Source organism: Bos javanicus, chromosome X, assembly GCF_032452875.1.
Source record: "Bos javanicus breed banteng chromosome X, ARS-OSU_banteng_1.0, whole genome shotgun sequence".
NCBI classification, from domain to species: domain Eukaryota; kingdom Metazoa; phylum Chordata; class Mammalia; order Artiodactyla; family Bovidae; genus Bos; species Bos javanicus.
The window spans coordinates 14,249,155-14,393,333 of record NC_083897.1 but is presented as its reverse complement, the minus strand read 5'-3'; the positions used below and the strand labels follow the sequence as shown (position 1 = coordinate 14,393,333).

General features: G+C 41.5%; 2 protein-coding genes across 2 annotated transcripts in view; one reads left to right on the top strand and one right to left on the bottom strand.

Moving 5' to 3' along the window:
- The first annotated feature begins 49,237 nt into the window (after positions 1–49,237).
- Positions 49,238–129,621, top strand: LOC133242333 (fibrous sheath-interacting protein 2-like). Its single transcript, XM_061408436.1, has 21 exons — positions 49,238–49,447; positions 49,828–49,953; positions 51,781–51,942; positions 52,663–52,752; positions 52,957–53,096; positions 54,173–54,314; positions 54,947–55,054; positions 55,469–55,616; positions 75,660–75,728; positions 78,662–78,762; positions 80,585–80,630; positions 81,724–81,809; positions 84,533–84,593; positions 89,095–89,131; positions 93,805–93,838; positions 119,296–119,784; positions 120,937–121,034; positions 122,398–122,444; positions 124,662–124,705; positions 126,824–126,890; positions 129,406–129,621. Exons 1-21 carry the CDS (start codon positions 49,349–49,351, stop codon positions 129,552–129,554), a joined length of 2,343 nt encoding a protein of 780 aa, XP_061264420.1. The 5' UTR covers positions 49,238–49,348; the 3' UTR covers positions 129,555–129,621.
- Positions 129,622–139,795: 10,174 nt separating this feature from the next.
- Positions 139,796–144,179, bottom strand: part of RBMX2 (RNA binding motif protein X-linked 2) — an 11,608-nt gene continuing 7,224 nt past the window's right edge. The window contains exons 4-6 of the mRNA XM_061407957.1: positions 143,240–143,369; positions 141,447–141,624; positions 139,796–140,989 (exon numbers count right to left, since the gene is read on the bottom strand). Coding sequence (XP_061263941.1) covers positions 140,454–140,989; positions 141,447–141,624; positions 143,240–143,369 — 844 coding nt within the window. The 3' untranslated portion in view covers positions 139,796–140,453. The remainder of the gene's footprint in view (positions 140,990–141,446; positions 141,625–143,239; positions 143,370–144,179) is intronic.

The following is a 144,179-nucleotide window of genomic DNA, read 5'->3' as shown; positions in this document are numbered from 1 at the left end:
AAGGAATTACCTGAAAATGAACTGACCCCACACTGTCTGCAACAGCTTCAGAGAAAGCCCTAGATATATTTTTACTATTATAATTTTTTTATTTTTTAAATTAAAAAAAAAATTTTAAGTCATTTATCACTCCTTTAATTTTCATTTTTATAACCTACTATTACCTTGCCAAAAAAAGACCATACTTTTAAAGCAAACTTCATATATTTTATAATTTTTGTGACTTTGTTTTGTTTGTTTAATATTGTGTTTTTGAGAATCTAGCCTCTACTCTAGATTTTTAATCTTTGCTTTTTGGTATTTGTTATCAATGTTGTACCTTAAAGAACCCAGTCTTCAGTACCAAGTTTTACTTGGGAGTGAGATAACTGGCTTGATTGCCCTCTCCCCCTTTTGACTCTCTTTTTTCCCCACCAGGTCACCTCTATCTCCTCCCTCCCCTTCTCTTCTCTACCCAACTCTGTGATTTTTTTTTTTTTTTACACTTGGCAGAGATTTTATTTAACTTCTTAATTAATGAGGGAACCAGTAAGATGCTACATTTCTTACAATGGAGGCTTTAACTTACAGGTTTATATACCCCATCTAACAGAATCTATTCATTTTTGCCACATTCAGAAGTCATTTGCATATTTATAGACTGGAAACATTTGCACTATTATTATTTTTTAGAGGTTTTTTAAAAATTGAATTTATTACAACATTGCTTCTGTTTTATGTTTTTGGGTTTTGGGACACAAAGTATGTGGGATCTTAACTCTCTGACCAGGGATCGAACCTGCACCCCCTGCATTAGAAGGCAAAGTCTTAACCAGTCTTAATCAGGGAAGTTCTTGCATTTTTATTAGTTCTAACTTCTATCCCTGAAGTGTTGGAAAATAGCCTCTTTGTGTGTTCCGGGCTGTGGAGTACACTTAGGGAACTGATTACTGGCTGGATCTGTCTCTCTCCTTTTGATTCCCCCTTTTATCCTCCTGGCCACCTCTGTCTCCTTCCTCCCTCTTCTCTTCTCTGTGTAACTCTGTGAACATCTCTGAGGGGTACAGACCGTGGAAAGCACATAGGGAAGTGATTGGTGGCTAGCTTGCTCTCTCCCCTTTTGATTCCCCCTCTTCTCCTCCTGATCACCTCTATCTCCCTCCTCCCTCTTCTCTTCACCATGTAACTCTGTGAACCTCTCCAGGAGTCCCTCACTGTGGAGAAACTTTTCATCATTAACCTAGATGTTTTATCATTGGTGCTGTATAGATGGAGAAGTCTTGAGGCTACTGTAAGAATAAGACTGAAAACCAGAGGCAGGAGGCTTAAGTCTAAAACCTGAGAACACCAGAGAACTCCTGACTCCAGGGAACATTAATTGATAGGAGCTCATCAAACGCCTCCATACTTACACTGAAACCAAGCACCACCCAAGGGCCAACAAGTTCCAGAGCAAGACATACCACACAGATTCTCTAGCAACACAGGAACATAGCCCTGAGCTTCAACATACAGACTGCCCAAACTCATACCAAACCCACTGACATCTCAAAACTCACTACTGGACACTTTATTGCACTCCAGAGAGAAGAAATCCAGCTCCACCCACCAGAACATGGACACAAGCCTCCCTAACCAGGAAACCTTGACAAGCCCCCCATACAACCCCACCCACAGTGAGGAACCTCCACAATAAAGAGGAACCACAAACTGCCAGGATACGGAAAGGCCACCCCAAACACAGCAATATAAACAAGATCAAAAGGCAGAGAAATACTCAGCAGGTAAAGGAACAGGATAAATGCCCACCAAACCAAACAAAAGAGGAAGAGATAGGGAATCTACCTGATAAAGAATTCTGAATAATGATAGTGAAAATGATCCAAAATCTTGAAAACAAAATGGAGTTACAGATAAATAGCCTGGAGACAAGGATTGAGAAGATGCAAGAAGGTTTAACAAGGACCTAGAAGAAATAAAAATGAGTCAATATATAATGAATAATGCAATAAATGAGATTAAAAAAACACTCTGGAGGGAACCAACAGTAGAATAATGGAGGCCATAAATCTAGCCTTGGTAAATTCAAAAAACTGAAATCATTCCATGCATCTTTTCTGACCACAATGCAGTAAGATTAGATGTCAATCACAGGAGAAAAAGTGTTAAAAATCCCAACATATGGAGGCTGAACAACACGCTGCTGAATAACCAACAAATCACAGAAGAAATCAAAAAATAAATCAAAATATGCATAGAAATGAATGAAAATGAAAACACAACAACCCAAAACCTGTGGGACACTGTAAAAGCAGTGCTAAGGGGAAGGTTCATAGCAATACAGGCATACCTCAAGAAATAAGAAAAAGGTCAAATAAATAACCTAACTCTACACCTAAAACAACTAGAAAAAGAAGAACTGAAGAACCCCAGGGTTAGTAGAAGGAAAGAAATCTTAAAAATGATGGCAGAAATAAATGCAAAAGAAACAAAAGAGACCATAGCAAAAATCAACAAAGCCAAAAGCTGGTTCTTTGAGAAGATAAATAAAATTGACAAACCATTAGCCAGACTCATCAAGAAACAAAGGGAGAAGAATCAAATCAACAAAATTAGAAATGAAAATAGAAAGCTCACAAGAGACAACACAGAAATACAAAGGATCATAAGAGACTACTATCAGCAATTATATGCCAATAAAATGGACAACTTGGAAGAAATGGACAAATTCTTAGAAAAGTACAACTTTCCAAAACTGAACCAGGAAGAAATAGAAAATCTTAACAGACCCATCACAAACACAGAAATTGAAACTGTAGTCAGAAATCTTCCAGCAAACAAAAACCCAGGACCAGACAGCTTCACAGCTGAATTCTACCAAAAATGTAGAGAAGAGCCAACACCTATCCTACTCAAAATCTTCCAGAAAATTGCAGAGGAAGGTAAACTTCCAAACTCATTCTATGAGGCCACCATCACCCTAATACCAAAACCTGAAAAAGATGCCACAGAAAAAGAAAACTACAGGCCAATGTCACTGATGAGCATAGATGCAAATATCCTTAACAAAATTCTAGCAAACAGAATCCAACAACACATTCAAAAGATCATACATCATGACCAAGTGGGGTTTATCCCAGGGATGCAAGGATTCTTCAATATCCACAAATCAATCAATGTAATACACCACATTAACAAATTGAAAGATTAAAAACCATATGATTATCTCAATAGATACAAAGAAAGCCTTCGGCAAAATTCAACATCCATTTATTATAAAAATCCTCCAGAAAGCAGGAATAGAAGGAACATACCTCAACGTAATAAAAGCCATATATGACAAACCCATAGCAAGCATTATCCTGAATGGTGAAAAATTGAAAGAATTTCCTCTTAAGTTAGGAACAAGACAAGGGTGCCCACTCTCACCACTACTATTCAACATAGTTTTGGAAGTTTTAGCCACAGCAGTCAGAGCAGAAAAAGAAATAAAAGGAATCCAGATTGGAAAAGAAGAAGTAAAACTCTCACTGTTTGCAGATGACATGATCCTCTACATAGAAAACCCTAAAGACTCCACCAGAAAATTACTAGAGCTAATCAATGAATATAGTCAAGTTGCTGGATATAAAATTAACACACAGAAATACCTTGCATTCCTATACACTAACAATGAGAAAACAGAAAATTACTAGAGCTAATCACTGAATATAGTAAAGTTGCAGGATATAAAATTAACACATAGAAATCTCTTGCATTCCTATACACTAACAATGAGAAAACAGAAAGAGAAGTTAAGGAAACAATTCCATTCACCATAGCAATGAAAAGAATAAAATACTTAGGAATTTATCTACCTAAAGAAACAAAAGGCCTTAACTGTAAAACACTGGTGAAAGAAATCAAAGAGGACACTAATAGATGGAGAAATATACCATGTTCATGGATTAAAAGAATCAATATGGTGAAAATGAGTATACTACCCAAAGCAACCTATAGATTCAAGGCAATCCCTATCAAGCTACCAACAGTATTTTTCACAGAACTAGAACAAATAACTTCACAATTTCTGTGGAAATACAAAAAAACTCAAATAGCCAAAACAATCTTGAGAAAGAAAAATGGACCTGGAAGAATCAACCTGCCTGACTTCAGGCTCTACTACAAAGCCACAGTCATCAAGACAGTATGATACTGGCACAAAGACAGAAATATAGATCCATGGAACAAAATAGAAAGCCCAAAGATAAATCCACGCACCTATGGACACCTTATCTTTGACAAAGGAAGCAAGAATATACAATGGAGAAAAGACAATCTCTTTAACAAGTGGTTCTGGGAAAACTGGTCAACCACATGTAAACGAATGAAACTAGAACACTTTCTAACACTGTACACAAAAATAAACTCAAAATAGATTAAAGATCTAAATGTAAGACCAGAAACTATAAAACTCCTAGAGGAAAACATAGGCAAAACACTCTCTGACATAAATCACAGCAGGATCCTCTATGACCCACCTCTCAGAGTAGTAGAAATAAAAGCAAAAATAAACAAATGGGACCTAATGAAACTTAAAAGCTTTTGCACAATGAAGGAAACTATAAGCAAGGTGAAAAGACAGCCTTCAGAATGGGAGAAAATAATAGCAAAAGAGGCAACTGACAAAGAACTAATCTCAAAAATACACAAGCAACTCCTGCAGCTCAATTCCAGAAAAATAAATGACCCAATCAAAAAATGGGCCAAAGAACTCAACAGACATTTCTCCAAAGAAGACATACAGATGGCTAACAAACACATGAAAAGATGCTCAACATCACTCATTATCAGAGAAATGCAAACCAAAACCACAATGAGATACCATTTCATGCCAGTCAGAATGGCTGTGATCCAAAAGTCTACAAATAATAAATGCTGGAGAGGGTGTGGAGAAAAGGGAACCCTCTTACACTGTTGGTGGGAATGCAAACTAGTACAGCCACTATGGAGAACAGTGTGGAGATTCCTTGAAAAACTGGAAATAGAACTTCCTTATGACCCAGTAATCCCACTGCTGGGCATACACACTGAGGAAACCAGAATTGAAAGAGACACATGTACCCCAGCATTCATCGCAACACAGTTTATAATAGCCAGGACATGGAAGCAACCTAGATGTCCATCAGCAGGCAAATGGATAAGAAAGCTGTGGTACATATACACAATGGAATATTACTCAGCCATTAAAAAGAATACATTTGAATCAGTTCTAATGAGGTGGATGAGACTGGAGCCTATTATACAGAGTGAAGTAAGCCAGGAAAAAAAAAAAACACCAATGAAGTATATTAACACATATATATGGAATTTAGAAAGATGGTAATAATGACCCTATATGCAAGACAGCAAAAGAGACACAGATGTATAGAACAGTCTTTTGGACTCTGTAGGAGAGGGTGAGGGTGGGATGATTTGAAAGAATGGCATTGAAACATGTATATTATCATATGTGAAATGAATCGCCAGTCCAGGTTTGATGCATGAGACAAGGTGCTCAGGGCTGGTGTACTGGGATGACCCTGAGGGATGGGATGGGGAGAGAGGTGGGAGCGGGGTTCACGATGGGGAACACAAGGACGCCCGTGGTGGATTCATGTCAATGTATGACAAAACCACTACAATATTGTAAAGTAATTAGCCTCCAATTAAAATAAATAAATTTATATTAAAAACAGAGGCACACATGTATAATATCATATATGAAACAAGTCACCAGTCCAGGTTCGATGCACAATACTGGATGCTTGGGGCTGGTGCACTGGGATGATCCAGAGGGATGGTATGGGGAGGGAGGAGGGAGGAGGGAGGAGGGTTCAGGATGGAGAACACATGTATACCTGTGGTGGATTCATTTTGATATATGGCAAAACCAATAAAATAAAATAAAATCTCTGCAAAAAAAAAAAAAAACAGAGACACATATGGGCCACACTTAGCATAAAGCTAGCAGCTGTCCAGTTTCAACCTGGCAGCAATAACAGTCTTGCTAAACCTGGGAGTCAGATTATGTCTCTCATGTTTTCAGAACTCTGCAATGGCTGCACTTTTAATTCAGGGTAAAAGCCCGTAAGTAAAAGGTCTGCAAGTTCCTTTAAAATCTGGCCCCCTTCTACTAATCTGGTCCCTTCCATTACTCTCCCTCTCATACACTCACTTAAGCCACATGGGCCCTACTTTGCTGCCACTCAAACTTCCATACAGGCCTCCATCAGGTCTCTTCACTCAGTGTTCTCTGTTGCATTGAGAGCTCACACCCAGTGCAAGTTCCCAAAAGCTTCCATGGCTTTACGCTGAGGGTGGCTCATATGTGCCTTTTGGTTTACTTGTTTATACCACTTTATACAAACAGATGCATACAAACTGTTTATATAGAAAAAAGAGGGGGAGGGAAGCATAGTGTCACATACTACCTATATGGGAAGGCCATATAATTTATGGTTAAGTGAATAAGACTTATTAGAGTTCGACAGACCTAAGTTAAGTGATCGAATCACTTAAAGGTAAAGAAAGAAAAATGACCAATCTGATTTTAAAAAATCACTCTTCATCCCCTGCCCAGGCTGAAAATAACCATATCAACCACATTACTAAATCATATGATGCATGCAAGGTGCTTGCTACATAGCAAGCATTTAGTAAATATCAGACATTATTATTATTAATCAATGAAATGTAAAAGAAGTTTAAGTACTGAGATTCCAAGAGTAATTATTTTGAGGTATAACCCAGAAGAAGGTAGCCTGGTATTTGAGTGGACAAACTTTCCTTTAGTACAAATTTGGGCTTTAAAACTTCTTAACAAACTTCACATCAAACATTTCTACAGCCCTAGGATTTCACCAAATACAGTCAGGAAATGACGCTGTTTGTTTAGGTCTCTCTCACACTGACACTCTCTGCGTCTCAGTGTTGTATGCCTCACAGCAACAGTGAACTGACACAGTCTTGAGTTTGGCAATGGGCTTGCTTCATGAGGAAAGTTCCCCTAGCAAGTACTGCCACCTCCAAACGCCTCCTCAAATAAACCCAGTTCCTGCTCCCCAAACACTCCAATATCAGGATTTATTTGGCCTTCAAACAAGGAAAAAAAAAATCCTTTGCTTTTCTCTCAAAGCCATCAAACTCACAAAATTTTTAATCTATAAAAACAAAAACTGGTCTCAAAACTCCAAAGAGAGCATGGCAGGACCACTGACAAGGTAGCTGTGACAATCTCACCTCGGTGGAAGTGTGAGAAAACTGTAGTGAGAAACAACAGACCCTCAGAGGGTTCACACTACTACCTAGGGCAAAGAGGCAGAATTAGTCTTAAATAGAAAAGCCATTATCTTGACAGTCATGACAGAGACATCTTCTAATTCTAAAAGTAAAGTAAGCAGACATAAGATAAATGAAATGGATACCAGGATATCATGCTTGTGTTTAAAAATGGATGAAAACATATTTGACTTTCTTTTAAGATTTCAGAAAATGTGACAATATTGTTTTCAGAACTTTGTGTGGTCTTTGGTAGGAGTGCGCCCTCTAGTGACTATAGCAATGACTTGCAAGTGAATAGGCACCTAGTTCACCTCAGTTCAGTTCAGTCGCTCAGTTGTGTCCCACTCTTTGCGACCCCATGAATCGCAGCACGCCAGGCCTCCCTGTCCATCACCAACTCCCGGAGTTCACTCAGACTCACGTCCATCGAGTCAGTGATGCCATCCAGCCATCTCATCCTCTGTCGTCCCCTTCTCCAATTGGATGCTGCCAATCCCCTCCCAGCATCAGTCTTTTCCAATGAGTCAACTCTTCGCATGAGGTGGCCAAAGTACTGGAGTTTCAGCTTTAGCATCATTCCTTCCAAAGAAATCCCAGGGCTGATCTCCTTCTGAATGGACTGGTTGGATCTCCTTGCAGTCCAAGGGACTCTCAAGAGTCTTCTCCAACACCACAGTTCAAAAGCATCAATTCTTCAGCGCTCAGCTTTCTTTACAGTCCAACTCTCACATACATACATGACCACTGGAAAAACCATAGCCTTGACTAGACAGATCTTTGTTGGCAAAGTAATGTCTCTGCTTTTCAATATGCTATCTAGGTTGGTCGTAACTTTCCTTCCAAGAAGTAAGTGTCTTTTAATTTCATGGCTGCAATCACCATCTGCAGTGATTTTGGAGCCCCAAAAAATAAAGTCTGACACTGTTTCCACTGTTTCCCCATCTATTTCCCATGAAGTGTTGGGGCCAGATGCCATGATCTTAGTTTTCTGAATGTTGAGCTTTAAGCCAACTTTTTCACTCTCCTCTTTCACTTTCATCAAGAGGCTTTTTAGTTCCTCTTCACTTTCTGCCATAAGGGTGGTGTCATCTGCGTATCTGAGGTTATTGATATTTCTCCCAGCAATCTTGATTCCAACTTGTGCTTCTTCCAGCCTAGAGTTTCTCATGATGTACTCTGCATATAAGTTAATAAGCAGGGTGACAATATACAGCCTTGACGTACTCCTTTTCCTATTTGGAACCAGTCTGTTGTTCCATGTCCAGTTCTAACTGTTGCTTCCTGACCTGCATATAGGTTTCTCAAGAGCCAGGTCAGGTAGTCTGGTATTCTCATCTCTTTCAGAATTTTCCACAGTTTATTGTGATCCACACAGTCAAAGGCTTTGGCATAGTCAATAAAGCAGAAATAGATGTTTTTCTGGAACTCTCTTGCTTTTTTGATGATCCAGCGGATGTTGGCAATTTGATCTCTGGTTCCTCTGCCTTTTCTAAAACCAGCTTGACCATCTGGAAGTTCACAGTTCACATATTGCTGAAGGTTGGCTTGGAGAATTTTGAGCATTACTTTACTAGCATGTGAGATGAGTGCAATTGTGCGGTAGTTCGAGCATTCTTTGGCATTGCCTTTCTTTGGGATTGGAATGAAAACTGACCTTTTCCAGTCCTGAGGCCACTGCTGAGTTTTCCAAATTTGCTGGCATATTGAGTGCAGCACTTTCACAGCATCATCTTTCAGGATTTGAAATAGCTCAGCTGGAATTCCATCACCTTCACTAGCTTTGTTCGCAGTGATGCTTTCTAAGGCCCACTTGACTTCACATTCCAGGATGCCTGGCTCTAGGTGAGTGATCACACCATCGTGATTATCTTGGTCATGAAGATCTTTTTTGTACAGTTCTTCTGTGTATTCTTGCCATCTCTCTTAATATCTTCCGCTTCTGTTAGGTCCATACAATTTCTGTCCTTTATTGTGCCTATCTTTGCATGAAATGTTCCCTTGGTATCTCTAATTTTCTTGAAGAGATCTCTAGTCTTTCCCATTCTGTTTTTTTCCTCTATTTCTTTGCATTGATCACTGAGGAAGGCTTTCTTATCTCTCCTTGCTATTCTTTGGAACTCTGCATTCAGATGCTTATATCTTTCCTTTTCTCCTTTGCTTTTTGCTTCTCTTTTTTTCACAGCTATTTGTAAGGCCTCCCCAGACAGCCATTTTGCTTTTTTGCATTTCTTTTCCATGGGGATGGTCTTGATCACTGTCTCCTGTACAGTGTCACGAACCTCCATCCATAGTTCTTCAGGCACTCTATCTATCAGATCTAGTCCCTTGAATCTATTTCTCACTTCCACTGTATAATCATAAGGGATTTGATTTAGGTCATACCTGAATGGTCTAGTGGTTTTCCCTACTTTCTTCAATTAAATCTGAATTCGGCAATAAGGAGTTCATGATTTGAGCCACAGTCAGCTCCTGGTCTTGTTTTTGCTGACTGTATAGAGCTTCTCCATCTTTGGCTGCAAAGAATATAATCAATCTGATTTCAGTGTTGACCATGTGGTGATGTCCATGTGTAGAGTCTTCTCTTGTGTTGTTGGAAGAGGGTGTTTGCTATGACCAGTGCATTCTCTTGGCAAAACTCTATTAGCCTTTGCCCTGCTTCATTCCGTACTCCAAGGCCAAATTTGCCTGTTACTCCAGGTGTTTCTTGACTTCCTACTTTTGCATTCCAGTCCCCTAGAATGAAAAGGGCATCTTTTTTGGGTGTTAGTTCTAAAAGGTCTTGTAGGTCTTCATAGAACCATTCAACTTCAGCTTCTTCAGCATTACTGGTTGGAGCATAGACTTGGATTACTGTGATATTGAATGGTTTGCCTTGGAAACAAACAGAGATCATTCTGTCGTTTTTGAGATTGCTACCAAGTACTGCATTTCAGACTCTTGTTGCCCATGATGGCTACTCCATTTCTTCTAAGGGATTCCTGCCCACAGTAGTAGATATAATGGTCATCTGAGTTAAATTCACCCATTCCAGTCCATTTTAGTTTGCTGATTCCTAAGGCTTCCATATTATCGAGAAGGAAATGGCAACCCACTCCAGTATTCTTGCCTGGAGGATCCCATGGTCAGAAGGGCCCTGGAGGACACCATGGGGTCGCAAAGAGTCAGACGAGACTGAGAGACTAACACACATCCCCACATTAAGTTGAGGAATTTCCAATTTTCCTCTAAAAGTGAGAAAAAAAATTGATCTGATTTTAACCTTAAAAAATCACCTGACCTTCAAACACTTATATCACCAAGTTCAGGTTACTTTTATGATTGTCTTTTTTCAACATAAAGGAAATATACACAGTGTTAACACTGTCTTTGGGCAATGAGCTCATGAATGATTTCCTTTCTTGTTTTCTATACTAAGCATGTATCACCTTTCATTTTTGAATATTTTTACTTTGAAGTATTATTATCAGCTAGAAAACTAGAGATATCATAGTAATATACCATAACATATATGATATACACCACCGAGATGTCTAGAATTATAACATGCTGCCATATGTACTTCAGAGTTTTAAATTATTTTCTATTATAAAACTTACAGAAAAGTTACAAGCATAGTTAGAAGAGCTTTTTTTCCTGGCCTCATGGCTTGTGGAATCTTAGTTCCTGGACCAGGGATTGAACCTAGGGCCCTGGCAGTGAGACCACTGAGTCCTAACCACTGGACTAACAGGGAATTCCCAAAGAGATTTTTTTTAGTTGCTGACTTGATGCCCCCAATTCTTTGCTATTTAATATAAGCAAACATATTTCCCTACATAAGCAGAATGTGCTGTGCTGTGCTGAGTCGCTCAGTCATATCCGACACCTTCCTCACCTTGCTTGGGCTCCAGCACTCCAAGCTAGTTCATCCCTCCTGCATGGATGACTTTCCTGCATGATGACTCCATCATGTTCTGACAATCCCTATTAGACTCCTCCCCACACACCCCCACCTAGAGCACAGCCTTGTTTACCCCGTTCAGGCTCAGAAACCCAACACACCTCTCATAGACTTTTCATGACATAGATGCCCCACTCACACTGCTCAAAATCCAACACCCACACCATGCCACCTACATGTGTGGACACTTCCTCACCTTGCTCCAGCTCTGACTCTCTGTGGCAGGCCACCCACACACAAGGAGACCTTCCTCACCTTGTTTAGGCTCTGTTATGGCTTAAGTTGTGTCCCCCTCCAAAAAAAGATACAATTAAGTCCTAGCCCGTAGTTCCTCAGAGCACTGCAGATGTGATTAGCTAAGATGAAGCCATATTGGAGTAGTGGAAATGTTAGTCACTTTGTCGTGTCCAGCTCTTTGTGACCCCAGGGACTATAGTCTGCCAGGCTCCTCTGTCCATGGGATTCTCCAGGCAAGAATACTGGAGTGGGTTGCCATTTCCTTCTCCAGGGGATCTTCCCAATCCAGGGATTGAACCCATGTCTCTTATGTCTCCTGCATTGGTTGGTGGGTTCTTTACCACTAGTGCTACCTGGGTTGGTGGGTTTCTAATCCAACGTAACAGATGCCCTTAGAAGAAGACACCCAATACAATGGAGAAAAGACAATATCTTTAACAAGTGGTTCTGGGAAAACTGGTCAACCACATGTAAAAGAATGAAACTAGAACACTTTCTAACACTGTACACAAAAATAAACTCAAAATGGATTAAAGATCTAAATGTAAGGCCAGAAACTATTAAACTCCTAGAGGAAGACATAGGTAAAACACTCTCTGACATAAATCAGAGCAGGATCCTCTATGACATACCTCCCAGAGTAATGGAAATAAAAGCAAAAATAAACAAATGGGACCTAATGAAACTTAAAAGCTTTTGCACAACAAAGGAAACTATAAGCACGGTGAAAAGACAGCCTTCAGAATGGGAGAAAATAATAGCAAAAGAGGCAACTGACAAAGAACTAATCTCAAAAATATACAAGCAACTCCTGCAGCTCAATTCCAGAAAAATAAATGACTCAATCAAAAAATGGGCCAAAGAACTCAACAGACATTTCTCCAAAGAAGACATACAGATGGCTAACAAACACATGAAAAGATGCTCAACATCACTCATTATCAGAGAAACGCAAATCAAAACCACAATGAGGTACCATCTCATGCCAATCAGAATGGCTGCTATCAAAAAGTCTACAAGCAATAAATGCTGGAGAAGGTGTGGAGAAAAAGAAACCCTCTTACACTGTTGGTAGGAATGCAAACTAGTATAGCCACTATGGAGAACAGTGCGGAGATTCCCTAAAAAACTGGAAATAGAACTGCCATATGACCCAGCAATCCCACTGCTGGGCATACACACCAAGGAAACCAGAATTGAAAGAGACACGTGTACCCCAATGTTCATTGTAGCACTGTTTATAATAGCCAGGACATGGAAGCAACCTAGGTGTCCATCAGCAGATGAATGGATAAGAAAGCTGTGGTACATATACACAATGGAATATTACTCAGCCATTAAAAATAATGCATTTGAATCAGTTCTAATGAGATGGATGAAACTGGAGCCTATTATACAGAGTGAAGTAAGTCAGAAAGAAAAACACCAATACAGTATACTAACGCATATATATGGAATTTAGAAAGATGGTGCTGATGACCCTATATGTGAGACAGCAAAAGAGAAGAACAGTCTTTTGGGCTCTGTGGGAGAAGGCGAAGGTGGGATGATTTGAGAAGGTATATTATAATATACCTTCTCAATATAATATAAACGTGTATACTATCATATGTGAAGTAGATCGCCGGTCCAGGTTCGATGCATAAGACAGGGTGCTCGGGTCTGGTGCAGTGGGATGACCCTGAGGGATGGGATGGGGAGGGAGGTGGGGGGTGGGTTTTGGATGGGGAACACATGTGCGCCTGTGGCTGGTTCATGTTGATGTTTGGGGAAAACCACTACAATATTGTAAAGTTATTAGCCTCCAATTAAAATAAATAAATTATTTTAAATAAAAAAAGAAGACATCCAATAAGGTTGAATCACTGTGTTGTACACCTCAAACTAACATAACATTGCAAATCAGCTATACTACAATAGTTTGTGTGAAGAGACACATGTACAGGGAGAATGTCAGGCGGTGATGAAGGCAGAGATTAGAGTTACGCACTTGAAAGCCAAGGGATACCAAAGACTGCTGGAAAATCCCCAGAAGCCAAGAAAAGGCAGAGAAGGAGCCTGCTGCAGACTCAGAGGGGGCATGGCCCTACTGATGCCTTAATTTCAGACTTCCAGTCTCCAGGACTGAGACAATACATTTCTGTTGCTTTAAGCCACCCGCTTTTCAGTACTCTGTTAAGGAAGTTCTAGAACACTAACACCAATTTTGGTATCGGCAAGTGGGATACTGTATGGCTATAACAAATACCTTAAAATGTGGAATTTCACCCTAAATTTTAAATGTCTTAAAAACTGAAACTGAGTAGTGGGTAGATTTGAGGACTTCCCTGGTGGCTCAGATGGTAAAGGGTCTACCTACAATGTGGGAAACTTGGGTTTGATCCCTGAGTTGAGAAGATCCCCTGGAGAAGGAAATGGCAAGCCACTCCAGTACTCTTGCCTGGAAAATCCTATGGGCGGAAAAGCCTGGTAGGCTGCAGTCCATGGTGTCGTGAAGAGTCGGACACGACTTCACATTCACTTTCAGTGGGTGGATGAGGGCTTCCCAGGTAGCTCAGTGGCAAAGAATCCACCTGCCAATGCATGGGTAGGAAGATCCCATGGAAGTTCAGTTCAGTTCAGTTGAGTCACTCAGTCATGTCCAACTCTTTGTGACCCCATGGACTGCAGCACACCAGGCTTCCCTGTCCATCACCAACTCTCAGAGCTTACTCAAACTCATGTCCATCGAGTCAGTGATGCCATCCAACCATCCCATCCTTAGTCAACCCCTTCTTCTCCCACCTTCAATCATTCTCAGCATCAGAGTCTTTTCAAATGAGTCAGTTCTCTGCATCAGGTGGCCAAAATATTGGAGTTTCAGCTTCAACATCAGTCTTTTCAATGAATATTCAGGGCTTATTTCCTTTAGCATAGACTGGTTAGATCTCCTTGCTGTTCAAGTGACTCTCAAGAGTCTTCTCCAACATCACAGTTCAAAAGCATCAATTCTTCAGTGCTCAGCCTTCTTTATAGTTCAACTCTCACATCCATACATGACAACTGGAAAGACCAAAGCTTTGACTAGATGGACCTTTGCTGGCAAAGTAATGTCTCTGTTTTTTAATATGCTATCTAGGTTGGTCATAACTTTCCTTCCAAGGAGTAAGCGTCTTTTAATTTCATGGCTGCAATCACCATCTGCAGTGATTTTGGAGCCCCCAAAAAATAAAGTCTGACACTGTTTCCACTGTTTCCCCATCTATTTCTCATGAACTGATGGGACCAGATGCCATGATCTTAGTTTTCTGAATGTTAACTTTTAAGCCAACTTTTTCACTCTTTTCTTTCACTTTCATCAAGAGGCTCTTTAGTTCTTCTTCACTTTCTGCAATAAGGGTGATGTCATCTGCATATCTGAGGTTATTGATATGTCTCCTGGCAATCTTGATTCTAGCTTGTGCTTCATCCAGCCCAGCGTTTCTCATGATGTACTCTGCAATTAAGTTAAAAAAGTAGGGTGACAATATACACCCTTGACATATTCCTTTCCCGATTTGGAACCAGTCTGTTGTTCCATGTTCAGTTCTAATTGTTGCTTCTTGACCTGCATACAGATTTCTCAGGAGGCAGGTCAGGTGGTCTGGTATTCCCATCTCTTTCAGAATTTTCCACAGTTTGTTGTGATCCACACAGTCAACAGCTTTGGCATAGTCAATAAAGCAGAAGTAGAAGTTTTTCTGGAACTCTCTTGCTTTTTCAATGATCCAACAGATGTTGACACTTTGATCTCTGGTTCCTCTGCCTTTTTAAAATCAGGCTTGAACATCTGGAAGTTCATGGTTCATGTACTGCTGAAACCCGGCTTGGAGAATTTTGAACATTACTTTGCTAGCGTGTGAGATGAGTTTCAATTGTGTGGTAGTTTGAGAATTCTTTGTCATTGCCTTTCTTTGGGATTGGAATGAAAACTGATCTTTTCCAGTCCTGTGGGCACTGCTGAGTTTTCCAAATTTGCTGACATATTGAGTGCAGCACTTTCACAGCATCATCTTTTGGTATTTGAAATAGCTCAACTGGAATTCCATCACCTCCACTAGTTTTGCTCATAGTGAGCTTTCTAAGGCCGACTTGACTTCACATTCCAGGATGTCTGGCTCTAGGGGACTGATCACATACCATCACGGTTATCTGGGTCATAAGATTTTTTTGTATACTTCTTCCATGTATTCTTGCCATGTCTTCTTAGTATCTTCTGCTTCTATTAGGTCCATACCATATCTGTCCTTTATTGTGCCCATCTTTTCATGAAATGTCCCCTTGGTATCTCTAATTTTCTTGAGAGATCTCTAGACTTTCCCATTCTGTTGTTTTCCTCTATTTCTTTGCATTGATCACTGAAGACTTTCTTATCTCTCCTTGCTATTCTTTAGAACTCCGCATTCAAATGAGTGTATCTTTCCTTTTCTCCTTTGTCTTTCACGTCTCGTCTTTTCACAGCTACTTGTAAGGCCTCCTCAGACAACCATTTTTCCTTTTTGCATTTCTTTTTCTTGGGGATGGTCTTGATCACTGCCTCCTGTACAGTGTCATGAACCTCCATCCATAGTTCTTCAGGCACTATCTATCAGACCTAATCCCTTGAATCTATTTGTCACTTCCACTGTATAATCATAAGGGATTTGATTTAGGTCATACCTGAATGGTCTAGTGGTTTTCCCTACTTTCTTCAATTTAAGTCTGAATTCAGCAACAAGGAGTTCATGATCTGAGCCACAGTCAGTTCCCGGTCTTGTTTTTGCTGACTGTATAGAGCTTCTTCATCTTTGGCCGCAAAGAAAATAATCAGTCTGATTTTGGTGTTGACCATCTGGTGATGCCATGTGTAGAGTCTTCTCTTGTGTTGTTGGAAGAGGGTGTTTGCTATGACCAGTGCGTTCTCTTGACAAAACTCTATTAGCCTTTGCCCTGCTTCATTCCGTACTCCAAGGCCAAATTGGCCTGTTAATCCAGGTATTTCTTGACTTCCTACTTTTGCATTCCAGTCCCCTATAATTAAATGGACATCTTTTTTGGGTGTTAGTTCTGGAAGTTCTTATAGATCTTCATAGAATCATTCAACTTCAACATCTTCAGCATTTCTGGTGGGGTCATAGACTTGGATTACTGTGATACTGAATGGTTTGCCTTGGAAATGAACAGAGATCATTCTGTCGTTTATGAGATTGCATCCAAGTACTGCATTTCAGACTCTTTTGTTGACCATGATGGCTACTCCATTTCTTCTGAGGTATTCTTGCCCACAGTAGTAGATATAAAAGTCATCTGAGTTAAATTCACCCATTCCAGTCCATTTTAGTTTGCTGGTTGGCCCCGCTCGAGATAATCATGATGGTGTGATCACTCACCTAGAGCCAGACATCCTGGAATGTGAAGTCAGGTGGGCCTTAGAAAGCATCACTACGAACAAAGCTAGTGGAGGTGATGGAATTCCAGTTGAGCTATTTCAAATCCTGAAAGATGATGCTGTGAAAGTGCTGCACTCAATATGCCAGCAAATTTGGAAAACTCAGCAGTGGCCACAGGACTGGAAAAGGTCAGTTTTCATTCCAATCCCAAAGAAAGGCAATGCCAAAGAATGCTCGAACTACCGCACAATTGCACTCATCTCACATGCTAGTAAAGTAATGCTCAAAATTCTCCAAGCCAACCTTCAGCAATATGTGAACTGTGAACTTCCAGATGGTCAAGCTGGTTTTAGAAAAGGCAGAGGAACCAGAGATCAAATTGCCAACATCCGCTGGATCATCAAAAAAGCAAGAGAGTTCCAGAAAAACATCTATTTCTGCTTTATTGACTATGCCAAAGCCTTTAACTGTGTGGATCACAATAAACTGTGGAAAATTCTGAAAGAAATGGGAATACCAGACCACCTGACCTGGCTCTTGAGAAACCTATATGCAGGTCAGGAAGCATCAGTTAGAACTGAACATGGAACAACAGACTGGTTCCAAATAGGAAAAGGAGTACATCAAGGCTGAATATTGTCACCCTGCTTATTTAACTTATATGCAGAGTACATCATGAGAAACGCTGGACTGGAAGAAACACAAGCTGGAATCAAGATTGCCAGGAGACATATCAATAACCTCAGATATGCAGATGACACCACTCTTATTGCAGAAAGTGAAGAGGAACTAAAAAGCCTCTTGATGAAAGTGAAAGAGGAGAGTGAAAAAGTTGGCTTAAAGCTCAACATTCAGAAAATGAAGATCATGGCATCTGGTCCCATCAGTTCATGAGAAATAGATGGGGAAACAGTGGAAACAGTGTCAGACTTTATTTTTGGGGGCTCCAAAAATCACTGCAGATGGTGACTGCAGCCATGAAATTAAAAGACGCTTACTCCCTGGAAGGAAAGTTATGACCAACCTAGATAGCATATTCAAAAGCAGAGACACTTTGCCCAAAAAGGTCCATCTAGTCAAGGCTATGGTTTTTCCAGTGGTCATGTATGTATGTGAGAGTTGGACTGTGAAGAAAGCTGAGCACCGAAGAATTGATGCTTTTGAACTGTGGTGTTGGAGAAGACTCTTGAGAGTCCCTTGGACTGCAAGGAGATCCAACTAGTCCATTCAGAAGGAGATCAGCCCTGGGATTTCTTTGGAAGGAATGATGCTAAAGCTGAAACTCCAGTACTTTGGCCACCTCATGCGAAGAGTTGACTCATTGGAAAAGACTCTGATGCTGGGAGGGATTGGGGGCAAGAGGAGAAGGGGACGACAGAGGATGAGATGGCTGGATGGCATCACTGACTCGATGGACGTGAGTCTGAGTGAACTCAGGGAGTTGGTGATGAACAGGGAGGCCTGTAGTGCTGAGATTCATGAGGTCTCGAAGAGTCAGACACGACTGAGCGACTGAACTGAACTGAACTGAACTGAAAATGTCAATGTTCACTCTTGCCATCTCCTATTTGATCACTTCCAATTTTCCTTGGTTCGTGGACCTAACATTCCAGGTTCCTATGCAATATTGCTCTTTACAGCGTCGGACTTTACTTCCATCACCAGTCACATCCACGGCTGGCTGTTGTTTTTGCTTTGGCTCCATCTCTTCATTCTTTCTGGAGTTCTTTCTCCACTGATGTCCTATAACATATTAGGCACCTACCGACCTGGGGAGTTCATCTTTCAGTGTCCTATCTTTTTGCCTTTTCATACTGTTCGTGGGGTTCTCAAGGCAAGAATACTGAAGTGGTTTGACATTCCTTTATCCCCTGGAAGAGGAAATGGCACAAACTTATCCAGTATTATTGCCTGGAAAACTCTACGGACAGAGGAGCCTGGTGGACTGCAATTCATGGGGTCACAAAGAGTTAGACATGACTTAGCGACTGACCACAAACACAAATGGGTAGATGCTAGAAAATTTTGAGGTTCGTGATAGAAGAAGCCTAGATTGCCTCAAAGAGAATTTTGCTTGAAATATTAATATTAAAGGTGCTTTTCGAGAGGTTCTTCCCTGGTGACTCAGATGGTAAACAATCTGCCTGCAATATAAGATACCCAAGTTCAATCCCTGGATCAGGAAGATCCCCTGCAGAAGGGGATGGCAACCCACTGCAGTATTCTTTCCTGGAGAATCCCATGGACAAAGGAGACTGGTGGGCTACAGTCCACAGTGTCACCAAGAGTTAGACTTGACTAAAGTGACTGCTGCTGCTGCTGCTAAGTCGCTTCAGTCATGTCCGACTCTGTGTGACTCCATAGACGGAAGCCCACCAGGCTCCCCCATCCCTGGGATTCTCCAGGCAAAAACACTGGAATGGGTTGCCATTTCCTTCTCCAATGCATGAAAGTGAAAAGTGAAAGGGAAGTCGCTCAGTCATGTCTGACTCTTAGTGACCCCATGGACTGCAGCCTACCAGGCTCCTCCATCCATGGGATTTTCCAGGCAAGAGTACTGGAGTGGGGTGCCATTGCCTTCTCCGACTAAAGTGACTAACAGATGGAAACGAGAAACAAGTTATTGGAACCACAAGAAAGGTGATCCTTATTAAAACATAGCAAAGTACTTGGCTGAATTATCTTATGCTGTTGGTAAGTAGAATTTGTAAGTGATGAAATTTAGTTAGCTAAGAAAATTTCCTCACAAGGTGTAGAAGGTTGTAGTGTAGTTTCTCCTTAATGCTTATAAGAAGAAGAGAGAGGAAAGAGATAAATTAAGGAACAAACTGTTAAGCAGGAAGGAATCAGAATTTGAAGATTTGAAATATTCTCAGCCTAACCACATTGCAAAAAATGAGAAAGGTCACTCTGAAGAGAACAACAAAGGTGTGGCTGGACAATCTTTAATAAGAGCTTATGAGTATGACTTTAGGATCCAATCAACCACACCAGCAGAAGCTAGGAATAGAGATGTAGTTAGCCAGTTGAGCTCTGTGGATAAACCTCTTTACCAATGGCATGGACTTCTGTGAATTGCAGGGAGGCTGACAGAGTTTTTGAGAATTTTACAACTCAATCTGGCCTCGAAGGAATAGAGAGGAACACATGAAGGAAGAATAACTGAAAGAGCCATGGATGCAGACACCAGAGCCAAAGATGTGGTTTTAGTGGGCACTGCCACTGACCAGGCATGAGCAGGTGGGCTCGAAGTTAGTGAAGGAGGGTATGGGGCTGCTAGTCAGGGCTAGTGGATGGGGCCACTTCCAGAGTCCCTGAGACTGGGGCAGGCACCAGGGATTCAGAACGGGGTTACTTCCCAGGCCTGAGAGCGTGGGATCTCTACCCAGAGATCAGAGGGTGGGGTCACTGCCCAAGCCTGAGAGGGTGGGTTCACTTCCCAGAGATCAGAGGGTGGGGTTACTGCCCAGAGATCAGAGAGTGAGGTCACTCTCCAGGCCTGAGAGGGTGAGGTCAGAGCCCAGATCACAGAATGATGTCACTATCTGGAGATCAGAGGGTGAGATACCTGCCCAGATATCAGAGGGTGGGGTCATGGTTGAAGCCTGAGAGTTCAGGGTGACTTCCAAAAGACCAGAGTTTGGGAGCATAGTCCAGGCCTGAGAGGATGCGGTCACTGTCCAGAGATCAGAGGGTGGGATCTTTCCCCAGAGATCAGAGGGTGAGGTCACTGCACAGGCCTGAGGGGGGAGGTCACTTCCAGGACGGAGAGACTGAGGTCAGTGCCCAGAGATCACAGGATGAAGTCATGTCCAGCCTTGAGAGGGTAGGTAACTGCCCAGAGATCAGAGGGTGGGGTCATTGCCAGACCTCAGAGACTGAGGTCACTGACCATATATCAGAGGGTCAAGTCACATCCAGCCATGAGAGGGTGAGGTAACTGCCCAGGGATCTGACAATGAGGTCACTGTCCAGAGATCAGAGGGTGATGTCACTATCATAGATCAGAGGGTGAGGTCACTGCCCAGAAATCATAGGATGAGGTCACTGCCCAGAGATCAGAGGGTGATGTCAGAACCCAGAGATCAGAGCATGGGTTCACTGCCGAAAGATCAGAGGTGGGATCTGTCCAGAGATCAGAAGGTGATGGCACTGTTCACAGATCAGAGGGTAGGATCAGTGCTCAGAGATCAGCGGGTAGGGTCACTGCCCAGAGATAACAGAGTAGGGTCATTGACCAGAGATCAGAGTGTAGGGTCACTGTCCAGAGACCAGAGGGTGGGATTCCTGCCCAGAAGTCAGAGGGTGTGGTCACTGCACAGGCCTGAGAGGGTGCAGTCACTGTCCAGAGAAAAGAGCATGGGGTCACTCTGCAGGTCTAGAGGGAGGGGTCACTGCCCAGAGATCAGTCTCTGCCCAGAGATCAAAGGGTGGGGTGACTGTCTAGTCCTGAGATTATGGGAATCACTGCTAAAACATCAGAGGGTGAGGACACTATCCAGGCCTGAGAGGGTGGGGTCACTGTCTAGAGATCAGAGGGTAGGATCACTGACCAGAAATCAGAGGGTAGGGTCACTGCCCAGAGATCAGAAGGTGGGGTCACTGTCCAGTGACCAGAGGGTATGGTCACTCTCCAGTCCTGAGAGGGTGCGGTCACTAATGAGAGATCAGAGATGGGGTCACTGCCCTGGCCTGAGTAGGTGGGGTCATTGTCCAGGCCTGAGATGGTGGAGTCACTACCCGGAGATCAGACGGTGATGTCAATATCCAGAGATCAGAGGGTGGGATCTCTGCCCAGAGATCAGAGAGGAGTCAGTGCACAGAGATCAGAGGGTGAGGTCATTGCCCAGAGATCAGAGAGTGGGGTCACTGCAAAGAGATCAGAGGGTAAGGTCAGTGCCTTGATATTAGAGGGTGTGGTCAGTGTGGGGGGCGTTGCTAACCAAAGTCACAGGGTGAGGTCACTGCACAGACTTGAGAGGGTGGGGTTACTACCCAGAGATCAGAGGGAGGGTCACTATCCAGATATCAGAGTATGAGGTCACTGTCCAGGTCTGAGAGTTTGGGGTCATTGTCCAGAGATCAGAGGGTGGGATCTCTGCCCAGAGATCAGAAGGTGGGGTCAGTGTCCTGATCTGGGATGGCAGGGTCACTGTCCAGAGATCAGAGGGTGGGTTCTCTGCACACAGATCAGAAGGTGAGGTCAACCCACAGGTCTGAGGCAGTGGGGTCACTTCCAGGACTGAGAGACTGAGGTCAGTGCCCAGAGATCACAGGGTGAGGTCATGGCCAGCCTTGAGAGGGTGAGGTAACTTCCCAGAGATCAGAGTATGAGGTCATTGTCCAGAGATTAGAGGGTGAAGTCACTATCCTTAAATCAGAGGGTAGGGTCAGTGCCCAGAGATCAGAGGGTAGGGTCACTGCCCAGAGACCAGAGTGTGGGATTACTGCTCAGAAATCAGAGGGTGAGGTCACTGCACAGGCCTGAGAGGGTGGCGTCAATTCCATGACTGAGAGACTGAGGTCAGTGCCCAGAGATCACAGGGTGAAGTCATGTCCAGCCTTGAGAGGGTGTGGTAATTGCCCAGAGATCAGAGGTTGAGGTCATTGCCCAGAGATCAGACGGTTGGGTCAATATCAAGAGATTAGAGGGTGATATACTATCCAGAGATCACAGGGTGAGGTCACTACCCTTAGATCAGAGGGTGGGGTCAATGCTCAGAGATCAGAGGCTGGGGTCACTGTCCATGTCTGAGAGGGCGTGGTCACTGCACAGAGATCAGAGTGTGATGTCACTATCCAGGGATCAGAGGGTTGGGTCACTGTCTTATCCCGAGAGTATGGATGACTGTTAAAACATCGGAGGTAAAGGCCACTGTCCAGGTCTGAGAGGGCAGGGTCACTGCACAGAGATCAGAGGGTGGGGTCACTACTCAGAGTTCTGAGTATGAGGTCACCTCCAGAGATGAGAGAGTGGGGGTCAGTGCCCAGAGACCAGAGGGTGGGGTCACTGTCTAGAAATCGTAGGGTGAGGTCACTGCCCAGAGATCACAGGGTAATGTCAGTATCCAGAGATCAGAGCATGGGTTCACTCTCCAGAGTACAGAGGTGGGATCTGCCCAGAAATCAGAGGGTAGGGTCAGTGTACAGAGATCAGAAAGTGGGGTCACTGCCCAGAGTTCAGATTGTAGGCTCACTGCCAGAGATCAGAGGGTGGCATCTATGCACATAGATCAGATGGTGAGGTCACTACACAGGCCTGAGGGGGTGGGGTCACTTCCAGGACTGAGAGACTGAGGTCAGTGCCCAGAGATCACAGGGTGAAGTCATGTCCAGCCTTGAGAGGGTGAGGTAACTGCCCAGAGATCAGGGGATGAGGTCACTGTCCAGATATCAGAGGGTGATGTCACTATCCTTATATCAGAGGGAGTGGTCAATGCTCAGAGATCAGAGGCTGAGGTCATTGCCCACAGTTCAGAGGGTGGAGTCACTGCCCAGAGTTCAGAGAGTGATGTCGGTACCCAGAGATCAGAGCACGGGTTCATGCCCAGAGATCAGAGGTGGGATCTCCCCAGAGATCAGAGGGCAGAGTCACTCTCCAGAGATTAGGTGAAGTCACTGTTCACAGATCAGAGGGTAGGGTCACTGTCCAGAGACTAGAGGGTTGGATTACTGCCCAGAAACCAGAGGGTGTGGTCACTGCACAGGCCTGTGGTGGGGTCACGTCCAGAGATCAGAGGGTGGGGTCACAGTCTGGGTCTATAGGGAGGGGTCACTACCCAGAGATCAGTCTCTGCCCAAAGATCAGAGGATGGGGTCACTATCCAGGCTTAGAGGGTAGGGTAACTATCCAGAGAACAGAGGGCAGGATCTATGCCTAGAGATCAGAGGGTGGGGTCATTGCCAGACTTGAGAGACTGAGGTTACTGACCAGAGATCAGGGGTCAAGTTACGTCCAGCCATGAGAGGGTGGGGTTGCTGCCCAGAGATCAGAGGGTGGAGTCACTGCCCAGAGACCACAGGGTAAGGTCAGTGCCTTGATATGAGAGGGTGAGGTCACTTCCCAAAGATCAGAGGGTGTGGCCACTCTCCAAGCCAGAGAGGAGTGGTCACTAACCAGAGACAAAGGGTGAGGTCACTCCTGGGATTATTGTCCAAGCCTGAGATGGTGGGGTCACTGTCCAGGCCTGAGAGGGTGGGGTCACTGTCCAGAGATCAGAGGGTTGGGTCACTGTCTTGTCCGGAGAGTGTGTTACACTCTCTGGATCACTGTTAAAACACCGGAGGGTAAGGCCACTGTCCAGGTCTGAGAGGGTGGGGTCACTGCACAGAGATTAGAGGGTGGGGTCACTACTCAGAGTTCTGAGTACGACATCACTGTCCAGAGATCAGAGGGTGGGGGTCAGTACCCAGAGACCAGAGACTGGGGTCACTGCCCAGAAATCATAGGGTGAGGTCACTGCCAGGGATCACAGGGTGATGTCAGTATCCAGAGATGAGAGCATGGGTTCACTCTCCAGAGTACAGAGGTGGGATCTTCCCAGAGATCAGAGGGTAGGGTCAGTGTCCAGAGATCAGAGGCTAGGGTCACTGCCCAGAGATCAGAAAGTGGGGTCACTGCCCAGAGTTCAGATTGTAGGCTCACTGCCAGAGATCAGAGGGTGACATCTATGAACACAGATCAGATGGTGAGGTCACTACACAGGCCTGAGGGGGTGGGATCACTTCCAGGACTGAGAGACTGAGGTCAGTGCCCAGAGATCACAGGGTGAAGTCATGTCCAGCCTTGAGAGGGTGAGGTAACTGCCCAGAGATCAGAGGGTGAGTTCATTGCCTGGAGATCAGACGATTGGGTCAATATCAAGAGATCAGAGGGTTATGTCACTATCCAGAGATCAGAGGGTGGGGTCAATGCTCACATCAGAGGCTGAGGTCATTGCCCAGAGATCAGAGGGTGGGGTCACTGCCCAGAGACCACAGGGTAAGGTCAGTGCCTTGATATGAGAGGGTGAGGTCACTTCCCAAAGATCAGAGGGTATGGTCACTCTCCAAGCAGAGGGGAGGGGTCACTAACCAGAAAAAAGGGTGAGGTCACTGCTGGGGTCACTGTCTAGGCCTGGGATTGTGGGGTCACTGTCCAGGCCTGAGAGGGTGGGGTCACTGCCCAGAGATCAGAGTCTTCAGTCACTGTCCATGTCTGAGAGGATGGGGTCACTGCAGAGTTCAGAGCATGATGTCACTATCCAGGGATCAGAGGGTTGCATCACTGTCTTGTCCCAAGAGTGTGGAATCACTGTTAAAACAGTGGAGGGTAAGGCCACTGTCCATGTCTGAGAGGGTGAGGTCACTGGCCAGAGACCAGAGGGTGGGGTCACTACTCAGAGTTCTGAGTATGAGGTCACTATCCAGAGATCAGAGTGTGGGGTCACTGTCCAGAGATGAGAGGGTGAGGTGTCTGCCCAAAGATCAGAGGGTGGGGTCACGGTCTAGGCCTGAGAGTATGGGTCACTACTAAAACATTAGAGGGTGAGGACACTGTCCAAGCCTGAGGGGATGAGGTCGCTGCCCAGAGATCAGATGGTGAGGTCACAGATCAGGCCCAAGAGTGTGAGGTCACTCCACAGAGAACAGAGAGTGAGGTCACTGCCCAGGCATGAGAGGGTGGAGTTACTGCCCAGACATCAGAGATAGATGAGTAGGTGAGGTCACTGCACAGAGATCAGAGGATGAGCTGTCGGTCCAGAGATCAAAGGGTGGGGTCACTGTCTAGTCCTGAGAGTATGGGAATCACTGCGAAAACATCAGAGGGTGAGGACACTGTCCAGGCCTGAGAGGGTGGGGTTACTGTCTAGAGATCAGAGATTGGGATCTCTGCCCAGAGACCAGAGGGTCATCACTGTCCAGAGATTAGAGGGTGGGATCACTGACCAGAGATCAGAGGGTAGGGTCACTGCCCAGAGATCAGAAGGTGGGGTCACTGTCCAGTGATCAGAGGGTATGGTCACTCTCCAGTCCTGAGAGGGTGTCACTAATGAGAGATCAGAGATGAGGTCACTGCCCTGGCCTGAGTAGGTGGGGTCATTGTCCAGGCCTGAGATGGTGGAGTCACTACCTGGAGATCAGACAGTGATGTCAATATCCAGAGATCAGAGGGTGGGATCTCTGCCCAGAGATCAGAGTGGGGGGTCAGTGCACAGAGATCAGAGGGTGAGGTCATTGCCCAGAGATCAGAGGGTGGGGTCACTGTGATCAGAGGGTAAGGTCAGTGCCTTGATATTAGGGGGTGTGGTCACTCTCCAGGCATGCAGGCAGGGGTTGCTAACCAAAGTCAGAGGCTGAGGTCACTGCACAGACCTGAGAGGGTTGGGTTACTGCCCTGAGATCAGAGGGTGGGATCTCACCCTAGAGATCAGAGGGAGGGTCACTGTCCAGAGATCATAGTATGAGGTCACTGTCCAGGTCTGAGAGGGAGGGTCACTGTCCAGAGATCATAGGGTGGGATCTCTGCCCAGAGATCAGAAGGTGGGGTGAGTGTCCACGTCTGAGAGGGCAGGGTCACTGTCCAGAAATCAGAGGGTGGGATCTCTGCACACAGATCAGAAGGTAAGGTCAACTGCACAGGTCTGAGGCGTGGGGTCACTTCCAGGACTGAGAGACTGAGGTCAGTGCCCAGCGGTCACAGAGTGAAGTCATGTCCAGCCTTGAGTGGGTGAGGTCACTGCCTAGAGATCAGAGTATGAGGTCACTATCAAGAGATCAGAGGGTGATGTCACTATCAAGAGTTCAGAGGGTGTGGTCAATGCTCAGAGATCAGAGGCTGAGGTCATTGCACAGAGTTCAGAGGGTGAGGTCACTGCCCCGAGGCCAGAGGGTGGGGTCGCTGCCCAGACATCATAGGGTGAGGTCACTGCCCAGAGATCGGAGGGTGATGTCAGTACCCAGAGATCAGAGCATGGGTTCACTGCCGAGAGATCAGAGGTGGGATCTGCCCAGAGATCAGAGGGTACAGTCACTGTCCAGAGATCAGAAGGTGATGGCACTGTTCACAGATCAGAGGGTAGGATCAGTGCTCAGAGATCAGCGGATAGGGTCACTGCCCAGAGATAACAGAGTAGGGTCATTGACCAGAGATCAGAGTGTAGGGTCACTGTCCAGAGACCAGAGGGTGGGATTCCTACCCAGAAGTCAGAGGGTGTGATCACTGCACAGGCCTGAGAGGGTGCAGTCACTGTCCAGAGATCAGAGCATGGGGTCACTCTGCAGGTCTAGAGGGAGGGGTCACTGCCCAGAGATCAGTCTCTGCCCAGAGATCAAAAGGTGGGTGACTGTCTAGTCCTGAGAGTATGGGAATCACTGCTAAAACATCAGAGGGTGAGGACACTGTCCAGGCCTGAGAGGGTGGGGTCACTGTCTAGAGATCAGAGATTGGGATCACTCTGCCCAGAGGTCACTCTCTAGGCATGCAGTGCAGGAGTTGCTAACCAAAGTCAGAGGGTGAGGTCACTGCACAGACCTGAGAGAGTTGGGTTACTGCCCCGAGATCAGAGGGTGGGATCTTTCCCCAGAGATCACAGTGTGGGTTCTCTGCACACAGATCAGAAGGTGAGGTCAACTGCACAGGTCTGAGGCAGTGGGGTCACTTCCAGGACTGAGAGACTGAGGTCAGTGCCCAGAGATCATAGGGTAGGTCATGTCCAGCCTTGAGAGGGTGAGGTAACTGCCCAGAGATCAGAGGGTGAGGTCATTGCCCAGAGATCAGAGGGTGGGGTCACCATCCAGACATCAGAGGATAGGGTCATTGACCAGAGAATAGAGGGTTGGTCACTGTCCAGAGATCAGAACGTGAGGTCAGTGCCCAGAGATCAGAGGGTTTGTTCACTCTCCAGTCCTGAGAGGGTATGGTCACTAACCAGAGATAAGAGATGGGGTCACTGCCCTGGCCTGAGAGGGTGAGGTCACTCCCCAGGCCTGAGAGGGTGGGGTTACTGCCCAGAGATCAAGGATGGGGTCACTGCCCCGGCCCAAGTAGGTGGGTCATTTCCAGGCCTCAGATGGTGAGGTCACTGCCAGAGATCAGACGGTGTTGTCAATATCCAGGGATCAGAGGGTGCAATATCTGCCCAGAGGTCAATCTCTGACCAGAAATCATTGGGTGAAGTCACTGCCCAGAGATCAGAGGATGATGTCACTATCCAGAGATCAGAGGGTAGGGTCAGTGCTCAGAGATCAGAAGCTGAGGTCATTGCCCTGAGATCAGAGGGTGGGGTCACTGTCCAAAGATCAGAGGGTGTGGTCAGTTTCCAGGCCAAAGGGGAGGTGTCACAAACCAGAGAGAGAGGATGAGGTCACTGGGCAGGCCTGAGAAGGTGGGGTCACTGCACACAGATCAGAGAGTGGGTTCACAGTCCAAGCCTGAGAGTTCGGGTCACTCCTGAAAGATCAGATAGTGGGGCTGGTCCAGGCCTGAAAGGATGCAGTCACTGTCCAGAGATCAGAGGGTGGGGTCATTGCCCAGAGATCAAAGGGTGAAGCCACAGTTCAGGCCTGAGAGTGTGGTCACTTCAAAGAGAACAGAGGGAAAGGTCACTGCCCAGAGATCAGAAGGTGAGGTCACTGTCCAGAGATAACAGGGTAGTGTCAGTCCTCAGGCCTGAAGTGTGGTGCCACTGTCCAATAATCAGAGTTGGGGTCACTGCCCAGGCCTGAGAGGGTAGAGTCACTGCCCAAAGATCATAGGGTAGGGTCATTACCCAGAGAACAAAAGTTGAGGCCACAGTCCAGGCCTGAGAGTGTGGTCACTCCAAAGAGAACAGAGGGCGAGGTCACTGCCCAGAGATCAGAGGGTGAGGTCACTGCCTAATGATCAGAGGGTGGGGTCATTGTCCAGGCCTGATATTGTGGGATCTCTGTCTAAAGATCAGAGGATGTGTCACTGCCCAGAGATCAGACAGTGGGGTCACTGCACAAAGATCAGAGGGCAAAGTTACCACCCAGGGTGCAGAGGGCCAGGCTGCCTCCTGTTTCTCTGAAGGCAGAGCTGCTCCCTCGGTTGCAGAGGGCAGGCCTCCTGCCCATGATGGAGGCAGGTGGCCACCGGGGACTGTCCACGTTCTGGGTTCCAGAGAGTGGGGCTCCCTCCTGGGTCCAGCGGTTGGAGTCTCTGCACAGGGCTCAGGGTTCAGACTTCCTCCTTTCCTGAGGGCAGGGCTTCCTCCCGGTTACAGAGGGCGGGGCTAAGTCCTCAGCAGTAGAGGGCAGCATAGCTGCTCGGGTCTGAGGGGCAGAACCTCCACGCAGGGCTTGGGGACACCACCGAGAGCCAGGGGGCCTGGCCACCTCTTCTTTCCAGATGGTGGGCTGCCACCTAGAGCTGAGGTGGGCCAGTGGGTAGAGCCACAGAGAATTATTCTAAACCCATTATTCCTAATGGGATTTGCCCTGTTGTGTTACAAACTGTTTTAAAGCAGCGACAGCTTTTTTTCCTTCCAGTTTCCCTGTTTTGGAATGGAAATGTTTGTCCTATGCCTGTCCCACTGTTATATCTTGAAAGCAGGTAACTGCTTTTCTAGGTTTCACAGATTCACAGCTGGAGAGAAACTTTACCCCAGGATCAACCCATACCTCATTTAGATGATATTTAGATGTGATTTTGGACTTGAGTTGATCCTAAAATGCGTTAAAGACTTGGGGGGCGATTAGAATGTGATAAATGTATTTTTCATGTGGAGAAGACATGAATTTGCGGGGGGAGGCAAAGGGCAGATTGTTATCGGTTGGATTGTGTCCCCAGGAAAGGATATATTGAAGTCTTCACCCCCAGTGTCTCAGGATGTGAACTTATGTGGAAATAGAGTCATTCCAGATATAATTAATTAAAATAACAATGGAATGGGAAAGACTAGAGATCTCTTCAAGAAAATTAGAGATACCAAGGGGACATTTCATGTGAAGATGGGCTCGATAAAGGACAGAAATGGTATGGACTTAACAGAAGTAGAAGATATTAAGAAGAGGTGGCAAGTATACACAGAACTGTATAAAAAAGATCTTCTTGACCCAGATAATCACAATGGTGATCACTCACCTAGAGCCAGACATCCTGGAATGTGAAGTCAAGTGGGCCTTAGAAAGCCCACTATGAACAAAACTAGTGGAGGTGATGGAATTCCAGTTGAGCTATTTCAAATCCTGAAAGATGATGCTGTGAAAGTGCTGCACTCAATATGCCAGCAAATTTGGAAAACTCAGCAGTGGCCTCAGGACTGGAAAAGGTCAGTTTTCATTCCAATTCCTAATAAAGGCAATGCCAAAGAATGCTCAAACTACCGCACAATTGCACTCACCTCACACACTAGTAAAGTAATGCTCAAAATTCTCCAAGACAGGCTTCAGCAATACGTGAACTGTGAACTTCCAGATGTTCAAACTGGTTTTAGAAAAGGCAGAGGAACCAGAGATCAAATTGCCAACATCTGCTGGATCATGGAAAAAGCAAGAGAGTTCCAGAAAAACATCTATTTCTGCTTTATTGACTATGCCAAAGCTGTTGACTGTGTGGATCACAATAAACTGTGGAAAATTCTGAAAGAGATGGGAATACCAGACCACTTGACCTGCCTCTTGAGAAACCTATATGCAGGTCAGGAAGCAACAGTTAGAACTGGACATGGAACAACAGACTGGTTCCAAATAGGAAAAGGAGTACGTCAAGGCTGTATACTGTCATCCTGCTTATTTAACTTATATGCAGAGTACATCATGAGAAATGCTGGTCTGGAAGAAGCACAAGCTGGAATCAAGATTGCCAGGAGAAATATCAATAACCTCAGACATGCAGATGATACCACCCTTAGGGAAGAAAGTGAAGAGGAACTAAAAAGCCTCTTGATGAAAGTGAAAGAGGAGAATGAAAAAGTTGGCTTAAAGCTCAACATTCAGAAAACTAAGATCATGGCATCTGGTCTTAGTTTTGGCATCACTTTATGGGAAATAGATGGGGAAATAGTGGAAACAGTGTCAGACTTTATTTTTGGGGGCTCCAAAATCACTGCAGATGGTGATTACAGCCATGAAATTAAAAGACGCTTACTCCTTGGAAGGAATGTTATGACCAACCTAGATAGCATATTCAAAAGCAGAGACATTACTTTGCCAACAAAGGTCCATCTAGTCAAGGCTATGGTTTTTCCAGTGGTCATGTATGGATGTGAGAGTTGGACTGTGAAGAAAGCTGAGCGCCAAAGAATTGATGCTTTTGAACTGTGGTGTTGGAGAGGACTCTTGAGAGTCCCTTGGAGATCCAACCTGTCCATTCTAAAGGAGATCAGCCCTGGGATTTCTTTGGAAGGAATGATGCTAAAGCTGAAACTCCAGTACTTTGGCCACCTCATGCTAAGAGTTGACTCATTGGAAAAGACTCTGATGCTGGGAGGGATTGGGGGCAGGAGGAGAAGGGGACGACAGAGGATGAGATGGCTGGATGGCATCACCAACTCGATGGACGTGAGTTTGAGTGAACTCCGGGAGTTGGTGATGGACAGGGAGGCCTGGCGTGCTGTGATTCATGGGGTTGCAAAGAGTCAGACACGACTGAGTGACTGAACTGAACTGTGGGACCATGGCCCCACGAACACCAAGCTTTTAGGCTTGTAGCCCCCAAGACTCTGAGACAGCAAATTTCTGTAGTTTTAAACCATCCAGTTTGTGATACTTGTTACAGCCCCTAATCTGCTATGACTGGTGTCTTTTCTATTAGAAGACAAACATGTGAAGAGCCCTGGTACTACACACCAGAACTCCACGTGACAATGAAAGCAGAGACTGGAGCTGTGCTGCTGCATGTCAGGGAATACCAAAGACTGCTATAAACATCAGAAGCCAGGAAGAGCCAAAGAAGAATTCCTCTACAGATTTCAGAGGGACCATGGCCCCGCAAACACCAAGCTTTTAGGCTTGTAGACCCCCAGACTCTGAGACAGCAAATTTCTGTAGTTTTAAACCATCCAGTTTGTGATGCTTTGTTACAGCAGCCCAAGAAAACTAATACAGACTGATACTCCATGCTGTCCCACACACTGCTAATCCTCCTTCCTACTCATGCCCTGAATCCCCATGCTAGACCACCCTTCCATGAAAATACCCTCATTGACCTGCTTGGGCTCTGACCGTCCACACTGAGCTGCTCGTAATCTGCTCATAAATGTAATGCCTTCCTCTCTCCTCCTGGATTCTGATTCTTTACACCAAATCAAAGAAAGAAAGTGAAGTCGCTCAGTCATGTCCAGCTCTTTGTGACCACGGGGACTGTAGCCCGCCAGGCTCCTCCATCCATGGGATTTTCTAGGCAAGAATACTGGAGTGGGTTGCCGTTTCCTTCTCCATATCAACCCCCATAGAAAAACATCCTTCTCAGGCTCTGACTCCACCCCAGACTGCCTTCATCTGTGGTTTTCCCCCTTACCACAACTGAGCAGCCCGACCCAGCACCACTCCTCTGCTTGGACAGCTGTCTTGCTCTGTCCCATCTATTGACTTCAGGACGAAATTTTTATAGAAGTGATGCAAAGCGAAGGAAAGGAAGGGGTAAAAGAAGAGTCAGATTTGGTTTTAAGAAATAAAATATGAAAGATGAAGTCAAAGTCTCTTTCATATTCTTTCATGATCTCATTCACCTCCCTTTCCCCCCAGGGGTACTACTATCCTAAATGTTTTTCTCTTTCATGCAGGATTTTATACTGCTACTACTACATAAACAGTTACCCATAAACATGATTCAAACTTCAAATAAATTATATCATTCTGCAGCTTACTGGGTTTTGCTCAATATTATGTTTTTAAAGTACACGTTGTTAATACATAGCTACAAGTCTTTCACTTAAGTTACTGCATAAGCATGAGTGTAGCATAATTTTTATTTACCAAATCTCCTGTTGATAGGCATTTAGTAAGTCCCACATTATAACCGTGGATTTGTCATATTTTACATTCTCTATATCATTTTTGTTTCATGTATTTAGAGGCTCTGTGTTTTGGTGCATGTACATTTTAAAATCATTTTGTTTCCTGGTGGATTGATCCTTTTAGCATTATGTAATGTGCCTCTTCACCCCACTCCAGTACTCCTGCCTGGAAAATCACTTTCACTTTCATGCATTGGAGAAGGAAATGGCAACCCACTCCAGGGTTCCTGCCTGGAGAATCCCAGGGACGGGGGAGCCTGGTGGGCTCCAGTCCATGGGGTCGCAAAGAGTCGGACATGACTGAAACTTAGCACACACATGTGGTAGTTCCAGTTTTAATTTTCTGAGGAAACCTCCTAATTGTTTTTCACAGTGGCTGTACCAATTTTACATTTCCTCCAACAGTGCATGAAGGTCTCCTTTTCTGCACACCCTCTTGAACACTTGATCTTGTTATCATGGTGACAGTCACTCTGATGGGTGTGAGATGACAACTCATTGTGGTTTTGATTTGCATTTCCTTGATGATTACCGATGTTGAGCATCTTTTCGTGTGTCTTTTGGCTCTCTGTCTTTCTCAGGAAAATGTGTATTCAGGTCCTCTGCCCATTTTTTTAATATGACTGGGTTTTTATCTTTTTATTATTTTTTTATTTTTTTCAATATTAACACCATCATTATTTGTTTATTCCCATTGCTAATGGGAAGAGATGGTAAAGATCGAATATGACTGGGTGTTTAAAATATTGAGTTGTGTGATTCTTTACATATTTTGGATACTAACCTCTTATCAGATATTTCACTTGCAAATATCTTCCCCCATTCAAGAGGTTGCCTATTCATTTTGTTGATGGTTTGCTTCACTATGCAAAAGCTTTTTAAAATGTAATCCATTTGTTTAATTTTGCTTTTATTTCCCTTGCCTGACGAGACATTTCCAAAGAAATATTGCTAAGACCTATGTCAAAGGGCATACTATACTGCCTGTGTTTTTCTCTAAGAATTTTATGGTTTCAGGCGTTACATTTAAATCTCTAATTCATTTTGAGTTTATTTTTGTGTAATGATGTAGAAAGTGGTCTAGTTTCATTTTTTACAGCTGTCTGGTTTTCTTGACACCATCTATTGAAGAGACTGTTTTTTCCCCTAATTACTGTGTTTAGATTATTTACATTTAAAGTAATCATTGCTAGGTTAGGGTTTAAGTCTGCTATTTTTAATTTGTTTTCTGTTCGTTTCCTCTGTTTCTCATTACTCTGTCTTTTATTGCCTTCTTGTGGGTTACTTGAAAATTTTCAGGACTCCATCTTGATTTATGTATCATGTTTTTAAAAGCATTTTGAATAATTTTTTTAATGATTGCTCTAGGAACTGCAATATACATAAGTAACTTACCAAAGTCTACTTTGAGTGACACATAGGAAACTTAATTCCATTTATATCCCTTTACACTGCCCATTTTTAAAATATAATTGTCTTAAATATTTCCTTTACATATACAAACACCACATTAGGTGGTGTTATAATTTTTGCTTTAACCATAAAATATGATTTAAGAAACAAACAAAAAAAGAAGATAGTTCATTACTCTTATGCCTATTTTTACCCATTTTGATGTTCTTCTTTCCTTTCTGAAATTCTAAGTCTTCTTCTAATTTTTTTCTCTCTATGGTTCAGATTGGGTGAATTCTATTGATCTCTCTTTAAACTTTGTCTAAACTTTGAGTTTATCCTTTGTCTTTTTCACTCTGCTATTGAGCCCATCCAGTGAGTGGGGTTTTTTTAATTTCCTGTTATCACATTTTTCAGTCAGTACTATAATTTCCACTTAGTCCTTTTTTAAGCTTCTATTTCTTTTCTGAGATTTTATTTTTTATTTCAAGAAAGTATGTAATTGCTTATTGAAGCATTTTTTAATGAATGCTTTAAAATCCTTGTCAGATAATTCTGACATCTGCTTCATCTGACTATTGGCGTCATATTCAAATTGTGATTTTCCTGGTTCTCAGGATGATGAGAAACTTGCTGTTTAAACCTGGATATTTTAAGTATTATAAGGCCTGGATCTTGTTTATAAATTTTGCTTTAGAAGGCCTCCCCTGACATTGCTCTAGCAAGGGAATCGGGGAGGGGGTGCTGCCTCATTCATATCAGGGTAGGGTGGAGGGGGGTGTTCTAATGTCCACTAGGCTAACTTGCCACCACTCTAGCAGAAAATAGTAAAGGTACCTCGTTACTGCTAAGTGGTGGTGGAAGTCTACCCTTTCTGCATGGAGGTAGAGAGGTTAAGAGGTAGAGGGAAAGGAGATTGTTACTGCCCAGTGAGTCTAACAGTCCCAGCTCCTGAGTCAGCTTCTCTGACATTACCCCAGCAGCAACAGCTGGGACACCATATTACAGTCTGTCAAGGTGGGATTGCAAGGTGTTCTACTCAGCCTTATCTGCCGTAGATAGGGATGGAACCAGAGCTTTTGTCTGCAGTGTTCGCATGTTACACAGTTGTCTAAAAGTTTTCTGTCTCTCTAGGCTGTCCCCTTCCTGGTCTTTGGCTGAAGAGAGCAGAATTTTCTTGAGACTCTTTGTTTGCACTCATTGGCTTTTCTGGGTTGTTAGTTTCTCCAGGCTTCAGACTGAAGACATATGAAGAGAAACCCAGGAAATTCATCTCAGGTTTTAAGGTCTCCAGCAGGTCTTTCTCTTCTATTTCAGAGAAGATCATTTAGAGTCTTCCTGTGTGTGTGTGTGTGTGTGTTTTTTTATATGCAATGTACATGGTTTCTAACTACACTTAGTAGGAAGAATGGAAAAGGCAGTGGAACCCCACTCCAGTACTCTTGCCTGGAAAATCCCATGGACAGAGGGGCCTGGTGGGCTGCAGTCCGTGGGGTCGCTGAGGGTCGGACATGACTGAGCGACTTCACTGTCACTTTTCACTTTCATGCATTGGAGAAGGAAATGGCAACCCACTCCAGTATTCTTGCCTGGAGAATCCCAGGGACGGGGGATCCTGGTGGGCTGCCGTCTATGGGGTCGCACAGAGTCGGACACGACTGAAGCGACTCAGCAGCAGCAGCAGTAGGAAGAATAGGGAAAAGTATACCTGTTCCACCTTTCCGGAAGTGGAAATCTTCATCTCTGTTATTGATTCCTAGCTTATTTCTATTATGGTCTGTTTTAGGTCCCCAGGGCTGCCATAACAACGTACCAAAAACTGGGTGGTTTAAAACAACAGAAATTTATCATATCACAGTTCTGGAGGCTTGAAGCCTGAAATCAAGGTGCCAGCAGGGCCATGCTCCTTGTAAAACTTATAGGGGAAAATGCTTCCTTTCTTCCTCCTAGCTCCTGGTGATTGCTACTAATCCTTGACATTCCTTGGTTTGCAGCTGCAGCACTTCAGTCTCAGCCTCTGTTGTCACATGGCATTCTACCTTCATGTGTCTCCTTAGAGGGACACCAGTCATATTTGATTAAGGGCACCGGACTCCAGGATGACCTCATCTTAACTAATTACATCTGCAATGATCCTATTTCCAAATTCTGTCACATTCTAAGGTATGACTACAATATATGTCTTGGGAGAATACAATTTAACCAGAAACATTATCAAAGACTATACTTTCATCATTTAAATGCTTTTGAACTTAAGACTTGTTTTATGGCCCAGAATATGTCCTGTCTGTCTTGGCACTTGAAAAGAATGTGTGTTTGGGGTTGTTGGGTGAAGTGTGGTATAAATGTCACTTGGGATGTGCTTGTTGACAGTTCAGTTCAGGTCTCCGAGGTCCTTTACTGGTTTTCTGTCTATTTGATCATCAGTTACTGAGATGGAGTGTTGAGCTATTTCCACATTGTTGTTGTTGTTTAGTCGCTCAGTCGTGTCTGACTATTTTGCGACTCCATGGACTGTAACCTGCCAGGATCCTCTGTCCACGGGATTGCCCAGGCAAAAATACTGGAGTGAGTTGCCATTTCCTTCTCCAGGGGATCTTCCTGACCCAGGGATTGAACCTGCATCTCTTGCATTGGAAAGCATATTCTTTACCACTGAGCCACCAGGGAATAATCTATCTATTGCTTTTCTCCTGTCTATAAGTTTCTGCTTCATGTATTTTAAGGCTCTGTTTCTTGTTACTTCATTTCTTTCTCTCTTTTTTTTTTTTTTGCCTTTCTTTGGGTTACCTGCACATGATTCCAGGATTCCATCTTGATTTATTTTTAGGTTCCACCAGGTTTTTGTTTGTTAACCAGGACCCCCAACATATTTTAGCTGTGAAGCCACAAAAAGAGTAATAATGAGGCCCCAGCTTTCCTGTCTCCACTAATTCCCCCTTCACTGTTTCACTTCACTGACTAAACATGCTTAGCTTCTCAGATGGCCCTGTAATCTCCTATTTGTCTACTCTAGCCAGCACTTCAGCATAGATGCTTCGTGACAGTTTCTCAGATCTTCTTTCTCCCCAACTCTTTGAAAGTTGTGTAAGGTCCAATGTTATTTCATAATACATATAGTGGCCCTGCCACTCCTCTGACTGAATCCTGAGAGAGAATAGAGGGCATGTGCAGAGAAGGGCCAAGACAGTCCAGCTATTTCAACCTTCAGAGCCAAGGCCCCAGATACATGAGTAGAGCCATCTTAGACCACTGAAATTGGTACTTAAAAATAATGTGCTTTTGCAAAAAAGAAAAGAAGAAGAAGAAGAAAGGAAAAAGCTAAAACAGGTGTATTAACTTTGGGACTGAGTTGTGGGGAGAGGCTAGAAAAACAGCTAGGAAAATGTTAATAAAGGTTGGGAAATGGGTAAACAAAGTAGAATCTCTAAGAGTGGTGAGGAAACTGTAATAGAAGGTTGGAAAATGACATCTCATGTCATATAGGTAAAAAACAACTGGCAAAACTGTCATCTGAAGTAAATGGAAGATGGAAAATATGTACCTAATGAATTTGTGTATCTACCTAAGGAGAAGATCCAGTCAAGCAGAATGCTGATAGTGCCATTTAACATTTAGCCGCATGTGATAATGTACACAAAGAGAGAGGTGAGCCGAGCAGCATTTGCAAATGGAATTTTAGAGGAAATATAGAAGAGCCAGGATTTTCTGGGTCAGAAAATAAAACTTTCGCATTTCTAGTTTTCCAAGCCAGCAAAGATTAAGAGTGTAACATACTATCCTTTGTGAAGACCCCAGAAAGATATAAGTTGGTGCTTAAGAAACCTTTTCAAATAGAAAAAAAGGCATTGTATATAGGCAGAACACTAACATAAATCATACCTGTATGTTTTTTGGATCTGTCTCCTAAGAGAAAAGAAACAAAAGCAAAAATAAACAATTGGGACCTAATTAAACTTAAAAGCTTTATGCAGTAAAGGAAACCATCAACAAAATGGAAAGATACTGAATGTGAGAAAATACTTACAAACGATATGACTGTTAAGGGGCTACTATTCAAAATATATAAACAGCTCATACATCAACATCAAAATCAACATCAAATCAACATAAAAAAAATCCAATTTAAAAATGGGCAGAACTGCATAGACTTTTTCCAAAGAAGACATTCAGATGGCCAACAGGCAAATGAAAAGATGCTCAACACAGTTAATCATCAGAGAAATGCAAGTCAAAAGCAGAATGAGATATCACCTCACACCTGTCAGAATAGTTATCATCAAAAAAGACTACAGATGACCAATGTTAACAAGGATGTGGAGAAAAGGGAACCCTAGTACATTGTTGGTAGGAATGTAAATTGGTGTAGTTACTATGGAAAACAGTATGGAGGTTCTTAAAAAACCTGAATATAGAAATACCATGTGATCCAGCAATTCCACTCATGGATACATATCCAGTGAAATAAAAAACACTATTTCAGGGCTTCCCTGGTGGCTCAGTGATAAAGAATCTGATTGCCAATCAGGAGACAAGGGTTCAATCCCTGATCCAGGAAGATCCCACATGCTGTGGGGCAACTAAGCCCCTGCACCACAGCTACTGAGCCCGTGCTCTAGAGCCCAGGAGCCACAACTCCTGAGCCTTCATAACACAACTACTGTAGCCCACGCACCCTAGAGCCTATGCTCCACAAGAAAAGCCACCACAATGAGAAGCCTGCACATCACGACTAGAGAGTAACCCCCACCTCCCCTACAACTAGAGAAAAGCTTCAGCAGCAACCCAGCAGAGCCAAAAATAAATACATAAAAAATACTAGTTCAGTAAGATACATGCACTTCAGTGCTCATAGCAGCACTTATGTGGAAGCAATCCAAGTGCCCATTCAACAGATGAACAGATAAAGAAGATGCAATGGAATATTAGTTATAAAAATAGAATGAGATTTTTCCATTTGCAGCAGCATGGATGGACCCAGAGGGTATAATTCTTACTGAATCTTAAGTCAAATACAGAAAGACAAATACATATGTTATCACTTATACGTAGAATCTAAAAAATAAAACAAATTACTAATATAACAAAACAGAAACAGACTTACAAATATAGATAACAAACTAGTGGTTACCAGTGGGGAGAGGGAAGAGAAGAGGGGCAATACAGAGGTATAAAGTACTATGCATAAAATAATCTACAAGAATATATTGTGCAGCACAGGGGATATAGCCAATATTTTATAATAATTTTAATGGAGTATAATCTGTAAACATATTGAATCACTACACTGTACACCGGAAACTAATGAAACACTGCAAATCAACTACACTTCAACTTAAAAAGAAAAAAGGCATTGTCCCCAGCCCTTAACATGCTATCCAAAGTAGAAAGAAGCCCATCTCAAAAAATGTTGTGGGTATAATTGCATTCTACGGACTCAGATTCATATGAACCCCATACTTTATTCCTTTGAATCTATAAATGTTCTATATGTTCCCTCCCTCTTACTGCGCCCCCAACTGAAGTTGCTATATAACACAGGGAGCTCAGCCTGGTGCTCTGTGACAACCTACAGGGGTGGGATGGGGGGACGGTAAGAGGGAGGGAACATATGTATACTCATGGCTGATTCATGTAGTTGTACGGCAGAAACTAATACAACATTGCAAAGCAATTATCCAATTAAAAATAAATTTTAAAAGTCACTATAAGTTCTGTACAAATATACTACAATATAATAATTAAAAAAGCATGTGTGTGCGTGTGCTCACATGGTAATGTATACATTAGGGTTTCCCTGGTAGCTCAGATACCTGGTTTCCCTGGTAATGAATCTGGCTGCAAAGCAGGAGACCTGGGTTCAGTCCCTGAGTTGGGAAGATCCCCTGGAGAAGGGAACCACTACCCACTCCAGTACTCTGGCCTGGAGAAATCCATGGACAGAGGACCCTGGCAGGGGTCCCAAAGAGTTGGACCACAGGGTCCATGGGGTCCCAAAGAATCGGACATGACTGAGCAGCTTCACTTTCACTTTCAATGTATATGTTTCCATGCTACTGTCTCAATTCATCCCACCCTCTTCTTCCCCCGCTGTGCCCACAAGTCTGTTCTCTATGTCTGCATCTCTATTCCTGCCCTGCATATAGGTTCATCAGTATCATTTTCCTAGATTCCATACATATGTGTTAATATACAATATTTGTTTTCCCCCTTCTGACTTACTTCATTCTGTATAACAGGCTCTAGGTTCACGACCTCACTAGAACTGACTCAAATGCTGAACCCACATTTTTAAGAAAACTGAACTAGCAAAACCCCTTCAAATAGATCTAAGAGGGTTTGAGATTGCTCCATTTGCAAATTCCAACTGGGCCCCCAACTTTCTGTGCGTAGGGAGGGAGCAGGCTGAGAAAGCCACTAAGCTGCAAACATACGCCTTTTTTTTTTTTTTAATAAAAGTATGACCATGGGGTCATGTCAAGAGCCCAGAGGATGAAAATAAGAACTATGAATAACAGTAAACTAGGAAGCCACTCCCAGGGAATAGAATGAGGATTGAGTCAAGGATTTCTCTGCTCCAAGAAAAGCAGCACATATCCAGGTGGTTCTATGGTTGCTATGGGTCAATGACTCCTTTGTACCTCTCTTTTCAAGTGGGAGTGTTTACTGTAGTTATCTTGTCCCCATAACACCAATGTGGTTGGAGGGCGGTACAGATAACTTGTGTGGCAGATTGCATTTTTCCAAATATGGGCACATTAATATATAGATTATCCTATATGCTGTTCTCACAATGTGACATTGACAGCTCTCTTCAAGATGGTGGCATCCATGTTCCTTGCCTTTGAGCTTTGGTTGACTTTTGTAACTGCCTCAGCCAAATAAAATGTGGTGAAAGTGATGCTGTAAAGGTAACAGCTTTTGCCTGGCACCCTCTCTCACATGCTCTTGCTCTCGCACTCTCTCTCCCCTTGCCTTGGAAATGCAGTGCTGTGTTGTGAGGAAGCCCAGTCAATATGAAGAGATTAGTGTGGCTGTTCTAGCTGACAACCACAGACAGGCTACTAGCCAACAGCTACAAGCCACACACGTGAGTAAACAGAGCCTTAAGATGACGCTAGCCTTCACTGATGGAGAAGGCAATGGCACCCCACTCCAGTACTCTTGCCTGGAGAATCCTGTGGATGGAGGAGCCTGATAGGCTGCAGTCCATGGGGTCGCTAAGAGTCGGACATGACTGAGCGACTTCCCTTTCACTTTTCACTTTCATGCATTGGAGGAGGAAATGGCAACCCACTCCAGTGTTCTTGCCTGGAGAATCCCAGGGACGGCGGAGCCTGGTGGGCTGCCGTCTATGGGGTCCCACAGAGTCAGACACGATGGAAGCGACTTAGCAGCAGCAGCAGCAGCAGCCTTCACTGAAAGGGTCTTCCAACTGAAGCCCCAGACATCATGGAACAAACTATACCCTCTGATGCCCTGTCTGAAAGAGAAGCCAAGAAGGTAATAAATTATTTTGCATTGTTTTAAGCCACCAAGTATAGGGGTAACTTGTTATGTGGCAGTAGATAAGGGATGCAAACTGTTTTACAGGAAGCTACCTCTGGGTGTGTGACTGTAGACAAAATTCTGGACGTTGAGCTGAGGCTATAATTGGATGAAATATCTGACGTCTTAGGAGAGGTAAGTATATTTTGCACGTAGGAAGAACACAAATCACAGGTACCAGAGAGAGGACAGTGCTATATTGTCATATTAATCACCAAAAATGGTTAACCCTCTGCTATATTGACTACGGGCTTGACTGTGTGACATGCTTTGGCCGAGATGATGAAAGCAAAATCTTGAAACGTTGCATTTTGGGGTTTACCCTTTCTTACTGCTGGGGAACCTAAGACCACCATGTGAAGCAGCATAGCCTTAGCTCCTAGAGGATTAAAAAACTCATGGAGTGAGAGTCCAATTATACAGGTCATTCCAGTTGAGGCCCCAGAATTAGTCAGGCAAAGATAGGGCACAGTCATGCAAGGCAGAGGCACAGAGTCACAAACCGGCTGGTTGTGTGCTGTTCTATATTTCTGTAAGGTCAGGTTTGAGAGGTAGTATTGCAATAGGGTCTTATAGAGGTAGACAGGGACCGAGGCACAAAAATGTTTTATGCTTTGTTTTCATTCTTTCTTCTTTAGGATCATTAGGGGTTTTAAGTAAGGGATAGACACGATCAGTTAGCAATTTAGAAAGATAATTTTAGTGGCAGAACAAAAGATGGATTAGAGAGGTGAGAGGTGGGAGATATGCAGAGGTTGTGCTAATGGTGTGGTCAAGAAGTGACAAGTGGCCTAATCGGAGCCATGGTGGAAGAAGTGGCAAGGAGAGGGAAAATATGGGAAACATTTAGGAGGTGAATACACTAGGGCTTAAGGATGGATTGAATGTCAAGGTCGTGGAGGAAAGGGAGGCATCTAGGAGCATTTTCTGGGGTCTGGCTTCAGTACTACTGGTACCAGTCACTGAGGCAGGAAATATAGGAAGAATAATAAGGCCTTTTTTTAGTTCTGTTTTAGTGAGGGGAGGCTGAGTTCAGTTTTGAGTATGTCCGTTTCAGTTGTTTGTCAGACATCCATATAGAGATGTTTGGCTGGCAATAGTGTATATAACCAGGCTAGAGTTTTAAATGCAGGAGTTGTAGTCATATATGTGAAAATAAAACAAGAACACATACAATGTACTGATTAAGAGTATAGCTTTTGGGCTCATTTAACTTGGATTCATGGAGAAGGCAATGGCACCCCACTCCAGTACTCTTGCCTGCAAAATCCCATGGATGGAGGGGCCTGGTGGACTGCAGTTCATGGGGTCGCTAGGAGTCGGGCACGACTGAGCGATTTCCCTTTCACTTTTCACTTTCATGCATTGGAGAAGGAAATGGCAACCCACTCCAGTGTTCTTGCCTGGAGAATCCCAGGGACAGGGGAGCCTGGTGGGCTGCCGTCTATGGGGTCACACAGAGTCGGACACGACTGAAGCAACTTAGCAGCAGCAGCAGCAGCAACTTGGATTCAAATCTCAGCTCCATCACATATTACCCAGAGTCATTGAGAAAAAATGTCTTCATCTACAGAGACAGAGTAAACATAGACAAGGTTGTTGTGAGGATTAAACAAGGCAAGGTTTAGCAAAGAATCTAAAATTAATAAATTCTCAATAAGTGATAGATATTGTTACTAAATGATCAAGAAATAACAAAGAAGTAGACCAAAACCATGGAGCCAAGAAGTGGCCAAAAGGCACTTGAAAAGATGCTTAACATCACTAATCATCAGAGAAATGCAAATCAAAAGTACAATAAGATAGCACCCCACATCCATTAGGAGAGCTAGTATTAGAAGGAAAGAGAGAGAGAGAGAAAAGGAGGGAGGGAAAGAGGGAAGAAAGAAGAGAAAAAGGAAGGAAAGAAGGAAATAACAACTGTTGGCAACAATGTGGAGAAATTGAAACTCTTGTGTACTGTTGGGGGGATGGTAAAATAGAATAACCCCCATGGAAAACAATAAAGATCCTCAATAAATTTAAAATACAATCACCATATGATCCAGCAATCCCACTTCTAGGTATATATATCCAAAAATTTTTGAAATAGGGTCTCAAAGAGACATTTGCACATCCATGTTCATAGGAGTACTATTCACAATAGGTTGTCTGAGGAGGCCTTACAAATAGCTGAGAAAAGAAGAGAAGCAAAAGGCAAAGGAGAAAAGGAAAGATATACCCATCTGAAGGCAGAGTTCCAACAAATAGCAAGGAGAGAAAAGAAAGCCTTTCTAAGTGATCAATGCAAAAAAAAAAAAAAAATAGAGGAAAACAGTAGACTGGGAAAGACTAGAGATCTCTTCAAGAAAATTAGAGATACCAAGGGAACATTTCATGCAAAGATGGACACAATAAAGGACAGAAACGGTATGGACCTAACAGAAGCAGAATATATTAAGAAGAGGTGGCAAGAATACACAGAAGAACTGTACAAAAATGATTTTCATGACCCAGATAACCAGAGTGGTGTGATCACTCACCTAGAGCCAGACATCCTGGAGTCCAAAGTCAAGTGGGCCTTATGAAGCTTCACTACAAACAAAGCTAGTGGAGGTGATGGAATTCAAGGAATTGAATATAAGAGTCTGTTCTTATATATCACTCACTCATAAATATCAATTATATTCCTTGATATAAGTGAAATCAAGGAATCTTTTGCGATTGGCTTATTTCAATTAGCAAAATAACTTCAAAGTTCATACGTGTAGAAGCATGTGGTATGATTTCTTCCCTTTTAAAGGGTGAATAAAGGTCTGTTAAATGTATCTATCTCTATCACATTTTCTTTATCCATTCAACCATTAGTGAACATTTAGGTTGCTTCCACTTCTTCAATTCAGTTCAGTCCCTCTGTCCTGTCTGACTCTTTGTGACCCCATGGACTGCAGCACACCAGGCTTCCCTGTCCATCACCAACTCCCAGAGCTTGCTCAAACTCATGTCCATTGAGTTGGTGATGCCATCCAACCATCTCAACTTCTGTCATCTCCTTCTCCTCCTGCCTTCAATCTTTCCCAGCATCAGGGTTTTTTCAAATGAGTCAGATCTTCCCATCAGGTGTTTCAGCTGATATCTGAAGGTATCTGTAGTAGTCCAATTCCTAGAAACAGAAATCAAAATGGTAGTTCACCAGGAACTGGGACAAGGGAAGAAAGGAGAATTGTTTAATGGGTACAGACCCAGTTTTGCAAAACGAAAAAATTCCGGAGATCTGTTACATAACAATTTGAATATATGTAACATTGACTGCAGCCATGAAATTAAAAGACACTTACTCCTTGGAAGAAAAGTTGTGACCAACCTAGATAGCATATTGAAAAGCAGAGACATTACTTTGCCAACAAAGGTCCGTCTAGTCAAGGCTATGGTTTTTCCTGTGGTCATGTATGGATGTGAGAGTTGGACTGTGAAGAAAGCTGAGTGCCGGAGAATTGATGCTTTTGAACTATGGTGTTGGAGAAGACTCTTGAGAGTCCCTTGGACTGCAAGGAGATCCAACCAGTCCATTCTGAAGGAGATCAGCCCTGGGATTTCTTTGGAAGGAATGATGCTAAAGCTGAAACTCCAGTATTTTGGCCACCTCATGTGAAGAGTTGACTCATTGGAAAAGACTCTGATGCTGGGAGGGACTGGGGGCAGGAGGAGAAGGGGACGACAGAGGATGAGATGGCTGGATGGCATCACTGACTCAATGGATGTGAGTCTCAGTGAACTCCGGGAGTTGGTGGTGGACAGGGAGGCCTGGCGTGCTGCGATTCATGGGGTCGCAAAGAGTCGGACACGACTGAGCAACTGAACTGAACATTATTGAACTGTACACTTAAAAATGGTTAAGATGGTAAATTTTATGTTATGCATTTTAGCACAATGAAAAGATTCATGAAAGAACATGGAGACAAAAGTACAGATTCCCGACAAACCAAGTGCAGTCTCAGCTATTAATATATTTACCATCTAGTGAGTTCCTGGGCAGCAAGAACTATGCTTTACTCACTGTTGTATCCTCAGCACCCAGCACAGTGTCTGGCAGAGCAGGCACTCAATAAATGTTGGATAATCTAATGTAAGGTGCCTACGAGCTAAGTCGCTTCAGTCCTGTCTGACTCTTTGCGACCCCATGGACTGTAGCCTGCCAGGCTCCTCTGTCCATGGGATTTTCCAGGCAAGAATACTGGAATGGGTTACCATTCCCTCTTCCAGGGCATCTTCCCTACCCAGGATTGAACCCATGCCTCCTGTCTCCTATATTGGCAGGCGGGTTCTTTACCACTAGCGCCATCTGCAGTATATATCCTGTACTGGCAGGTGGGTTCCATACCACTAGCGCCACATGGGGTATGTATCCTGTATTGGCAGGTGGGTTCTTTACCACTAGCGCCACCTGGGAAGCGCTGATAAGGTAGAAACCATAAGACAGAAAGAAATAGAAGAGCGAAAAAGAGAGGACAAGGAGCGTAGAGAGATGAAGAGCCCAAGACAGGAAAGAAAGCATTGAGTCCTGGAAAAACTAGTATGTTCTAAATGAGACTAGGGGAAGGACATGCCTAGCAGAAGTGGTCGGTCACGGAATCTATAAAGTGGGCAGATGTATAAAGCCAGTCCTCTGGTCTTAGTGCAAACTACAAAATTACTCACAGGCATGTGTTGAACAGAATGTTTGGGGGTAAGGAAGAATTAGAAGAATTACAGGAAACTATCCAGAGACAAGGGCTTTCCTAGAGGCTCAGTGATAAAGAATCCGCCTGCCAGTGGAGGAGATGTGAGTTCGATCCCTGAGTCGGGAAGATCCCCTGGAGAAGGAAATGGCAACCCACGCCAGTATTCCTGCCTGGGAAATCCGATGGACAGAGAAGACTGGTGGGCTACGATCAAAAGAGTCAGACATGATTTAACGAATAAACAAGAACAATACATTGAGAAAAACTGATACATTTCTAGTTTAATTTAAATTACGGCTATTGGTTTCAGGTTGAAAGGTAATGTCAACTATGATGGTCCTACACCAAGTCTTTTGGACCATTTCCCCATCTCGCTTGGCCCTTGAGGCTTGGGCTCTGCGCATGCGCCAGAGGCCCCAGGTGGCAGCTAGTGTGGTCACAACGCCCCATCCCCTCACTTGAGGGCGACGCCCTTTGGGGAGGCGCCCTTTTAGGACGTCAGCACGGCAGCCTGGAACCCAGCATTGTGAGGGGCGTGGCCTGGAGGAGCCGTTATCCTCGTGACCACTGGCTGGGTTGCCCAGACTAGCTGCGGGCGTAGAGAGGGAAAGGTGTGCGTGAAGAGAAGAAACCGAGACGGCTTGTGGCACCCCAGCCCCCGGCCCCCTGGGGGCTGATGGGTGGCCATGGACCGGTACCTCAATAACTGCTACAAGGCTGCCCAGGCCGCCGCCTCTAAGGCGGCAGCCAGCAGCCTAACTGCCAACAGGGAGCTGTGTGACTCTGTGAGTGGGGGCCAGTCGGTCATCCTCCTTCTGTTTCTTGCTCCAGGGCTGGGTCTTGGGAGGGAAGGAGGGCGGGCAGATGAAAGACTACGGGGGAGGACTCAGCAGAGGGGGGTGGGTCCTTGAACCTGGGTTTCTAAGCCAGTCCTCTGGTCTTAGTGCAAACTACACAATTACTCAGAGGCATGTGTTGAACAGAATCATAGCTCTTTGAGGGTCAGAAGAATTAGAATTACAGGCAGCTATCCAGAGACAAGGGCTTTCCTAATGGCTCAGTGGTAAAGAATCTGCCTGCCAATGCAGGAGATGTGAGTTCGATCCCTGAGTCGGGAAGACCCCCTGGAGAAGGAAATGGCAACCCACGCCAGTATTCCTGCCTGGGAAATCCCACAGACAGAGGAGCCTGGTGGGCTACGGTCAAAAGAGTCGGACACGATTTAACGAATAAACAAGAACAATACATTGACAAAAACTGATATATTTCTGCTGCTGCTGCTGCTGAGTCGCTTCAGTCGTGTCCGACTCTGTGCGACCCCATAGACGGCAGCCCACCAGGCTCCCCTGTCCCTGGGATTCTCCAGGCAAGAATACTGGAGTGGGCTGCCATTTCCTTCTCCAATGCATGAAAGTGAAAAGTGAAGGTGAAGTTGCTCAGTCGTGTCCGACTCTTAGCGACCCCATGGACTGCAGCCTACCAGGCTCCTCCGTCCATGGGATTTTGCAGGCAAGAGTACTGGAGTGGGGGGCTATTGGTTTCAGGTTGAAAGGTAATGTCAACTATGGTGGTCCTACACCAAGTCTTTTGGACCATTTCCCCATCTCGCTTGGCCCTTGAGGCTTGGGCTCTGCGCATGCGCCAGAGGCCCCAGGTGGCAGCTAGTGTGGTCACAACGCCCCATCCCCTCACTTGAGGGCGACGCCCTTTGGGGAGGCGCCCTTTTAGGACGTCAGCACGGCAGCCTGGAACCCAGCATTGTGAGGGGCGTGGCCTGGAGGAGCCGTTATCCTCGTGACCACTGGCTGGGTTGCCCAGGCTAGCTGCGGGCGTAGAGAGGGAAAGGTGTGCACGAAGAGAAGAAACCGAGACAGCTTGTGGCACCCCAGCCCCCGGCCCCCTGGGGGCTGATGGGTGGCCATGGACCGGTACCTCAATAACTGCTACAAGGCTGCTCAGGCCGCCGCCTCTAAGGCAGCCGCCAGCAGCCTAACTGCCAACAGGAAGCAGTGTGGCTCCGTGAGTGGGGGCCAGTCGGTGATCTTCCTCCTCTTTCTGGCTCCAGGGCTGGGTCTTGGGAGGGAAGGAGGGCGGGCAGACGAAAGACTATGGGGAAGGACTCAGCAGAGGGGTGTGGGTCCTTGAAGCTGGCTTTCTAAGCCAGCCCTCTGGTCTTACTGCAAACTACACAATTACTCAGAGGCACGTGTTGAACAGAATCATAGTTCTTTGGGTGTCAGGAAGAATTAGAATTACAGGCTTCCAGAGACAAGGGCTTTCCTAGTGGCTCAGTGGTAAAGAATCCGCCTGCCAATGCAGGAGATGTGAGTTCGATCCCTGAGTCGGGAAGATTCCCTGGAGAAGGAAATGGCAACCCATGCCAGTATTCCTGCCTGGGAAATCCCACGGACAGAGGAGCCTGGTGGGCTCAAAAGAGTCGGACACGATTTAACGAATAAACAAGAACAATACACTGATAAAAACTGATACACTTCTGGCTTAATTTAAATTAGGGCTATTGGTTTCAGGTTGAAAGGTAATGTCAACTGTGGTCCTCCTACACCAAGTCTTTTGGAGAACTTCTCCATCTTGCTTGGCTCTTGAGGCTTGGGCTCTGCGCATGCGCTGGAGGCCCCGGGTGGCAGCTAGTGTGGTCACAATGCCCCATCCCCTCACTTGAGGGCGACACGCTTTGGGGAGGCGCCCTTTTAGGACGTCAGCGCGGCAGCCTGGAACCCAGCATTGTGAGGGGCGTGGCCCGGAGGAGCCGTTACCCTCCTGACCACTGGCTGGGTTGCCCAGGCTAGCTACGGGCGTAGAGAGGGAAAGGTGTGCGTGAAGAGAAGAAACCAAGACAGCTTGTGGCACCCCAGCTCCTGACCCCCTGCGGGCTGATGGGTGGCCATGGACCGGTACCTCAATAACTGCTACAAGGCTGCTCAGGCCGCCGCCTCTAAGGCAGCCGCCAGCAGCCTAACTGCCAACAGGAAGCAGTGTGGCTCCGTGAGTGGGGGCCAGTCGGTGATCTTCCTCCTCTTTCTGGCTCCAGGGCTGGGTCTTGGGAGGGAAGGAGGGTGGGCAGACGAAAGACTATGGGGGAGGACTCAGCAGAGGGGTGTGGGCCCTTGAAGCTGGGTTTCCAGCTCCCAGACCCTCTGCAGTGACTAGAGCTCCCTCTGGTCGAGATTAGCTTTGAATGGAGCTCAGAGATTGGGTTGGTAACAGGGGTAAACAGGGAGGCCTTCAGGTTATCAACAGGGCGGTTTCTTTCAACCCTGAGTGTGTGTCTTTGGTTTATTTGGAGGTATTAGTTTAAGTAGATTGGTCTAAACTAAAATAATAGTACTAGAAACAAAAATAAGGTTTCTACTTATATCTGACAGGCCTCACAAAAAGACCCCATCACAGAGGTCGGAGCCACTGATCTGTTAGATCTTCCTCTTGGGGTCAAGCTTCCAGTCATTCCAGGAAGTAATAATGTTTTCTATACTACAAATTTAAGTGAAAAGGTAAACTAACTTTTAATGGTGCTTAAGTGATTTTCTTGACTGTTTTCTGCTTGCTATTAAACTCGAAACACTGCTATTATTTTGCTTTGAGTCAACTTCAGTTTCACACACCAAGTGAAGTTAAAATGAGTTGAAGTATTCAGTGTCTGAACTTAATGATAGAAGGCTTCGTGATAGGCCTCCGCCACCCAATTCAGCCTTATCTCCGACCCAGACCTCAGCTCCGAAAGGTCCGGGTCTTTTCTCCCTGTCCACACATGGTATGATAATTTCTACTTCTGTGCCTTTGTCCATCTGGGTCCTGACACCTGGCATGCTCTCCTCTGCTTCCTGATCTTCAATTTGAGCCATCTTTCAAGAGCTACTATATGAAGCCTTTCCCCAGTGTCCCAAACCCCAACGGTTTCATCTTTCCTTAGAATTTACATTGCCCTTGATCTGCATTCTCTCACTCAGCACCAAAGTACTGTTTTTCTGGTTCAGAGTGCTGCACGCACTGTTTAAGTCCTCTGCCTAACACTCCCCACCCTGTCCTTAGCTGTAGGCTAAGCCTGAAGGAGGTTCGGAACTCTCTGAGTGTGTGCTTTCATCACGTTATTTCTACTTATTTCCTGATTTTACTTATTTCCTTACCATTCTCCTCTCTAGGGTGTCATCAAGGATGCATAGGGGGCTCCCTGGTATTTCTGATACTTGTCAAATATATATGATTTTTTTAAGTTTTATTGCTGGAAAGCAATATAATTTCTCTGTTCAAAACCAATACATTCTACCCCTTCCCACAAATTAACATTCCTAAAACACACTCAAAGCCTATTTGACTAAAAAGTGATAACACTCCTTTTCAGTTTGTAAATGTAGCCCTCTTCATTGGTTTCTTGCTCCACTATCTTCTATTTCCCATATTTACATTGTGTTACTCTTTTATTCACTTGTTAGCTACTTATTTCCTGATTTTTTCCCCATACTTATACTGATTCGCTCTACAATTTATTATATTGATTCCCCCCAAACACATGTATTTAATTATGACCAGGTACTATATTCAACTACCCTAACCACTAACTTAGTGGGATCCTTCTTTATCTTTTAGCAATATCTCCTCAAGGAAGTAACACTATATTTTGCACATTTAGTTGTTTGTTTGTTTGTTTTTTAACTCTACCCTTGACCTGGAGAAGGCAATGGCACCCCACTCCAGTACTCTTGCTTGGAAAATCCCATGGACGGAGGAGCCTAGAAGGCTGCAGTCCATGGGGTCACTAAGAGTCGGACACGACTGAGCGACTTCACTTTCACTTTTCACTTCCCTGCATTGGAGAAGGAAATGGCAACCCACTCCAGTGTTCTTGCCTGGAGAATCCCAGGGACGGGGGAGCCTGGTGGGCTGCCGTCTATGGGGTCGCACAGAATTGGACATGACTGAAGCGACTTAGCAGCAGCAGCAGCACCCTTGACCACCTTGTAAGGTGAAGCTATGACAGGTAGATGGTAGCAGAGTTTAGACTAGAACCACAGTCTCCCAATTTCTTAGGCCATGCTTCTTCACCTGACCTTGCTGCTTTGTGAACTACAATCACTTTAGCAGAGTACCATGGAAACGGAATTTAAAGGTCTTTCATATTGATTTAAATGCAAGTGGAAGAAAATTACAGTATTCTACTGTCTTTTTTTCAGATCAGCCCATTGTCAGTATTCTCTCACTTCAGATTCTTCTTGCATGTTTTATTTTCAATGAACAGCCTAATCACCTTAACAAATTGAGGTTTAAAAGTGTGATTTCATTCATTTTACATATGTAACACTTTTCAATCTGTGTGTTTGCAGCTTTTTCAGCCTACTTCTGACTTTAACCTGTTTGATCCTTATTGTCAGCTTTTACAAACTGACTATAACAGCCTGCACGATCCACATTTAAAATCATACTATAGGCGAAAAGATATCTTGAGGAGATTAAAGAAAGGTGGCTATATCACCAGCAATAATAAGGTGGGTTGAAGTTTGCTTCCAGTTAACCAGCATAAACCCATGGTCTTGATATAAGCTTGCTTCTGTACTTCACTGGGAACCTGTGTCAACTTTTAATTGAGCAATAAAGAATACCTGACAGAAAACTAAGTGAATTACTCAATATTTGAGTAAAGAGAAATCAGATGGCTGTTTCTAAATAAAATTGTTCCCACTTGATCATTTTTCTTTGATAAAAGCAAAAGATAAATGCCAAATGATTTGAATATGTAAAGACATATGCATACACATTTATTTATGCATTTTCTCTCAGCTGTATTATTAGTGCCTTTCCTTTGGCTCTAAAAGTATTAATAGCACTGTATACCCATCAAGGGATATTTTCAATACCCTTTGAGAAGACTAGAGACAAAATGGAAACCTAACAGAATACAGCTTGATAGAATAAATTCTTCTGAAAGTTAAACATCATTATTATACTGATATTTTAATAACATTTATTTTGTGTGAACCACATTATTGAAGTAATATTATTTAGGTAGACATTTCCTGGTGATACAGCCACCGTAGAGAGATATTGCCTTCTAAACTGTTACCAAAATGTGCTATCACTAGCCTTGATCCCAAAATTGTTACTAAAATGAATGTTCTTATGACTCTTTTCTCTGGAAAGTTTCATGATTGTTACAACTTTTTTGTAACATATTGTTACAACAAATATTTATATATTTGTTTTTATAGGTTGTATGCACCTTGAAGGAATTGAATAAGTACAGGCAGTATCTCACCCGTTTGAAATTAGACTCCGAAAGAAACTATGTAAGAGAACAAGTAAGTTAAGTACTTGAATTTGTTTTATTTGAGGCCCGTAAGAAAGTTTTTATGTAGGTTGTGGAAGAAAGACTTAAATGCAGGTTAATTAACCATTTGTAAACTACAGGATGTTTACCAAGCCCAAAACATGAGAAGTCATATCAAAGGACAAGGTTATTTCTGGCCAATATAAACACTGTACTTCTTTTTTTTCCCTCCCAGGAAATGATTGAAAAACAAGTAAATAAATTGTATGAAACCAAGAGAGCCTGTGACCGTCATGGCAGCACACAGTTCCAAGGTTGGCTGTTACAAGAAAATAAACGAACAACTCCAGACCAAGAGCTGTTGATAAAGCAAAGGTATGACCAAAGTTAATGCATATTTTTTGTGGACGTATTGTGGACTCCAGAAAACTGTAAAAGTACTAGAAATAATTGAAAGCAGAATAATTTAAAAAGTATTAGACACAATTTAACTTCCTATAGTCTTCAATGTGGACTGAAAAGAAAGGAGATTAAGAGATAGCAGGGATTGGAAACTTTGATACCATAGCTAGGAAAGAGTTTCTACCTGAGAAAATGGAGTCATGAGGAACCCAAGAGGTAAGACAAACTGATATTTGAAGAACAATTCCGAAGTACAGCTCCCTGAGCTTGGGAAACCCAAGTTCATAGTAGTAGAGGGAAAGGTGTCATTAGCACATTTCAAACTTAAGTTTAAGGAAATTACTGCTGGATAAAACAGAGAGAGTTGCTATAACTTCATCTGATGTTAATATAAACAGGTGTTACCTCCCCAACCAACCATGTATGTTCATTTAGCTATTACTCACACACATTCAATCTTATTATTCAGCGGCTGAGCCCATGCCCCAGGAGGCAAATGGATGAGTTATAGTTCCTTCTCTTTTTCCTTTATCAGGGGTGAGGGCCAGTTCCCCATCACCTACCTCTTATATTCCATGGATTCATGTCAAGCCAGAATATATACTGATTCACCAAAGTGGCAGACTGGCAGTCTTCAGGCCTGTCTACACATGAGAGATTGTTCAAGGACTTGACAATGACAGAGAGGCCAATAGCCACTTATTTTTTAAAGAAAATTCAAATATACTTGTTTTTTGAAGTCAGTCCTTAAGTTGACTTCAGCCGTCTTTGGAAACTCATGTTACAGAGCTCCTGAATTAGGACTAATCTCTGTATAAAATGCTTTAAATCAGTCTGTTCTACATTTTGCCATTGTCCTGACCACAGTAACAGTCTGATGAGTACATCATGGTGAGTTGGTGGATCACGTTAGCTTAAAGAACTCTACATTCCTGTAGTTTAAGAAATAAAAAACAACCCAGAAGGTGGTTTGGGAATATCAGAGTAGATAATACCATCATAAGGGAAACACCCAGTTTATCTTCCCTTAAATTTTCACTTTTACTTAGATATTTAGATATGATTAGCTTGGAATTAAACAAGCTTGAACACACGGCAGAAAAGCAGAACGTACTCCGGATAAAGGAAGAAGAAAGACGACATCGGGACCACGTTAGAAGAAAACTTAGTCTCTGGAGACAAACTGAAGAAGTGAGAAACACCAAATTATAAATATTGATGGGGAAATTATGTGTGATTATTTTATTTATAAACATTTTTAGCAGTCCCACCATATTACCTGAAGTTATTTCAGGTCTAAGAAATAAACCACTGCTTTAAAAAATCATAATTATTTTAAAATAATAAACTGCTATTAATCTTGTATCACCATTATAACAGACAAGCTTTTACTTAACATAGTGAGACTGATACCACAAATTACATACCATCATAGTATAGACACACTTCATCTGCTCTTAAAGTTTTAGAATTTAACTAGTGAAAAATAATCATGTCTGTATTCTCACTCCTCAATGCTCAGACAAGGCTATTTGTTCAGGCTCTCTGTCAGAATACATTTAAGGGCAACATATTACATATAATAATTCCTCAAATTTATAAGAGAAAATCACCTTTCCAGCATCTTTTGAGATCTACCTTTGAAGCATAAGCCCATTCTAAAGCCAGTGTAAGATTTTCATTATGGTTGTCCAAGTTCCTATAAGGGTCTTAATTTGACCTAATTTGCTTATTGATCAAAAAAAAAAAAAAGAAAGAAAGAAAGAAAGAAAAAGATTATAAAAGAGAAGCCCTGCTGACTACCATGACATTGTGCTCTTTAGGAACGGAAAACACAAGAAATGTTACTGCTGTCAAAGATTGGAGAAGAAGTAAACAGAGAAGCAAGATATGAAGAACAACGTAAAAAAGTCAAAGATGCTCACCGTAAGGTAGAGTGACCTTTGAACAATAACTTGGGCTGTTTTGAGGAAAGGGTTTTGCTAATTTTGATATTTTAAAGTGTGGATTTTCAGAAGTGACTTAAATTCACAAGGATAGCTATTGATGGAAAGAGCCAGTCTGGTCTGAACCTGAACTTTAAGTGCTGGTCTACAATGGGACCAGTCTCCAGAAAGTAGGCAATGAGTTCAGTTGGACCTTGTTATTAAAATACATTCTTCAAGCTGGACAGCAAAAGGAAACTTACCTTTATTACCTTCCTAGCTCTGTACTCTGATTTTAGAAATCTCAAGAAAGAGGGCTTCCTTCAAATGTACCATCATATTTGAAGTATCTGTTATACATTTCCAGTGGCAAGTTGATATTAAATTTTAAACACTGAATATATATTTTTTAATATTTAGAAAAAAGCACAACTCGAGAAAAAAATCCCTTATTATTTACCAAAAATGCAAAGGAATTACCTTCAGAGAGAAGGATCAGAAGAAAATGTATTTGAAAACAGAAGTCAAGATGAAACAGAAGATGAGAGAGAAACAATAAAAGACAAAGGTAAGTAGAATATGCATAAATATTTATTATCAGTGGCTTTGTAAAAAACCCCTCTATGTGCTAATATAGTGAGGTGACAAAGCCCTTGCAAAGAGAAATTCTAGAAGCTCACACTTACAGGCACTTCCCACTTACAGGTCAAGTTGTAGAGAATGTACAGACAGCCACACACATTCACACAATATTGTTATGTTACAGACATTATAACAAATTACACACTTCTGTAAAGTGGCTCAGCAGACAAGACTGCCTTTACTAGGAGTTTAAAAAGGAGCCAGTAGAGGAGACAGAACAACAACAAAAAGGGAAAGAGACAGTTATATATAGATAGAGAAAATGAGCCAGTAAGACAAAACATTACCCCCAAAACAGACTGAAACAAAGAGGGAGACAATGAATGAAAAATAGAAGGAAAATTTAAACTGAGGTCCACTAAGAAAAGATTATACAAAACAGTAAGCTAGAAAGAGAAAGAGAAAAAAAATTAAGTAGAAAAAAGGAAGAGACATTTAAAATATCCTAAACAAGAAATAGAAATAGAAAGAACAAAAAGGTTGAGAAGGAGAAAATATGATACAAAAAGAAAGAATGAAATGGAGATATAAAGAGGAGGAAAGTGAATGAATGAAAAAGAAGAATATTAAGCAGAAGAAGCTAGTAAGAAAATATACATGCACATGCGCGCGTGCGCGCGCACACACACACACACACATACACACACACACCATGAGGGAGTGGAAGGAGACAAAGGCAAAGAAACAAGAAAAAAAGACAAGGAGTATGAGGAAGAAAAGCAAACAAAGAAGACAAAGAGTGAAAGAAAGGGAGCAAGAAAAAGACACACAGACAAAACTAGAGAAACAAAGGAGTAGGAGGAAGAGAGAGAATAAAGTTTAAAAAGGATATGTGAACAGAAAAAAGAAAAAAAAAAAAAGAATGTGAGAGTGAGAAAAAAATTTGAAAAGAAGCCAGTAGGAAAATCTAATACAATTTGGGCAGGGAGTAATAGGGGAAAACATGAGAAGTTAGTAGAAGAAAAAGAGAGAGACTTAAAAAGGAGATGCCAATATGAAAAAGCAGTACATTGAAGATAGACTGAATGGAATAAAAGGATCCAGTAGGAGAGGGAGAATAGGAGAAAAGGAAAATATTAACATTAAAAAGGAGGAAGTTAAAAAGTCAGTAAAAGAAAATAAAACAAAAAATGAAAAAATAAAAAAGGCAAAGAAGGAAATGAAAAGAGGAGAAACAGAGACACAGAGCAAAAGGGAGAGAAAAAGTATAGTACAATAAGGAAAGAGAAGGATTTCAAAAGTTACAGAAGACTAGCATTAAATAAGGGGGGAGGGGAAGGTAGAAGGGAGGGAAGATGGATAGATGGAAGGCAGAAAATATGAACATACTTCAAAAAGGAAGAGCCAGTAGCCAGTAAGAAAAGCAATACAGGAACATAGAGAGAGAAACCATGGAAGAAAGAGAGAAGGGACAGAGAAAGAGAAAAGAAATATAGAAAAGAGGTAAATAGGATGAGTTTATAAAATAGGAGCCGGTAAAAAAGGCAGGACAAAAAAAAAATAAAAGGAAGGAAGAGAGAAAGGGAGAAGGAAAGCAGACAGTTTGAAAAGAGAAGCCTGTAAAAAGAGAATAAAATAAGAAGAAAGAAAGGGAAGAAGGCAGGCATGCAGGCAGGCAAAGAAAAGAGAAAGCAAAAGAAAAGGCATGAAAAGGAGCTATTAAAAATGGGAATAAAGGAGAAAAGGAAGGAAGGAAAGAAAAAAATTTTAATGAATAAGTTATAGGAAAAAATAAAATGAAAAGAGAATGTGACTGTGCGAGAGAGAGACTTCAAAAGGAGTCAGAGGAATTTAAAAAAAAACCTGTAAAAGAAACATGATAGATAATAGATAGGTAGAACCAACTTTTAAAAGAATAAGCCAGAGGGCTTTCCTGGTGGTCCAGTGGTTAGGACTCTGTGCTTCAAATACAGGGGGCCCAGTTCAGTCCCTGGTCAGGGAAGTAGAGGCACATGCCCCAACTAAGGGTTTGCACACCACAGCTAAAGATCTCACACGCCCAACAAAGCCCAAAGACACCACAGGCTACAACTAAGACCTGCTACGGCAAATAAAGAAACACTTTTTAAAAGAGTAACCCAGAAATAAATGAAAGTACAAAACAAGACAGCAGATGAGAGAAAGAAAGAAACGTTTCAGAAGAGGAGCCCTCAAAAGTGAGTTTAAAAGGAGCGAGAGGGATGGGGAAAGTGCCGGGGGAGGGTGAAGGAGGGAGAAGGGAAGACAAAAAATGTAAAGCAAAAGGATCAAAGGCAGCAAGTAAAAGACAAAGAGAATTAAGTCAGAAAACAAAGAAAAAGAAGGTAAGTGTTTAAAGGATGGGACAGTAGGAAAAAGTAAAATAAAAAGAGGGAATGTGATTGTATAAGAGGCTTGAAAAGAAAGAGTAAGTAAAAAATTCAAGTACAATTTGGGGAAGAGGGCTGTTTAAAAAGGAGACTTCCGAGGGGGCTTCCCTGGTGGCTTTAGTTCAGTTCAGTTCCGTCGCTCAGTTGTGTCCAGCTCTTTGTGACCCCACGGACTGCAGCACACCAGGCCTCCCTGTCCATCACCAACTCCCCGAGTCTATTCAAACTCATCTCCATTGAGTCAGTGATGCCATCCAACCATCTCATCCTCTGTTGTCCCCTTCTGCTCCTGCCTTCAATCTTTCCCAGCATCAGGATCTTTTGAAATGAGTCAGCTCTTCGCATCAGGTGGCCAAAGTATTGGAGTTTCAGCTTCAACATCAGTCCCTCCAATGAACACCCAGGACTGATTTCCTTTAGGATGGACAGGTTGGATCTCCTTGAGTCCAAGGGACTCTCAAGAGTCTTCTCCAACACCACAGTTCAAAAGCATCAACTCTTGGGTTCTCAGCTTTCTTTATAATCCAACTCACATCCATACATGACCACTGGAAAAACCATAGCCTTGACTAGACGGACCTTTGTTGGCAAAGTCATGTCTCTGCTTTTTAATATGCTGTCTGGGTTGGTCATAACTTTCCTTCCAAGGAGTAAGAGTCTTTTAATTTCATGGCTGCCATCACCATCTACAGTGATTTTGGAGCCCAGAAAAATAAAGTCTGACACTGTTCCCACTGTTTCCCCATCTATTTCCCATGAAGTGATGGGACCAAATTGCCGTGATCTTAGTTTTCTGAATGTTGAGCTTTAAGCCAACTGTTCACACTCCTCTTTCACTTTCATCAAGAGGCTCTTTAGTTCTTCTTCACTTTCTGCCCTAAGGGTGGTGTCATCTGCATATCTGAGGTTACTGATATTTCTCCCAGCAATCTTGATTCCAGCTTGTGCTTCATCCAGCCCAGCGTTTCTCATGATGTACTCTGCATATAAGTTAAGTAAGCAGGATGACAATATACAGCCTTGACGAACTCCTTTTCCTATTTGGAACCAGTCTGTTGTTCCATGTCCAGTTCTAACTGTTGCGTCCTGACCTGCATACAGATTTCTCAAGAGGCAGGTCAGGTGGTCTGGTATTCCCATCTCTTTCAGAATTTTCCACAGTTTATTGTGATCCACACAGTCAAAGGCTTTGGCATAGACAATAAAGCAGAAATAGATGTTTTTCTGGAACTCTCTCGCTTTTTTGATGATCCAGCAGATGTTGGCAATTTGATCTCTGGTTCCTCTGCCTTTTCTAAAACCAGCTTGAACATCTGGAAGTTCACAGTTCATGTACTGTAGAAGCCTGGCTTGGAGAATTTTAAGCATGACTTTGCTAGTGTGTGAGATGAGTGCAATTGTGCAGCAGTTTGGGCATTCTTTGGCATTGCCTTTCTTTGGGATTGGAATGAAAACTGACCTTTTCCAGTCCTGTGGCCACTGCTGAGTTTTCCAAATTTGCTGGCATATTGAGTGCAGCACTTTCACAGCATCATCTTTTAGGACTTGAAATAGCTCAGCTGGAATTCCATCACCTCCACTAGCTTTGTTCGTAGTAATGCATCCTAAGGCCCACTTGACTTTGCACTCCAGGATGTCTGGCTCTAGGTGAGCAATCACACTATCATCGTTATCTGGGTCATGAAGATCTTTTTTGTACAGTTCTGTGTCTTGCCACCTCTTCTTAATATCTTCTGCTTCTGTTAGGTCCATACCATTTCTGTCCTTTATTGAGCCCATCTTTGCATGAAATGTCCCCTTGGTATCTCTTATTTTCTTGAAGAGATCTCTAGTCTTCCCCATTCTATTGTTTTCCTCCATTTCTTAGCACTGATCACTAAAGAAGGCTTGCTTATCTCTTCTTGCTATTCTTTGGAACTCTGCATTCAAATGGGTATGTGTTTCCTTTCCTCCTTTTCTTTTGGCTTCTCTTCTTTTCATAGCTATTTGTAAGGCCTCCTCAGACAGCCATTTTGCTTTTTGGCATTCTTTTTCTTGGGGATGGTCTTGATCACTGCCTCCTGTACAATGTCATGAACCTCTGTCCATAGTTCATCAGGCACTCTATCTATCAGATCTAGTCCCTTAAATCTATTTCTCACTGCCACCGTATAATCGTAAGTGATTTGATTTAGGTTATACCTGAATGGTCTAGTGGTTTTCTCCAGTATCTTCAATTTAAGTCTGAATTTGGCAGTAAGGAGTTCATGATCTGAGCCACAGTGCAAAAAGAATAGAAGGAACGTTTGGGGGGAAAAGAGAAGAAAGAACAGTTTTTTAAATGAAGCCAGTAAGAAAATCAAGTAAAATTCTATGTGGTGTGTTGCTGAAGTACAGCTAAAGTGTAAAAACCAGTAAAAAATACAGTAAAATGAAGATAGATGATTTGATACCTAGATAAACACATAGGTATAGGTAGGACTGTAAAAAGAAGCCAATAAAAAAAGACAATACAGAAAAGAAAAGCAAGAAGAAGTAAAGAAGAGTGTTTAAACACTGGAGAACTGAGAGAAGAGGAAGGAAGGGAAGGAGTAGAGAGGCTGCTATGACAGAGGGAACAGGCTGTTAGAGGGAGAAAGATAAGAAGGAGAAAAGTAATGAAGACCAAAGGAAAAGAGGGTGGAGGGAAAGTGAGGGGAATATAGGAAGAAAGAGGAGGAGAGAAGCAGTGGGGAAAAGCAAAGAGGAAGGAGAGGGAAGGAGGGGGGAAAGGGCTTGCAGGCAGCAGGCAAAGAAGACAGAAAAGCCAGAGAGAGGAAGAGAAAGCCATCAAGATGTATAGAGAAGGGGGAGGGAGGGAAGGAAGACAGGAAAAGAGAAGAAAGACACAGTGAAAAAAGGGAGCAATAGATACACAGAAAGGAAAGAAGGAATGGAGGGAGAGAGGAGGAAAGGAAGGAAGGAAAGGGAGGGGGAGGAAAGGATGGAAAATGGAAGGAAAAGAGGATGAATGAGAGGAAAATAAGAAAAGGACAAGTCACTCAAAAAGGAAAAGGTAAGAGATTAAAGATGAGCATGAAAGTGTTTGAAAAGGAGTAGCCAGTAAGAAAAAAATCAAGTACAATGGTCTGTACAAGTGAAAGAGATTCAAAGATGAGAAGGAATAATTTTTTAAAGACCCTAATATATAGATTAAAAAATAGGTGATTTATAGTTTGGTAGCAGGCAGTCAGATGGACAGAACAGACTATAAATAGGAAGTACCAGTAAAAAAAAAAAAAAAAGAGGTATTAAAAAAAGCATAAGAAAAATTGAGCAAAAAATGAAACACAGCAGGCAGGAAGAAAAACAGTAAAAGAAAGTGGGAAGATGGGATGGAGGGAAGGAGAGCAGGCAGGCAACTTGAAATAGAATGAATTGGTAGGAGAAAGTAAAAGGAGAAAGAGTTTGAAAGTGAGAGAAGCTTGAAAAGATGGAGTCAGTAAGAAGCTCACGTAGGACTGTGGGGATGGGAGATTTAAAGAGAAGTTATTGAAAAAGACAGTAAAAGATATAAACAGATAGAAAATAGAGTATAATTTTAAAAGAAGCCAAGTAAAAAAGATAATAGAGAAAGATAGTGTTGAAAAGAGAAAGATGAGAAGAAAACAAAAAAGTGTAAAACCAGGTCCCTGTAAAAAAACAGTAAAATCAAGCAAAAAGAAAAGAAAAGAAAGCATCCATACATGGAGGCAAAGGAAACAAATACAGAGTGGGAAAGAAAGGGAACGAGAAAGAGACATGGGAAATAAAAAAAAAAAAGGAGGGGACAAAAGAAAATAAAGAAGTTAAGATGCTAGGAGTAAGTTAGAAGAATAAAGGAGACAAAGAGAACAAAAGAATGATTGAAATGGGGAGAGGAGATTGAAAAAGAGGACCCAGTGAGAAAATTAGCACACTAGGTGGGGCAGGGGAATTTAAAAAGAAGTCAGTCACAAAAGAAAATTTTAAAAAAATGTATATACAGAGATTATTAATAGACATTTTTAAAATTAAAAAAGCAAGTCAGAAAACTCAACAGGAAAAGCAGAAGGAAAGAGAGAGGGAGGGAGGAAGGCGAGAAGAAGGGGTAAGGGAGGGATATATGGTCAGGGAGGGAGACAAAGGAAAGGAGGGATGCAGGCAGCCAGCAGACAAAGAACAGAGACACAGTGAAAGGGAGAGCTAGAGAGACACAGCCAGGAATAGTGGAAAGAAAGGAATTAGGAAAGAAGAGGTTTAAAAGGAAGAGACTCAGGTACAGTTGGGAAAGGGGAGAATGCCAGGTTTTTTAAGTCAATAAAAATACAGTAAAATGAAGATGATTGATAGGTACATAGCAAGGAAGATAAGTGCACAGGTTTAGGTAGGTGGAACTTTAAAAGGACAATCCAGTAAAGACAGTACACAGGAAGGAGAGAAGGGGCGGGCGGGGAGAAAGAGAAGTTTAAAAGGAGCCAGGAAAAACTTAAGAAGGAAGAAGAGGGACTTTGCTGGTGGTCCAGTGGCTAAGACTCTGCACTCCTGGGTTTGATCCCTGGTCAAGGAACTAGATCCCACATGCCACAAGTAAGATCCAGTGCAGCCAAATAAATAAGTCAAAACATTATTTTAAAAAATGGAAGAAGGGAGAGAGGGAGGGAAGGAAATAAGGAAGGCAGGGAAGGGAAGCAGGGAGGGAGGAAGAAAATCAGTTTAGAGAGGATGTTTCAGAAGACAATTACATGAATAAGCAGAGAGAATGAGAGAGGAAGATACAGGAAGAAAATTAAGTACAACTGTGCAGGGTGGGAGAGAGTTCTAAAAGGTAGAAGTCAATACAGAAAGAGTGCAATGAACATAGATCATTAATAGCTGGATAGATAGCTAGGTAAGTAGGTATGTATGTATGTATGTAGGTGTATGGATATGAAAAGAGAAGAAAGGGAGAGAGGTAGGAATGGAAGGAGGGAGGGGTGAATAAAAGGAAGAAAGGGGCAGGAAAGAAAGTTTATAAGGGAAGAATCTCTGGGAAAAAGGCTAACATAAAGAGTGTGATCATGAGAGGCAGCAAGAGAATGCTGAAAAGGAGAAACTAGTGAGAAAATACAGTCATGGACAGAGAGATCTAACAATACATTAAAATAGATAGGAAGATTGGATAGCTAGGTAAGAAACAGATTTTAAAAATAGAAGCCAATAAGAATGGCAGTATAAAAGAAGTGCAGAAGACAGAAGAAAAAATTTTAAGGGGAGTCACTTAAAAAGTATAAGAAATTAAAATAGATAACCAACAAGGACCTACTGTATAGCACAGAGAACTATACTCAACATTGTGATAACATATAAGAAAAGAATCTGAAAAGTGTGATTCATAGAAACTGAATCACTTTACACCTAAAACGAACACAACATTGTTAACATTGTTAACAACTATATGCAATAAAGCATAAATAAATAAGGATTTAAAAGTATAAGTGGGGAGGGAGGGAGAGGAGGGATAAAAGCAAAGGTTTAGAGATGAGACTGCAAGAAAAAGAAAGAGAGAGTGCGCGGGGAGCCCAGGCAAGGCAGGGCACAGACCTTGTGACTCAGCCTCTCATGGGAGCAGGCCTCCGTGGCAGGCCCTTGCCAAGCGCAACCGCCAGCCCAGGGGCCTGAAGTCACCAATCCTGTTTATAGCCTGGGTTCTTCTGGGGTTCCCCATGCAAATTCCAAAGGAATGGTTATCTAGCTGGTTTCCCCATGGGCTATACAGCAGCAGCTCCAGCCTTTTCCCTCAACATATATCCTGGAGCACATCCTACCTTCCAAACAGGTACCCTGCTAACTGCCCACTCCCCAGCTCCTGTCACCCCCCACCCACCCCACCAGTGTGCCAGTGTATGCAGCCCCAAGAATGCCTGCCTACAGCTATGCGCCCCCTCCCTGGTCACCCACAGACATTTGCAGATGCAGCTGTGTAGTCACATCATGGAGGTTCCACAGCCGGTGCTGCAGGCCTCGTGTCTCCAACCAGGACTTTCTTCTTTGTGCGCTAGTATGTATGCTTAGTCACTCAGTCGTGTCCGACTCTTTGCAGCCCCATGGACTGTAGCCGACCAGGCTCCTCTGTCCATGGGATTCTCCAAGTAAGAATACTGGAGTGGGTTGCCATTCGCTTCTCCAGGGGTTAATGCTCTAGACAATTAGCTAAACGCTACTACGGCTGACCCAGCAGGTCCCAGCACACTCAGTCTCCAATTGACTCTGTGGGTTGGTCTTAAAGCAAATCCTGTTTGGTGGGCTGTCAGGCAATTTTTTAGCTATCTGTAATTAAACAAAGGGAATCTTAATCTATTCTGAATCATACCTAGTTGAATGCATGTTAAAAAAAAACCCACAAAAACAAAACGCACATAATTTATCTGCAGTGACTGATGAAGAATCATCACATGCAAAGCTCAAAAGTATGGAAAAATATTTTACAACTTGTGTCACTAATGACTGTCATAATATATGCAAAGTCTTAAAAAAGAGACTGTGTGAGTAAGAATATCAAGTACAATTGTGTGTGGTATGGGAGAGATTTTAAAAGTACAAGTCAGTAAAGAGACAGTAAACATACATAGATGATTGATAGCTAGATGGACAGCTAGGCATGTAGGTATGTACAAAGGAAGACAAATACATGATTGATAGAAAGAAAAGACAGAGATAGATTCATCCAAACATGCACACATAGAGAAAGGACATTCATAGGCAGAAGCCAATAAAAAAGAAAGGAAAACTTAGAAATGGATGGAAAGAATGATTTAAAAAGAGGACACTAAAAGAGAATAAAAGGAGAATGGAAGGGGAAAAGTTAGAGACAGAGGAGGAAAGGAAAGAAGGAGGAAAGAGGAAAGAAGGAATTAAGAAAGAGGGTGAAGCACTGAGGGAGAGGATGGGAAAAGAACATTATTGAATAAGAAAGAAATGAGAGAAGAAAGGAAATATGAAGGGGGCAAGAGAGTGGGGAGGAAAGAAAGAATCAAAGAAGGGAAGGGGACAGATAAAAAGAAGACCGAGGCAGGAAAGAAACAGAGGTTATGGAGTCCCTAGGAAAAAGAGTAAAATCAAAAGCGAAAAAATGTGAGTGTGAGATGAGAGTGATACATGGGTTCAACCCCTGATCTGGGAGGATCCCACATGCTGTGGAGCAACTAAGCCTATTTGCCACAAATACTGAGCCTGTGATCTAGAGCCCACGAGCTGCAGCTGCTGAAGCCCGCGTGCCCAAGAGCTCATGCTCCACAATAAGAGAAGCCACCACAGTGAGAAGCCTGCACACCACAACTCGAGAGTAGCCTTCACCTGCCACAACTAGAGAAAGGCCCACACAGCAGTGATGACCCAGCACAGCCAAAATAAATACGTATGTTTTTTTGAAGAGAGAGAAGAAAAGAAAGGGGAAGAGAGAGAAAGAAGTTGTTTAAAAAAGAAAATAAGAAATATCATTACAAAAAATTTGAGAGAGAGAAAAAAAATAAGTTCTAAAAGGAGGAACCAATAAAGAATGCATAGAATAAGAACGACAGAATAAAATATAATGGAAGTAAAGACAGTGGAAGGAAAGAGGGAGAAAAGAAAATTAAGACTTTTGAAAGGATGAGGGAGCTTCCAGTTCAAGATGGCAGAGTAGAGGACATGTGCTCATCTCCTCCTGCAAGAGCACCAAAATCACAACTAGCTGTTGAACAGACATTGACAGGAGGATGCTGGAACCTATCAAAAAAAGATACCCTACTTCCAAAGACAAGAAGAAACTGCAATGACATGGTAGGGGCGCAATCACGATAAAATCAAATCCCATACCCGCCAAGTGGGCAGCCCACAAACTGGAGAACAATAATACCAAAGAAGTTCTCCCACTGTTGAGAAGGTTCTGAGCCCCACATCAGGCTTCCTAGCCTGGGGATCCCGCAAAGGGACTGAGACTCCCCAGGGAATCTAACCTTGAAGGCCAGTGGGATTTGATTACAGTACTTCCACAGGACTGGGGGAAACAGAGACTGCACTCTAGGAGGACATGAACAAAATCTTGCACACGCCAAGACCCAAGAGAAAGGAACAGTGATCCCCCAGGAGACTGAACCAGACCTACCTGCTAGTATTGAGAGTCTCCTGTGGAGGCATGGGTCGCAGTGATTCACTGCTGTACTAGCAGCAGCAGTCCTGGAAGGTGCCCCTTGGCGTAAGTCTTCTTTATAAGTCGCCATTAACCCTACCATAGAGCCTGTAGACCCCAGGCCTGGGTCTTGCATGCTAAGTCACTTCAGTCGTGTCCAACTCTTTGAGACCCTATGGATTGTAGCCCACCAGACTCCTCTGTCCATGGGATTCTCTAGGCAAGAATACTGAAGTGGGTTGCCATGCTCTCCTCTAGGGGCTCTTCCTGACCCAGGGACTGAACCTCTATCTCTTATGTCTCCTGCGTTGGCAGGCAGGTTCTTTACTACTAGGGCCACCTGGGAAGCCCTAGGAAGGGAGGGAGTGCAACTCCATCCATCAGCAGATAATTGGATTAAAACTTTACTGAACATGGCCCTGCCCACCAGAGCAAGACCCAGTTTTCCCCACTGCCAGTCCCTCCCATCAGGAAACTTACACAACTCCCCTAGCCTCATCCACCAGAAGACAGAAGCAGCAAGAAGAGAACAATCCTGCAGCTGCCAGAATGAAAACCACATCACAGAAAGTTAATCAAAATGAAAATGCAGAGAGTTATGTCCCAGATGAAGGGACAAGAGAAAACCTGAAGTGGAGATAGGCAACCTCCCACATAAAGGATTCAGACTAATGATAGTGAAGATGATCCAGGATCTCAGAAAAAGAGTGGAGAAGATGCAAGAAATGTTTACTGAAGACATAGAAGAACTAAAGAACAAAAAACCAGATGAACAATACACTAGAAGCAATCAGTAACAGAATAATTGAGGCAGAATGGATAAGTAACCTGGAAGACAGAATGGTGGAAATCACTGCCGCAAAACAGAATATAGAAAAAAGAATGAAAAAAACCAAAAACAAAAACGAAGACAGCCTAAGAGACCTCTGGAACAACATTAAACACACCAACATTCACATTATAGGGGTCCCAGAAGACAGACTGAAAGGACCTGAGAAAATATTTGAAGAGATAATAGCTGAAAGCTCCTCAAACGTGGGAAAGGAAATAGTCAACCAAGTCCAGGAAGCACACAGAGTCCCAGGCAGGATAAACCCAAGGAGGAACACACCAAGACATATAATAATGAAACTGACAAAAATTAAAGACAGATAAAATATTAAAAGCAACAAGGTAAAAACGACAAATAACATACAAGGGAGCTCCCATAACGTTATCAGCTGATTTCTCAACAGAAACTCTACAAGCTAGAAGGGAACAGCATGATACTAAAGTGATGAAAGGGAAGAACCTACAACCAAAACTCTACCCAGCAAGACTCTCCTTCAGATTTGATGGAGAAATCAAAAGCTATCCAGACAAGCGAAGTTATGAGAATTCAGCACCACAAAATCAGCTTTACAACAAATGCTAAAGGAACTTCTCTAGGCAGGAAAACACACAAGAAGGAAAAGACCTACACGAAATAAACCCCAAACAATTGAGGAAATGGCAATAGTATCATGTATACTGATAATTACCTTAAATGTAAATGGATTAAGTACACCAAACAAAAGACATAGACTGGCCGGGTGGATGAGAACATGTGCATATATGCACTTCCACTTACCGTATCACTCTACTTAACCCCCCCAAATTGTATGTAATTGTCTTATATTGTTAGGATAATCATGTTTCCATTATGGCTTGCAATCGTAATTATCTTTTATTTTTTGTCTGACTATTGATTGTGAAAACTGATGAACATCTTTTATTATTGTGGTTTAGTTCAGTTCAGTTCAGTCGCTGAGTCATGTCCAACTCTTTGCAACCCCATGAATCACAGCACGCCAGGCCTCCCTGTCCATCACCAACTCCCAGAGTTCAACCAAACTCGTGTGCATCGAATCGGTGATGCCATCCAGCCATCTCATCCTCTGTCGTCCCCTTCTCCTCCTGCCCCCAATCCCTCCCAGAATCAGGGTATTTTCCAATGAGTCAACTCTTCACATGAGGTGGCCAAAGTATTGGAGTTTCAGCCTCAGCATCAGTCCTTCCAGTGAACACCCAGGACTGATCTCCTTTAGGATGGACTGGTTGGATCTCCTTGTAGTCCAAGGGACTCTGAAGAGTCTTCTCCAACACCACAGTTCAAAAGCATCAATTCTTTGGCGCTCAGCTTTCTCCACAGTCCAACTCTCACATCCATACATGACCACTGGAAAAACCATAGCCTTGACTAGACGGACTTCTGTTGGCAAAGTAATATCTCTGCTTTTGAATATGCTCTCTAGGTTGGTCATAACTTTCCTTCCAAGGAGTAAGCATCTTTTAATTTCGTGGCTACAATAACCATCTGCAGTGATTTTGGAGCCCCCAAAAATAAAGTCTGACACTGTTTCCACTGTTTCCCCATCTATTTCCCATGAAGTGATGGGACAAGATTCCATGATCTTCATTTTCTGAATGTTGAGCTTTAAGCCAACTTTTTCACTCTCCTCTTTCACTTTCATCAAGAGGCTTTTTAGTTCCTCTTCACTTTCTGCCATAAGGGTGGTGTCATCAGCATATCAGAGGTTATTGATATTCTCCCGGCAATCTTGATTCTAGCTTGTGCTTCTTGGTTACCTAACTTATTCACTTAATACCATTGTATCATGATTGGTCAATGGAAAATAATAAAGTTCTACATCACTAAAACTACTATTTAATAGAAAAACCTGTAATCACTTTTTAAAATCCAGATGCATATCAGAATTACCTTGGAATTTTTTGAAAAATACAAATGCCCAGGTATTGCTTTTTTTCTCCAGAGCTCCAGATGTGTTTCTAATGAGCAGCTATATTTAAAAGCAACTGGACTATATGATGATTTTTTACTTTTATCTAATTTGTTTCACTTTTTCTATTTCATGTTTAGTGCTCCCATGTCATTTAGTTTATGTTTTCCAATTTCTCTTTTTTATTTTTTGACGTTCTTTCTCAAGCCTTTATCAAGTGTAGTAGAAAAACTTTTGTATACATATATATATAGATAGATAGAGAAATAGTATGGATAATATATATATATATTTTAGAAAGCTTATGAATTTTTGCCTAGCTAAAAAATTTATCACATTTATGGCATTCCACTTGTTTGACTCAGTATGAATAGAATGCTAGATTTCTAATTTATACATTCACTCAGAAGTCTGATATAGTTCCATGTATTTTGCGTCTGTTATTCCTGCTAAAAGTCTAGAAAGTTTATAACCTTAGTGACTTTTTAAAAGTTTGAATGAGGCTTGAAACTTCTAGTTCAATTCTGAGAATGTAAAGAAATACTATGTTGTTAAAGAAAAAAACCCCAGAAAATTAACATGTGATACAGTTATTAAATATAGGCTTTGTTCAAATATCACACACAAAAAAAGAGTGGATATATGTATATATAACTGATTCACTTTACTGTACGCTTAACACTAACACATTGTAAATCAACCCTACTCCAATACATAAAAATTTTTTAAAAGGGATGAGGCTAGGAAAAAATATAAAATAAAAAACAAAATGTGAGTGAGAGACTCTGAGGAGATTAAAAAGAGATGTTGATAAAATTAAGTATAATTGAAGGCATGGAGAGAGAGAGATCTGAAAGAAATCAGTTTAAAATGATAAAATAATGAGACATTGGTTGATGACAATCAGATGACAGGTTGATAATAGATATTCATAAAGGAGAAACCAGTAGTAGTAAGACAGGACAAAGAATACAGAAAATGAGAGAAGAAAAAGTTTTTTTCAAAGAAGACAGTAAAAGAAGAAAGGAAGAATCGAATTTTATAAAGGATGAGTCAAGGAAGAGAATGGCATACAGAAGGAGAAGGAATGTGAGAGTGTGATGGAGGATAAGTAGGAAAACCAAGTACAACCGTGTGATGTGCAAATAGTTAAAAGTAGAAGACAATAAACGTAACATAAAGCTAAATGATTGATACCTATGTGGATAGCCAGCTAGATAGGTAGGAAATTTAGGTAGAAAAAAGTTTTTACAGGAGAAGGCAGTTGTAAGGAGAAGACTGTATAAAGAAAGAGAGAGGGAAGGAAAGAAAAAAGTTTTAGGAGTAGTAATAGAAGAAGGGAGTGGGGGGGGGAAGGAAAGGAGAAGGAGGGACTACAAATGAAGGAAGACAAGAGGGGAGAAGGGTGGTAGGGTGGATGATGAAAGGAGGTAGGAGGAAGGAATAAGACACGAGGAAAGGGAGGAGGGACAGGAAGGAAAGAGAGAGGAGGGGCTTCCCTAGTGGTCCAGTGGCTAAGACTCTGAGCTCCCAATGCAGGGCGCCTGGGTTCCATCCCTCTAGGTAGGTAGAACTTTAAAAGGACAATCCAGTTAAGACAGTGTAAAGAAAGGCAAGAGGAATGGGGGGCGGGGGGCGGGGAGAAAGAGAAGTTTAAAAAGAAGCCAGTATAAAAGCTTAAGAAGGAAGAAGAGGGACTCCCTGGTGGTCCAATGGCTAAGACTCTGCACTGCCAACGCAGGGGGCCTGGGTTTGATTCCTGGTCAGGGAACTAGATTCCACATACCATAACTAAGGCCCAACCAAATACACAAATATTTTAATAATGATAATAAAATTAATTTCACACTAAAAAGAAATAGTGATGAAAAGAAAAATCTTTAAAAATAAGATTAAAATCTCCTAAAAATAGGAGACAGTGCGAAAAGAATGGAAGAAGAGTGGAAAGAGGGAAGTAGGGAAGGAATGGAAGAAGGAAAGAGGAGAGAAAAGGGATGACAGAAGGGAGAGATAAAAATAGAGGAGGAAAGACCAAGAGAAAAGGACAATGAATGACGCAGAGCTAGAAGGGACAGAAAGAAGCTTTTAAAGAAGGACAAAAAAGAAGAGGCAAGATCGAAAGGAGGAAGTGGGAGGAAAGAGAAGTTTAAAATGATGAGCCTGTAGAAAGTGTAAAATATAAAAGAAATGAAACAGAGTGTGAAGGGCTTGAAAAGGATGCATTAATAAGAAAATTAAGCACAGTTGTGGACAGTGGGGAAAGAACTCTAAAAAGAAGCCAGTTAAAATATTTCAGTGATATAAGATTCATGGATGAATTGACAGGAGAGTAGGTTGATAAGTAGGAAAGTATATAAAATATAAATAGATAGAACCATAGATAGGTGAGTGATAGATGATTGATGGTTGGATGGATAGGTAGGTCTTATTTTTAAAAAGAGAACCGAGTTTCTAAAAGTCAGTAAGAAGTCAATACATACATATACACAATGGAGTATTACTCAGCCATTAAAAAGAATACATTTGAATCAATTCTAATGAGGTGGATGAAACTGGAGCCTATTATACAGAGTAAAGTAAGCCAGAAAGAAAAACACCAATATAGTATACTAATGCATATATATGGAATTCAGAAAGATGGTAACAATAACCCTGTATGCGAGACAACAAAAGAGACACAGATGTATAGAACAGTCTTTTGGACTCTGTGGGAGAGGGCGAGGGTGGGATGATTTGGGAGAATGGCATTGAAACATGTATAATATCATATGTGAGATGAATTGCCAGTCCAGGTTTGATGCATGATACAGGATGCTTGGGGCTGGTGCACTGGGATGACCCAGAGGGATGGTACTGGGAGGGAGGTGGGAGGGGGGTTCAGGATGGGGAACACGTGTACACCCATGGCAGATTCATGTTGATGTATGGCAAAACCAATACAATATTGTTAAGTAATTAGCCTCCAATTAAACTAAATAAATTTATATTAAAAAATAAATAAATAAAAGTCAGTACATAAAAGATAGAAAAAGAGAAAGGGAAAGAAGGTAAAAAATATTTTTCAAAGGGGCCAGTACACAGAGAATAAAAGAAAAAGGGAAGATGGACAGGACAGGATAGGGTAGGGTAAAGTAGGAAAGGGAAACAGGAAGGCAGGGAGGCTAACAGAGAAGAAAGAAATACAGAAAGGGAACAAAAAATGATGAACAGAAATTGAATAACAGAAGGAAAGAACGAAGGAAGAAAGGAAGACATATGAAAGCAAAAAGAGGAGAGGTTTCAAATGGAATAAAATTATAAGAAAATGTAAAATAGAGAAAAATACGAGAATGGGAGACAGAAAGGAAAGAAAAAACGAGAGTCAGAGACAGAAAGAAAGGAAGAATGTCTCACGGGCCAAAAAGTTTTAAAAGTAGGAGTCAATTTAAGAGTGATTGACAGCTGGATATAGAGCCAGCCAGCTAGATAGGTAGATAGGTAGAACAGATTTTTAAAGGAGAAAGCAGTAGTAAAGATAATAGCAAAATGTATAAAGAAAGGGAGAAGGAAACAAAGAAAATGTTTTGCAAAAGGAGTAATATAAACAAAGCAAAATAGGAATGGAAGGAAGGAGGAAGGGAAGAAAGAAGGAAATGAGAGAGAAAGGGGGGGAAGAGGAAGGAGACAGGAATGGACAGAAGGAGAGAGAAGCAAATGAAAGAGGATGAGAGAGCGAGCGTGGGTGGATGGATGGATGGAGAAAGGAAAGGAGGAGGCAGGGGCAAGGAAGAAAGACATGAGGGAAGGGCGAAGGGGCAGTGCACAGTAAGAGGGGAGGAAGGGATGGCGGAAGGGAGGAAGCGAGGGAGGGGAGGGGGAAGACATGCATGCAGGCGGGGAAAGAAGAGAGACAGAGGCCACGGAAGGAATGGAGTGAGGAGAATACAGAGAAAGAGGAGAAAGTGAGAGGAGGCAGGAGGGAGGGAAGAAGAAAGGGAGGCTGTAGGGAGTGAGGAGAGAAAGCTCTAAAAAAGAGGAACTCAGTTAAAAACAAATAAAGATGAATGGAGAACAGCTAGGTAGTTTGGTAGGTTGATGGACAGATGGGTAAGTAGACAGGATTTTTATGTGGAAGATCTAGTTCTTAAAAGTCAATATGAAGAGAAACAGGTTTAAAAGAGGAAACCCCAAAAAATGCATATAAGAGGAAGAGAGGGGGAAGGAAGTAAAGGAGAAGGAAGGAAAGGAAGGAGGAGGTCAGGAAGACAGGAAGTAGGGGAGATAGGGAGGGAAGGAGGAAGGCAGGCAGGCAATAAGTTTACAAAGGGTGGAACTTGCGTGGTGGCTCAGTGGATAAGAATCCACCTGCCAGTGCAGGGGACACAGGTTCGATCCCTGGTCCAGGAAGATCCCACATGCCGTGGAGCAACCAAGCTCATGTGCCACAACTACTGAGCCCACACTCTAGAGCCTGTGAGCTGCAATTATTGAAGCTCTCATGCCCTAGAGTCTGGCTCTGCAATGAGAAGCCTGCCCACCGCAACTAGAGAGTAGGCCCTGTTTGCTGCAGCTAGAGAAAGCCTGCAAGCAGAAACAAAGACCCAGCGCAACCAAAAATAAATAAAGATTTAAAAATAAAGGATGAGTCAGTAGGGAAGACAGCTAAAGAAGGGAAGAGAATGTAAGAGTGAAAATATAGGAACCATTTTCCTACAAAAAACCTAAAACAGTTGTGTGGCGGGGGACAGATTGTAAAAGTAGGAGTCAGGAAAGCAAAGACAAAAATAAAGACAAAGATAAATGGTTGAGAGCTGAATAGGTAGGTAGGCAGTTGTACAGATGATAGGTAAGTAGGTAGGTAGGTATATAATTTTAAAAGTGGAAGCCAGTAAGAAGGAATGCATGAAAAAGAGAATGAGAGAGTTAGAGCAGATAGGAAAAAATAAAAGGGGAGCCAGCAGAAAGAGAGTAAAAGGAGGATGGGAGGAAGGAAGACAGGAGGGTGGGAAGGGCAAAGATAAAGAAGGAAGGAAGAAAGATAGGAAGAAAGGATGCTGGAACAGAAGTAAGAAATAATGAAGAAAGAAAAGAGGTTTATAAGTGATGAGTCAGTAGGGGAAAGTGAGAAAAAGCAGAAAAAGACAATGTGAGAATGAGGGGGAGAACCAATAAAGCCAAGTACAATTGTGTGTGATGGAGGGAGATGGGTTTAAAAAGTAGAAGTCAGTTTTTTAAAAAAGAAGACAATATAGATGGATAGATGGCTAGGTAGGTAGAGGGATAGGTAGGTACCACAGATAGGTAGATGGATGATAGGTAGAAACATACATACATACATCCCTGCATACATACATACACACATAGAACTGATGTGGAAAAGGAGAAACCAGTGAAAAGTCAATACACGAAAGGTAGAGAGTTGGAAAGAGAAGGAATGAAAAACTTTTTAAAAGTGGATCGCTAAATAGTAAAAAGGAAGAAAAGAGAGGACAGGAGACAAGATGTGTGAGGGGGAACAAAAGAGAAAGAAGAGAAAAGAAACAGATAAAAAGAAGTTTTAAAGGAAAGCAGAAAAGACTTCACTTTTAAAGAAATGAGCAAGAGAATGGGTTCAAGAGAACTTTTAAAAAGGACCAGTCAATAAACACAATGTGAGAGGGAGGAAGGAACGAAAAGTTTGTGAAGGAAGAGTCAGTAACAAAAGCTCACAGTTCAGTTCAGTGAGATGAGAGTGTAACGTTCTGCCTCTGAGACAGTACATCACTTTAGCAGCCAGCTTTCTCCCTCCATCTTCAACTGTTAACTTCCCCTTCCAGTAGGAGGAAAGTTTCAGGTAGGCATCTTAAACAGTACCCACCTCAAATGCTTTTTGAAAAAGAAAACATAAAAGAACTTGATGTTCACAGTATTACAGAGGTGACAGGAGAATGAAGATGTCTATTTCACATATGAAATTGACTTATCACTGTAACAAAGACATCATGTTCTACCACGTCAACACCAAGGAATACACATAACTCTAATGAAAACCCAATTAGCACACATATAGTTTAGAATCCTTTTGTCTATTTCTAAATGATTAGAAACAGGAACGGCAGTCAGCTTTTTCACAAATCAGGTGTATATATGTATGGTTGCCTCAGCCAGATTTTTGAGGCACAACCAAGAATTGTCATGGCCACTGTGGGGTCTCCAGCACGTGGCCTCCAGGGTCTCTAGCACAGGTATTATGCTGGTCGCATCCCCACACAAAGAAAAAGCCATGTTCTTCTTGAGCAGGACAGAGGGATGGAGTTTTTTCCCTTTTGCCAGAAGACAGTTCTGCCCCCCGCCCAGTAGAGCTTTAACTATACAAGATAATATTATAAAAGTGACTGTCCTGCCTCCCCATCACATCTATCCTAAGGTTTCTTAACCTTGCCACTTGGCATGTTGCACTGGATAATTGCTTATTATGGGGACCATCCCGTGCATTGTAGTATGTATAGCATCATACGTGGCCCCTATCCACTAGATGCCAGGAGAAATCCCTCTCCCTGATTTGTAACAACCAAAAATGTCTCCAGACATGTCCCAATTCCATTGTCCTCTGGGGTACAAATTTGCCACCCACTGAGACCTACTACGTCCCCTCTCCAGTTTCTCCCCATATACAGATTAGGATATGATTCTCCCCCTAGTGGGCATAAAAGTATAAATAGAATCTATCTTGAATAACTTTGTCATCACCACTATTAATTTTTTTTTTTAATTTTAAGCTTCTTATCCAAGGATCAAGAAAATGAGTGTCACTGCTGGTCACCAGAAGTCACACCAAGGACAAAAAAGTAATTGAAATAATTAGAAATACTAAAATAGTCATTTGTGCTTCTTTCCCAAAGGTGTTGTCTGGCGCAAGAGGTGTGGCTTATGTTCTTACTCCTCTAAGTGTCAGCAGTATGGGCCACTGAGGCACTTATTATAAAAGCGCAGTCTCAGGCACTGCCCCACTACTGAATCAGAACCTGCATTTTCACAAGACCCCAATGTGTGACACGCACATTGACTTTTGGGGAACACTGGCTTCCATAGCTCCATGGAGGCAGAATAAAGTAAGGGTGCTTGGATGACTATTTGTCCTCTGCCTCCTGTGGTCTTCAGAGACATGCCCTTATCTCCACTGAGATAGTGCTTGGCCTGTCATCATTCACAGTTGGCCATCACTGCAATGACTCATGGTCTGGTCTCGCTGGGCTTAGTAGAACCCTCTGGATTTCCCACTCCACCTGAGTCCTGACTGCCTGCTCCATAACACTCTGGGAGGAGCCCTCTTACCCCCAGCCCAGTGACTCCCCTTGACGAGCTTCCCAGCTAGACCCTCAGCCCTTCCTGGGCCATGTGTATACCACATGGGAACCAAGAGTGGCTTAAGAAAGCAAAACCTCAAGGGGAAATAGGGAGAGGTTGGTCAAACGGTACACATTTTCAGCTGTAAAATGAATAAGGTCTGAGGATCTGATGTATAACATGGTGACTATAGTTGAAAACACTGTATTGTATAATTGAAATTTGCTAAGAACAACATGATAAATATGTGAGGTGATGGATATGTTAATTAACTAAATGGGTGAGGGGGGAGAAATCCTTTCACAGTATACATATGTATCAAATCACCACAATGTACACTTTAGCTATCTTACAATTTTATGTGTCCATTATATAAGTCAGTAAAGCTGAAATGTTTTAAAACTGAAAGAAAAAGAAAGCAAAACTTCAGCGAGAGCCTTGCTCTGCCTGACCACACTATATTACAAAGTTTGGGGTCCATGACCCCAGTGAGGAGGAAGAGTCAGAGTAGGGATAGCCAAGGAAATCTCTTTCTAGAGTCTTAAACAGAGAGCTGAGCAATAGTTCTTTTCTCTCCATTAACCTCAGTTATCTGAAGCACAAGGCCCAGTGTAAGCAAAATGTGAAGCCCTGTCTGATTTCTTTGGTCTCCAGTCACTCTCACCACCTTCCCATTTTCCCACCATCTCTGAGCTGCTAAAGGAGTGGACATTTTCCCCCTAACTTTCCTAAAGTCATATCCTTTTTCTTCCTGAGCCCAGATAACCCTTATTTGGTAAGCTTAAGGGTATCTCCAGGACCCTATGAAGAATTTTCTCAACTAAGTATTCTAGGATGTTTCTACACAAAAAGGAAGATAAAATTTAAGGAAATTCTTGAGACAACTGCATGGCTTGCAAGGCATAATGTCTTGGTTGTGTCATCATTTTGGGGGATGACAGATATTGAATATTATTACCTGGGTGTTCATCATGACATTTGTCCTGTTAAAAATTCTAACTTCTCCTTCCTTCCCTAGCTCTACCCCCAGGTAAGTGAAAGCCTATGAAAGATGAGGGTACAGATCTTGTACTTAGTCAAAAAATGAAAAAGTAATATAAAATTTAAAAAATAGCCCTGTTGCATAATGGCTGTTTCTCATTTTTCAAGCCCCAAAAGTGAGTACAACAAAAGGTAGTCTCCAGACCTACATCTAGAAGGCATGATCACCATAAAAAAAGTGTAAAATATAGAAAAACGTAATATATGTAATGTGACAACATAATAAACTTGGGCAAAAGGCATGAACAAACATTTTACTGAAAATACACAGATGGCAAATAAGCACACAAAACACTGTTTAATATCTTTATTCCTTAGGGAAATAGAAATCAAACCACAATGAGATACCACTACACACCCAGTAGAATGTCTAGTAGAACTGAAGTAACTGACCATACCAAGTATTTGCAAGGACTTGAAGCAACTAGTGGAGAAGGCAATGGCATCCAGTACTCTTGCCTGGAAAATCCCATGGACAGAGGAGCCTGATAGGCTGCAGTCCGTGGGGTCGCTAAGAGTCGGACACCACTGAGCGACTTCACTTTGACTTTTCACTGTCATGCATTGGAGGAGGAAATGGCAACCCACTCCAGTGTTCTTGCTTGGAGAATCCCATGGACGGAGGAGCCTGGTGGGCTGCCGTCTATGGGGTCGCACAGAGTCGGACACGACTGAAGCGACTTAGCAGCAGCAGCAGCAGAAGCAACTAGAACTGTCTGACATTGCAGGTGGGAATGTAAAATGGTACAACCACTGTGGAAAAAATTTTGGCAGCTCAAGTTAAACTACATCTGCCATGTAATTCAGTCATTTCACTCCTAGGTAGGTGCCCACAAGATATGAAAATATATGTTCAGATAAAGACTTGTACATCAATGTCCATAGCAGCATTATAGTCAAATTGGAAACAACCTAAATGCTCTTCAGCAGGCAAATGGATAAACTTGGTATCCGTACCATGGGATACTACTCAGAAATAAAAAGGAATAAAGTATTAATACAGGCAACAATATTGATGAATATAAAAATATGCTGAATGAAGGAAGCCAGATCACCACCCTCCCCCAACAAAAAAAAAGGGTGGTACAACCCCTGTTTGATTGCATTTATAGCAAACTGTAGAGAATGCAAACTAATTTATAGTAAAGCAGATCAGTGATTGCCTGGGAGATAGGAGAGGAGAGAGGGATGAACTATAAGGGGGCACAAGGAAACTTTTGGGGATGATGTAAATGTTTACCTTGATTGCGGTGATGGTTTCAAGGGTTTATATATATACATATATATATGCCAAAGCCAAATGGTACATTTTAAATATGTTCAGTTTATTGTACTTCAGTTACAGTTCAATCAAATTTAAAAATTAAATGATTTCTCTTTCATTTGCCTATAGGACCATCCCAGCATTTGTATAGTTCTGTAAAGACTCCTGAAAGAAGATCAACCTTGTTGCATTCTCCACATGATGTACAGAGTAACACAGCAGAACAAAAGGTAGAAAGCTTTATGTCTCAGGTGCTTTGTATTGGCCACTCATTTATCTGGTTAATTTTTCTTTCTAGGGAATATCCCCATTCACTGGGCATGGTACTGATTGGTTAGAAATAATGGAGTTCTACACAGATCTGAACCGTCTTCCTGGTAGAGAAGGTTCTGAGTCAGCTTCATGCTAAATGTACCATGTAGTTGAGCAGAAACTAACAAATATTTGATGATGATAATGATGATGATGACGCTAGCTAATGTTTATTGACAACCTGCTGTGGGCCGGGTCCTAGTAGAAAGTAGGGAAAGGTAGAAGGAAGGGGAAAGGGGGAAAGTAGGTGACATAGGATACAAAGATAGAAAAGACACCCCTGCTCTTGGGGATGCACTGTCCAGGGATCAGACACACAAACGAAAGTCCTTATAGTCAAATGAGAGGAGACTTTTGCTTTGTATAAAATATGAAGCACAGAAAGTGTGGAGAAATAGCCCTGCCTAGAGAAATCTAAAAAAGCTTTATAAAAGGAGGGCTTCATTGAATTGTAGTATTCCCTGGTGGCTCAGAGGGTAAAGCAGATGTCTGCCTGCAATGCAGGAGACCTGGGTTCAATCCCTGGGTCAGGAAGATCCCCTGGAGAAGGCAATGGCACCCCACTCCAGTACTCTTGCCTGGAAAATCCCATGGACAGAGAAGCCTGGTAGGCTACAGTTCATGGGATTGCAAAGAGTCAGACACGACTGAGCGACTTCACTTTCATTGAATTAGGTCTTCAAACATGAGTGGGAAGTTTTCAGATGAGTAGATGTAAGGATGTAGGGAGGCAGTATTGCAGACAGGCTTACAGTGTTAAGTGAAAGCATGAAAGCTCAAGCCAGCAAAACCAGAGCAGTGGAACAGAAGAGACTGAAATGGTAGGTTGAAGCCAGAACTTTGTATCCCTTGCTGAAGTATGAATTTATTCTCTCAGTAGTAGAAAACCATTGCCGGTTTTTTAGTAGGATGTGAGATAAAAATGATTTGGGTTTTAAAAGATACTCTAGTTGCAGTGTGAGATAGCTACATAGAGGAGATTAGAGGCAAGATCATTTTGAGTCTACTGGGATAGTCCAGATAAAAATGATAAAGGCCTGAACTAAGGCTGTGACAATGAGGGTGACCAGAGGCCACAGATTTAAGATATTTCAGAGTCAGAGTATGTCAGGATTTGGTGACTCAACAGATGTGTGGACCCAGAGAAAAGGAGATGACAACAATGGTGATGATTTAATTTTTGTGTGCAGGTTTTGTATGCTCTCATAATGCTGAGGGCTACTTCTATCTCAGAACTCATTATCCTCCATCATATTTGTCTGTCTTTTCTACTGGGTGATAAACTTCTTGAGGTCAGGAATTATGTATCTTAGTTCCAGGCAGTGTACTCAATAAACATTAGACTGGATTAAACTAGCTTTATCTGAAATAAACAGAAAAATTCTATGCTTTCTGGAATGGAGCACTGGATTATTATTATTGGTTATAGGACTATTATACCTATAACCAAAATGTGGAAGACAGACAAGTAGCAAGTTTGAAAAGATAGGAAAAGATAGCATACATGGGTATAATATAAGCTTCATTTTAAACTAGTTAAAGTGAGGTACCTGTAAAAGATATCCAGTGAGAGGTTAATAATATGTATTAGCATTGAGACCAGCACCTAGTAGAGAGGTAGAGATGAGGGGAAGGGGAGATAAGATACTGTATTATTCTGATTGCTTTAGAATCAGCAGAAGTGTCTTTTAGAAGAATAATTACTAATTAATTTTTTTTCTTGAATGTTAAACCATACAGAAAGATAGAGAAACAATTAGGATGTCATATCCTTCAAATGATGGAGGTAAGAAAATGAACAGTATTTATGATTGCTCTGATATCTTTTGGTTAAATAATTCATTTTATCATATAGTCTTCCAAGTTATGCTTTTTTCACTGATTATAAAATCCATGATTAATTTGATAAAGGAAGATAGAAGAATTATTCATGGTTGTAAATATAAGCATCACATTTTTAAGTGATTGCTGGGAGAATAGGCCTTCTGGAATCGACAAGGTGTGAGAAGTTAGAGTCTCTGCTGTGACTGCCTCTGTAAGTTCCTGACAATGCAGCCATTAGAGAGTCCCAGTGAAGAGAATTCTCCCCAGGAAGGTCTCTTTTACCATCTTTTCTCCCCAGACATAAAAATCCATCCTGTTTCCCATCTCCCAGGGCTGAACTAGAGATTAGCTAAGTCTCTGTTCATCTCCGTAAAAGATTCCCACGCATAACCTCCACACTTACTAACAGCGCTGGGACATCTTCACCTGGGCGGCCCATGAGTACCTCAGATTCAACATGTGCAAAACCAGATTCATCCCCAAACCAGCGCTCTGTTCCTCCTAACTTTATTCAGGCACAAAACCTGAGTCATTTTTGACTCTTTGCTGTTTGCTCCAGTCCAGTCTGCCTCCTTAAATTCTCTCATAACTTTCCCTTCCTTTCCATTCATGCTTCCTGTGCCATTAAGCACCGTAATAATTAGTCTCCAATCTCTTTTTCTTGTTGATCTGTCCTACATTTTGCTGTGAATGTAACCTTCCTGAAATACAGCTTTAGACATATAATTCTTCTACCCAAAAGTCCTCTGTGGTTCCCCTTTGCTTACTGAATGAAGTGCAGAACAGTTTGTTCTAGAGCAGGGGAGTGGTGAGAAGTTTAGCTGGCAAAGTAACTTAGAGCCAGGGAGTTCAGGCTTGTCCCTAATGGCAACAGTGGGCCCCTGGAAGCTGGTAAGCAGGGGATTTCACAAAAAGGGATCTTATACTCAGAGATACTGCCTTAACGTCCATAAATAAATACATTCTTGATTATGGTAATTTTAGACTTTATGGCAGCCCAGCAAGGAGAACTATATGATTTTTTCATATTTAAAGTTACCTCCTCTTTTCCCTAGAAATTACTACACTTCAGAGTCCAGTTGTTTCTGCGAAAACACCAAGTATCTGTAGATACTCTCTACAGGATACTTCAAAACAACAGGCAAGTAACTTTTCTTTTGTCCCAGATACACACAGAAACAATGAAGTATAGAATGAGGATCAAGATTGACATAACACAATTTCATTCATTAAATGACAATTCAGAACAGTCTTATTCCCTGAAATTAACCATCCTATATAAAGATTTTATTTAAAAGAAAATCGAAATGCGAATCCACAGTAATAATCCTGTCACTTCAGACTTCCAATGCTTATGGCTATCTGTTGTGTTAGTGTTGCCATACTCTAAGTGTAGGGAGTATCAATAACAACTAGTAAGCTAACAAAAGAAAAACGGTGAGCCTGAGATTTTAAATGTGTTAAATAGATCCAAAATTTGAATACTTGTCTCAATTCTTAATAGAAATTACCAGAAACAATGTGAGTGTTCTCACTTAGCTCTTAGGTATGTAGGCTTCTTAAAAGATGAGCTTCAAGTCCATTCACACAGGAAGCAACATATTGGACTTTCGTGAATCATTTCTCTTCTCATGCTGATGGGTTGTACAGAAGCAGCCATACGGTCTCACCCTCTCCCCTTTGTGGTCAGTGATCACTCAGCCGATGGTGGGAAATTGACAACAAACATTTAGGGTACAGCCTCTGGTCACAGCATCTGTCATCTCTGTGGGTCACCAATTGGTCATTCACTTACAGACTCAAACCCACATCCTTGGCTCCGTTAGCACTGTATTAAGTGACTCACCTGTTCTAAAAAGTTAACACATTTTCCTATTTCCTATGTTAAATGCATAGTAAGTGACAGACTCAGTTATATGTAACTCTTCAAATGTAACATGTTAGCCACAATATGCTTTTCTATATAAACAAATATTTATGAAACACCTGTTATGTCCAGGGTGCTGTGCTACTGTATTAACATCCATAATCTGTATTCTCAGTATCTGAAGAAAGAATCTTAACTATATTCTCAGTATCTGAAGAAAGAATCTTAACTACCTTGACAGTACATTAGTTGCACATCAGGAGTTAATAACTTTTTTCACTTGCCTCACTATGCATGTATGCTAAGTCGCTTCAGTCATGTCTGACTCTATGCGACCCTATGGACAGCAGCCCACCAGGCTCCTCTGTATACAGGATTCTCTAGGCAAGAATACTGGAGTGGGTTGCCATTTCCTTCTCCATGCCTCACTATAGAGTCAGAAAAAAAAGTTTTTTCTGAGTGTAGTATGGATGGCAAACTTAATACTATCAGTACATATGTTACCCCCAAAATAAGCAATAAACAAATTTAGACCATCTGTTTTTTAAGGCCTTAAAATAAAATACATTGGACAATATGAGTAAGTCAGTTCAGTTCAGTTCAGTTCAGTCACTCAGTCGTGTCCGACCCTTTGCAACCCCATGAATCGCAGCACGCCAGGCCTCCCTGTCCACCACCAACTCCCGGAGTTCACTCAGATTCACATCCATTGAGTCAGTGATGCCATCCAGCCATCTCATCCTCTGTCGTCCCCTTCTCCTCTTGCCCCCAATCCCTCCCAGCATCAGAGTCTTTTCCAATGAGTCAACTCTTCGAATGAGGTGGCCAAAGTACTGGAGTTTCAGCTTTAGCATCATTCCTTCCAAAGAAATCCCAGGGCTGATCGCCTTCAGAATGGACTGGTTGGATCTCCTTGCAGTCCAAGGGACTCTCAAGAATCTTCTCCAACACCACAGTTCAAAAGCATCAATTCTTCAGGGTTCAGCCCTCTTCACAGTCCAACTCACATCCATACATGACCACAGGAAAAACCATAGCCTTAACTAGATGGACCTTTGTTGGCAAAGTAATGTCTCTGCTTTTGAATATGCTATCTAGGTTGGTCATAACTTTCCTTCCAAGGAGTAAGCGTCTTTTAATTTCATAGCTGCAGTCACCATCTGTAGTGATTTTGGAGCCCAAAAAAATAAAGTCTGACACTGTTTCCGCTATTTCCCCATCTATTTCCCATGAAGTGATGGGACCGGATGCCATGATCTTCGTTTTCTGAATGTTGAGCCTTAAGCCAACTTTTTCACTCTCCACTTTCACTTTCACCAAGAGGCTTTTTAGTTCCTCTTCACTTTCTGCCATAAGGGTGGTGTCATCTGCATATCTGAGGTTATTGATATTTCTCCTGGCAATCTTGATTCCAGTCAAATTGTCACAAATACCTAATTCAGTTTGAGAAATAGTATGACCACTTTTATCACAACAAAATCCAATACTATTTTCCAGCTTATTTCACCCATCCCATCAGTGTCAAGAAATGGACTTCTGGTGGCTTGTGTTCAGTTCTCAGGCCTAGGAAAAATCAAAGTCTACTCTGTTGGATTTCTCTTCCTGTATGATTACCTAAGCAGGTAGAGCTCTTGGCCAACTGAGAGAGCTACATCCCACGTATGCAGAAAACCTGCTCTCTGCCTTCCAGCTCCCTCACAGCATTCCCCCTGTGCTTAACATTCTTTAAAACCCACACATATTCTTTTTAGCTATTCAACTGATTGCCTTCCATGCTGGTCAGCGTACTCTTCAGTTAATTAATTTTAGCATACTAGGAACTCTGTAAGCCTTTGAATTATGTAAGTAATGGAAACCAAATAAAACATGTATATTTATGATAAATAGACTTCTAAAATCACTTTATTAAATTTCTGTGAGACATAGGTGATGTTCAAATTCTTTGAAAACTCCTTTAAGGATTTTTTTTGTTTTCATTTTTCTTGTGGCATGTATAGGTGACACGTGCTGATTTGAATGGGGAAAAGGCCAAGAAATCAAGCTTAAACTATGAGCCAGGTAAATATTATCAACAGCTATTAAGGAAATCCTGCAATGCATTAATACATTCAACTAACATTTACTAAGTTTTTGCTACACGCCATGCACTATACTAATTATTGAACAAAGTAGAGAAGCCATGGTTCCTACCCTGGATTTTACAGTGTAGTATAAAACAGTCATGCCAGTAATCACAACACAAATATAAGTGCAATAAAGGAGGCAAATACAAAGTCCACCGGAAGCATAGGGGAGACAAGGAAGCTTCTATAGAAGATGCCACACTTGAGCTCAGACATGAAGGATGAGATGTTGATGTATGGCAAAACCAATACAATATTGTAAACTAATTAGCCTCCAATCAAAATAAATAAATTTATAAGAAAAAAAAGAGAGAAAGAATTTTCTAAGCAGACAAATGGAAAGAGAACTTCCAGGAGAAAGGATACATTTACCAAGATATATACATTAGAGCCTAGTGGGTTTGTGGAAATGCAGATTTTTTTTCAGAATTGTTTTAGCTAAAAGTTCAAGTCAGAGAATTACAGAAGATGAAGCTTGATAGACCAACTGGTAGATATCAGTTGATCATTAAGATTCTGGTAAGCTGTGCCAGGAGATCTACCTTTTATCCTATTATCGAAGTATAACTATCGAAGAATATTGACAGGAACCTAATATGGTCAGAATTTGCCTTTTCTACCCACAGAGATAGAAAATGAACTTCTGGTTACCAAACGGGAAAGTGGGTTGGGGGGATAAGTAAATTAGGAGTTTGGGATTAACAGGTACACACTACTATATATGAAGTAGATATACAGCAAGGACCTACTGCATAGCATGGGGAACTATATTCAATATCTTGTAATAACCTATAATGGAAAAGAATCTGAAAAGGGATGTGTATATATATATTATATATAAAATATATAATATATATATAACTAAATTACTTTGTTGTACACCTGAGACTAACACAACATTGTAAATTAATTAAACTTCAAAAAATGACCCAAAAAAGAAAGAAAGAATTTGCCTTTTCTAAAAAAGGAAAGCAGAATTAGAGGTGAGGAGACTTGAGACAATGAGACAATAAAAATAATAGCATGTTGAACACTCACTATGTGCCAGGTTCTATGCTAAACTGTATTCTCTCATTTAACCCTCTGAACAACAAAACTGTTTTACCTACCATTTTACACATGAATAAACTAAGTCTCAGAGTTGTAAATTATCATGCCCAAGATTTCACATAACATGTGGCAAAGCCAAGGTTTTAAAAGCCAGGTCTATCTTACTCAACCAATCCTAACCACAATACCACACTGCCCCTTATTACAATTAAGAGGCTATTATAATAGTCAAAGCTAGAAATGAGTCCTGAACAAAGTCAGTGGCAGTAAAGATGAAGAGCTGGGCAGATTTGACTCAGACTAAGAAAGGCAAATGGATGAGATCTGGCTACTGATTGAATATGGGAGAAGAATGAATTGAAGACAACACCCATATTTCTAGTACAGGCAACTTAATGGATTGTGGTGCCATTCAATAGATAGGCAATACAGAAAGATGAACAAGTTTGGAAGACAGATATTTAGTTCAGCTTTGAATATATTGTGTTTGAGATGCCTGAGGGCATCCAAGTGGGACATCTAAGTAGAGCAGTCAAGGGGGCAGTTATAGATATTGGTCTGGGATGCATGGGAGAAGAAATTAAAGGAATGCCTTATGTCAAAACCTATGGGAAATAATAAAAGCCGTTCCCATAGGTTTGATATAAATGTTCTTTTTAAGGTAGGTTATACTTTCTCCTCTTTATTCCATCTTTGATTTAAGAATTACCTTAAGTATGTTTCTTAATTATCAAGAAATTCATATTTTCAGTCACATTTTTAAAGTTAGATTCAGAGAATGTAGCCTGTAAATATTCAACACATTGAAGTTGTTGACATTTTCTTTGTGGCCAAATATGTGATTGATATTTTGAAAGTGTTCCATAGACATACAAAAAATATATATTCTCTATTTAAAGGCTGTAAGGCTCTAAATGAATTTTAAATTCTACTTATTGATTATATTATTCAACTATTATATGTCTTTTCTAATTTTTTGGTCTACTATTTGCTGAATAACAGATCACCCTAAAACCTGGCAGCTTAAAAAAAACATCATCTCACAGTTTCTGTGGTTAGGAATACAGAAACAACTTAGCTGGATGGTTCTGATTCAGGGGCTCTCATGAGGTTACAGTCAAGGTGTCATCCAGGGCTGCTTCAGTCATCTAAAGTCTTGATTGGGACTGAAGAAGTCACTTCCAAGGTGGCTTACTCACATGGCTGTTGGCGGGAGGTCTCAGTTCCTCACCATGTGGGCATCTGCATACATCTCTGAGTATCCTCATGATATGGCATCTGGCTTCTCCCAGAGTGGGTGGTCCAAGAGAGAGGGGCAGAAGCCACACTATATTTTATAGCCTAGTCTCAGCACACTCTCACTTCCGCTCATCACTTCAACTCTGTTCATTGGAAGCAAGTCTCTAAGTACAACCCACACTCAAGGGGGAAAAGAATTAGCCTCCACCACTTGGAGAGAGTATTATCAAAGAATTTGTAGACGTATTTTAAAAACACTACAACAGTATTATCTTCACACTTATTTTTTCAGGTATGTGCACTATTAATTCCAGCTCCTTCCTTTCAAAACTGTACACACTCAAACATACACTCACACACAAAGAAACTTAAGAAAGTACACAGAATTGAAGTTAACTTTGATGCAGATCATTGGAATTCATTGATTATTCAAAATACATGTTATATTCATTGGGAGAACAATAGCTATTCACCCTGACTTTGAACTGACTTTTAATTGGTAACATTACTTTTTATTATTCAAAGTATTCTGCTTGTCTAAGACTGTTTAGCCATGTATGTGCATAACTGATGGCCTTGCTCAGTGGCTCAGAGGTAAAGAATCAGCCTGCAATGCAGGGGACACAGGTTCAATCCTTGAATTGGGAAGATCCCCTGGAGAAGGGCATGGCAAACCAATCCAGTATTCTTGCCTGGAGAATCCCATGGACAGAGGAGCCTGGTGGGCTACAGTCCATAGGGTTGCACAGAGTTGGACATGACTGAAGCGACTTAGCATGCACACATGTGCATAACTGACATACACCATCCCAGTATTCCTGTGGACATATTCTACATGAAGACTTGCTTTAGTATCATTATCCAGAAATAGTTACTAAAATCCACTTATGGAACTTTGCTAGATGGCATACAAAGCATGTTAGTATTTAAGTGGGAAGAGATTAATGACAGGAAGACTAATGAATGAACAGTGAGCCAACACATATGTTAAAGAATTAATTGAACAAATAAATGTTCTTGAGTGCTTACTATACGGCAGGCACTGTAAACTAGTACAATACAGCATAGTAAGTCCTATAACAGAGGGATGTATAGGGCGCTTCAGGAGCTTGACAGAGAACGCCTGTCTATCTGGGCAGATATAAAGGAAGGCTCTCTGAAGGAGGTGACACAAGCCGAATGAGTCCTAAAGGATGGGAAGTTTTAAAAAGGGACATGAGTTACAAGGGAAATAGTGAAGGCAGAGGAACTGTGTGTTGTTCAGTACTTCTGGAGCAGAGAATATATGTAGAATGGTGACCATAGATGAGGCTGATGAGGTAGGCAGTCACCCCAATCTTAAGGTATTTGATGCCTGTCTGGTAGTCCCTGGAGGATTTAAAAAGAGTGTTGACAGCAGGGAATGAAAGACCTATTAAGGGACTTCCCTGGAAGTCCAGTGGGTAAGACTCTGAGCTCCTAATGCAGGAGGTCCAGGTTCAATCCCTGATCAGGGAACGAGATCCCACATGCTGTAACAAAAAAGTCCCATATGCCACACCGAAGATGGAAGATCCTGAGGCTGCAACTAAGACCCAGCACAGCCAAATAAATAAATAAAAGTATTTTTTTAAAAAAAGACCAGTTCAGTTCAGTCGCTCAGTCGTGTCCGACTCTTTGCGACCCCATGAATCGCAGCACGCCAGGCCTCCCTGTCCACCACCAACTCCCGGAGTTCACTCAGACTCACGGCCATCGAGTCAGTGATGCCATCCAGCCATCTCATCCTCTGTCGTCCCCTTCTCCTCCTGCCCCCAATCCCTCCCAGCATCAGAGTCTTTTCCAATGAGTCAACTCTTCGAATGAGGTGGCCAAAGTACTGGAGTTTCAGCTTTAGCATCATTCCTTCCAAAGAAATCCCAGGGCTGATCTCCTTCAGAATGGACTGGTTGGATCTCCTTGCAGTCCAAGGGACTCTCAAGAGTCTTCTCCAACACCACAGTTCAAAAGCATCAATTCTTTGGTGCTCAGCTTTCTTCACAGTCCAACTCTCACATCCATACATGACCACTGGAAAAACCACAGCCTTAATTACAATTTTATAAGTAGCCTGTGAAGGATACCAACAAATAGTAATTTTCTTTTTCTCTCTAAAAATTCATCTGCAGCTCCTGGAGTCTCCCTTATTCACGACTCACCCATTAGGTAAGTATCTAAGAAAGCTAATAAAGGAATGTGTTATTTTAAATTAATATTTAATTACACAAGAGTGCTGCTTGAATCCTCTACTCTTGTAGTTTTACTTGTCTGTAGTAAAAGTCTCACCTTTTGCAACCTCTTAGGACTAAGCTAAAATTGTAAAGTAGGCAAAGTTAATCATTCATGCTCTTCCAGTTCCTCCTCTGATCTCACTTTAGTCCTGGGCTCTCCTCATAGGCAATACTTTGACTCCCCTTTCACGTAGCATTACTCCTTCTAGGATCTGGATCTGTTCTTTTCCCCTGTCCCCACTCAAAAATGCTTTACTTGTACCATTTGAGGTTATTGGTTTTCAAATGATGATAAATTAGTTTACCATATAGTATTAATGACGTAATCTGTTACCCCCTAAGGATATTTGCATTTTCATCCAAAGTAAATCAATCTCTCATAATCTAAAATAAAGGCCAGTGGAGAAGTTTTCTTTTGGCCTGGGGCCTTTCAGCTCTCAAACATTGATGGCCACCCATTCTGCTGATGTCCTGTTCCCCTCAAACTTGAATAATAGTTCATGCATATAAAATACCTCCTGGTAGAACATACATACCTATCATCTTTTATAAACCCTCAACAAACCAAATTAGGTTCAGGATAATTTTTATAAATCCCAAACTTTGATGAATTGGTTTGGTAAAGGAAAGTAGTGTATGATGGTAAATGATGTTTGATGTTCAGACCAGGCTTCTTAGAAAAGGATTTTGAGGTAGGAGTAATTGCAGTCAGTTTCATTTACGGAGGGCTCATGGGGTACAAGGATGCTGAAGGAAAGAAACTGACTAGCTCAGTATCAAGGTAGTTTCAAGAAATAAAGGTGAGAGAATGTGTGCATTATAGAGTGTTAATTCCTGCCTGCCTCTTCTTCCTGTCCCCACTATCATCCTAGACTACAGAACTACAGAATCACTTGAGTCTTTTCAACAGCAAATGTTCTGGATAGCCCTTTATTATAATAATCAGCTAAGATGAAGAACTATGCACATGACCCAGAGCTGCTATCTCATTCCTCACAAATACACAAGTTAAGATACCTTTAGCTGAGCCTAGGACAATTCCAAGCCAGAACACAATGGAGAAGGCAATGGCAACCCACTCCAGTACTCTTGCCTGGCAAATCCCATGGACAGAGGAGCCTGGTAGGCTGCAGTCCATGGGGTCGCTAGGAGTCGGACACGACTGAGCGACTTCACTTTCACTTTTCACTTTCATGCATTGGAGAAGGAAATGGCAACCCACTCCAGTGTTCTTGCCTGGAGAATCCCAGGGATGGGGGAGCCTGGTGGGCTGCCGTCTATGGGGTCGCACAGAGTCGGACACGACTGAAGCAACTTAGCAGCAGCAGCAGCAGCAGCGGGACAATTCCAAGCCAGAACACAAGAAAACACAGCTAGAATACCATCTGGTATAGCTCTGCCCATTGCACCCATGCCACACCTCTTTACCTTACAGGAAAGAACACAGGTTCAAGGCCTCTGGCTTAGTCCTCTTGATCTGTTGCAGCTCCTTGCTCTCTGAGACTCAAGTGTGGGTGCATTATGTCTATTCCATCACACACCTCATCTCTCTTCTCTTCCTCCACCTCCTTAGTTCTGTTTTTTCTAATGCTAACATAAAGACGTACACAGTAAACTTCAGTTCAGTTCAGTTCAGTCGCTGAGTCGTGTCTGACTCTTTGCGACCCCATGAATCGCAGGACGCCAGGCCTCCCTGTCCACCACCAACTCCCCGAGTCCACCCAACCCATGTCCATCTAGTCGGTGATGTTGTCCCCTTCTCCTCCTGCCCTCAGTCTTTCCCAACATCAGGGTCTTTTCAAATGAGTCAGCTCCTCGCATCAGGTGGCCAAAGTATTGGAGTTTCAGCTTCAACATCAGTCCTTCCAATGAACACCCAGGACTGATCTCCTTTAGGATGGACTGGTTGGATCTTCTTGCAGTCCAAAGGACTCTGAAAGAGTCTTCTCTAACACCACACTTCAAAAGCATCAATTCTTCAGCGCTCAGCTTTCTTTATAGTCCAACTCTCACATCCATACGTGACTACTGGCAAAACCATAGCCTTGACTAGACAGACCTTTGTTGGCAAAGTAATATCTCTGCTTTTTAATATGCTGTCTAGGTTGGTCATAACTTTCCCTCCAAGGAGCAAGTGTCTTAATTTCATGGCTGCAGCCACCATCTGCAGTGACTTTGGAGCCCCCAAAAATAAAGTCTGCCATTGTTTCCACTGTTTTCCCCATCTATTTGCCATGAAGTAATGGGACTGGATGCCATGATCATAGTTTTCTGAATGTTGAGCTTTAAGCCAATTTTTTCACTCTCCTCTTTCACTTTTATCAAGAGGCTCTTTAGTTCTTCTTCACTTTCTGCCATAAGGGTGGTGTCATCTGCATATCTGAGGTTATTGATATTTCTCCCAGCAATCTTGATTCCAGCTTGTGCTTCATCCAGCCTGGCATTTTGCATGATGTACCCTGCATATAAGTTAAATAAGCAGGGTGACAATATACAGCCTTGATGTATTCCTTTTCCTATTTGGAACCAGTCTGCTGTTCCATGTCCAGTTCTAACTGTTGCTTCCTGACCCGCATGCAGGTTTCTCAAGAGGCAGTCAGGTGAGCTTAATAAAATAGAATTAGGAACCAAAAAAATCAGGACAAGAGGATGCCAATGTGATAAGATAGTGATGGGGTAAACAGTAGTAATAATTAAACAGATTTGGTGATAGAATGGACCACACATATGTATGATCAGGAGGTATCAGGCATCACCCCAAGCTAGGGGCCTGAGGTACCAATAGAGGATCACCAATTACAATTAGATTAAAACTTAGATATTCAGAAGGATTAGGCAGATGGACTAAAATTTAGTCTTGTTACATTAATCTTCAAGGGGTGGTTGGCCAGTTATTTTCTGGACTAAAGTAAGGTTGTATGGAGGAAAAGGTTAGGAACAGAAAGGTTATGTTTATAGTTTTATAATATGGAAAATTAAACTGTGAAAAACTGGGCCGTATCTTTGGGGCTTCTAAACTAATTGTCATTAATATCACTGCCCTCTTTAAGAATTAAAGAGTTGGCAGTACAAACGAACCTAAACCTTTGACACTTTAGTAGTATCAACCTATCAGGGAAAACCACTGCAGACTAGAGAAAAGTAGATGTAATATCATGGCACTCCTAGAATTGTGGTGGAACTTTCCCACATAACAATGAGTTTATTTGCATGTTTCTGCTCAATTGACTCCAATGAGAAACTGATCATTCGTGGCAAACTGCAGATTTGTATCCAATATTACAACTAGTTTCTAGTGGTCTTATATAAGGTTTTTTTAATCTATATGGTTAGTTTTGTTCTTAGGTCTGTGCTGTTTCCTTTTATCTTAAAGTATGCCTTTGGGACAGAAAGTCTGGAGATAGGTAGAAACATACATAGGACTCCACTTGCTGCCTATGGTATGAGGTTAGGGAGAGCAGGAGAAAACAAATCTGGGTGCGTTAGATTGCAGAGGATCTACAAAGAGGAAATTGTGCTGGAGATGGCCTGAGAAACTGGGTCTCAGAAAAATTAATGAAGCGAAAGGATAGGAACTATGTCACTGATGGTGAGCATTCATGTTCTAGGTTCCATATTGCAAAAAGATATTAATCCTAGGATGGGCTATTGCTGCCTAACCCTAGCTGAGACCTTTTCCTACTAGTGTTAAAGTTGTCATTTCACAGTCTGACTGTATGTCTCAATATTGGATTGTTAGGCCTTGGTAGAAAAAAGTAAACTTGATAACATAAGGGCAGGCCAAGTAAAAATGAAAATGGAGCACCATGTTTCCTTTAAGAGGGTCAAGAGGTTATGGCAAGGGGTCCATGGAGGCAGTAAAATATGAAAGTAAATCAAACTTAGGCTTTGGTTTTTTTTTTAACTTTTTGTTGTTATCCTATAATCTACATGATTTTGTTGTTCTCTTGCTACAATTTAATAAAATATAATTTTGGTTCCATGTAGTAGATCAGAATAAATAATCCTGATTAGAACATAGAAGAGAATATTGTGATACCTAGAAAGGGGCTCCATCTAATTTGGCTTTGCATGTCATCTGAAACCCATTATTTTAATGTCATTGCCGGTAATCATACATAGATCTTCTACTGTGGGGTGAGGAGAGGAGATTAGGAATTTTGAGGTGGTGAGTAGAAAGTGAATTATCAGAAAGCTCTGATCAAGCAGGGCAAGTGGAAAGAACTAGCCCATCCCTTGTCTTTCCAACCCCACGCTCTTCTCAACTCACTACAGAACAAACGGGGCTAAGGTGGGTCAAGAGTGGCAACATCAAGTGTTAGTTTATACAGCACCTATTATTCTACTGTTTATGCTGCAATTATTCTGCATAATAATTTTCTGGGTAATAGAGCATGTCCTATGCCCAGGGGCCAATATCTAAATAAGAGGATAAATTGGGGGATTAGATAAAAAAATAAAGCTTATTCTTCTTTGTGAATTGCTGGGGAGAAAACAAAACTCCCAAGCACAAAACAGGTAATCTGATTCAATGATTAGGAATTTGGAGGAAACTTACATAAATGATTAACCATAAGTAATAAAATCAATCTCCTTTTACTTTTTCAGACAAGACTACCGTCCAAATTGCTGTCAAGAGAAAGTATGTATGATAAAATTCACTATAGAGCAATTAAGGATATTTTCTAATATGTTGTTAGAGAAAAATCTGTGAATCAGACTACCAGCAAAATCATCTGTTGATTTTAGTCAGTTTTACTCTTTGCCTTTTTCTCTTCCTTGACTTTAACTCTCTGTTAATCTTGAATTTTGCCAAGGTCCAAAATTCAAAGACTTATTGTTATGGGGGGTACAAAGTTACTATTATCGCCATTTTGCCCCGGGTCCTCAGGAGGGTAGATTTGGGGAGCTTTGGGAGGTTTAATCATCACAAAGAAAACATCCAATACCACACACTCACTCCATAATGGGAAGGCATTACAGGAAATGCCTTTGCAGACTTGCAGATCTGGCTGAAGGGCTGAGCACCCTGCCCTCAGGTAAGTGAACCAAGATGCCTAGATATATCTTGTAATTCTCCTGGGAGTAAGAAGAATCTTAGGATGGCTACTCCATCAAAAGAAGGGAGTCTCAAGAGAGCTGCAACTTGGACCAGGCAAAGAGCATAAGGTAAGTCTGATAAGCCCCAACTTTGGGGCTAGACAGAGGAAACATGAACTAGAAAGGGGTTCAGGGGAGTAGCACATTCACATACTTTTTCACACGTACATGAGAGTTTCATAGACCGTCCAACAAACACAAAGGCTGAGACATACTGGCACCAGGAAGATATTTCTTGGTTTACTAGTATAGTGAAAATGAGCTAAAAATTAGATTCTACTTACCACATTTCACTTCACTAAAAACTTGACAAATGTCCCAATTTTATATGTCAAAGTTGGACATGCTTCTCAGCTACCCTAAGAGTAATAATGTAGATCTACTTACTGTACATTATCTCTGGTAATAAGAAAATAATATGTATTGAAATGCTTAGCTCATATGTATTGGAACAGATTTCGATCAATTTAGACCAAGAAGGTGAGTAACTTATTTATTAATATTTAAATGTGATTCTTAGAAGTGTCTTATTTAGGTCATGTTTATGTAAAACAAGTGTTTTTCAACCATATGCTGTCATTTCAAATTATTAATATGTTCTTCAAACTCAGTAGCCATTTTCTGGTCTGCACGGTAGGTGACAAAAAATGCATTACAAGAACTAGATAATAGTAATGTTTGCATAACACTGTGAATGTGCTTAATGCTGCTCAACTGTATAAGCTAAAATGGTCAATTTTATGTTATGTGCATTTTATCACAATAAAACATACATTAAGAGATTTGGGAAGGATTCTAATAACACGACTTTTCCTGGAGGTGTCCTTCAAACCTTCTCTAACTGGTCAGGAGAGAATATGCTACATTCAGCAAGGTGTTAACTTTTCTTTGAATGTTGGCCTAACCTTGAACAATCTGAGGCTAACTTCAGAGATAATTGTGAATTAACAACCACATGATAGGGAATCCGGTGCCCAAATGTCAGGATATCAAACAATGCACAGCTAAAATGCCAGGCATCCAGCCTTTGCTGCCACTGGCTTGTAGCCATAGCGTTGAGAAGCAGTTCCTGTGGAAGGTACGCATGCTTGGTCTGGCTGTCTTGAGGATAGTAACAACTTTAAAAAGAACGCTATTATATTATAGGCAAAAGGATTTTTATGACCCCCAAATATATCTGCAATAAGTAAACGAACACAAACAGTTATAGAGTCTGGCAGGTGCACTTGTCATCTGCCCCTGGTCCCCTGTCTAAGCTGTAACAATAAACACAATTAAACATGAGGAAATGGCTGTTCAAGTCCAGGCCCTGGGTTTCTACTTCAGCACTTACTGAAAGAGGCCCCGACTTCCCTCAAGTGCTCCACCTTCTGGCTGTTTGAGCCAAGTTCAGGCTCAGCCTTTTTTCCTTCTGAAATTAATGTATTTGTTTCTTTTTTTTTTTTTAATTAATTTTAAACTTTACATAATTGTATTAGTTTTGCCAAATACTGACCTCTGTCTCCCAATCTAAGACAGTTTGCACTGATAATCTTTTATTGGACCTAAGCCTGTTCATTTCCCTTAAATCATCAGTGCTAATTGTTGCCCATTGAATAAACTTAAACAAGTGGCTGTAGTGATTTGCATATGCAAATCAACACAGTCAATTGACTGAGAAAGGCAGCAACAGACCAGCCAGGGAGCCCACAGGCTGACCTCTCCACAGTGAGGCTTTATTTTTCACCCTCATCTCCTAGCTAAACAGATGCCTAAGCAAAAGGAGACTGTCCACAAAGGCACATACATGTTTGAACTGCAAATTTGTTTCATGAAATAGTTTGTTAGAGGCAATCTGGTTTTTTTAAGTATCGCTTGGATCATAACATAGTCTTACCTCTTGCTAGAGAATTTGTTTTCTGTGAGCTTGGCTGTTTTTTTTCTAACCAAGAAGCCATTTGCCTTCAGTAATAAACTATTATATAGTTCCAAGGGATTTTTTTTTCTGCTTTATTTTTCAATGGGTATACTATTTTATTAACATTTAAATTTCACCAACAGTGAGCTCAAGTATATGGTAGGCATATGTTCAGATTTTTGAAATAAAGATAAAATGGACAGACAGCTTTAAGGGTGCTACACTGCACAATAAATATTCAACAATTAGACAATCTAGGGGATGATATAAGTATACATTTAGGAGCACAAGTATAGCATCCTTATTCAAAAAATAGATCACAGCCATAGAGAATAAACCAACTTGAAATTAATCTGGTGTTCTAAATAGAGTTCCTATGTTCTCTTTATACACCATGGCTGGATTCTAACTATGCATTGTTTGATATAAGGAATTAAAAGTTAGTTGCTGTCCCTAAAACGAGTAATTTATCCATGATTTCCCTTCTATCCCCACTCACCTCCTTTCCAGGTAACTTCTGAAGAACTGAACAGTATAATTCAAAATGTAATGACCTGGGTTGTGGCTGCAGTGACCAATGTATTATACCCAGCCATCACAAAATATGAAGAAAGATTGCAAAATATTACATGCCCAATGCCTGATAACTCCACCCTCTCTTCTGATAGTGAGAGTTGCTGCAGCACATGCTGTGAGACATTTATGTATGAAACAAGTAAGATGGTTCAGGCAGAGCCCTGTACAGAGGCAGCTGACAGGTCAATAGAGCAACGAGTGGCACCATCAAAATCATCTCTTGCCCGTAAAGAAAGAACAGATGTAGAAACAACATATCACAGGAAAGAACACTTAGAAAACAAACCTAAAGCCCCCAAACCTGAATATAATGAGATATCTGAATCTGCCAACCTTAAAACCTGTAAATCCGATAGTCACCTTGTTGTACAGATTGAAGCAGGCACTAAGAAATGTAAAGATGCTACCACCGAAACAGATAGCCTAGAATGCCAACTGTCTAAAGATGAAAAAGCAAAAGCTATCAATGAGATGCAGGAGTTAAATAATGTTTTTGTTAACTTTAAACATCATCTAAAAGAGGAAGCTGAGTTGATTTTAAGAAACATTTTTCAGGAAATGGTGTCTGAACTAACCCAGACCATCCCCACCCTTTCCTCTGTTACGACCGAAACTTTGCCTGCCCAAACTGACACTGACAAAGGAGACTTGCTTTCCAGTGTTGATATTTCCTCAGCAGCTGCTGAAATTATGGAAAATGTGCTTGGGAAGTTACAGTCTGCAGTTAAGAAAACATGTACTGAGGAATTTTCACCAGGAAATATATCAGTTCACTTTAAATCAGATTTAGTCAGTGGAGAACATTTTATTTCTCCAAAAGAAAAAACTTCAGAAGTTTCACTGCCTTATGCTTTGGAGAACATGAATGATGTTGCAGAGGACATGGTTCGTGTGATTTTAGAAAAACTGACAGTCCTTGCATCTTCTAAGCAAAGTGAATTGGCTCATCTTAAAATCACTACTGACCCAGCTTATCAGCAACACAGAGAAGATCCAACATATACGTTCCTTCAAAGAGCCAGCAAAGGGAAATCCAGTGCTAAGACTGATGCTGCCAGTTTGATTGGCAAAGAAGAAATACAAAATTTAGTGTCAACTATTTGTTCCAAGTCCTCTCTGGTTGGTTATATAAAGGAAGCAATCAGCACTATACTAGGTTATATACAAGTTGGACTTCATAATGAAAGGCTAGTTGCAACTGAAGAAACAGTGATCATCCTACAGCTACTTGATGCTCTCTTGGCTCAGCTACATCAGAAACCAGTGAAAACAGATGTCCGAAAGAGCAGACACTCCAGACTGAGCAGTCCCTCCGGCACTGAAGAAAGGAACAGACTCACCAGGACCGGAGTAGCTAGTGCTCCTAGGTGTGGGAGCCTGTTTCCACCTGTTAATGTTCCTGGTGTGGCCCTTTGTTCTGAAGACAAAAATGAAGAAATAGACAGAATTGTAGAAAATGTATTGATTTCACCTATCAAAGACGAAAAAGCAAAATTACAAGAACAGGCTCCTGACTACTGGTTAACTGGGGAAAACAATGATTTTAAACGCAAAAGAAATATGAACTTACCTACAAAGCCTGCTTATGGACACAAAGTAGCATTTCACGATCAGGGATTAAATACTGACCTTTCAACTTTTAATAAGGACCCTTTAAAGGACAAGCCAGGTTTGAATAAAGACATTTTGCTTTTCAGTCAAGATGAAACATATCAAATACAAAAAGCCTCAGAAGATATAATTAGGAGTATTTTAGCAAAGATGCTCAAAGATCTATCTTCTGGGCCGTCTGATCACTCAGATTATGAAGATGGTAGAGAGGCTTCACTTCTTAACTCAAGAAAACCACAAGATCCATCACATCAAGAATGGATGGACCAGATGTTCTCTGTGTCAGAAATCCATACGGTATCTCAAGATATTGTAGATGCTATATTAAAAATACTTCACATAACTTCTTATCATATTATTGAACATTCTTCATCAGTACATCAAACTTCTCTAGATAATGCTGACATACCAAACAAAGAGTCATTACAAATATGGTTTGACAGTAAAAGGAAGATGAAATTTTTATCTGCACTTAGCACGGACCCTACAAAACTTCCCTGGGTAGAATCTGGAACAAGTGGCTCAACATCAGAATCTGTAGATAACCTTAATGATAAAATCATTAGCACAGTTTTTAAGAAGTTGGACTCATTTATTTGTCCAAAATTACAAACCTGCTTCAAACCAGAAAGCCATGCTGCCCATTCAAATCCTGCTCCTGACAAGAAATCTTCGTTTCGATCTCACCTTAGTACTCTCACAACTAAAGTGGTAAAAATTGTTTTGGATGCTATCCAGAAAGAACTACAACACAATAAGAAAAATCTAAATGTTAAGAAGAATAGCCCTCCCAAGAACATTAGAGATACAGGATTTTTTGCTGATGCTGAGAATGAATTAGACTCTGTTGTCACAAAGCTAAATAATGACATTATGACAAGTTCATTAGCTACTTGCATTTGTGAGGTGTTAAGTGGAAACACAGATAAAAGTAATATTTTACTCCCTTCAGATAAGCTAAGGTCTAAAATCTCACATGGGACTGATGGCATTGATCAACAAAAACTTTTGCCTTCTCATCGCCCTCACATGCAGGAGGAAGTTCACCAATATACTGGATTTCAAGTGTTAGATAAAATTGGAGATGCCGTGTATGATATGTTATGTAAGTTCACTGGAGACCACCCACATTCTCCCCTATCTGATGAACAAAATACAGAGGGGATCAATAAGAATTTGAGAACAACCAGTACACTGCAGTCCAGTATTAAGCTCATTTCTCATACAATTCTAGAAGGTATTGTTTCAAAACTATGTGGTGTTGAGACAGATGGCATTTTCAGAAATTCAGAATTTAAAGCCATCTCAGAGCATATTGACACTGACAGCCTGTCATTTGCTTTGCTTCTTGAGGAAATGAGCAGATGCTATGACATAATCTCAACCATAGCATCCAATGTGACCTGGCCAGGTAGCCAAGAGGTAACTAACAAGGGGAAAACTACTGCCTCCAAAATAAGAACCACACAAAAAAAGCATCTGAATAAACTGAAAACCTTGGCCTCAGACATCTTTGAAATGGTTTTTGCTAAGTTGGAAGGGTTTGCCAATAGAAATTTAGAAAATCTTGGTGCTATAATCTGTGGAAATAAACAGGACAAGACATACTGTGAAAGTGAAAATACCAACAGCTGTGGTAACACACATGAAAAACGATTGCAGTCGACTTTATACAGGCATGCAAAAAAAGTGTCAAGTACTATTTTGAAAGCTCTTCAAACTGAATTAAACATGAACTTGCCAGATTTGGAAACATGTATAAGTAAGCCACTACAAGAGAAACAAATACTTAAGAGTTTAGTCAATTTCATTTTAGATGCAATTTCTCCAGATATGTTTAATGAACCTGAACCAGAAGAGAGAGGCATTGAAAATTACAGATATAGGCCAATCTATGGAAATTTTCTTCCTGGAGGAGCTGACCCAGATTCATATCTAGAAGATCCTGCAGATACAGAGAAAGAAAGTGCTGGGGAGGAAAGACCAATAGAAGATGAAACTAAATCAGATTCTCTTAAGCAACAGGAACTCGAAAAAACACTAAAAACTTTTGAAGTAGAACTCAAAGAGCCAAAAAAGTCCCCAGTTGTGCCCATTGTAAGAAATATTTTGAATGAAATTTTTCAGAATGATTTAATTGGTCAGTTAAAGGTGTTTACTCTTCCCCAGTCCCATTTATGTGACATTCCTCATGCTGATGATGAACCATTTGCTCAAACATCTGTTCAGTCCCTGGATAAAACAGTGGGCCCTTTAGTATCTGAAGCAGATGTAACCATTGTTGCAGATGATGTCATTAGAACCATATTTCAAAAACTTTATTCTGCTGCCATGACAGATAGAAATGAAAGTGAAAATAGGTATAATACTATCACCTTTCCAGCAGATATCTCTTTTCCTAAACATACCTGTGGAGGAAAGTCCCCTGTTTATTCTACCATACTGGACAGAAATCCATGCACACTTCAGTCCACTATCAATATTGGGACCAAAATAAATGTAGTTGAAGATATTATACAGTCAATATTAACAAATTTAGAAGCATTTGCAACTTCCAAAGTAAAGGCGCTCTTTTGTCCTCACAGCAGTTTCCCAGTTCCTGTGGCTTTACCTTCACAGCAGGATGAGATTGCTTTACACCAACCATGGTTATCCACCAAAGATTCATATTCTGAAGACCAATTTTCTTGTTGCTCAATGGATCACAGTAAATCAGGAAAGACCACCTCAATATGTCAACTGAGTACCTCTAAATTAAATATGTATGCAACAGAAGTGGCTAGACAAATTTTACAAGGAATCAAACATAAATTAGATCAAGACATAAGAAGTCCATTCTTAACTCAGAGTGTTGTGGCTTTTGAAAGTATTCCAAGTCAGGTTGTTGGCACAATGTTAGATATTGTGTCTACTAAAGGCAAATATGAAAAAAATGTAATTGACAGAGAGACTGATCCAGTTGCACCAGAAGATATTATTGAAAAGCTATTCAATAAAAGTGATTATCGTAAAAAGCTTCAATTTCAAATACTAGATACCATTGAAGGTATCTTAATTGATATCTGTGAGGAAACAATAGATGAGAATAATCTCCCACTTGCTGTATCCACTCTTAAATGTAATGTAAGTGGGAGACATTTAGAAACAAACTCTGAAAGGGACCCTAGGTATGCAAATAAGGCTATTCTTACACTTTTAGTTCCTAAGGAGTGTGTCGCTATGATTTCCAATGATATGGTGGATATTGTTCTTCAAAATCTCATTTCTGCTATCGTGGTTTGCATCAGTGCAAATGATTCCATTTCTCCAAGATTGTCTACAGCATTTTCTGATGCATTTTCCAAAGCAGAGCATCAACAATCCCCTATTAAAGACTCAGTGAATGGAAGGGCAGAGCATCAACAACCTCTTGTTACAGACTCAGTGAATGAAAGGGCAAAGCATAAGCAACCTCCTGTTATAGATTCAGTGAATGAAAGGAAAAGGGAGAGATTTCCTTTTGCAAGAAAGGGAAGAGATATTCAGCTGAAATCAGCTCTTTCTGATGATAATCAGACACCTGTACTTAAGAAACAAGATGCCAAGAAATCTACTCCTGATCCATGTAAGGAAAATGCTCACTTTATTACTAAAACTATTTTGAATAGATTAAAATCTTTCGCCACAGAAAGAATAGATTTGCTACTTATTCTTGATCCTGAGACTAGAGAAAAACCAGATGTTGGCTCAGAATTTACAAATTGTAAACAAAATGACAGTGTGTTTCTTGAATCAAACCAAATGCCATTAGATGTGACTGTCCCGAAAATATCAACAGCTGGAACCATTCTCAATCAAGAAGTCACAAATTACACATTAGCTAATTACAGAGAAAACCGTAGACCTGCAATTCATATATCACAAGCTAGTCTTAAGGAATATGCTGACCTAATCGCCAATACCATTTTGACGCTTATAAAAAATGACATAGACCTAGAAATCCAAAAGATGTATACATATCAGAACAATACTTCATTTCAAGACAACATCATTGCAAGTAAAACTGTCAATAACATCTTAAAGAGTTTATGTAATAAAATATCTTTGAAGGCAAGTGGCTTTTACTCAAAGCAGGACCCTGATCTTTTTACCCAACTAGCTGTACAAAATGAAATAGTGCCAGGTCAAAGAAAAATGGAAGACAACACCAAACTGTCTCTCTTTTCAAAATACTCAGGTGAAAACCAAAAAACACCAAAAGTGAAAAACCAGAGAAGGACATTGGAAGAAATATTTAGAAATGGAGAATCTGGACAGGAAAAAACAAATTCTTTGTTAAGTATAGTTAAGGAAATTTTAAAGAAAGCATATCAAAGGGTATTGGAAAACACAAAACATTGTTCTCCATTCAGTGAACTCCCCCATTTTACATCTGATTCTAAAATTAAAACATCACGGAAAAAAGCCTTACAGTCACATATAAGCAGTGTTGCAAATGACATAGTTGAAAGTGTTTACACAAAAATGTTCTCAGTAATTATGACCTCGTTATATGAAAACAGTGAGACCAGAGGGGAAATGGAAGCCTCTGGCAGTGATGGATTACTGATGAATCCATCATGCTTTAGCGAACTGAAACAAGCAGAAAAAAGCAGTGTTCGCCCTAAACCTGTGATACCACAAGTTTATCCTTACACAGGCATTGGAAGTGTCAGTTCATTGGAAAACACCTTATTGCAATTTTCTCCATTGCAACTGGGCGAACACTTGGTTCAAAAGGTTCTCAAAAAAATCACAGATTTTGCTTTGCTGAATCTAGAAGAGAATTCATCCCCTAAAGGTCAATCTGATGAAATTCTGAGGCCATGCAATTCTAAAGCTAGCCCCAAGGGCAGCCCTAGGGCAAGTGTTAAGACAAATTTTAAAACAAAATCAAAAGTTACCTCTTTGTCTAAATTTGGAACAAAACCACAGCTCAGACCTAGTGGAGCTAAAGCCCAAAGCAAAACCAAGTTAGGTCCTAGAGAGAAGACCCTAAAAGGTAGCTGGTCCAAGACTTCCGTTGGGCTCCCACACCTACTGTCAATAGGGGAGGCCAAAAGTCCCTCACTGAGAGCAAAACTCCCCACTGCAGAGCTAAAAATGTATGCCAGGGATATACTACGTAATATTCTGCAAACAATTGTGAATGAATTTGAAGAGGTGAGGCAAAATAGAGCAGTGGCAAATGTAAACACTTTACTTTCTGATCAAATTGAGAGAGCAAGTGGAATAGTGAGTGCAGTTTTGCAAGGACTACACGCTATGAAGAATAATTTGGCCAATCCAATAAAGGGCTCACATTCAGATGATCTCAAACTTCCACGGGGGTATTTTAGTACAACCTCTGCTGCAAATCCAGAGGCCCATTTCTCTTTGGAGAATGTTTCTTCACAACTAGATAAATTCTTTCCCAAAGAAGTTACTTCTAAACAAATGTTTGACAAATGGCAAACAGAATCAAGCAACATGGATAACGAAAAATATAAGCTACTGATGATAGCCGAGGCTGTTTTGAATGAAATTTCAACAAAAGCAAAAGAATTAGAACAATCTGTTTCACTTTTGTCACTTCTTGAGCCATGTGAAAGCAGTCACCATCATTTTAAAAGAGCTGCTTCTAGAGTTCGGGATTCTCAAGCACAAATTAATGTATTTGGCCAGGAAATCATTAAAAAACTATTTGAAAAATTAGAGTTGTGCTTCTTGACTCAGATGTTCACAACGGATAGTAAAGAAACACTACAAAGCAAGGAAAAAACTGCTGCTAGAAGAAAATGTGGTTCCTCACGAACAAACAATCTCAACGATGTACCAACGTATAACACCAAGTTGAAAGACAAAACACTGGGGATCGCTGGTCACCAAATCACTCAAGAGATATTGGAAGGGGTTCTGAACACCTTAGAGTCATTTGCAGACCTACAGTTTAAACATGTCTCTACATATGCTTTTTCTGAAATTGTGAGAACACCTATTGAAAACTTTTTTGCTATGCAACAGAAACCACCAATGAAAACAATATTTCCCAAGTTACAAACACTGACTATGTTTCCTGATGAATCTAAACCAAGTAGTATGATTTCCCAGGAAAACATAAACAACGCCTTTCAACAGCTTTACTTTTTCTATTCAGAATTGCTTACTTATGCTGTTAATACTGTCACTGACATGCTTAGTATAATTAGGAACAAACTAGACAAAGAAAAATGCCACAAGGAACCATCTTCAACTAGCATGTTTAAAGAAAACATCGTAGCAAGTCAGATCATCAGCACACTGATAGACCAGTGCACTGATTCCTATGAGTTGATGATCAAAAGCCATCCAAAGGAAAATCTGCTCCAAGGAACTAAAAATGCCTGCACTGTTAATTGCTCCCGATTTACAACTGGACCAGAAATGTCCACTTCAAAGTCAAAGGGAATTAGCTGCTGGGATGATCCTCCACAAATCTCCAGCTTGTTGTCTTATTCAGAGGAAGATATGAAAATAAAGGACAAGACTTCCTTAGATGTACCTTCATACGTCAGATACTCTATAGGAGGAGATTCAGCTAAAACCATAGAGCCAATGGAAGGGCTCGAATCAGAGTTTAAACCATCATCTTCTAGAAGTGAAGCCCAAGTCTTCAGCCATTTTGATCAAGCTGTGAAAGGAGACTACTCTCTCCCAGAAGGCACTGTCTTACAAATTTCATCTCAGAAATCCAGTGACTCTGCACAGGCAGCACTAGAGCACCCCATGTCTTTCAGAGAAATGGAAGAGGGTGAAAATCAAAGAGTGCTTCACTATGAGCCCCTCAAACCAGTTGTTAACCCAGATGAAATACAGACTACCATTTCTTCACTCAAAATATGTTTAGCTGCAGAAGATATTGTCAATACCATGCTGACAAGTTTTGGCCTTTCAAATCAAACATCACACACCACTGAAAATATGGAAACCATGAAGCCATTTTATATATCAAAGGAAATGCTTCAGTGCCTAACATCTGAACAACTGAAGAATGAGAAAAGCCTACTTAAAATATGGGAAAAAAGAAACAGCTATGGAACTGAAGACGAAAACAAAGGCCCTGTGGCAAGTGGAGAAGATTCCATTTTACTGGAAAAGTGGAAAAATAAGCACCCGAAGTTAGAGAAAACTCTTGAAGAGCCTGGAGTCATTGCTTTTGCTGATTGGGAACTGGGACCACATGAAGTCCACCTAGTAGCAAGATATGTTACTACATCAGTGGTCACACATTTCAACAACTTTGAAACCAGAGGTGAGTTAGGGATGACTTAGAAAGAGCTAGCATGGTTTTAGGGGCAAAAAAGTCAACGACAGCGTTAAGAGTGTTGTTTTTAGCCCTCACATGCAAGAAGCTACATTTACCACTTCTCTGAAAATAACCTTAGATTTGGGGTGGCTGTTTATCTACCTGTGTAGCTGTGTGTTTTTCAACTGGGCAATGTGCTAAAAGAAAAAATGTTACCCATTTACATAATTTTTATATGGAGGAGTGTTTTTCAGTTTTCCCTATCTAGAGATGAGATTAAATAGGCGTAATTTAAAGTGGGATATTTTGGTTGGGCATGAGGTATGGCTACGAAATGATGTCTTTCTTGAGACATAAACTGCTTTAAAGGCAGTTCCCAAACAGAAGTTCCAAGAGGGTTTTTATTTTAAGTTCTTTAAAAAACAACTTCTTACATTATGGTCAGACCTCATGCATAGCTGGGCTTCCCTTGTGGCTCAACTGGTAAAGAATCCACCTGCAATGAGGGAGACCTGGGTTCGATCCCTGGGTTGGGAAGATCCCCTGGAGATGGGAATGGCTACCCAGTCCATAATTCTGGCCTGGAGAATTCCATGGACTATAGCATCCATGGGGTCACAAAGAGTCGGACATGACTGACTTTCACTTTCTTGCATAGTTAATTGACTGTAATTATCCAACTTCTTTTTGAGGTATACAGTTAAAGTCTTTGAAGTTATTGATGATAGTTTATAAGGACAGTGGCACTAAACTTCTGGTTCTGTTCATGTTCCAGTGTTCTGACCTAAAGTCTTTTAGGTATAATTCTCTAAACCCATGCTTACAAGTATGATATCTGTACTCCTTTTCTATGAATGTTCCTATGCATATATTGGGTTGAAACCATATGAAATAGCTTTTTTAATATGTCAACACATTCAAACATCAACAGTTTCATCCTGTTCAATTTATTATATACTGTTTAGTCCCAAATGGGATAGTTGGCTAAATAGCCAAGAATGTCTTTAAGAATTTATGAAATCTCTAAATATCACTGGAATCACTCTAGGGCCTTGTAACAGTAAAAGCTAGAAATCATTTTTCTGCCCCAGAATTTCCAGCTTCTTAAAGCAACATAGCTAGCCAAAGAAGAAACCAGCAATAAGAGATTTGAATTTTAAATGGGCTTCCCAGCAGAAGTAAAGATTTCACAGGTGGGAAATAGACATTTGAAGAAAACTCAGTTCATTTCTTGACTAGGTTTTTTTATTTCTTGAGTAAGGTATTCAATTCAGTTCAGTTCAGTTCAGTCCAGTCACTCAGTCATGTCCGACTCTTTGCGACCCCATGAATTGCAGCACACCAGGCCTCCCTGTCCATCACCAACTCCCAGAGTTCACTCAGACTCATGTCCATCGAGTCGGTGATGCTATCCAGCCATCTCATCCTCTGTCGTCCCCTTCTCCTCCTGCCCCCAATCCCTCCCAGAATCAGAGTCTTTTCCAATGAGTCAACTCTTTGCATGAGGTGGTGAAAGTACTGGAGTTTCAACTTTAGCATCATTCCTTCCAAAGAAATCCCAGGGCTGATCAGTGAAATTCATATATAAAATATTGCCAGTATTTTGAATGGTCAACATTGTTCCTTAATGCATATTAAAAAAATACCAATGTTTTCTGTTTCAAGGTCCTGTTGATGAAAAAGTATCTATTAGTTCCACACGACTAAGCAAAAAATATGAATCAAAACAGCCTCTAAGAAGCATCAACACTGATTCTTCACTTAATCAATTTTGTGAACATCTCACTGAACTGGTTATTTCCTATATAATTTCAAGCATTTCTGATTGTACCAAAGATGGTGAAACAAAACAGAAATCACTAAGAAATGAAGACACAACTTGTAGCGAGGTTATTTTAATTCATTCCCAAGTGTTTGAGCATCAGTCAATTTCTATCAGAGGACTTGCTTTAAGCATTTCTGAGGTCATTATTCACATCCTTTTAAATAGTGACATTTTAAAGGAAGATGTTACAAAAGTGGTTTCTATGAAAGCAAAATATATTTATTGCCCAAAAGCAGCTGTGGCTGACTTCAGTGATCTCTTTCAGGATCTCTTAATAGGAGTGATCCATGTTCTGTCCAAAGAAATAGGAATAAATCATCACCTTGACAGCAAAGGAAAAAACAAATCACTCTCCACACCTAAAAGCCATAGTTTGCTCAGTTGCAACAAAGCGAAAACTATGAAAAGACAGATACATGCCAAAGGTTGGAAATCAGCTCCTACTCACCAACTTAATCAACTAATACAGAAAAGTAAACTAAATTCTCTAGCATGTAAGTTAAACACTCTGGTTGGCAGCCTAAGATCTCCTGAATCCAAAGAAGTAGTCAACAAAATTTTCAATATTGTTTTCAATTTGTTTTTGCCAGATGAATGCCCAAATTGGGATACAGATTCTGGTAAAACAGCAAGAAAAATGTTCCTATTTTCAAATAACCCGCAAAGTCATAGAATTCCTAGAAATAACCTAGGGCTCTCCCCTAAATCAGCTTTTCTTCTGAATGTTGTGTGTGAGAAACTTATTAGAATGCTTTTGGAAGAATGTACAACCAACAACTTTCTTACGAATAGTCCTCTTTCTGACGAAATATCAATAGAAGGTCAACTGTTCAACACACTTCAAAGTATAGATGATTATTCCAGTTTAACAATGGACTATGGCTTACCATTTGAGGAATATGACACATCAGACCTTTTTGAAAATTCGGCAGAAATAGATCAAGAGTCTATGCTTAGTATTATTTCCCATAGCTTGGTAAAATCCTTAATGGAAAAATTGTCATGCGGTATACAGCAACCTCCCAGAAGTCCACCAGTTACAGACAAACATTTAACATACAGGACAAGCGAGAGACTTCCCAGTTTCCCCAAAGCAAAAAGGCCAGGGTTAAAAGAATCAAAACAGGGTAAAAACTCTGCGCGATTCATGAGTTATGATAGCAAACCTCTGACAGGACCATCAGATAATCTTAGGGTGATTCATTCCAAGATGCAAACCCCAATCAGTAAGCAATTTTCAGGAAAATTCCCTTCTCTACCTCCTCTTCAAAGACCAGATAAAAAGACAACAGCTTTTCTTAACATACAATATCCAGGAGGCATGAACACGGGCGTGTACTCTGCCACATTTCTGGAGGAAATAATTGTGGACATTTTTCTTAATCTCACCACCTCATTGCAAGGCAAAAATGTGAATATAACTGAAGCCCAGCTTAATGAGATGAATATATTAGATATCAACTGCGTGGTGAATGAGTTTAATACTGCTCAAGTCACTGTTTTACGGGACATTGAAGAAAAGATGTGTTTTCCACCAGTCTATAAAGAAACTATTAGTAAGATTGGTGACTCCGTTTATAATGATGTATCATGGGACTACATATTGCAAGTTACCTGTAGTGATCATCTGGCATATGCTGCCATGTCAATAGCAGAACAGATAACTAGTGGCATATTGAAAGAGAGTATAGACTACCAGCTCCCATTGTGCTTTATAAGAAAGCTCATGCCTAATTCATATCACCCTCTCAAAGCTGAAAATATACTACTGAAACTTCAAAACAACCTAAGTGAACTTAATTACCAAAGTCAACATTCAACAGGCTATATCACTATGCTCTCCTACTCATTTTTAGCAGATGTCATCAGAAGACTATTATCTCAGCTCATTCTTCCACCCATTGAGGCTTTATGCTTAGGAACTAAACACCTAAAGATACCGGATTTTAATGAGGTATCCACCTGTATAATAAATAAAGTTTTGTTAGCCATTTCAAAGCATAAGATTTGGCTCACTAAATATGATTGTCAATGTGTATATACAGAACAAAACCTTCAAAATATGGTGGAGTCTATTTATAATAATATTTTGCAGATGTCTGACTCACTTGCGTCAATACAGAAAAGCATAGAAAGCCAAAGCCCAATTATGGTTGACCGAATGGCTGGTCTTATTATTCAAGAGATTATTGAAAATCATCTTCAACCCTTTTTGTGTGAAGAGGGCTTACCTCATTCAATGTCTCCATTGGATGAAATATCAAATATGGTTAAAGAGGTTCTCAGTGAAGTCACAGGGTCACACAGACCCCAGAAGTCATCATCACTAGGTATAAGCTTTTATCCTAATGCATTTGTAGAAGAAATTGTTGCCAGACTATTATCAAAGGTCTTCAATCCAAAATATAACATGGAGTGTGATTTGGATAAAATGACCTCAAAAATAGTAAACTCAATAAACAACCATTTTAAAAAGGCTAAAATCTGCATTCTTCGTGATGACCAAGAGCAGCCATTCCCCACTGTAGATTCAGACACCATGGATGAACTTGTCAATTTAGTTTATAAGAATGTTCTGAAACAGTATGGGCTGGCTGTTGATAGTAAAGAACTCAAAGACAGTGATATTTTTGCAGAAAATATCACCAATTTAATTGTAGCAGCTATATCTGATTATCTTTTTCATCCACTGTTTTCTGGAGATTTGTCAGCTTCTTCCTATACTATTTTGACAGCAGAGAACATAATTCAGAACATCTTTAGAGGCATCACTAAACCTACCCAGCCAAGCCAGCATTTATCTCCATATAACACTTTGCTGCCATACACATTTTTAGAAGAAATAATCAGAAAACTATTATCTAGAATCTTTCCTTCTGCATCTAACATGGTTCCATACAGCAAAACTCCAAAAGATAGATCAGAAATTAATCACAGTGAAATCTCTTCAAAGTTAATCAGTGATATTAGAATGAAAATTTCTCAACATGAGATTCGATTTTCAAAAGATGAAGATGAAACTGAATCTCTTTATTCAGAGGATGATGTTCAGTGTCTCGTTGATTCCACACTCAGAAATATCGGGCAAAACTCTGGGTCTCAAGAAGCAGCTGAGCACGATATCATAAGCAGTGACAATGTTTTTATTGATAGAATAGCAAGTTTTATCATTAAAAATATTTGCCAACAACATCTTCATCCATTTTTGTATGGAAAGTTGTCATTTACTTCATCATATAGATACTTTGATAGTACAAAAAGAAGACATTCTTTTTTTGCCAGTGTTTACTCCTCAGCCTTTTTGGAAGATGTGATTTCTGGAGTTTTAAGTAAAATATTCCACAGAGCATTAGGTATTGTACAAACAAAATCACTAAGAGATTCAGAAAAAGAACTGTTGGAAACAGCCGAAAAATTCATATATTTGATAACGAAAGAATTCTCAAAAGTTCAAGTTAGTACCCTAGAAAATGCTGAGGAACAATTGTGTTTGCCACCAGTAGATAGAGACACAGTGATAAAAATTATCAATGCAGCATATAGCAAAGTTTTACAGGAATATGAACTGGAACCTAATAAGGACTTTTTCAGTGACACCAAGACACTGGCTGAGAGGCTTACTAAAATTATCCTGGCTGAAGTTTTTGATTTCCAAATTCCTCCATATTTCATAGCAAAGCTACCTTTCAAATCATATTCAAAACTCAATGCTGATGTTTTGATAAAGAGAGTTCATTATGCAATCAATACATCAAGCCTCCGAAGACAGACTTGTACAACATATACCACCATATTGTCACATACACATTTGGAAAAAATAGTATCTCAGGTTTTATCTCAGATAAGTCTATTGAACTGCAGTGCAGAAGACCCATACTTTTTGCAGTCAGACTTCAACAACATAGTTGTGAGACTGATTGATGAAATCATGTCAATAATTTCTAAACATGCAATATGCATCGTTAAAGATGGAAGTGAAAAACAAAATGTAATTTCAGAAAACAGTATCCAGGCTATGGTTGATGCCATTTATACTGACATTTCTCATTTAAAGCTATACCAGTCTATTTCAAAAGATAAAAAAGGCATAAGTAATATACCTGTAACAAAAATAGCAAGTTATATAATAAGGGAAATATTTAACCATCATCTTGAGTCATTTTTACCTGGAGATAAAACTCTTCCTTGTACAATGGAGCAAATTTATCAGCAGAGAGCAATAAATCCTAAACAAAGAGAATTATCCTTCATTGTGAATTCAGCTGTCTTTTTGGAGGAAGTAATTTCTGAGCTTTTATGCAAAATTCTTTGTATATTCTCATATGTCTTGGCTACTGAAAATCCATGTAAAGCAAAAGCCAATGTTACAGATATTGTTACAAGATTAGTAAAATCAATTGTGCTGGAATTCACCACTTCACAAATTTTAGTTGCAGATCACTTGCATGAAAATCTCTATTTTTCAGAAGGATACAAAGAAATGGTTAAAAAAACTGTTAGTATTATTTATGAAAAAATATTAGATGATTATCAATCTCTGTTTCATATTTATAGAGCTATACAAAATGATGCTGTTGGGTTTGGGGAAAAAATATATCATCTTCTGTTAGAAGAAATTTATGATTATCAGGTGGAGTCATTAGTTTTAGGAAAATTAGAAACTTCTTCCTATTCCTCCCTCCAAGAGAAGAATATCATCAGAAATGTACTCAGCACCATCAACAATGATAGCCATGACTTGCCATCATGCATTACTGTATTGCCTCGTTCCCTTTTAGAAAATATGATTTACAAGATTCTGGCACGTATGTTTCCTTCACCTGAGACTGAAATAGAACCAAACGAGGAAGGGGTGCCACCAGATTATGCGTTTGTGAATACAGCTTCAAAACTAACTGATGATATTATAACAGAAATTTCTGAACATGAGATTAGACTTGCTGAGGCAGAGGAACATGTGGAAAATTTGCAATTAGGGGCAATTGATGACTTTGTTGACTCTGTATGTAACAATATTATTAAAAAAATTAAGTTTGAAGATGAAGTGCAGAAAGATGCATACAAAAGAGGAGGCTCATTCCTTGGGAGAATAGCTGGTTTCATTATGAAGGAAATTGTGGACCACCATCTGCAACCATTTCTATGTGATGAAAAATCATTTCCCAGTGACTTACCCAGAAATGATGATGTCATTGAACTCTTGAATCCCATTAAAGAAAAAATACAGTCCTTCCCCCAGACTTCTGTATACTCTGCTATGTTTTTGGAAGATGTCGTCTTTGACCTTGTTCGCAAATTTTATACTCTACCAAAAACTGCTGAAAATCCTAAGGACAAAGAGATATCGGAAAGAAGTATCATGGGCCTGGCTATTAAATTTGCAAATGTTCTGATAGGGGAATTTAGGAAAAGCAAAATTAAAGTTCTAACAAGTGCTGAAAAAATGTTTGCATTTCCACCAGTAAATAAAGAAACAGTTGATAAAGTATGTGATTCTGTGTATGATGAGGTGACAGAAATATATGGATCTAAAAATGTTCAGAAACATGATAGAAGTAACATTGTTATAGAGATGGTTGCTGCTTTAACTAAGAAGGCAATCTCTGCTTTCAAGATTCAGCCACTTTTTTCAGGAGGCCAGTCTTCCACCTTGTTTTCATATCTAGATGTGGATAGCATCATGCAAAGAATTCAACACCTACCATATAAAACCTTTACAAAGATAAACAGAAGCTTGAAGGAGAACCCAGTTTCTTCACTAGAACAGTTATCTACACTTATTCCCCTAAGCTCAGACCTGAAAAACAAAATGGACACTTTGGAAATAGATAGTAGAGCAGTTAATGGAAAAGAGAACTTCAAAAAAAAGACATCAATGAAAACAGGCAGCATCCAGCAGCCAATATGTATTAATATAAGTAGTATTATGAAGAGCAAAGTAACTACCATAGCATTAGAGTCAGTTGGAGGTATGGCAAAGAAAAAGAAAGGGGATGAAAAGAAAAAGGAAACTTCAATTGGAAAAGATGAGAACATATCAAAACTTACTTCAACGACAACCAGTGTGAAAAGTAAAGATACTCCGGGGCCAGATTTGGGTACAGCATTTACAAAGAATGAAATCAAGAAGAAAGACCGCGTGTCTAGAAGAGATGAGAAAGGGCGAGGTGATGAGCTATATCAACATCTTTCACCAGCTATGAATGATACAAAAAACAAAGTTATCCTGGAACCAAGTTTTGAAATATGTTGTAAAAAGAAGAGTGACAAGAAAAAAGGAAGTTCGTTAGGAAAAGGGGATATACCTCTTGAATTACCATCTCTGACATCCAAAGTGAGAACTACAGAGATCCAAGAAAAGAGGAGGGATTCTCCAGCTTACCCAGCTACAAATGACAAACAGATCTTACATTCTAAACATGCCCAAAATGTCCCTGTAAGCATTTACAGAAATGTTTTAGAAACATCATCTCTCCAAGGACCAGTGGATGATTTAAATTACCCAAGCCTCCTAGGTGAAAACGCAGCATATGTAACTCAAGCTTGTGGCAAGGATTTTGCCCAGCATTCCTCAGTGAATTCAGCTAAACAAAATGCTCCTGCAAAAGAGGAAGAGAATGAGATCCAAAGGCAACCTCATAAATGGGACAATCCTCAGAACCTACTAGAAAATAAACCCAGGATTTTCCCTGCTAACTTTTTAGAAGATGTAATCTCTGAAATAGTTAACAAATTGATTTTTTCTTCTTCACTGGATACATATGATGCATGTCAAAAGGTAACCAATGATGTAAATCCAGCTGAGCTCTATGGTATGGCTATGAAACTGATTGATTCCCTGTTAAAGGAGTTTTCAGATGCTCAAATTAAAGTATTAAACCCAGATCAAGGAATTAAGTTCCTTCCATCTGAGGATAACGTTTCAGCAGTTCATAAAGCACCTCTCAGGCAAAAAGAACTGTCTGTGGTTAAAAGACCTTCCAAGAAAAAGATAACTATGGATAATATACCACCCATACATAACATGGTACCTGCAACTAAATTACCTTCTTCAGGTCAGACACCTTTTACAGCTAAAATACCATCAATTGATAAAATGTTGGTCAATAAGATTGTTCACTCCTCTATATGCAATATCTTACAGGATTATAGATCTCAGGACTCCATCTGTGAGGACATAAATTTTAATGTTGAAAAATTAGCAAAAAGGCTAGCTAATGCAGTAATAGAAGAAATTCTTCAGTATCAGCTAAACTTGCTATTTTATGATGAGGGTCCAGATCCAGAATGTTTGCCTCTAGAATCTAAGAAGGTTATGAAAAAGGTCCATAACGTGGCCCAGACAGCCTGCAAAGAATGTCAGACATCATCACCGTATACCATAATGCTGCCTTATGAATTTTTAGAAAGGATAATTTCTTCTCTCCTATCGAGAATTTTCTCAACAGTAGCCAATGCTAAAACAGAAATGTCTGAGGATAATTTGTACACAGAGTTAGATTTCCTTCAAATGAAGTTAGCAAGTACAGTTAAAACAGAGATCTCCAAAGATGAAGATATGATTATACAGTATGTAAAATCCTTACATCCTAATGATGATGAAATTATTCAGTTAGTGGTTCAAACTGTTTATAATAATCTTTTGCCTCAATTTGGATCTCAAGAGAGCATACGAAAGTGTATTAGCAGTGGTTGCAAAATCCTTTCAGAAGCCATAGTCAATTTAGTTGTACAGGAAGTGACTGGAAATCAGTTACAAAACTATTTTTCTGGAGAACTAACACCACTTCAGTGTACAGAAATTGATAGTACTATTGAAAATATCCTTAGAGGTGTTACCCAAACCAGTGAAGTTCCCCAGCCTCAACCATCCTGGGCTTACAAACTGCCTTTTAACATAATAGAAGAAATTGCTGTAAAGTTTTTGTCAAAGCTTCTATCTATGTTTCCAAAAGCAGATAAAGAACAAAACAATTTTCTGAACACTGAAATGCAAAAAATAAGCTCAAAAATCTTGAGTTCATTTCAACAATATCTCTCTCAAAGTCATATTACAGTAGTGCCACAGGTCAAAAAGTCCTCCACTGTGTCTTTAACAGACAGTGCAACTATTGAAAAAGTAGTCACTTCTGTTTATAGCACTGTTCTAAAGCACTCGGGCTCCCATATTTCAGTGTACAAAGATTTAATGGGGAAGAGCAATGTCCTTTCTGACATAATAGGATTTTTAATGGTGAAGGAAATTTCCAATTCAGAATTTCATCCTCAAGAACAGGAAGAAACATCAAGTTCAGAGTTAGTTCTAGAAGCCGTCAAAATTATGGAAAAGGTGGCTAAGATTATTGATGATCTGAAGTCAAAGAAAAAGTCTCCAACCAAAAAAGAGGCTGTATTAGATGCCAGGTTTTTAGAGGAAACACTTGCCTTGTTCTTGGCTAAACTAGTCAAGTTGCCAAGTGCCTCAAGCAAAGATGCTGAAAACTTATCAAAGCCTGAGTTAAATAAAATTGCATCCCAATTGACAAAATCCGTGACAGCTGAAATTTCCAGGAAAAACATTAGTATTGTAGCTGCCAATCCTGAAGAATACTTTTTAAATCCAGAAAGCATAGAAATTATTTCTCAGATGGTTGATTCTGTTTATAATTGTGTACTACAACAATCTGGAACACATGAAGAACTTTATCATGATATGAAAGATACAAACTGCATCTTTCCTAAAGAAATGGCTTCTTTAATTATCAGGAAAGTTTCCAGTTGTCCATTAGCAATGATTAGCTCAGGAGATCCATGTGCTAATCTCTTTGGTGATTTGGACATTGATCGAATTGTTGAAAAGGTGCATGAGCACACTATCAAAATAGAACCTGGACTAGAGCAAAAAGGGTTAGATCAAGGTTTAAGGCAAGAGGAGCTTTCGGTTAGGATAATTCCTCACCTCGGCAAAGAACCAATTAATATTGATCCCGACATTGTTGCAGAGCACTTAGGGGTTATTTCTATAAAAACACAGTCTCTTGAGAAGCTGCAGACCGAGTGTTTAGCTAGAACTGGACACAGCATTGAAACATTGAGAAGAGCATCAATAAATGGGAAGAGTTACTCAACTGAGATACCTGCTGCGAGAAACAGAAAGAAAGAAAAACGCATTTATTTGGATCAGATGGGACGACTGAACGTAAAGCCTTTAGAGGTAAGTGCAAAAGGCAGTGGTGAAAAGAAATGAGCAATTAGTAAGACCTGTCTGTCGTCCTTCTGTGATTTCCTTTTTCAGGGAGGTCTGTGGGAATGCACTTGTAAAGTATGGTCAATTTCTCTTGCCCAGCCCAGTCGAATTAGGGACTCTGATTCCTCCAGTACAATCCTCTGCTTTCCTGGGACTAACCCCATCAGCAATGTGGCTCATGTAAAGGTGGCAGGCTAGTTTCCAGTAGCCAGTCAAACTGAACTGCCATTTCTTGAACAATGGGAGTGCAGAGAAACACCCTTAATAGCAAACAGAGCTGATTGGAATTATAGTTTTCATTTGGCAACTCAGAGGAAATACAATTCTGACAGTTACCACAATTTTCTTTTTAATGGATATACATTGTCATAGTACTATATGAGTCCAAAAGGGCCAGTTAGAATATCAGCTAAACTAGTCTCTATTGGATTGAAATCCTCAATCTTAAAGCTCCTCAGAAGTATTGTTTTCACTTAGTAACATTTATCAACAAACATTAGACCAAAAGCTCTTTAGAGTTTTCTTCTTATTTCACTTTTGTTCCCTTTGTTTCCCAGTTCTCTATATACATCCTCAGCACAAACTAAGTTTCTTTCCCATTCTAGCCTTGTTCTGGATCCAGTTGTCTTCGTGCTGCTATTTTTATGAACTAGTTTCTCTGCAGTCCCATATTTGGGCTCCAAATGTACTTCAGTAATGGGGATCTGAATTGCCAAAATGCTGTCCTTAGTACAATGCAACTATTTGAAAAAGTAGTTAGTTCTGTTTACTGATCTTAGGGGCAGTGTTGCCAGGAGATAGAGTTCCACTGATCAACCCCATTTTCTGATTGAATACCAAAGCCCCTAGGTGTAAATGAGCCTCTTGCACTATGCACTCACACACCTGTGGCTCACAAACAGGGCAAAGTTCTATGGAACTAGCCTGCCTGGAGCCTAGGCCCAGGAGCATGTTTTCCTTAACACCATTTTCCAACTCACTGAACTAAGTCTCAGAGCTAGTGAATACATTGATGGGTACTTTTTTTTGTTCCAAATACTGAGACTGTCATACACTGATGGAAATCTCCCTGGTCCTTAATTTCTTGGACTAGATAAAGGTCCTTTCTAGCTCTCAAATGTCCTTTTCTCTCTGGGCTTTCAAAATTATACTAGTATTTACTTAGTAGTCTTCATTTATATGTAAGTAATTCCTTGGGCACAAAATCTGTCTAAACTGTAGAACATGACTCTCATGTCATTACTTCTTAACCATCTGCAGACATACCCATCCGTTCTTCGTCTTGGTTACCTGCTTTCTTCTCTTACATCCTTTATCAGTAGTTTAACTATCTCTTATAGCCCAGAGGAACTTGAAAGAGAATAGCTAATCCAAAACAACTACCCCTGCTAACCTTAAGGGAAGTGAAAGTTGCCTTAAGGAAATTAGACACGGGTAGCGCAGCATGCTTCAGTTGTTTTGATTCCTTCCAGCTATCTGAATAGCAGTGTCACGAGAATGAGGGTTACAGAAAGAATAGATCGGTTTAGAAAACCCAGACAACTCTGTCAGAAATCTACAAGCCAGGCCTCATTTGCTATTTTGAGGTACCAAAACTTCCTAATACACCAGACACATGCCTATTAAAGCTCATACCGTGTCACATTCACATTCCAAAGCCATATACAATGATCTATTTTTTGACCCCTTTCCCTCCACCAGCACAGATAACCAAAATTGATTATTTCCATTTCTTACAGAAGTTCTTTAATTTTGTTTTGCACGAAGGATATTCCTTTAAGGCAGCATTTATCTGAAAATCTGGTTTGCAGTGTTACAGAGGGATCTAAGATTGATAACTCAAATTAACTTGAAAGTTCTGGGGCATCATCAAAAGGCTACAGAAATGGGAAAAGTTATTTGTTTAATTGTAATGGTCTCTTCCTTAATCTGTCTTTAACATTGCAAAATGGAAAGTAACATTTGACTAGGGAAGTGAGAATGAAAAGTTACTCTTTGAAGCTTCCTTTGGAAAATATGTTCCAAGGATTAGGGTGTTGGAGGGGTGAGGAGTGAACATTCAAAGTCCTTCACAATTTTGCCATTATTCATCAGTTTTAAAAATCCTGGTCAGCCAACACTTTGCCTTTTTCATGAAAATTTCTTTATTTAGATTGCTGTATTAGTTCCCTAGTAAGGAGTTCAGAAAAACATGTTATCGTGTCTAAATCTGTTATAAGACTTTCAAAGCAAATGATGAAAACAGTGTACTTAAAGTATGCATTTTGCATTTCTTGATGAGTGAAATGTAAAATTTGAAGCAAAAGGAGGAACCTTAGTTAGGATCTCTTCTTTGAACTGGACTGTTAATCTTGAATGCAAAAAAGAATTATAGAAAAGAGCAAATATTGCTTATGATTTTCATTTATTTTTTCTTTTAAATATATGACTAATATATAAGTAAAAGGCACTTAAAGATAAGTAATTTTACTAAATTGAAATAGAAACCATGTGAAAGTTGCCTTACTATTCAATACAGTAGAACCACAGCAAAAATGACTGAATTGGTTGTTTTTTAACATTCATTGTCTCTTTAATTCCAGACTTCTAGTAGAAATTCATTTCAGAGTTTAATAAAGCCCGACATCACCAAAGTGGAGCTTTTAAAAGATGTCCAAAGCAAAAAAGATCTTATCATTCGGTTAATAACTCATGATATTAGTCAAGAAAATTTAGAAAATAAAGAAGAAAGCTTAGCTTCTGATGAAGATGAAGTTGTTTTACAAGAGGTTGTAAAAGAAGAAGAATTTCCAGAAAGCCCACTTGAAGATCAAGTAAAAGAAGACATGAAGCTCACTACCAGCACAGTGGCTCACCCTAAGCCACTGATGAGCAATCACAGTCTGAAAAAATTTTTGTCAGTAGGAAAATGTCAGCCCAAATCCAGTGTAACTATAATGACTGAAGTGTCACCAGCAAAACAGACGGAATCTGAACAGACACTAATAAGAACTGATTCTAACATTGATGTAACTACCTCAGAATGCTTGACTGTCACAAACTCGTCTTGGGAGAAAAAGACACAACTGAGCGTAAGTGAGAAATGTAACTGTCAGTGACCAGGTTTCTACAGAAAGGGTAGGGAGTTTCACAAACTTAGCCCAAGTAATACACATTGGGTAGGAAGATAAGGGCATCAACTGGATCCCAAGTAGTCTCTCCCAGCTCTGATGATATTTACAACAAAAGGGAAATGATTAACAGATGAAGCCAGGAGCCTCAATTGAAGAAAAAAAGATCATGGAAAGAGTCCTAGGCTATTTAGAAGGACAAGAAAAACAGAAAATAGAAACTGGTTAGGAGAAATACAAGCTAATTATTTAAAATGATAGGTTGTGGGGGTTTTTGGTACACTGCCCTGTAAATATTCATTGGAAGTTTTGTGTGTACCAACTCCATTCCAGTGGGCAGGACCAGAAGATGGACTTGAAGGGGAGTAAAAACATTCAGGCAAATCCAGCCTATCTAGGTTTGAATTCTGGCTTTGTCACTTAGTAGCTATGTGACTTTGGGGAAAGTTATTTAACCAATTATCTTCTTAAAAATTACTTATCCAGCTTGTTAGTTGAATATGTTGAATATTCCCCCTGTAAACAGCCCATAAACTCTAGCTCTTATCCCTGGTTCTGTACCCTTCTAGTGGTGATCTGGGCCTCACTGACCTCTTGGGTTAGCCCTCCCCCCAAAATTGTACCTTACTCATATGTATGGGGATTACTCATGATTTAGAATTTCCTAGTAAAACAGTCCCATGGATTATCCATTTGCAGGAAACCTGGGTTCAATGCCTGGGTTGGGAAGATCCTCTGGAAAAGGGAAAGGCTACCCACTCCAGTATTCTGGCCTGGAGAATTCCATGGACTACAGTCTATGGAGTTGCAAAGAGTCATACATGACTGAGCGACTTTCACTTTCACTTCTTTCCAGTTAACTCAGAAGCAGCAATGAACCAGAGAAAACAAAACACAGGGCTATGACTCTGACCAGTTCAGGAGCTCATCAGGTCAATAGCCTTGCACAAACTCTATGTATTGGGATCTGTTTATTTACTGGAAAGCCATGTGAAATCTCATGAGCAAACAAAGTGTGCCTGGTCAGAAATGCTGGCTATATAGATAACTAAGGAAATGTTGTGGTATGTTTTATTTATTATAAACACTCTTTTGTGTCTTGTATTTTTCCAGGAAACAGAAATGAGACCTAACACCGAACCAACACATCATTTCATCCATAGAATGATGAGTGCATCTTCATATAATGAAGATCTGGCTTCGTTTTCTAGGTACAGTCAGTTAAAGTAATACTAGTTGGCTAAGGAAATAGAAATCTGAAATGAACGTTATGTTGATGGGAAGAATGGGCCCCTCAAGTAAATCTGTGAGGAAGCCAGTTTAGCCCTTCAATCTCCCCTCACTCCTTCCCCTAACTCCCCTCTGTGTTTACTTCCTGGGCCCTCCCTTCACATCTTTTCTCCTATTCCTATTTACCTGGTCTCTACTTTCTTCTCCTGGGATCTGCTTTCTAGTTTAGTTACTTTGAGTCTTTAATGTGTTAGGTTCTTGAATCTGGGAGACAGGCTCTGAGTCAACAGTCCCCACTTAGTTCACATATGTACCTAAATGCTTAGCAGGGTTGCACTGTCAGAAGAATCCCAAGGACATAGAGGGGCAATGTAAATTAGAGCACTCAGGGAAGAATTCTTAAAAGCATTAGAGTTGGAGTTGGGCTTTAAATGATGGATAAGATTTAGATAAGACCATCCAGGTTGGAAAAGACTATAAGAGAAAGGCTGGACCATGTGATATCTATAGGGACAGGGAGGAACAAAGTACACTGAAGTCTTAATAGTTTTTCTAGAATAGCCAAAACATGTCTAAAATTGCTCTTGTGTTCATAAGAATATTCACAAACTGGGAACGGTAGCACTCTGTTTTTGTTTTTTAAAACTTTTTATTTTATATTGGGGTATCACCAATGAACAATGTTGTAATAATTTCAGGTAGACATCAAAGGGATTCAGCCATACATGTATACATGTATCCATTCTCCCCCAAACTCCCTTCCCATCCAGGCTGCCACATAACATCGAGCAGAGTTCCCTGTGCTATACAGTACTTCCTTGTTGGTTATCTGCTTTAAATACAGCAGTGTGTACATGTCCATCCCAAACTCCCTAACCACCCCTTCACCCCACCCTCCCCGCTGGTAACCATAAGCTCAGAACAGTAGCACTTTGTATCATGGGAGAAATAGGGCATAAGGAAGAAAATCCACCCTGTCCCAACTATATCCTTTTCCACCTGGCACCATGAAATTAAGGTTTCTTTTTGACCCAATGCCATTTTAGGACATCCACTCCTGGCCCACCACTGGCTTTATCTCCACTCACGCTTGTCTTAACATACATAATTAGTATTGCAGGCAAATCTCAACTATTGGTATCATTGCATAAGACAAGTGGGAACATATAAAACCAAAGTCAATGTAGCTGTCATTTTTATTTTGACATACCATGCCAGGTTTGCATCTATATAAATAAAGACTTGCACAGATGGTTCTTTAACAGTCATTATTATTCATTGATCATTATTCATTCCTTCATATAAAATACAAAGAAAATGAAATGTCTTGTATCTTTTCTTTAGTTTTGATGACGAACATTCCACAGATCCAGGTGCCAAGGTTACAGAAGGTTGGATTGATTTCTTTTCTTACTTTAAATTAGATTGTATTTAAAAAGAGAGTTTGTTCATCACATTGATGAATACTGAGTTTTCCAGTAGGCTGATCTATGGAGGAATCAGTGTCAGTTAACCAGTTAGTGTGATGAACTAGTTTGCTTTTTCTGAAACACTAGTAAGATTCCATTAATAATTGTGGTGAAAAGTATGTAGTGTGACTATAAGTTTACAGTTACCATGATCCTGTGGGAAATATCCAGGAAATAAAGGTTTATCACATCTATATGTAGACTACAGCCCATGTTACTAGGATTTAATAATCTCTTTAAGAATGTATGCTTGCTTTATATAACTAGGTTGCTGCTGCTGCTAAGTCACTTCAGTCATGTCCGACTCTGTGCAACCCCACAGACGGCAGCCCACCAGGCTCCCCGTCCCTGGGATTCTCCAGGCAAGAACACTGGAGTGGGTACTGGAGTGGGGTGCCATTGCCTTCTCTGATATAACTAGGTTAGCCCTAGTAAAATATATTTAAAAGCTTTTAAAGCTAAAAATGAAACCTACATTTATTTGCTTACATTAAATCCTGGCTAGGGTGCACCCCACTTTAATTCTGTCTCTGTTAAAACTGACTCCTTATTTATGAGTTGGGTTTGGTCCTCTATTCTTTTAAAGCTCAAAGGATCAATGTGGCTCTAACAGTGGGACAGCACTGAGGTAGGGGTATCATGTTTACTGTAAAGATGGCCTGAAAACTCCAACTACAGACCTGGAGTTGCCCTTGGTTGTTTCAAGCCTGCACCCACTCAAGAAGTTATTCAAGAAATATATCCTCTCCATTTGAGAGTGGAAATAACATTCATTAAAAGATGAATCATAGAATGGAGGTAAGTTGCCAGAATCCCATAAACAGGTCATCATCAGAGGATGATACGTCACTGGCGTGTTTCCTGTATTACGGAATCATAGGCTGTCAGAGCCAGAAAGTAGCTAGTATAACCTTATTTTACAGCTGAACAGACCAAGGTTCAGGATAGGGAAGTGACTTGTCCAAGGTCATACTGGCAGTCAGAATATAGATCCCAAGTCTCCTAAATCTGAACTCAATGTCATTGTTTTCTTCAACTTCACTGCAGTGAGTCACACTTAGATATAGGTATTCTGTGGTAATATTTAATATCGCACCTGTCCAGTTCATGCATTCATTCACATTCAACAGAGTCACTGAGCACTTTCTTCGGGCTGGACACTGTTCTAAGTTGTGGAGATACAGCTGTGAATGAGAGACAAAGTCTTCACCTCCTTCTAATTGGGAAGGGGATATAAACACAATAGGGCTTCCTCTGGGGTGGTGAAGAGTTGGCCAGGACTGAGCGACTGAGTACAGCACATAAACACAATAATTCTAGATAGGAATAAGTACTTCCCATTTCACCCAGGATAAAAGCCAGGGTCTTTACAATGGCTTACAAGGCCACACATGGTCTGGATTCCACTCACCCCTCCTGGTGACCTCTCTGACCACCTCTCTTTATGATCCCTCTTAATCACTCCACTCCAGCCACATGAACATTTATCTTCTTCAGATCTTTGCTGAAATATTATATTCGAAGTCAAAAATTCCCTGAACACTTTTCTTTAAAACTGAAACCCCAATACCACCCCAGCACTCCCTGCTTTAATTTTATCCCTAGCATTTGTACCATCTGAAAGCTTTTTTAAAATTTTGTTTATTGACTTTCTCTCTTCCCTAGAATGTTAGTTCCATGAGGGCAGGGATTTTTCTCTGTTCACTGTATCCCCACGTGTCTACAAAAGAAGCACAGAGTAGATACTCAGTACACATTTGTGAAATTGATGATGAATATGAAAAAAATAATAAAGAAGAGCCCAAGTGATATAGAATGACTGACTAGATTAGTTTGGTCCAAGAAGTCTAGAAACATCAGATCTTAATAACGGGAAGGAAGTAACCACAAGAAGATCTGGAAGCAGAGGGTCCCACACAGAGTTCAGTAAGTGCAAGGACCCTAGATGGGATGAGCTTGGCATGTTAGAGGCATCTTCCCCACGACCTGTGCCCAGAATTTGAGGATCTCACCTCTTTCGGTTTCTTCTGCTTGCCTAGTTTCTGCGATTCTCTGATGAAATTATTGAGGTTATTTTTGTGCCAAAATGTGTACATGTCTCAGAAATAACTGTTTTCCAATATTGTGTTTTGATCACAGAAAGTCTTGAATGTCCATGTCTGGAGAATTTGAGCAGTCTTGAGGTAAATATTTTTCACTGGCTCCCCTCATTGTGAGCCAGTGGAACCCTGACAGAAATGAGGGAGTGCCTTAAAGTAAGGGTGTGGCATGCCTTGAGGGGCCTCAGGAAGCACTCCCAGTTGGGGCCAACCCCTGGTTGAAGTTATTGTCCCCGAGTAAGTGCATAGAGCAAGTCCCTTAGCACCTGAGAACAATGGCACGCAAAGAGTGAGGCCCTGGAACTAGAGGGCCCGGTGGGGGCAGCGAGGAAACAGATGCTTCGAAGAGGAAGGGGCGCTGGCTGAGGGAAATGAACGCTGGCTCCATCTGCTTTGCAGGGTACCCTTCCTAGGCAGCTTTCCAAAAATCTGGCCCACTCCTTAGTGTGATCCCAGGAAATTCCCTCCACCTAAAGCCCTCTTAGGAAGTCTCTGAGGAGACTGAAACTACAGATCCTCCTAGATCCTCCTCTCTGTTTTGTATTACTTTTGCTTTACTCTTGGTTCACTTTAACCATCCCCCAGCATGCATGTACACACACATAAACACAAACCATCCCCCTTATCCTGCGTTATTTTCTTCACACCACTTAGGTCACCATTTAGTCATTTATTCAACATCAAGTGCCTACTGTGTGCCAAGGGCTAGAGATTCAGAAGTAAACAAAGCTGTCAAATATTCCTGCCCTCATCCTCTGGCAGAGGATTCACTTGAGTATAAGCTTCATGACAGCAAGGGCTTGTCTCTTTCACTCATAACTGTATGCCCAGCACCTAACATAGGACTGAGATAAAGTAGATGCTCAATAAATGTTTGTCAGAAGAACAGCCTTAGCACCATCAGAGTCAAATTTCAACTAAGTCAGGAGTGCCTCAACTCCTGCCCCCATAAAGCTGATGGACAGCCCTGTGTGGGAACTGTTACACAGAGCAGAGGTTCTCAACCCTGGCTGCAGCCTGGAATCAACTTTAACAACTGATGCCCAGCGTCCCATCCCGAGATTCAGATTCAGTTGGTCTGGGTTGCAGCCTGGGCCCTGGGTGATTTTGATGAACAGGCAGTGTTGAGAACCACTGAGTTAACAGACTTGTGTCTGGCCATTTAGTAGCATCTGCCCCTTCCCCTCCTTCCTTTAGATAAGGAATTCTCAACTGACTTCATGCTAGAGTCACCCAGGCAACTTAGAAAAGAGAACAATGCTTTCCCCAGCCTCAGGGATTCCTGTTCGTTTGGGGCGGGGTCCAAGCATGCCTATTTGTAATATTTCTCCAGATGGTTGTGTTGGGCAGCCAACGTTGAGAACCAGTCCCTTAGATTGTTCTGTCCCAGTTTATCCCTTTATATATCCTATCCTCAGTATCTTAATCCATAAACTGCCTCAAATCCAAAATTTCACCATAATACTCTGCTCTCCATACCAACGATAGGTGTTGGTGTGGAGAGCTTCTCTCATCTCTCATGCTTCTCTCATCTTGCCTTCATTGATTTGCCCCATCCTTTTTAACCGCCCTCACCATGGCACACCTAGCCCAGCCACCTCCCCCAGCCTATTGCAGGCCCTTCTGGGACCCTGCTGCTGCTGCCTTCCAGGGGGTGAGGAAGGTCCACAGAGCAGAGCCAGCACCTGAGCCACCATCTCCGCCCTGCCCCCTCCAGGCTGCTGCAACCTCACACTGCCACTGTCTTGCTCCAGACCTCACAATGGTTAAGAATTATTTCAAAGAAGATTGGGGTAGTAAAATGGACCTCCCCTTGCCTCCTCCTTCCCTTAAGACCTCCACTATCATAAGCTTTGCTCAGAGAAGGATCGAAAATGTTTTATTTGTTCCAAGCTCCAGGAGGGGAGGGGCAGCAGGGCTGACATTGTTCTGTGACCTGGGACAGGTGAGCCCTTGAAATTATCCGCCAGGGGCAGCCCTTGTCTGAGTCTGGCGCCAATCCTGGGTGTCCTAATTAGCAAGAATTATGAGAAGTCATGCCTAGGAATAACCAAAGTCCCAGAAGATAATTCTTTGAGACTGAGGGGCCCTGAGATTACTATGTATGATGCCACCATGGTTGTGCCCCCTTCAGGGTTTCTAGTGTTCGCTGTCCATCAAAGGGCAGAGGCTTAAGCTAGTATTTCACCTTTGTCTTGGCAGGTTCTCACCCTCTATCAACGCAGAAGTGACCTGACCAGCCCATATTCCTCAAATGATGGCACTTCAGGTACAACAAATTTATCATTTTAGAATGAAGCTCTCAATTATGTCATTTTGAACATAGAGGAGTTTTGATCATTCACCCCCCTTGCTCATCACATTGAATGGCTCTTGCCTTGCAGCACATCCACCCACCACCAATATGAGGATGAAATAATATGACTTAGTATGTATGTGTGTGTGTGTATGTGAGTCGCTGTCGTGTCTGACTCTTTGCGACTCCATGGATTGTAGCCCTCCAGGCTCCTTTGTCCATGGGATTCTCCAAGCAAGGATACTGGAGTGAGTGGCCATTTCCTTCTCCCTTAGTATGTATGTAGATTGCAATTTGCAGGTTATTATGCATTTCTCTGACTTAAACTTCACAGCAAAGGGGTGACAGGTACTGGAAGTAACATTTATTAGGGACCAGCCATGTACCAGGCATTCTGCTAAGTGCTTTTCTCACATCCACCCTGTGAAGCATCATTTCCATTATATCGACAAGGTAAGTCACTAAAGCTTATCATACCATGCTTCCTTGCAAGTCTTGAAGTTGTCTCTCAGAGAGGAGAAAATGGAGGCAAATGACCTGCCTGAGGTGGCACAGCCAGCAGGTGGCTGAGCCAGGGCTCAAACATCACAGGTCTTGAGGCTCTATCCCATATTCTTTTTCCTGCCAAACAGGGACCACATCTCAGAACTAAGCGGTGACCAGGAACTGCCTGCAGAGTTCAGTGATAAGTAGAAAAGATCCCATCTAGGTTTCCAAGTAGCATGTCCAGTCAAAGAGTAAAATCACATTCTTCTGTGACTTTAGTTTGATGGGGACACCTCCTCCCAACCCCTACATTCTACACATTAGAGGAATTCACTGAGAAGCAGTTCAGATAACCTATTTTTGCTCTGATAAGGGCTTTTGGAGGAAGAAATGCAGAAATGGCTCACCCTGTGCTAAGGTGCTCAAAGTAGTAAAGCTCCCCACAGAGGAGAGTTTACATTGAATTTGAAATTACAATGATACCTGTTTAGGAAAACCCACCCAAAAAGAGGGGACTTCTGGACCAACACAGGCTCATTACAGCTTATTTTTCACAAATAGGATTTTGGGGGAATCAAAATCAGTTCATGGTACGACATGTCATTCCCTAGCCTTGGCATGTGTCATGGCCATAAACACCCAGGTACATTTCTCTCTTCAGAGTGACCAGTACCAACCAAGTGAAGTCCATGGTGCTGCCCACAAAGCAGATCAAAGCAGCAGCAGGGTGTCTTGAAGGAGACCTGGAAATGGTGACCAGGCATCTACATTTTTAACAAGACCCGCAAATTGCAAAAACAAAGCTTTGTTTTTCCCCTCAAGATTTTCAGAATGTGGCCTTGCAGTATACGCTTCAATTCTGTTACTAAGTCTGTCTTACTTTTTCAGAAGAGATCTCTCCATTCAAGCCTTTACTTTTGCAAATTTTGGCTTTTTCCTTATTAATTTCCTGGTTGTTCTTATTTTGTTTAAACTATCAGCACATTCCAGTACTGCATTATTGATCTGAAGAGCTAAACTATTCCCACCCCCCTTTATTTGGGGTTAAATTTGCTATCTGCTACCTTAGAACCTTCCCTGGTAGCTCAGACAGTAAAGCGTCTACCTACAATGCAGGAGACTCAGGTTTGATCCCTGGGTCGGGAAGATCCCCTGGAGAAGGAAATGGCAACCCACTCCAGTACTCTTGCCTGGAAAATCCCATGGACTGAGGAGCCTGTTGGGCTACAGTCCATGGGGTCGCAAAGAGTCGGACACGACTGAGCGACTTCACTTCTTCTTCACTTCTTCACCTTAGTTTTAATCGTAGATCCTTGAGGTTCCTAAGGTTATATTGCTAAAGAGAAAAACTGAGGATTTGCAAGAGGTCTAGGAGAACCATGTCTTTTACTAGAAATAAGAAGGTATGTTCTTTATTGCCCTGTGTCTTTTTATGACATCGTCACAATTCATCAGCAACAAAGATAAATGCTCATTTCTGTCCTTACAGATACAACAATCATTTTGTTAACATAAACTATTAGATGCTCTAAGAGCCCTTTGCACAAGACAAGTGGTATAGAACAATGAGTCCAAATGGAGCCTTTTATTGGCCACTCAAGTCCTGTATAGCTCACACAACAAACAGATCACTTGGGTCAGACAACTGAAAATGTTCCCAAACCGAGTGAGAAATGCTAGCCTTTTGTAGTGCACAGCTGCTTTTATCTGGACATTTTGAAATGGACACTAGTACTGTTGAGAGGTGAAAGTTACCTTCTTGTGTGGAATTAGCTCATCAGGCTACCCATGTGACCTTAGACAAGGCACCTGACTTCAAAGGGTTTCTCCTGCTTTCTTCCCAAGGCTGTCAGAAGGAGCAAACTACTCTTTGTGAAAGCACTTTTGAAAACAAAAGCTATTATACAACTACTTATTTCTGAATCCTAAACGATCACTCCCCGGGGCCTGACAGCAATTGGAAAGCCTGGTAACTGATCACATTTCTCTTGGTTGTTCACAGACTTTGAAAAGCCCCATACTTCCTCTAGACAGAGGTCTGAAATGATGAGGAAGAAGATATCATCAACTTTCTCCAAAGTGTTTTCAAGATCTAACACCAGTGTTCCGAAACCTTTCTCACCCTCACCCCCTCACCAAGAGAGAAAGTGAGACTGTAATACCCAATAACAATAAGCATGTTGACCTTCCTCAAAAAATAAATGGTTGTTAAAGCTGACATTGTGTCCTACACACTGATTCTTATAAATATTGAAAATAAGAGCAAAGAAAACATAAAAAGGCAGTTGGAGAAAAGGAGGGTTTTGATAAATGCTTCTGACAAGCATTTTGGGATGCAAAGAGCAGCTCTGTGTCACATATAGATCCATCTAGCAGGCAGTGCAGGGTTGAAGCTCTGCTCTTGAGGGCCCTGCAGCCTTGCTGGGAAGATGAGAACTAACTTCAAAGCAAACGTGTGATACCAACAAAACAACGTGTCATCACATCTTTCAGGCAGCCTGGGTGTTCAAAGAAGGGAGTCATCGCTGTGGGCTGGAGTGGTCAGGATACATTTGCTGGAGGAAGTGGAATTCAGACAATCCTCAAAGGACCATTAGGATTAGGGAGGCCTTGACGGCACCAGGAAGGCCATCCCCTCAGGTCACACACCTGCATACACTGCTGCCATGCCTGAACAATTTAGCTCTGGCCCATAGGACATTCTACGGTAATGGAAATGGTCTGTATCTGCTCAGTTTGGTACAGGAGGTGCCAGCCCCACGTGGCTATTGTCACTAGCATGACTGAGGAACCCAGTCTTTCCATTTTATTTCAGTTTAAATAGCCACATGTAGCTAGTGGTTCCCTTATCAGACAGCACTAGTCTAATCGGTACAAGGCCTCAGGGACAGCTGCTGCTGCTAAGTCGCTTCAGTCGTGTCCAACTCTGTGCGACCCCAGAGACGACAGCCCACCAGGCTCCCCCGTCCCTGAGATTCTCCAGGCAAGAACACTGGAGTTGGGTGCCATTTCCTTCTCCAATGCAGGAAAGTGAAAAGTGAAAGTGAAGTCGCTCAGTCGTGTCCGACTCTTAGCGACCCCATGGACTGCAGCCCGTCAGGCTCCTCCGTCCATGGGATTTTCCAGGCAAGGGTACTGCAGTGGGGTGCCATTGCTTTCTCCGTCAGGGACAGCAGCCAATTCCAACTAGGTTGAAGGATTCCCTGAAAGTTCATTTCCAAAGTCTATCGTCAAACAAAGACGTGTAGAGATCTAACTCCTCAGGGGGGCTTTGAAGCCTCCAGGCATCCTCTTGGTCCCTTTAAGAGACATGAACCACCAGTGTGGCCAGAGAGGAGCTCCTGGTTTCCAGTCATATTTGTGCCACTGCACTTGTCAAAAGTCAATTGATGGAGAAAGGATAAGCCCCATGGAGAACACCAAAGTCAGGGAATCACAAATAGAAAATTGGAACCTGCATCTGCCAGCTGGCCTCAAGCATTGCTTCGGCTAGAAACGGCTTCCAGGAGACAGAAACACATCAAGAAGCTCACTCACTAGTCGTTCTCATACCCCAGCTTTATCCAAGAATTTAGGTCAGTGGAAGGTCTCAGCCTTATACTAATGCCCAAGGGAAATATTTCTAGGAAAGTAAATTTCCTTTATGCTGTACCTATAGTCCAGAAATGTTAAGTGAAGCTTAGTAAATAGAATGGCAGGCAGTTCTGCCCAAATATCACATATACCTAAATTGCACTGCCTTCATCTCATTTCTGCCCTTACATACTGAAGTTCATCGCACGCGGCAGCATAAGTTTAAAGTTAGCTTTTAAAGATCCACAATAATGACAAGCACTGATCTTACATAAGCCTTTGTTTTTATTAAAAAGTAATACCAAAAAATAAAACTTTTTTAAAGTAATAGCAATCCGTTTGGAAATCGAAAGCTATAAAAGCTACAGTGAAAAGTTTTCCTCTTCTCTCCCAGCTGTTGGCCTGGTTCACCTCTCCCAAAGCAATCTCTATTACCAATGGGACCAGTATCCTTCTCAGAGATAGGCTTTGGATAACAAGTGTATTTTCATATGACTTTAGCAAGAAGTCTAATATCCTCCCTCAAACAAGGCAGAAAACGGAGAGGAAGAGGGAGGTGAGAATGGAAGGAGAGAATGCGTGCACGCTATCTGACAGCTACTATGTCCTAATATCACTGCATTCGTAGTCTCAGTCATTTTTTAAAATGCTCTTCTGTCTAATGAACTAAATGTCAAAAGGTGAGCACCAGAATGGGAGGAAAGGTGCCTACCATAGCTCTTCAAAGTCTGCTGGCCAAAATACATTAAGAGTGTATGAGCTGGTAACTACAGTCCTTAGAGATAGAACCATTTAAATATTTTTTTTAAATGAAAGCACTAAAAGTAAGAATGCAGTGAAATAAAATGCAAATTAGAATAACCCAAATGTATCACAATATACCTTTTAGAGAAGAAAACAGGAATAAAATGATAAAAACCCAGTGTTGCCCAGATGTAGGGAATTACATTTGAACTCTACAGTGGTGACAATCCTACAAATTTGATCTTTCTGAAAAGCAGTCTAACAATAAGATGAGTTATGGTTCCAGCTGTACTTTTGGACCTGGTAACTACATTTAGGTAAATTTGGTCCAAGGGAATAATATAAAGTGAAAAAAAATGTAAAAGACTATATGAAAATGTACATAGCATTACTATTAATTATGAAGAAAAATTAAAACAATCCTAGTGGGACACTCGGAGAAGGCAATGGCACCCCACTCCAGTACTCTTGCCTGGAAAATCCCATGGACGGAGGAGCCTGGTAGGCTGTAGTCCATGGGGTCGCTAAGAGTCGGACACGACTGAGCCACTTCACTTTCACTTTTCACTTTCCTGCATTGGAGAAGGAAATGGCAACCCGCTCCAGCGTTCTTGCCTGGAGAATCCCAGGGACAGGGGAGCCTGGTGGGCCGCCCTCTATGGGGTCGCACAGAGTCGGACACGACTGAAGCGACTTAGCAGCAGCAGCAGTGGGACACTGGTGTGGTGTATTATCAGGAAAGAATGCTATACAGGCACTGAAAAATGACAAGGATAGTGAAAATCTACACACACAGAAATGCAGATATTAAATAAGTAAAACCAGCACACAAATAAAATCTGAGCACAAAATAAGGCCCTGTTTGGGCTTCCCCACACAGGGGCGCTGGGAGGGGAGGCGTCAGTGCCCCTCCCCTCCCCTCATGTTGTGGACGTGTTCCAAGGGGCCCAACCGGGCCTGCCAAGCAAGCAGGGCATGAACCGGAAGGGCCAGAAGGCGGCCACAGATCCAAGGAGACCCCAGGGTTTCCTGCAACCACCAGGGAAGGCTAGAGGAAAAAAAAAGATGTCACACAGATAACAATTACACTGTATACTTTATGATTTGGCAACCATATGATAAACTAAGAAAAATTCAAAGAACTTAAGAGATCTAAATAATCATGAAGGACTTTTTTTTTTTTTTTTTTTTTTGGCTGCTGTTAGCTGCTTGCTAACAAATGCCTTTCTCTTGAGGAAACATCATCACAACCATCTCCAACATCAATTCTTATGCCAATTCTAAACCTAGCCTAAGGTGGATAATACCAAATGCCTCAGTTTCTTATGAGGCGTAGAAAAACCAAGCATTAGTTCAGATTTTTTCGAACAACTTCTGTAAAGACAGTAGGTCATCTTCAATCAACCCCAAGGTGTTCTTCTAAATTCTAAGCTGACAAAAGGTAACCAAATTTTTGACTGATATTCAGTATAGAAAGTATATTGGCATTAGATTAAATATACAATAGCTATATAGCTAGGTGACAAGCATATATTTTAGAGTAACTTGTGTCATATGGTTTTGCCCCTTTTTAGGACCCAGCACATAATTTCAGTATTCTTAATGATTCATCTAGGGACCAATGTGTCTTTGATGACACGCTATTGGTCATACTTAGTTTGCATGCATGCTAAGTTGCTTCATTTGTGTCCAACTCTTTACAACCCAATGGACTGTAGCCTGCTAGGCTCCTCTGTCCATGGAATTCTCTAGGCAAGAATACAGGAGTGGGTTTCCATGCCCTCATCCAGGGGATCTTCCTGATACAGGGATCAAACTTGCACCTCGTACATTGCAGGCGGACTCTGTACCACTGAGCCACCAGGGAAGCCCATACTTAAAGAATAACAAATGCTTATCACAGATATAATTATTATTTCCAACTGGAAAAAATGATCTGTTCTTATCATTCATTTTATGGTGGAGTTCCCAGTAACACTTGCAGAAATCACGGGCCACCTATTTAGTAAAGGAAAGATACTAGGTTAAATCCTTTCAGTGCAAATAGTCGCACCCAAACATGTCTTCTAAGCTTAACTTTTCAGATGAAAGATATCAGCAAATGTTTGACTTTATTGTTTGGTCTCAACAGCATAGTGCACAGCACTTTATACTTCACTAGACTACCATTTAGACAATGACCAGGCTATTCCTTTCAAAAAGCTTCAAAACATGTTTACAGAACATCTATACTAGATAAGGATCACTTCCAATTTAGGGTTCACTGAGCCCATAAACTGCCAAGATAGATACTTATGAGGTACACATTCCAGTAGGTTAGATGAAGGAAAGAGACAGACTAGGGTGTTAATTAGGCCACAAGAAAGAAATACTGATATGCCAAGAAGTAAAAATTGTTCTTAATGAGCACTTTATTCACTGGCTGTTCAGCTTTAAGGTCACTTCGAGTTTGTCCACCAATGAATTGCAACTCTTTTGTGAAGTGAACCCATGAAAGGAACCAGTAAACATTCGTTGTTGCCAAAGATCAACCAAAACCAATAACTAGCTGGTTGTTCTCAGCTGGGCATAGTGCAAGGTGTATTTGCCCCTCTCAGATCTCTGACTCCAGGGAGCATAAGTGACTGACTGCCACAGCTACTGAGCTCTGAAATGCAGTGCTGCTGCACTTTCCATCATCGCTGCATTTTCACCAAGGCCAAATTTCTCATGGGCTGCTCTCAGCCAATGGCAGAGTGTAGCAGAGATGCTAAGATTGGTTATTCCTGCAAGACACAGGACTTCCCCCACAGGTGACTGGGCAGGGATGCTGTCAGGGAAGAAGCCCATCCTCACAAAGGATGGCAGGTCGACCTGATCCCACATTACAGATGCAAAGTAGACAGACTTCATGGGGCAGAACAAGATAATACTTATATCAGCAAACAGCATGGGTATCAGTGGAGTTCTGCCAGTCCCCCAAGGGCAATGCAATGGGCTCAGAGACATGCTACCTATGTGGCGGGTTGCATCACGGCCGAGGAACCCAGGGTCAAGGGCCCAGGACCTTCTGAGCAATGAACAAACAAACCAGGGCTCCTTCCCCTGGGAAGCGAGTGGTTAAACAGTAGTCATACTATGGTCACTTTGCCCTACAGAAATGGTTCAGCATCAAGAAGCAGGTAAACTGTGCTTTCAAGAACCTCAGCAAGAATGTGCAGATGCTCAGGGCCCATGGTGGACTGCCTGTCCTGAAAGACGCATTTGCTTCGCAAGATGTCCTTAGAATCGCACCACCTGGTTAAGAATTCTCCTCTCCACCCTTCCTTCCCTCCCTCTCTCCACCGGCGTTAGAGACCTGCATCTAGCCCCACAGCTCTCCCCTGACTCCCTCCCCACTCTCCCTCATAGGCCCTTACCCTGATAAATCTCTTATGTGTTTAATCCCATCTTGGCCCCTGCTTCTCAGAGAACCCGAATTATCACAGATGGTGCCAGCAGTGATCCAAGAGAACAGGCTGTGTAAGATGGGGCCTGGGACTGCTTCAGTCACTGCCTGGTGGGCAGAATGGACACTGTCCTGAGGGGATGTGGGGCACAGATAGTCCCAGGCCTTGAGGACCCAACTGCTACAGATTTCTCTGGAGATGATGTGGGAAAACTGAGAAAACAGGCTGCCGGATGTGGTGATTCAGACTTTTGAAAATGGAGGAATAAGGAAGGCCTACAAAGACAGTGGAAATGGCTGGATACTGTTAAGTGTACTGATGCCCTGCAGCAGGGCAATGAGAAATGGATGACCGTTAAGTAAAGAGTATGTGTGAGAGCCAGAGGGCCTCCAGCGAGCTTCCCAAGAGCCCCTCAGTTCCTGCAGTGGAGGAGTGGATGCAGCAGAGCAACAAAGAAGCCATAAGAGTTGCAGAACTCCAGGGAAATTAAATACTCAATATTTAACATATGGCTGATCAGCTTTGCTGCAGTCAGGGCCACATGACTTCATATGGTTGGAAAATCCTTGGGACCCTGAAACGTGGGGTAGGAACATCTGGTTAGACTCTCCTGAAGGCGGTGGCTCTGAAGACACCCCCACCCAGCTCTCAATATGCCAAGGGGGCCATTCTTTCCAAACAAGGGCTTGCACACCCTGTGCTGGAAGATGCTAGAGGCTGCTCCCCTCACCAGACACGCAGTGCCCACCCCCCCCCCCCGACCCAGGAGCTGTGTCCAGCCTCTTTCCTGGTTACCAAACTGCTATCTAGAATTAAATTCCAGCATTACCTGGCTAGGGAAGTGCTGGGCCTACCAAAAAGCTGCAAGAATTAACTGGCAGGTACTGACAGGAGCCATGGGAACACTGGGTTTGGTTTTCAAGGGTGCTGTATCAAGAATCAGAAAAGCAAGTATTCAGACTTAGAACTTAGCATATAGGATTTAGAGGGCTTCCCAAGTGGCTCAGTGGTAAAAGAATCCAGCTGCAATGCAGGAGACATAGGAGATGCAGGTTCGATCCCTAGGTGGGGAAGATCCCCCGGAGGAGGGCACAGCAACCCACTCCAGTATTCTTGCCTGGAGAAGCCCACTGTCAGAGGAGCCTAGACTATAGGGTTGCAGACTCAGACACGACTGTAGCGACTGAGCACACGTACACACATACGTACAGAATTTAACCCCCAGGCAAGAACTGCAGGGGGTGAGCAGCTTCCACTGAGGTGGCTCACAGAGGACTGGAGAAAGTGCTGGCCACCACTAGGCAAAGCAGGAACACCTGAGCTGTCCTGGCAAAGGACCAAAGAAGGAATGAAGAGGCCAAGGGGAGTAGGTATCCTGGAGAAGAGAGATTACATGAGGTAAGAAACCTCACCAGAGGGTAGTATTCCATAGCAGGGTCCAGAGAATATCCCACTCACCAAGGCACACACTGGTGAGAGGGGCACCAGTGTCGTTAGGTTGAGAGGTGGCCTCCTCTGCAGGCCAGGGATGGCCGTAAGAGATCATCACAGAGCTGGGGCCCCACAGTAATAAAACCCTAGGAAGTGCCGAAGAATTGATACTTTTGAACTGTGGTGGTGAAGACTCTTGAGAGTCCCCTGGACTGCAAGGAGATCAAACCAGTCAATCTTAAAGGAAATCAATTCTGAATAGTATTGGAAGGACTGATGCTGAAGCTGAGGCTCCAATACTGTGGCCACATGATACAAAGAGCTGACTCATTAGAAAAGCCCCTTGACGCTGGGAAAGATTGATGGCAGGAGGATAAGGGGGCAACAGAGGATGAGATGTTTGGATGGCATCAGTGACTCGATGGACATGAGTTTGAGCAAGCTCCAGTTGGTGATAAACAGGGAAGCCTGGTGTGCTTCAGTCCACCGGGTTGCAAAGAGTTGGACTTGACTGAGTGAACTGAACTGAACTGAACTGAGCGGTGCTTATCCACCAGAAGCCAGGAAGACACAAATACTAAAGTGAACCTCAAGGTCAGAAGGGCAGCCAAGCGGGCTTCACCCACATGGACTCATGGAAATAGTGCAAATGGACCATGGTGTCCCTAGAAGCAATACAGAGCGCCACCAAGGGCTATCACTCAAGATCTACAAGCTGAAAAAGGCGAAAGTGGGGAAACGGGGCCGAGGGAGGTTCTCCCTAGTAAAAAGTCCAAATTACTTGCTCAATTTCCAGACATCAGCCCATCCTCATATCTAGAAGAGGTAGCTGGGCCCCTACAAGGAAGGACAATGCCATGTAATGCTTCTCCCAGCACTAATGAAGGGACCTAAAGCCACTCATTTCGGCGTATGTACACTGGGGCAAGAATGGCCAGACATTTGAATACTGGATGCAAGATATATATGGCGTATGTAGATATATATATACACACACACACATACATATATGTATACCGTTTCTCTGAAAAAAACCCTAATTGATACATAAATCAAATACATATTCCATGGAGATGCAGTAGATCAGCACTGCTGTTAAACACCTGAATGATGCAGACAGTGGTAGGCTCTATGGTAACTGCACCTACGGCCATATGGGGATTCCTGTATGACCAGCTAAAGGAGGAAACAGCTTGAGCCTGATTTACAGATGGGCCAGCACTCAATATCTAAGTACAAAACGAAGATGGGTGGTATCTATGTAACAGCAGATACGTTCACGGGGGAGAAGGAACATTTTTCCAGTGGATGGAACAACAAAGCAGGGCACTTGACTTGGTGTGGAAAAAGTGGCCCAAAGTGAGACCGTTTATTGAATACATGACTCCTGGAAGTGGCCAATGGCTTGACCATCCAATTGGAAGCCTGGAAGGAAAAGGGCTGGAAGATCAGAGACAAGGCGATCTGATGCAAAGGCCGTGGACTGACACATGGGAGCATGCAAAGTGTGCAGATTTCTGCATCGTATGTTAACCACCACCAGAAAACATCTGTTATGGAAGAGGCACTGAACCACCAGGCAGACACAACGACTCAGCCAGGTGCAGGGGCCTTCGTTAGTTACTACACAACTGGCATGATGGACACGAGCAGAGTGGTCACGATGGCTGACGGAGGTCCAGCAGCAAGGACGCCTGTTTACCAAGGCTCATCTCCTGGGACTCCTCTGACAGGTGACTCTTGCTCAAGGGCTCACCACTGGTCTTGCTGAAATAGTCTTAGAACTCCTAGAACTCCACTGCAGTCTTAAGACTTTTCCTATGTAACTTCCTTCTTTCCCTCCCTTTCTTCTCCAGAAGTTAGACATATGTCATAGTCTGACAGCTTTCCCAGTCTCCGCCAGCTCCCTCCCCACTCTCCTTCATGGACATCCCAACCACCAATGTAGGTGCACATCTCATCTAGGACCCATACAAACACACCAGTTACTTTAACTTAACACATTCACTATTAAAGCTCTAGTCCTATGTTTTACAGTGTCAGAAATTCCATTTTAATAATTCAGCAGAGGTATTAAGGTTTTGTGGACTGTTCCTATCAAATTCATAAAGGATTGATTAAATAAATAAGTAGAATAAAATAAATAAATAAAAAGAATCTCAAAATGAGAAAGAACTACCCATCAGACCAGACAGATATGCAATGGAGCTGACAAAGTGTTCCCACCTCACCAAGAGCAGCTACATGAAAAGCAGACTAATACAATATTGTAAAGTAAAAAAAATTTTTTTTAAAAAGCAGACTAAGCACAGAAGCAGGTTGGTATACCTGGCTAGCCAAAAGGTGGAAACAACCCACATGTCTATCCATTCAGGAGTGGCAAACAAAACATGGAATATCTATACAATGGGACATTATCCATAAAAACGAATGAGGTGTCTGGAGAAGGGAATGGCTACCCACTCCAATATTCTTGCCTGGAGAATTCCATGGACAGAGGAGCCTGGAAGGCTACAGTCCATGGGATCACAAAGAGTTGGACACGGCTAACATTTTCACTGATATAATATGGATGCACCTCAAAAATATTATACTAAGTGAAAGGCCCCAAACACAAAAGGCCACATGTACAATTCCACTTACATGAAATGTCCAGAATAGGTAAATCTACAGGAACTAAAAGCAGATTGGTAGTTGCCAGGGACAAGGAGGAGGAGGGGATGGGGAGGAGCTGCTTAATGGGTATACAGGGTTTCATTTTGGGGTGATGAAAATATTTTGGAACTAGATATGGTTGGTGGTTTTATAACACTGTCAATGTACCAAACTGCACTGAATGTTCCCTTTAAAATGGTTAATTTCAAGATAAATATCATATACTAATGCACTATATGGAATCTAGAAAGATGGTACTGATGAATTTGCAAGGCAGACATGGAGAAACATAGAAAACAGACTTATGGACACAGCGAGAGGGGAGGAGAGGGTGAGATGTACGGAGAGTAACATGGAAACTTTCAATAACATGTGTAAAATAGATAGCCAATGGGAATTTACTGTTATGTCTCAGGGAACTCAAACAGGGATTCTGTATCAACCTAGAGGGTTGGGATGGGGAGGGAGATAGGAGGCTCAAGAGAGAGGGGACATATGTACACCTATGGCTGATTCATGCTGATGTTTGACAGAAAACAGAATTCTGTAAAGCAATTATCCTTAAATTAAAAAATAAATAATTTTTAATTGTTAATTTCATGTGAATTTCTTCTCAATAAAATAAATAAGTTATAAGGAAAAAAATGTAGACATATCAACCAAAACAAAAACAGCAAAACTGAAAAAAGATGTCTATAATTTCAAAAAACAGGGGGCAGGTAGGCAAAAATAAGGAAGGAGCAGGCTGATGTTAAGAATCCTTATCACATTCATAGCAACCTGTCTGAACCTAGTTAAGCCACACTTCTCTGCTCAGTGGTTATAGCTGCCAACTGGAAAGGTTCTTAACATGTAGCACAAAGACTAGAATTCTAGAACTGTCTGGCATTTCCCCTTCCTGGCCATTTCATCATAAATTGGGGTCATGAATTCAATGGCCATATTTATGAACCCAGATCTAGGTACATGAATGCTCTGGTATGTGCCAAAAGTACCAAGTATATTCCCAGGGACAATGGATTCTGCTCAAAAATCCAGGATATTTAGCTGTTAAAAACTACACCTCTCTTGATGATTAGTATACTCAAGGGATCAAAAGAATTCATTCTCAAAGACTTTACATGTAAATATAGTAAAAGAATAACTGAATTTCATTGTATTTGAAAAATACAGTTCATTTTTAATTCTACCGTGCTGAATAGCTGAACAGGCTGCGATATCAGTGATACCTGAGCTCCCTGGGATTAGAGGACTCCCGGTCCCGGGAGTGCCGGGACTTTTTGTGCCGGTGGGATTTATCTCGGCTCCTACTTCTACTCCTGTGACTACGCCCCTCAGAGCCCCTGTCATGCCGCCCCTCAGAGCGCCTGTCATGTCGTCTGGAATGTATGTCTGAGCTTCGACCCCTGTCCCTCTCTCTGTGCCTGTCTTCTCTCTCTTCCCTCCTGCTTGATGACTTGTGTTCATGCTTGGACTTCTCCTTTCTTGGCTCCCTCTCTTGGTCCTCCGTTCCACTACGGCAGGTCATCCTGACCTCAGGGGAACTGGGGTGGGACTTCCGCACCTCCCTGGACTCTGACTTCTGACCCTTCTCTCCCGTCTCTGAGTGCTTGCCACTGTGCTTTTTAGAGCCAGGGTCATCCTTTTCTTTTATCATCTTGCTTCTGGGCAATGAAGAGGAGGCTGGCTGCTCTGCCTGTACCTCCCGGCCAGTCTTCTCTTTGTCTTTCTTTTTTTTCTTTTTTTCCTTTTTGTCTGGAGGAAAAGAGGGGCACAATAAGTAAGAAAAAGAAGATGGAAAAGATGGAGGATATACAAAAGGATAGCATGCTTGGCAGCAGTGTGAACCACTCACGGTCTCTACTTCTAGAAAAGTGCCTCCAAGAATCCAAGCTGGATGTCTGTCACCCTTAACATGTCAGGTTGCTGTATAAGGCAACTCCAGCTCTTAATTCTCTCTCTAAAGACCCTACCTCCAAACAGTCACATTGTTAGGTACCAGAGGGTTAGGACTTCAGTATATGCATTTTGGTGGCCAGAATTTAGCCCACAGCATTAGTCTTCTGCTGATACTTCTTCTTCCCCAGTTAAAGTAAGGTTCCCCACACCTGCCCCCTTCACACTTGAGAACTGACTACCAACTCTCAGTGAAGGCTAAGAAGAGCAAACATTAAGCCTACCCAGAATCTTCTCATAGGCCTTAACCATTTACCTTTTTTGTGTTTTTTGGTGGGTTTGTCATCTTCAGAGCCCTCAGATGAACTTGGTGGAGGAGTATGAGTCCCACAGCCCCTCTCCTGCAGCTCTCTGGTCACCTCATCCATTTCTTCTGAGTCCTCAGGAAGTCGATAGTTAGATACATGATCCACTCGGATAGTTCTTCCTTTGATCTAGGACAAACAGGCACTGCTTTAGCAGATAGCTAACTATTTGCTACCAAACAGAGCCTTATATCTATTTGAACCCAGCTGCAGAAATCCATGGTTTGAACCATTCCCATTATCCTCTTGCTAATTCTGTTTCTCAGAAAATCTCAAAAGCAGACCTGCTCAAGTGATGTGTCACAGCACACATCCCTACACATTCACTCAACCCTGGAGGCAGTCAGGTAGAGCCTGGGGCAGCTGGAGATCCTGGGAGCCTCATCAGTTTATCAGAGTTCTATATAAGTATCTCCACGTTATAAGTGTGCCATGAAGTGAAAAGAGCCTGGGAAGTACTGCCCCAAAGCATAAGCAGCATGGAAAACTGCAAGAGTTTAGATGCACAAACATGAATTACCTTCCATCTGTAACATTAATTTACGGTGAAACACACTGTGAAGAAGTCTGGAAGCTAAAGGGAATTCCTAAAATTCAGCTCAATGTTACAGCTGCTTTCTCAACACAAATGGATAAGGCCAAAGCGAACAACAGCTGGGAGGAGGTAAGGAATCTAGAAAGGACTACTTTCTTTTCTCTTAAGCCCTCACTCCTTGCTCCACCCCCACCATACTGGAACCACTGGCTCATGCTGATACTATCACTGCGAATCACAACTCTCCAGGTGAACAACAAAAAATTAAACCCTCACTTAAAACAAAAACATTTGGGCAGATACAGACTTATTCTATAGGCAATGCCATCAGAAATGTGAAATGTCTGGCTTTTACTGTTCCATTCAAGAGCAAGTTTTTACTCTTACCCCTAAGCCTGAGTACTTTCACCTATCCCATTCCACCATAAAAGGTAGATTAAAGTAACCTTTTATGGTGACTTCCTTTCACTGCTGGTGCAATCAGTGACAAATTCTCCAAGTCAAGAGTCACCCCTCCAACCTGTGACAATGCTCATTCAATGGCAGTGCTTTTCCTAAATGAGCACAGGGAGCATGTGGAGCATAGATAACCCTGACTTGCCCCATTCCCTTTTCATGTCTCACTCTCATGTCATCACTCACCCTGTCTCACTTACAAGGGTGGAGGAGAGAGAATAGAGGACAGAAAACTTCAGAATGAGTTACTTTCATAGACTTTGTCATGAGATTTTAACTAGAGAATTTTCAGGGACCAGTACTGCTAAGTCAATGGAGACATATGAGAGACATACATGGCTAGGTCCTCAGCCACGAAACCATGATAGAACCCCAAATTCCCTGATACAGGACAGCATGAAACTGCAGTGTTTGCTAGTCTCTTTGCTCTCCAATACAGCAGAAATGAGAGTGGAGTGTGAGGAAGAAAAGGTGAAAAACAGACGCCTGGTTGGGTGCAAGATGAAGGGGAGTGGGGGGTCATGGTACCTATGCTCCTGAGGACATAGCTTGCTAAGAGATGGGGAAAAGAAACACATGTTGACAGGGTCATGAGCCAATGGAATTATTTCCTGGGGTCATTTCCCAGTCAGTATGTCGCCACACCTCTGCAACCCAGATGACCAGTACTGCCCTTGAGCCTGTAGTCATCAGCTGGGAAATGAAACTGAAACCCTACACAATGGAAAAGTTCTGTTCAGTAAGCATACTCACCTTGATCCCATTAAAATTGTCAACAGCCAGAACTGTGCTCCTCTGGTCTTCATAGCAGAGGAAACAGAATCCTTTGGATTTCCCAGTCTTCTTGTCCCGTACCAGATTAATGTTAACAATCTCCCCGTATCTATTTAATTTATAAAAGAGTAAGACACTATTGATTTAAAATGTAAAAACTTTCAGATTGGATGACAAAACAAAATTCAAATAATATAATCTGTACAGGAGACACACTGAGAACAAGATGACAAAGAAAGGTTAAAAATTAAAAGTTAGAAAAAGATATATCAAGAACACCTAATTTAAAAAATGGGTGGTAGTAGTAAGATCAAAGATGAATTCAAGGCCAACCAAAGAAAACATTTAAATGTGACTACGAGGGCTCTTTTACACAGAAAAAGGTCCTAATACATAAGTCATGAAATTTTATACATAAATTAACACATCCAAAATTTTAATTAAAAATACAAAGAGCAACTAAGAGTGAAAGTTATTAGAGATTTTAACACAACACTTTGAGTTCACAACACATAAAATTGAGAAAAATAAGTCAGAGGAATTAATATAAAATTATATAACTACAAATAAACATATACTTAATAATATAACAATTACATTGTTAAAAATATTAACATCAGACTAATAGATATACAGATATATTCGATTGTACAGAGTTTCTTCTCAAGAATCCATGAAACAAATATTAAAACTGACTATAGACTAGATCTCAAAGTAAACCTCAATCATCTCCAAAAACAGCACAGACCATGTTCTCCAATCAAAATATGAAACAGCTGGCAACAATAATTTCAAAACAAAAAATGCCCTAACTAGAACTTGAAACCTATTCTCCAGGCTAACTACTGGATGAAAGAGAAAGTGAAATAAAACAAAGAAATCATGGTAGAGTATTTAGAAAACAACAAAAATGGTAATA

Excerpts from the sequence above, each read along its gene's own strand:
- LOC133242333 (XM_061408436.1), top strand. The coding sequence starts at position 49,349 with ATGGACCGGTACCTCAATAACTGCTACAAGGCTGCTCAGGCCGCCGCC. Across the intron at positions 55,055-55,468 it reads TCAAAGATGCTCACCGTAAG|AAAAAAGCACAACTCGAGAA; the intron begins GTAGAGTGACCT and ends TTTAATATTTAG. Across the intron at positions 55,617-75,659 it reads AGAAACAATAAAAGACAAAG|CTTCTTATCCAAGGATCAAG; the intron begins GTAAGTAGAATA and ends TTTAATTTTAAG.